Consider the following 144,179-nt stretch of genomic DNA (forward strand, 5'->3'; position numbering starts at 1 on the left):
CATATATGAATCCCCCTCAAACATCCATATGTTAATTCAAAGTAGCTGATCAGTCCTAACATGCAAGTGTCTGTAAGGTTTAAGACTACAGTACCTCATGAAAACCCAAGTGAGTTTATGGAAATATGTAAACTCAACACAGAAAGACACCTAGAATCAAATCACTGGTGTTATAAGCCAACATGCCAACTGTACCATCACTGTACCACCTGTGGCAAAAATTTAAAATAAAGATTTTGAGAACAAGCATTTATATAATAACAAATATCCATATATCCATTTTCTAGCTGCTTTATCCAATACAGGCTCGCAGGGGATCTGTGGCCTTTCTTGGTAAGCAATGTGCAAATATACTGGCTCTGTATGCTGCTGGGCCAAGTTTCCATGTTACAAGTAGTTTGCGCCGCCTTTCATGATGCTTGCAGTTATAAAAAGGCACCAGATCAACATTCAGTTTAAAATTGGCTTTATCTTGTACTTACTGTACTGAATTCTTTATTTGATTACATTTTTTCTGTTCTTTGATTCCATTTGCGTGGCCAAAAATCATATATGGCTGTCAACAGGTCAATGGTTTATGGTCAGATTTTAGCCACAACCAAGATCAACTGCAATTCATAGAGAGAACACCCCACTAGTATAATGTTTATATTAGTTCAAGCGAGTAGCTTAACAAAGCTTAACAAAGGAACAAGTAAAGGTTTATTTCGTGCTGAAAAAGGAAGAGTGACACAACATTTAGACTGTGGAGCCGTCTTCTTTATATTAGTCCTGAGCAGAATTGGATTAAGGCTTTGGTGGACTTAAGGCAAGGAATTTTCTTGGGTCTCCATCCAATCAACATACAGTATACTGTATACAGTATAGTAGTATTTTGTATTGACATATTATTTTGATACTTTGTCAAAAGTTCCAAAATATGCGTGCATGTTAATCATACTTTTTACACAGTTTCATGACATCTAACAGTTTATGTCTTCTAAAAGGAATTTCGAGGGTATGAATCTGGACTAAACTTCCTCTTAAATATATTGATGCCTACTCAATGCAAACACTATGTGGAAGATTATTTTCCTTCCACATTGAGCTCAGGTAAGGTTTAAAATAATTCAATAAAGATAACAACTTCAATAAAGAGAGCAGTTTGAAATGGCTAAATCCAGCTCCATGCAAAGACAAATACTGTTTCTACACAGGCGAATGCGTCCTCTAGACCTAGATCTCTGAGTTTCTTATATGGGGTCTTTGCCGAGAATGCTTCACTTTTGAACAGTGAGCTTAACTTAAAAAGCTCATTTATAAAGTCTTTCATATTTTCTACTATCCTATACAACATTATGTTTTTATTAACTTTAATTTAATAATAAAACAAACAATAAAAAACTCACATAAGTGATGCACTATTGTCATTATCGCACTCTGGGAACATTCACCTAAAGTATTAATTTTCAATGATATATTTTGTCATATGGCACATAGTTTCGTTCTTTTTTCAACAACTTTTCCATTAATAATGCTTTTTTATTATTCATGAAAAAACACTAACACTTCTTTGACATGCTTTGTCTTGTTTCTGTTGTGTTATTGGTCAATTGGTATGTTTAAAAAACCTTCTGTATTTACTGTATGATGTTTAGTGTTAGGGAACATTTATTGTGATAATGGTGAAGTGTTGTTCTTTCAATTCTTAGTGACAGTTGCCCACCTTCAGAGTTAATATATAGTCAAAACTTTTGTTAATTTAATTTTGAGAATGTATTTTCACACACCAGATAGGAGATATTACATTGAAGCCCCAATTTTTCAGTTATAATCACCCTGCTTCTTCCATGTGATCTTCAAAAAGGGAAACATTTCAATTGTGAATAGAATAAAATCTGACAGTCACAAGTAGCACACACTGTCACCATGTTTACTAGCCCCACAAGGGATGAGCTGAAAGTATAAAAAGCTGAGGCTATAATGCTCTCAAGAGGTTTCTATAAGGTAATGGCTGACTCCATTCTCTTAACTGATTAATGCCTAGCTTTTCTGACCTTGACTAATTTAAAATACTAATTGACTGCGATAATTCATCCATACATTATCAGAAAGTTATTTCTCCTGGTGAGGGTCAGTGCATGCAGGTGTGACACATGAGACAAGTGACTTCTCTTGCCTTGGATGAGACACCAGTCCAATGTAGGGCCATGAAGAAATGCAAAATGTTAGAAAAGACAAACAAACCTAGAGCACATGTATTTGGAGGTGTTTAGAAACTGGTAAGAAAAATCTACATGAATACACAATCTCAACACAGAAGAAACCCCAGGCTGGAATCCAACATTGGATCTAAAAGCAGTAAGGCAGTGCCACACCACCACAGAAACCTGCCTTAATTAAATGAATACAATCACTGAGAGAATACAAGAGCTCACATACAACATACTGTATGTGAAATCTCATGCAGCACACAATGTTCCCCTGCTGATTTTAAATGGTGTTTAAAATATATAAAAAGTAAGCCAATGACATCACCATGTATGAAACAGTATAATTTTTCCTTACAAATCTTTGACTAAACTTGTTTGACTAAAATTGTGTCAGACAATTCCAGAACAGAAACCACGAAATGGGTAATATACCGTATAACATAAACAACATGTGTGAAATCCTGTAATTGATATAGGTTCTAAAAGTATATCTGTAGTTTTTATGTAGAATATATCAATGCACGTAGTGGAATCACCTCAGGAATGCAATCATTTTATATGAACACCGTCAAATTACATAGCTTTTCACGTGCAGAAGTAGGTTCATATCGTCTCTTTTAATAATACCTAGACTGAACAAGTGTTCAGCTTGTGTTATCTTGAGATCACCTCTGGTATCTACAGTAATTTCTCCAATACTTTTACCTTCTGCCCAAAATACTATAATGTTGTATCTTTCCAAGAGCATGAAAATATAAGAAAGGTGACAACAGAACGGGGGCTATGCAGTCTGTCTAGTCTATTTAATAGGTAGTAGCTAACTGATCAAAGAACCGAGGTATCGACTTCAACAATGTGACTGAATAGCTTGTTCAATAATGCCACAATCCTTTGCATAAAGTGCTTTGTATTCTCAGGTTTTGCAGTTCCACATAGTTTCCACTTGCATTCTTGTTTGTGTTTCCATGTTCTGAAGAAGTCCACTGGGTTGACCTTGTCGATGCCTTTGAGGATTTTCAATACTTGGTATTACTTCAATACCAGGCCTCTTTGTAGATTTTTCTCATGCCTTCAACACAGTTGTTTTTGTTGTTTTTTTCGCTCACATTTTTAGCTTTACCTTTAGTTTTAGCTCACATTTCCTGTCTTTCACCCCTAATAACACACAAGCACTGTTTTCCATCACCACAGCACTAAAAGCAGAATGCAGAACAATGGAAATCTAGCTTTAAGTTGTAAGTATTACATACAATATACATAAATATATGTTTGCAAAATCTCATTCTGCTATAGTCCTGTGTTGCTTTGCGTGCTTGTCCTTGGTACAAGGATTTCCAAAATGCCTGTACCTGAGGGCCGAAGTGTTTTCCTGTGTGTGACTGATGAATGGCCCTGAATCAACACCTGGCCTTGTGAAACAGGATTGACTCAACAGCTTTCTTATCTGTCTGCACAGCCCTAGCAACATGAAGACCTCCCTTCTACAGGGATGAGCCATTACTCTAGAGGCTACAAAGAACATTTAACTGGAAAGAAAATGTTAAACTCCTTCTTGAAACAAAACCTTGTCTTTTTTCTTTTTTCATTCTCATGCAACTTTCCTTCTCGCCAGCAGTTTGATGTGATACTGTTTTTGTTTTTTTTTTCTTTTTTGGTTACATCTTTATCAGAACAAATCTTACAATTGCAAGTCTGCAATACCACATCAGACATTTTTCAGAAGAGCGAATTGTGCTAGAACTAGTTTGATGTTTTAAAAAGGGGTCTAGAGAACTTCTTTCAAATTAAATCAAAATTTTCCAAAGACAGCAAAGAGTTGCTTTAATAAAGTTATCTGTCCTGAATATGATTTCTTTCTCTGTAGAAATTGACATGGCAAACCACCAATGGCCAAAAAGTAAGGAGAGATGGCAGAAATAACAGATATTTAGAAGCAGTTACAAGTCAATAGCAGGAACATGGAAAATGGACCCATTTCTCATAGATGACTTGCCGTATTACAATAATATCCACAGAAAAGTAGTTCTTTTCCACTGGATTTTGAACTGTAATAAACTTCACCTGCCAATCTTATATATACACTCTCTCACTCACATACTGTATACTGAGTCATGCCATATAAATTGAAAGCCTTGTTGCAGTCTCGACAAAAACTTAATAGAACTGATAAACACAGCACAAATAGGAACAGCTACAAGCCTCTCTGTGGCAGGGATTTTTTTTTGTACATGTACTGTATATCCACTGTAACATGCGTTGGGTTTTCTTTATAAAAAGGAGTGCTCCGTTAAGAAACTCAGTTACTCTGCTTTCTCTATATTTTTTGTACCATCTCCTAAGCCCACTGAGGCACTTCTGGCTTTGGCAGGCTACTTCCTGGAAACCCACTGAAATTTCTAGTTTCAACCAGATATGTAGACACGTGACAACAGAATTGACAAATAGCTATCTATTCACTGAAAATGCATGGAAATAGCCATCATAGTCAGGCTATATAAGACATATTTATGGACTTGTTCGAGTAGGTAGCTGCGTCACAATGTGTACACATCCAAAGTGTGCTCCACAGCCGAAATGTTGTGTTTCTTTTCAGCATGGAATAAACCTTTACATGTTTATGAACTGACATGCCACGAATATGATTATATTAACCTGATAACTGCTATCATTTTTTACAGTGCTATCCCTCCCAAGCTAATAATTTCACTCAAGAGTTAAACAAGTATATTAATTATATTTGGCAAATACTGTTCTAATAACCATCTTATAAACTGATAAACATCTGACTGTGTCAAACACAGCTTTTGAATTGGACATAAGTTATACAGCAAATAGTTTTTTTCAAGAAAAGCTGCAAATGTTTGAACTATCATATGCTCATGAATTACTGACTTTTGCATTTGACAGTTTCTCCTCTGTCATGGACTGTAGAGTAACTGAATGACAGCGACAGGCAACACACTGAATGAATGATGTTGCAGATTATTATCAAAGAATATATTTAATTTTTAATATATCTGTTACAACAGAAAGCTACTGTATACAAAATGAAATGCATCTAGTAAATATTAACTAACACATACTGTATATAAAAAGTGCTTCAAGCAGTATTCAATATGGCAAAAACAATTTCTAGACTGTACAGTTAAGTCTTGCCTAACTATATTGTAGAGTTCTTTAAACAAGCAACAGAAATAATATATTAAAATAGAGAATTTATAATTTTTAGCACTCAAGTAACTCTAATGCACTAACAAAATTTTAAAGTACTGCATGTTATAAAGTGATATACAATCTACAACTGCTTCAGCTAGTTGTAATTAACATTTTTCCAATTATACAGTAAATATATTCATTTTCATTCTTTTTAACCTAAAATGACTTAATAATGCATTCTCTATCAAACACACTTAACAATATGAGGACAGATAAAATAGTAAATTAATTAAAATACATAATTCAAACAACATTTTATTTTCCACAAATTCATAATGTCTGCTTAGGCGCTAAGCAATTGTGGTAAAAGTGTAGTAAAATGTTTATTTCACATAGTATTTGTGAATGTTGGGTTAACGTAAACCTGACCAGTACTGGTATGTATTTATTGAACTAATGTATACCAGTCCAGCTGCGTCAAAAGAACAAATATATAATACCCTATACAGAAATTAATTTACTTTAACTCAAAATGCAATCAGATCCGTTATGCATCATGTAATGCCTGTAAAAAAGCATTGAAAGCACATATTTTCAGATATGGTGCAGTGAGCAGAGAAAATATGTAAGCTAGTCAGAAAAGTGAATTACCGTAATTAAGATTGTCTAAAGACGGTTTATTATTGGTGTCAGTTCTCAACAGGGAATTGATAGAAGAATCCTAATTGAACAGGCATGGGACTTCTTCAGGCAATTAATATGTTTTAATGCATCTGTATCTGTGTAAGTCATTCCTGTCAGGGTCAAACTATGGAATACTGGAAAAACTGTACTAGCTAAAATATTTAATGAGAAAGGGGCAAGTAAAGCACTGACTTCTATATGTCTTAGTTATTGTTATAGCTCACCTTATCACACATCCCTGCAAAATCAGCATACTTTAAATTTGACCCAAGAAGAACATTTTCCTGATCGTCTCTGAGACGGAAGACTGCCAACAACACCATGGACAGTAGCTGCCCGGTTTTCCTCAGATGTTTCCCACACAGAACAAAAAAAACACACAGACAACCAAGTGAACGAAGCTCCTACACTTTCCAGATGCCAACAGGAACACAAACCAGAGGATGAGCGGAGAAAAGAGAAAGTAAGCATCCGCTGCTTCACATTCATTCGAATGAATCTGAACAATCATCTGAGTCTGTGGCAGTTTATACCTGCAAACAAATGTTTTATATGTGTGTTAATCCTTGATGTTATGCATTATTGCATGGGCTGTGTCACCCCTCAGCTGTTGGAAAGAACAATGGTGTTTCAAATGAATAAACAATAAAGGGCTAAATGAAAATGCAGGCGGCAGACTGATCAACTGGCACTCAGTGCCTCCTTCCTGCTGGATGAGGCATGCTGCCAGGGAGAGGCAAAGGAGGTGGGAGACCAAACAAAGGATCAGGATTGGAATAGGGAATTTGGCATGCTCCATATTCCTACGATTTCATGATAACATTTATTTAAACAAATGGTGGATTGTCCTTTCAGAATCCAACCCGTTTTCAAAGTCAGGAAGAGAACCTCTTCAAGGTGGTTTTACAAAGATATTAATGATTTGGGAACTCGGTGAGCATGTATCTGTTGGTTCATTTGAGCCACTTGAATTCTTTAAGGACAGTTGTATTTAAAAAAAAAACAATATCTTTATTGGTTCGTATAAATACTGAAAAAAAGAATAAGAAAATAAAAGGGTAATGTGATAGAAAATCTAAGTAGTTTGACCAGTTACAAATAGCACATACTGTACATTGGTAATGATAATGACAAGTTGTACTGATGTTTATTTTTCTTTAACATAAATATTTTGTGTACAGTACTTAAATTACTGTAATCACCATTCATGTGCAGGACCCACGGTAATACTACTGTATATTACATTACAGAAATTAGTTCCCTTATTATAGACCATTACTTTCCATCCCCCAGGATTTTACCCTTGTGATTCTCTAGAAAAATTAGGAATGTATTCCGAATTTCTCTATATTCCCATTTTTTTAATTTGAGGAAATAAGTTATCTTGGACTTACCCATTTTGCTTCTAAAATGCAGGGTGTTACCAATGAAGTCTTTTTTAGTCATCATTAGTCATTTATTTCTTCTGTTTATACAGTTATACGTTTGTATAACTTGGGGTTATTAATAATAGTCTGTGAAACTGTATGCAATACCTTTCCCCCAAAACACCAACTTTTGGACATTTTCATATGAAATTAATTAATGTGACTCTGTCATCTTTGCTTTAATAATAATAAGAATAGACACCCAAAGAAGGCTTTTCTGGACACTCCACTCAAAGTGCACCAGCTATCAGTGCCAAGAAAAACAGAATGACGAAGCCAATTCATGGACGGGGAGTATTAGGAAGCCATGATTAGTAAAGGCCAATGGGTAATTTGGCCAGGATGGCAGGGTAACACCCCTACTCTTTTCAAGAGGCATCCTGGGACTTTCAATGACCACAGAGAGTCAGGAACTCAGTTATACATCTTATCTGGAGGATGGCATATTTTTACAGTTAGTGTCCCCGTCACTATACTGGGGCATTAGGACCCACATAGACCACAGGGTGAGCGCCCCCTACTGACCTTACTAACATCTCTTCCAGCTGCAAGCTGCAACCTTAACTCTTCCAGGTCTCCATCCACACACAGGCCAGGCTCACACCTGCTCAGCTTAAGTGGTTTGCCAGTTGTAACATGCAGGGTGATATGGCTGCTGGCAATCATTTTATACAAAGGTCAGGAATATTAGGATTGAATTGATTAAGTTTATATGGTGTGATATATAATCTTCCATTTCACTTATACTGTAAAAGCTTTAGGTTAGAATTAGCAGTTTCTGTCTGAATTTTTAACAAGTTGCTTTCCAGTCCTCCTCAGAGATGTCTTCCTGTAGGTCTGTCTTCCAAGACTGAAGCTTATAGTCAAATGATTCTTTCGATTTTCCAACCAGTACACTATACTGTACACAAGTACAAAATCTGTTTAAATATTTTGAGGCAAGATTCTCTGAGCTGGATAAAGGAAGTTGGTACAGTGAGTGTTTATGTCTTGTCAGAATATAATTTCTTAGTTTATCATACTTAAAAAATGGTTCATGGAATGTTTTAAGTGTTTCTAAGATCTAGTACCTGGCTAATGCCTTACCTTGACCACAATTTGAATCTGGGATCAGATCTCCTGGGATGAAAATATCCGGCCTCATGGCAGAAAGATAATGTGTTAAGAAAGATATTTTTGTACTTTTTTTCCCCATTTCCAGCTGTCAGAGGAATAAATGTATAGATTCAGGAAAACCTTAGATATTGAATGTGATTCATTTGGCATCAAGGCAGATGTACAATCTCTGTTAAAGTAGAACATACTGTAGCAGTTCGAATTTAGGGTGCCCAGTAATACTACTTAAAATTTGATAGTCATAGCCCTCCCTGATCATGTGTTAAGTACAATAGAGATAACCTATTGTCTGGGACATTTATTATTCACAATAAAATCTGTGAATGTTTTCTTTAATATAGTAAATTAAGAAAAGAGGGTGGTGGATTGAGAAGGATTGATTGAAAAAGATACAGAAATTTTGGTAAAACAGACTTTTTAGTTATATTGATTGAAATATGTATATTATAGCTTTTCAGCTTTATGCTTAATGTACACAGATCGAACAAACTTGTCTTGCACATATTGTTACGCCTGGGTGACCAGAGCTCAGAGCCCTAGGTCTCCTCCCGGTGCCATGAGGACTCATGCAGGGAGCCGTCCCAGGCACCTGCCCCCACTTGGTGGGTAATCATCACTATACAGGTAGCTCACTATATCACTATATGACTATCATCACTATAGTTTACAGTATAAATATTTACTGTAAACCCTGATCAGCCTACAGTCCAGAGCTCTGTCATTAAGCTTTCTTCTAAGCCAGGGATGTGCTCTCAGCTCAACCAGCATGCCTAGTGAAGGATTATCTGCCAGGTTCAGCCTGTCTGTATGATTGTGATTCTGAACCGCACTGCCAGCCAGCTTCCCATCTGTCTCCAGTCACTACTCCGGCTCAACATTGAACCAGACCAGCGGCATTATGCCACATGTCAGTCCGTCAGCTTTGCTTGGACACAACTCCCCTGTCCTGCCATGCCCTGTTTAGCTACGCTGAACCTTCACTGTCTGATCAGTCCAGCTACATAGCGCATTGCCTATTCAGAAATCTATGTCAGTCTACACAGCGATTTCCCCAGCTCTCCTCTCTCCTCTAGCCTTCACTGGGATCAAGCACATGGATACCTCAGTCTGTCCAGCTTTTTCCACAGTTTAAACCATCTTAAAGTGAAAACCTGACTACAGAGGCACACTTAAGCATATTCTGTATAGCATACTGTACATAGCAAATCAAATGTCCAATAAGATAATTTATCTATAATCTATGAGGTCATAGATAAACACATTTATCCAGGAGAAATATTGATTTAACCTGCTGATTTCAATCATGGGGGTAAAGTAATTACAAAGTTCCTTCTCTACAAAATGTGTCTACCTCCAATTAGTACCAATCACTAGTTTCTAGAAATACTTTTACCTTATCTGTGCCCAGCCATAGAAACCTGTAAACACATGCATGTCAGTCCCACCTATCCACATTTGGAACAAGGCGGGTGCTTCTTTAAGATGTGACACCAGACCCAAGTGAAAAAATAAAAACTGGTTGGATAATACATGCCTCGGAAAGTGGTGGCTGTTGCAGGGATGACCTACATTGGTGGCACTTGCGCCGAATACACAATGAAGCAGCCCAGGCTTGTTAGCACTCTGGTGGCATTGCAGGGTAATCAGGGATGTGCAGTCTGCTATCTCTAACCCTCTGCAATTCTATTACATTTGTTTATTGCTCTTGGCAAATGCTACCCAAATATACATCAGCACTGAGGCAGGGCGCTGAGTAACAGTGTATGCTTAGCATCTGTAAGGAGGAGGGAGACAGAAAAAGAAAGAAGGGGGTATGAGAAAAGTAATCGAATAAATACATTGAGCAATAAAAAATAAACTGTTGTTTCTGTGCATGAGAAAAGATTAACAGTTAATAGGGTAAACATGTAACTTGAAAGAAATTCCCAAACAATGGGTATATTTGTCTTTACATTAAGAAAAACGAGAATCAAAAAGGCAAAATGACTGCACAATGATCTTTCTTACGTTATTCAGAAAATATATCACTAGACACCAATTGTTTAATTTTAATTGCTGTGGCACAGGCACATTGTGAACCAATTGACTTGAAATCACTGTGATCCCCAGAGACTGACTTAGAAGTGCATGGGTATCACACTGTATACTCTTGGCATTACAACTTAGAAAGTTGCCTTTTGATGCCTTTCTTGCTTGCCATGTGACAAATGCAACTAAGACAGAATTTATGAATTGTATAATTGTGTAGTACCATTCTATTCATCATAGAATACAAAATATAATTATAAGCAGTTTGAACACATGGCAAGATTTGAAAATTATCTATTGCAAATTCTATTTTGAACATAACCAGTCTAGTAAGGTCAGCATTTTCTTTATGACAATGTTTTTATCTCAGTATGTTTACCTCTATTCATGTGTAAATAAAAATATTTTTCACATTCTTAAAATAAATACATATTTTTAACTTGTCTTATCATAAAGATATCTAGAGGAAAATAGTCCCAGAGAGCTAGTTTACTGAGAATTTGCTGTGATCCATCATATACAGGACTATACTGCAGTACTATATTTAAAATAACAAATGGTCGCTAAGCTAAAGCAATTAATGTTCTTAGTATGTGCCTCTGATTCGTGCTATATTTATGAGCAATTTTCTTATGTTTGCCACATGTTGTCTTATATGGAAAACAAGGCAATGTATTCATTTCATCATAATTTTATGTAAAAAATGAATGCTTCTCTTCTCAACAAAACATTCTATACACCAACTCTCAGAACACAAATGAAACTGATTTTATTATCTCTTTAAAAAAGCTGATATTATTTAAAGACATTTTCTTAAAATGTTCTGTATGAACATTAAAATTATATATGCTTAGTTATACTGTAAATGCATAAAATCAATCTTGGCTTCTACAGTAACTCACAGGGCTATCCAATTCAGTCCAGGTAATTAGTTAAATTCATGACAATGTCTAGATTATATTTGTTTTGCAGTAAAAAACAGATTCGTTTGTTCTCACAAAAATGCTACAAATACTAAATTAAAAATACTAAATGTTATTTAGACCTACAATAGTATAACAGACATGGACTCCTTTGACATCACATTCATTCTTAATAGTTCAGGTGGGTAGCTGCATCAGCATGTGTAAGCTGCAAAGGAACAAGTAATAGGTTTATTACAAGCTAAAAACAGAAGAAAGAAAACACAACATTTTGGCCGTGGAGCCTTCTTCAGCCGTGCGGAACACTCACTCAGCCGAAACAGTGTTTTCTTTATTTTCAGCATGGAATAAACCTATTACTTGTTCCTTTCCATTCTTAATATACTAGCTTGTTTGTCCTTTATCAGGTTTAACATTTTAAAAAACATTTTTACTCTACAATAAAATATTTTATTTATACAATATTTTCATGAAGTGAATGTAGATACAATGGGGAATACCTGGCGTGAATGCTTCTAGCTCCAAAGCAAGGGGATGTTTGCTGAGATACAGTGGTCTCAGATGAAGTGATCAAAGCAATCGTAATGTTTACCTTGGTTTAACTTTAGTTAATTAAGTTCTGGGCAAATGATTAAGAGTCAATCAACAGTCCAGGAACACAGCTTATAACAGGGAGCCAACCGGAGTAAAGGGGAAGAGGAGAGAGGAAGATGAAAGAGAATACAAGAGAAGAGGGAAGGCGAGAGCTCCAGCTCCAGTTCGCCTAGCAACATCAGCTTGGAGCTAAATATTTGAACTCTGTTAGGAGAACTTATGATTCTGTGGTTTTTAGGGAACTCTGATTTCCTGTGTAAAGAATCATTCAGTTAAAAAAGGCCTCTCCTGGTTGTGCAGCATATAATAAAGAAAGAACACAAACCGAACACTGGCTAAGTTCTACATCTTTAATACACACTGGCCAATTTCGTATTTTAGCAGTTCATTTTAATATCCTTAAAAACAACAAAAAATAGTATTAGAATCAATAACATTTGTTGTGATTTTAATGATTATTAAAAAATATAAAATATATAAAATATAGTGACTGTTCAGGGGAAATGCGGCTAAGGATCTGCGTCTGTGGTTGGAAGGCTGCCAGTTTGTATCCTGTGGTTGGCAGAGGAATCCTACTCCATTGGGCCCCTGAGCAAGGCCCTTAACCCCAACTGCTCCAGGGGTGCCATATAAATAGCTGACCCTGCGCTCTGACCCCAAGCTTCTCTCCCTGTCTGTGTGTCTCTTGGAGAGCAATTTGGGGTATCCGAAAAGACAGATTCCTAATAAAAGAAATTGTATATGGTCAATAAAGTGATCTTATCTCATCAATAGTTTTCCCATGTCCTTAATTATTTTAATGTAGCAGAATGGCATTCATGAATCACTTTATGAAAGTGTAAACAGAGAGCTTCAAAATGACTGCTCGGTATTTTGTGCTTCCATTTATGCCTGTAGATACTATATGCAATTTTCACACTTCATCAGTCATCACTCCCTAAAAATATACCATAGCAAAGAAGCCTACAGTAATTCATTTTTTTGACTAGAGCTATTGAAAAGTGAAGGAACAATCATATACTCATTGAAATCATCTCATTAAATTTGTCAGGTATGCCTCTCAATCAAAACACTACACATTTATTATATACAGCGAACAATGTAAGCTTAAGGTGATCGTTTTTATTAATTTCTTGTGAGAAAGGTCTGTTATTAATGAAATTCAAACCTCAACTAAGAAAGCCTTATGTTTTCAGAGTTGGAAATACATGGCAAAGGATAATACTGTATATATAAACAGGGGCATTGAAAATATATACTGTAGTTGCCTATTAAAACATCACTAAAGCCTATCCACTGCCAAATAGAACTACTAAAATTAAATTTAGCTAAAGTGAAAAAGTACTACCCACAACAACATTTGTATTTTTGAGACCATGAAGCACAATTCATGGCTGTTGGCTGTTCCCATAGTTTGCAAACCACTATTGCACATTTTCCACCTCTTAAAACAGAAGCATAGAGTAGTTACTTAACTACACCACAGTGCCACTTTGTGGACATTAAGGAAACATGTTGCACAATTTTGAAGCTTGGCTGTGAACACCATGTCAACAAATGTTTGATATACTACTGATAAAACTGATCTATCTACAGTACCTGATACACAGTGATATTAAAGTTAGGACTTAATTTATATCTAAACAAGATGCATTTTCATTATACCTTAATAAAGTTTCATCACATTTTGCAGTATGCCATTATCATGCAAATGACAATATGTTTAAAACTTGCAATATGGCATTGATCCATCCTTTATCTTTTTAGATGTAGCCACAGGAAGCATAAATAGAAAGGTGTCAGTATAATCTATTTAGCCTTTGAAAATAAGGATTTACACCAACAATTGCACAAAAGTACACAAATCAAAACCAGCTTATATATTAAATTAAGATAATTAATATAATATTATATTCCCTCATATTTAAACATATTTTTAAAGTGTAGGTAATATCTGCCACAAACATTAACATGCAGATGGGGAGCTATTTAATTGCTTTTTTCAATGTCTTTATAGTAACTACTAAAAATATTCATTCTAAATTTTTAAATGCTTATACAGATAATTTATCCCTTAAATTCCCTTCTAGAGTCAAGTTATAACATTAAAGAAAAAATAACAGTTGCCTACATACCTCTATTTAGTTTTTCTTCTGAAATTAACTGTAGATTTTACAAAACTGCCATTGCTAACATCAAGGACATCATGCCCATACATCCTCCCCTTGCCGCCTGAATGAAACAGATTGGACTGGGTTTTTGAGAAGGCTGTATTACATACTTCACTTCACTTTCTTTTTTGAATGTCAGCTGAGCGACATACTGCAGTTCATAAAGTTTACTTAGCACTTTATTCAAACTTATATTTATTATCAGAAAATAATCTTCAAATTTGTCAGATTTCAAAATGTTTCATTTTTTGTGGGTTTAAGTTTGGTACTATACTTCTTCTTTGAAGTATGGCAAGTGACCCACTTCATCCCTTCAATGAATGTCCCTTCACTAATACTACATATCATACTGTAACATTATTCCTTCATTTACAGTTTGCATGTCCCTTTATTCCTTCATACATACTACATACCCTTCTCTTACAGTATATAACAAACAAAGAACACAAATTACCAAGTTCTATATCTTTAATACACATTGGCCAATTCCATATTTTAGCATTTCATTTTTATTTCCATCTGTATGATCATAGATAAATGTTTTTCTCTGAAGAATTCACCTGAAAATAAGTAATAGTTCCAATGGTAATCTATGCTTTTGTTTCAGCTGCATTTAAAGTTCCACAAAATCAATTGTCAGTGAGTGAAAAAAGCCTTTGTCTTTTTGTTACTGTCTGAATATTAAAATACCTATTTGTTCACAAAATAAGGCAGCCACCATGGATGTGGATAATGTCTTTCAGAAAATAATACAAACATTCACAAGTTATATTTCTAAAATAAAATAGACCAAGTTTTCTAAAATAGAATAAATATATCTATAATTATCAGATATGTACAGTACCTGAACATAAATACAGTACTTTAAACTGGTTAGAGTATCATGCTTTTAGCAAATACTGTAGTTCTGTTCAACATTTGACCAGAATTGCTTATTTTCTTTTGTTATGTTCAGGAAAATATTATAATTCAGACAAAATCAAAATTTACAAATTAAATTGTTTCCCCAAATACACAAGAGGAAAACAGTAAAATCTATAAATGTTCTAAAACACAACACACTATACAGTACGTGCAGACCTTTTCTGGCTTCTTAGTGAATGTAATGTCCCAAACGATTAAACCAAAAAGATATCATCAGTGCTAAGCATGATAATAGCAAAGCTTCTAAATGGAGCCACAAAACTCAAGAGCTCAGGTGAAGAAACTGTTATCAACATATATGCACGACTAGGCTAATTTGGAGGCCAGATTTATAAGTTCTGACGTAAAAATGTCCCTGGAAATTCTCTCCCTTGTGGTCGGGCTGATGTTATTTTCATGGAACCATTTTTTTACACATCTAGCTGTGTAAAACATTCTAGATATTTTAATAATATCTTCATTACATACAACAATGTATTAGTTTTGTTATTCAACTGTTGTAGACTGTTGAAGGTCAGTGGATTATATTAAATCAAAACTTTGACACACGCACTAGATTATAAAAATGGTAATAAAACATTAACAATATTTTTTTAATGCTGTCTCTTACTCCCACACAAGTTTAACCTACTAATCAAAGATTTGGTTCGTAGTTAGAGATCACCAGTGGGACTGAGGTATTAATTTAATGCAGGATTTGGCTCTAAAATAATGTTAGCAATTTCAGTCAATTAAACTATAATTGATGCAGAAAATGAGTTTGAATTATTTATGAATAGCAAAAAATAGATTTACTACTGTTTGACTATACATCAACCAAAAACAAAATTATACACTCATTAATTTCATTATAGTTTTTAGGAAATGTATGGACACTATTTACATATTACTAAAAGACAGCCACTCTTCCTCAATGGAACCATGTAAGAACAGTATGTAAGAAGTAAAAAGTCTTTGAATATTCTTTCCCAAACACTTAAGAAAGCATTAGTAGAGCTCCTAATAAAACCTTTATTTATCGGTTTCCTGCTGCAAGTAACCAATAAAGACCACAGTATATACAGCAGAATTACAACCTTCTAGCTTGATTTAATCAGATGTCACAAGCTAAGCAAAACTGTACCTGGTCAGTTCTGGACTGGGAGACTCCCCAGGAAAACCGTGTTTCTGTTGTAGGTGTTGTTAGTGGTCCAGTAGGTGCCTCTCTTTCCTCTGAACCAACATTTTCAATCCAGGATTCCAATATGGTGGCTGGGGACACAGCCATAAGAAGTTCTATCCTTCCGGCTTATTTGCACTTTGGATGTTCACAATCTGGCCTCCTTTAAATCAGTTTCTGAAGTAATATCAAACTGCCCCACCTCATCTGTTCTGTAGTACATCTGCTGGTGCATAGTGGCTGCCAAGCACAGATTACCTGAGTGGGTGCTGCACCTCAGTAGTGGGAGAATTGAGACTTTTCTCAATGTAAAGTGATCTGGAGCTGTTGGGATGAAAACTGTTATTAAAATGAAAACCACATATTAGAATTATTTATGCTCTAATTCAGGAGTTTGTTGGATGGTTATAAGGATGCGATGATAAAGTAAGGTACAGTAGTATAGACGTTCTGCAACTAATATGTTGATAAGCCATGGGTGGTGAAAGCCCCTACACTTCATTAATCATCATGCTTTCTACTAAAATCTTTTGTAAGTTATGAAATGATGATCACTGGTGCACTAATGCCTTCAGCATTCTTCCTACAAACGTGGGTTTGGAAGTTCAGACTCATCCTATATCTGTGCCTACTCAGAACTGTGGGTTATCAAACCTTAGTATCTAGGGCCCACTACAAAGAGCACTGCAAAAACACATTAAATAGAGTTCAGCAATTAAACAGATATTCTTTATATTATTGAGGTGCGTGATGATATCACCTAAATGATAAGTTTTAGTTTCTCTGCTTCTCATCGAAAAGCCTACTCAAATTACAATTTTTGGATGTATTTTAAAAAAACACGAGTGATATTATTAAACAAAATCAGCATTGTTATATACATTTTGATGGCACTACTTTAAAATCCCTGGCAATTGACTGGTTTTGGAAATAATTATGCACACAATTCATTATACTTTAATAGTTTCTGTACTCATCTTATTAAATGGCTAAACCTAATAGCAGTGTTAATATACTATCTTCATAGAAACAGATAAGAACTATTAAAGGTAAACTGTTACAGACCATATTTAATTATTGCCTTAGGGTATGCTCTAATCAGTTGCTGACAATTTTCCAAAATAACTGGGATGTCTTTTTCATATACAGTAGATTCTGGTAATCACCCCGGAGTAATATCTTTATTTATTTACCCAAATCTTAAATAATCCCTGTCATTTGTAGGCTAGTTTGTTGCAAGACTCTGTAATGGGAGAAACAAGACTCTATTCTATTTAATAACCTGTTACATACAGTACAGTTGCCTTTCTTATTTAATGTGCTGTACAAGGGATCCACAGACAGCAGGCAGTTTCAATTCAACAACCCTGTCCCTTTAAAGCAGCAAGCTCCTCCTCCGCAAGCAGTGGAGCAGCGAACAGAGCTGAGCCCCTTTAACTCGAGCAACAGCCTCCCTCTCTAGGCAGTCAGCAAGGATGCTTCAGGCTGCAAGGGCAGAAGGGGAGACACAGCACATGACAAGTCTGCGAGGCAACTGACACTGCCTGCCTGGTGCATTCCCAGCCACATTAATATCAAAGGTGTCACTGCAATGGCAATTCAAGCTCACCTTCCTGATGACAGCTTGTGAGAGCAGAATTACAGCAAAAACAGCCGCAAATGGATATATTTATATTTTAATCATCACTATCTGTCCTCATCCTTCCTAATTCCATAAGCTGCACTGAATTAAATCTATTCCTGACTGAAGCAGCTTTGTCTGGGAACAGACAGCAAGTAAGAAAGAGACACACAGAGAGCATGCATGAAGGATACAGAAATTGAGATTGCAACAGAACTACCAGGATGTCTATAGCTTTGCAGCTTCCCATGCAGCTCGTCATTCCATTCATCAGCAGTAGGATGTGGACCTGGAAGAAGCAAACCTGGATACAGCTGCTGATGTAGACCAAGGTCTGCAGACAGAGGACAAAGGTGAGGACGAGGGAAATATTTTAACAAACACAAATTTTTTCGAGTTAAAAACAGATCTTTATGCGTCTTTCTCCTGTTGTATTTGCAGCACAAAGAAATAAGTAGAAAATCTCTGCCTGATCTTCAAGTGCCATGCAGGAATCACTATTCTTTTCTTTAACATCACTGTGGGATCAATGTTCTTCTTTCCTTTTCTCCACACAGCCTTTTTTCCCCTTGATTTAAGGAAACAGTTATGGGATTTACCCCCTTGGGCTCAGTCCGGATTTTTTTTTTGAGCACCGTCAATACTTGCCTTCCTGAAGAAGCACGCACCCCAGACTGGATTCCCTTAGCAACTAAGGCAGGTTTCTGACACCCTTATTTTCTGTTTAGTTCATTCAATTTTCTCTGTCATTGACATCCGAGAAAAATCGAAGGGCTCTGAGCAAACATGAAGATGCGCATAGCAGGCACGAAAAGGACAGTAAAGTCTCTCTGATGTCAGTCTGTGGATTCCTTTTTCTTTGCAGCAAATTCTGATCATGCATAATGCTGGCATGTTTGCATCTCTCACTGTTTTTATCTATCCATTTCTTTTTAGCACCTAACATGGAACAAAGCAATGGTGAAGAAAGGGTTGTAGATTCCTGCTGTATTGCTTGGAAATGAATGACACATATGTTGAGCTCCAATAAGGAAACATTATTTGAATAGAACATACTGTATTGGTCATTTTATTTTAAAAAATACATATTTTTTTTAAATACAAATCGTGGAAAAAAAAGATATAGTGCACAGGACCCTGGAAGCATTTTGTTTGCTGCCAGGTATATGTTTTTTATCAGAAGAAATTATATATGCTAGAAGGAGTGAAACATTATAATAATGTAAAAGAAAAAAAATCAAAGCAGAATCTTTAGGCTATATATTTTTACAATAAACTGGAATATGGTAAGGCTACAAAGGGGGTCAAAATGAACTCCTTATTCAAGTCAACAAATATGAATGTTCTTACTTTTGTAAGCTAAACACCATAAATAAAGTTATCACATTTAAGGATGATCTTATAGCAATGTAAACAAAATGGCAACTTCACTAAGCCGATTTTGGTGATTTCCACATACAGACACGTCTACATACATAAGTAAACGGATTTCTGTTATTGCTTTTGGCATTCCTGAATTGTTTTATATCATGGTGGGTCTCTGGACTAGTGCGAAGACTCTGGATGTTGTTGAGGACATGGATTTGTAAGCTTTGCGGCAAGAGCTTTAAGATGTTGAGATCTCCCTGCGCTGCCGGGGCTCCCGTTTGGATCAGCGCGGCTCACGGCGAGAGAAATGGACCCCTCGGCTGCCCCCAACGCCTCTGCCGCCTTTTGAAGGATGTCCCTCAGCAGAGAGCAGGCCCGGGACAGCACTGAGACCCCCAGCCAGAGAGAGCACATTCGTAACCGTATGAAGATGGTGATTGACCAGCTAGAGGGGATTCTGAGGGAGCTGAAGGAGGTGGCAAGGGAACTCCGAGAGGTAAGAGGAAGGGGGGGTGGGGAGGAGTGAGGGTTGCAGTTCTGCACTTTCACTGCCTTAGACTTATGCATTGTTTAATTTAGTTCAAAACTATATTGAGCATCTTCGTATACTAAGATCACAAAAATGAGTTTACTGCTGATACCTATGCATTTATGTTAAATAAGTAACATTTCTTTCCATTCTGTATGATAAGATACAGTTTCACAATATGCAAATTAATGTTAAATTATAAAACAGGAGACGACACCACATAAATTACATAACCAACGGGTCCAACATGGATTCTTTAAAACAGCTTTGGAAAGAGAGAAATTTTGTTAAAGAGATCAAAATTAATACCTCTGTTCACAGCCTTGCAAATCAACAAATTCAGCAGTGCTAAACCTACAAGGGAACATTTTAACTACAGTACTTTTAAATATTAGATGTATTAGATGTAAAAGTGAGATGTATTTTATTATTGTAATGGTTGCATGACTGTGACACATCATTGTATACAGCCTGTGTTGCTACAAATCTTCATGTTTATCACCAAAAGTGTCTGATTAAGCAAATCTTAGGGAGTTTGTCTGCTTATTTGTCCAAATGTTTGACTTTGCTGAAGAGGTTAAGATGGTTGTGGAAGTTCATATCAGAACACAAGGAGATTGATTAAAGGTTATCTCCCCACCTCTGGGGTATTAATGCAGCACTAGCCTGGCCACTCATTGGACTGAAATACACTTGCCTATTGAAAAGTTTCTACCAGAGCAGTAGAGGTTCAACTATCGAGGCGCTTATTTTAGTCCATTAGCCATTCAATACACTAAGGTACATTTAAATGAGAACTTGGCCCTTGGGGAATCTTGCTGCGACTAATCTACAGTGCATTTTTTTCAAGGTGCCAAATATACTGTATTTTTCTCGAAGATGTAACAAGGATTTTAGGTCATATCCTACCCCGCAGACTCCTGTCATTCCCTGTAAGTTGGATAAATCCTCAAAAGCATGAAAGCTTCACTAATTAATTGTTATGTCCAGAGGATCTCCTTACAGCTTTGTGTTAGCTTATTCTTTGCCCTCATGGTGCCCTCCCCCTTTTGCACTTTCCTTCCAGCTCAAGCATGCTGTTAGCCAGTTTTTAACTCCAGCTATCCATCTGATCATGGTGTCAGAGCCTGTCAAAGGTGTGTTAAGTATTAACTCCTCTCAAGTAATAAGGATGATAGGGTGAGGCTGGAGAAATGTTGACTGAGAAGAAGAAACCAGTATAATTGCTATAATTACTAGACTTTAATATAATTCATTACAGGTTTTGGCATCCAGCTTACACAGTGGTTATCAGGGATGAAATTTAGAATCACGTTATATGTGCTGCTCAGTGGTTGTACATGAAAGCAAATACTGCTGTATGCAGTGATAATGGGATAATGGAATGCTTATTAAAGTTGTATGCAAGCTTTTTGATGAAGAACGCATTGCTTATTTTAGGAAACAAGGCAATATGTCAGTTAAATGCACAACAACAATAATAGCAATATATAACCAGTGTCTGCTCCTTAAGAAAATAAAAATTGAACCTGGTGAGGTCCTGTTCTGCCCGTTTGTATAATAACATTATTTAAAATATTATAAGAGTGGATAATTACTTGTTATTTTTAACAAGGCATTTTCTGTCAGAGACGCTATTCGAAGTAAGTCTGAGTTTTATTGGTGCGTATTCTGCAGCAACTGCACCATAACTACAAATTACTGCAAATTAGGTGTTTTTTTTTTCAAATGTATTTCTCTGTATGAAACATACTGTATCTATTGTACATGTGCTTTAGGAATGCTATTCTCTTAACCACATTAAGACTTTTTTATTTAGTGATCTTTTGTGATCCAAAAAATGAGCATACATTTTAGCTTACTACTAAAACTAGGTCCTGATGTGTATTGCTACATGGCCCTGACTCTGTTCTCCTTTGATGACTGCTTATCCCTATTCCCTATTCCTATTTCATCTTGGTAACATTTTATGTCTCATACTTGAAGTTAATATTAGGGGTTCATCAAACATTTTGTTTCATTTTTGAAAAGATAAATTCAGATTTTTAATTTGCCAACTCAGAACTGTGAACTGAGAAACACTACTTAGAAACCCTATTAAGTTTCTTGTTGATATTCCATATGAAAAGACTGTTAAAGTAAAGTACACTTTAATTTCTTATGAAGATTGATAGACATCCTTGTTCTGCTAGTAATGTCTTACTCTATAGAGCCTAACATTACACAATCCAGCTCCTAAAACAAAAAGATCACACAAAACATTAAAATATGACAAAACTAAAAGATGACTTGGTAAAATTAAAACATATGAAAAAAGGTTTTTTAAGGGCACGCATATTATTTAAACAATACAAAATACTTTGAATTGCTCTTAACAAAATGACTAATAATACTGGATTACCCACACAAGTGCAACACTGGTGGAAGTTTACAGTTCAGCTTGTTTACTTCAGCCAGTTGAGATCGGGCTAGAGGTTTCTAAGACTGCACAAAATCAATTTATGTTCCGTAAATCACATAACTTTGTAAGGTCTGGGTAAGATTATCCAAGCGTATTTCATTAAACTGGAAAATGTATATTTAACAGCATTGTTAATGTTGGACTGAAATAAACAATATATCATAAATCCTACTCAATAGTTAAAAGGGCTTGAAAAGTCCAGTTCATTTTAAACTGATACCATTTCCAATTTAGAAATATAATGTGAAAAATATTGAAAAACTATACAAAATCAGATTAATATTCTACTAGGCATATCCGTATTTTCAGATATATGGGAGGCTTTTATTACAAAGTCATGAAGAACATGGATTCATTTATGAAAGGAAAAAATCCTTCTATTCCAAATTGTTTGAACCACAGCTAAATTTGCTCTTTATTGTAAATTAACCAATAATACCACTTTGGATATTTTTATAGCAATTGATGGACATCAAGCTTCTTCTGACCATAGTCTTGCAAAGTGATAGTTTTCACAACCTTATGATTTACCTTGACTCCAAAAACAATTCTTGGAATGGATTAACATTTTGGTTGTACAATTTGTCAGATTTCAACGCTAAGCTGCTTCTTTCAACATAATTCATCTGACTAATATTTCTTTTGGCCTCACAAATGTTAAGAAACCCTTCAACTAAAATGATACTGTATATCAGTGCCATTTTTATTTTTTGCAATTTGAGATTCTTTTCTCACATACCACGTCTGTGCTGTGGACCACACATGAAGGGGGAGGACACATCTCATCAGTTCCTGATGAGTTACTGACCTCAGAGCTGAGGGAACTACAACTAACCACTTTGGCATCTGTTTGGGTTGCTATGGTGTGGTGAGGCATTTCAACGCCCACTAATCCTCCCTTCTAATAATGTGGGAGAGAAACACAATGCAGCCATACATGCTACAGCAAACTAGAAGAAGGGTCTGTGATATTTTTTGCATATTTTTTTGGCTGTATAAGGCTGATTTGGATGATAATCACCAAAGTACTTGCACAAGTACTGTAGTATACTGTAGGTCTGTAAGAAATGAACTATAGTCATTTGAGGAACTGAATCCTCAGTCGAATCTGTAAGTTTCTTTGATGAAGGTTTTGCGACTGAAAAGTCTCAAATAGCATAACATACAGTATGACAAAAATCAAAGCCTTAAGATTGGTGTTTTCTTTAGTTTCCAATCAATTTATTTGTACCAAGTATGCTTTTATGAATATGTTGCTATACATGTTTGACTATGTAACAACTGGAGGATGAATGGAGTCAAACACATAAGAGCTGCCTTAACTGTGCTTTTGACATCTTTTTGTATTGAAACATAATTATGATTGTTAACATTTTTATTTATATACCTTGGGTTGCCAGTCCATTACAGAATAGTGATGAAATACAATCATTGATTGTTTTTACCAGTTTGTATTAACATCAATTTATTTCCTAGATTTACAATATTTTAACATAGCTCACTTTAAGAGGAGACACCAAGCAAAGGTGTAAAAAATATTAGAGAATTTTTTTATTGCTTTTAAGTCTGAGATTTTTACTGTCATCTTGAATGTATTTTTTTAAATAACTTTAAGCACTGCACAGAAATCATAAAGAAAAAAGCTATCTCCCACCTTTTAATTTTTATTAAAAAACTTAGCATGGTGCAATAATTTCATTCTCAATTAATCCTCTGTGCATTATAATATACAAAAGATTATTTTCACGTTATTTATCCTCAGAAATTATTATTTCAAATGGGCCATGGTAAGATAATTTTCACATTTTAATAAATTCCCATCTCAATATACAGTAGATGTGTTCAATTAGTCACCAATATTAAACTCACATATTTCTCAAAAGAAATGTAGTGATATTACTTTAACCACTCCTGACAGATGTATTGTACTGCAACAAAAGATAACAGTGAAACTAAAGGTCAATTTTTGTAACATGGCAATCTTATTATTCACAGCTATACTCTTGGAAAGAAATAAATCTTTAGTCAGTTCCTTCCCCTAAATATGTCACATTTGGGGGTTGATACTAATACTGACATTACATTTCTTAGAGAAATTAAGAAAAAAAACATCATAGAATAGGATCTGCAGAATTTCTTTATATATTACCCTATATGAAGCCGTACGATAATCTTTGTGCTTTTATACTTCAATATTTAAAAAAAAAACTGTCATCTTTTCTGCACCAAGTCAAATATTTCAATCATCCAGTTAAGAATGCTGTTTGGGTCCCATTAATCCAATTGGTGAATGTTTCACAAGCTGAACATTATTTTTTAACAGTCACGGCATTTCAGGTTAAAATCCTATTGCAGGCAGCACTAATAGAACATAGTGACTGTGATGACGGATCCTACACCAATCATTTCACCAGAGTGTATGGAGTGAATAAAATATTTAATTTTGTTATGCTTGAAAGTTATTTCTGGGAATCAAATTGCAAAGTCGATGTCATAAAGGAAGCTCAGGGAGGACAGAAGTCTCCTGAGGGACAGAAGGGCAAAAGCTCACTTGATCCTCATTTCATCTCACTAAGAATACAGACCATGAGAATGAAGCCTCATAATCCTTCTGGCTTTTTGAGGTCTAAGCAGGAAGCATAAAAAAAGTTACTACAGAGATAATTGGCTTTTGAATGCCAAGCATCCATAACAATGGCATTTTCAGCTTCAGTTTCCTCTCTTCCCTTCCCTCTAAAGTAGATTTTGCCAAGCATTGGATTGTTCATTGACTTAAAGGGTCAATTCTGTTTTGTGAAATGTCTAATTTACCATGTAAATGTATTTAAGTTCAAGTTTATTGTCATTACACTCATATACATGGTATATGGTATAACAAAATGCTATTTAGCTAGCTCTCGGACATAAGTAGTACAAAGAGAAAAAAACAACAACAACAATACAATTGTGTAGCAAAAGAAAGACAGAGACAACGGGCAGTGTGCAAAAAAACAACAACAGACGATGTGCAAAAAAAAACAACAATGGGCAATGTGCAAAAAACAACAACAGGCAATGTGCAAAACAACAAAAAGGTAACAGGTTATGTGCAAAAATATGCATCAACAGAATAAAATAAAGGGATAGAAATTATTTAATAAAAGATTAAAGTTGACAAAAATAGAACTATTCAGCATCACTTTAAAATCATTAGTCTTAAACAGTGCAAGATGGCCTCCTGATCAAGAATAATGCCTAACTACGTTAGGCGTTAATGCATGAAGTGAACAGCACCTTGCAGGAGCTCAGCTTTGATCCAACCATGTTGGATTGAGTGAAGTCACCACTGAAAACAGTCAATTTACTGAAGATTAGGAGGGGATTTTATAAAGCTAGAAAACTCCTTGCATGCTTATGATTGCACAGTATGCAGAAAACTTCACAGGCTTATGGTGAGGGTAGAATGACATAACCAAGGACTAAACAATCCTCTAGAAAAACTGCTGAACCTTGTTTGAAGGCCATATAATGTACAATTCATTTCTAGCACCCTTTCATGAAACCACAATCACTGTCAACAAAACACTATTATACAGACAGATCTAACGAATAATGTTTCACTGAATAATGTTTGCTAGGATAGGTTTTGTATAATTTTACAGGACCAAATATTTGCACAGTAAAATCTAAATGTTAACTTATCCTATTTCTGTTTCTTCCACATTTATGTCCTTTATTATATCATTGTGTTCCATAATAGAAATGTGTCATGACAATGCAATGGCAGGAACTGTTGACACATCAGAGACATGATCAGCAGATGTCAAGCAGGCCATTTACCTGTAAATTGGAGTTTGACATACTACATCTCCCTTCAACTACAATGACCCTGTAGTTTAGTATCTCAGTGAATGAGTTCATTGTTGCTTGCTTCTACAAATAAATAACTTTTAACCTTGTGAGCTGTGCACCTGAAGGTACTGTAAATAGCAACAAGCATGTAATCCCCCTGAGCTTTTTGATAAAAGGCTAGAAAATAACAGCTCCATTAAGTGAGAAAAATATGCAGTGTATTATTGACTTTTGCATCATTCCTGTAAAACCCATTGGATTAGTAGGCCCTCTATTGCAGTCCCATATTAATGATGATTTCATTCTAGAGACACGACAGACAAGCTAACAAAAATCACAAACATTAATATTAATGTCCTTCACTGATAACACTTCAGTTTGAGTGTCCATATTTTAATGTTGTTACGTATGAAGTAATATCTTATTGCTTATGGAGCTCATATGAAGCACACATCAAGTTACAGTGCTTTCATAAGTTATGCATATCTTTCATTTATTCATTATGAATTAATCAATATGTATCATTACAAATACATTACTTGTTGTTTTTCTTTCTTGTTTCACAAAATGCAGTTTTTTGGTTTGTTATATGGATCATGTTTATCCACTGAAATGTGCATATGCAAAAGTAATGCTGTTAACAGTTTAATAACAATAAATGGCATTCGAGAAGCTGTGCCTCACCAGGTTACTATCTGTCATATGAACAAAATTGTTTTTAAAACATAACATGCTTGCCACAATCTTTTGTAAAGAACAAGGGCTGAGAATGAAGTTGTTCAAAAATGACAGCTTGTGTTTTCCTCAATTTGATGCAGTTTTGAGCAGTTCAGTGTAAAAGGGTTACTTTGCCATTCCTGTGATGGATGAAGTATTTTAACTTTAATCAATTGTTGCAATAATACTCATGGGAGTATTTGCATTTATTTTTGTATCTTTTTGCTATGACTAAAACCAGTAGGCAGCACTTTAAGACACAAAAGCTGGCAACAACTGTAACAGTTTTTCTTTAAACTTGATAGTTTGGTTAATTCTACATATCGATATTTAACATGCTAAAATAACAGGATTATCTTTGTAATGTTTTTCAAGTGAACATACATTTTATTGCCACTGGTGTAAGCAATTTATAGAATAGTTTGATATCACATTGTACCATTTGCTTCACAAAATGAACTGCAAAAAACACTTGTGCAAAGGTTAATGCACAGCATCCTGCTCCAAGTAATGGATAACCACTTTGAATATAATTAAGTTATTTTTATACACACAGTGGGCACCTATTCTTAGAGCCATATCCCACATACAAACTATATAGTAACTGAATTAATGTTATCCTATACAGGAACATATCTATTGCTGTATCTGTGGTCTGTTCTGAAGTTCTAGTGTACAACCAGACATTTGTGGGTATAAGTGATCATACTGTATACATATACATCAGACTCAGATTAATTTTGTTCTTGTTTTATGAGGTAATCCTGTTTTAGTGATTAAATAATAGCCCTAGTTGCCCAAAACAATGTTAAGAGCTTATGTTTTTGGGCTGCTAACCATCTCTAAACTGTTTAATGTCTTAGTTTTTCATTTCTACTTATTCTCCTCAAAATAAATACATTCTTCTTTAAAATAAACTATTTGAATTTGACACCAAAATGATACTTATATATAGGCTCTCAATTCCAAAAACTTTTGTATGTTGAAGCTGTGTTGAAGCTCAAAGCACTCACAATTTATTAAAGATTAATTTTTATCATGTTTCTTATTTTTCCAATCACAAGGTGGACTTTTTTCAGAAGCACGGCTTTATTAAGCTGCATTATGCATTGAATACACAGCTTGATGCCATATGCCATTTGAATCATGCAATGTTATACTGTATTTTCATGCTTACAGCTGTACTTCATTCTCAATGTATTTCTTGTTAACACAGTATACATTATATTTCCACAAAATAGCCAAGCAAACATTATTACATTGCAGAACTACTGTATTTTCTATATAAACACAAATTCCCTGCTTCTTAAATGTCTGAGATCAGTGAAACAAACTAAAACAATCTTAGTTGTTATGGAAGTATGCTACTGGAAGAAAGCTTTCTTTGCACTATGAGCTGGCTGTCAACATTTAGCCATACAGAATATGAAATGATGACCTTTACATTTGCCCCTCAGAGGTCACGTGCTGCATGTGTTAATATTTTTTGACCAGACTGACTTAACATTTGTCATTTGAGGAAAGATTCATACAAACAAGTACAGTATGATTATGTCATCTGATAGTGAAATGGAGGGAGAGTGAAGAAATGTTAAGTACCATGACATTTTTATGTTTAAATTACAAATGATTAAATCCATAACAAGCTATAAACACTCAAATATTACTAACAAAGCTCTTATGTGTGGGAATAATTGGTCTTTTGTTAGCAAACATGCAATTAATGATGAGTTAAGCAGTTAATAGCTAATTGATCACAGGATATGTATCTGGTACAAACTGACCTTTACTGATATGTTCATAAACAACCATCATGTTGTTTTTTAATGTAGAAGTGTTAATAATATGTAATTGTGGGTAGTAATAACTTGTTTGTTAAGGAATTATTCATAGTATTTTAAACCTCTGACTCAAAATGTTACCCCAACTCTTTTTCTTTTTGTCGAGTGAATGAAATGACTTACCAATGACAATAAAACTTTAGGGACAACAGGGCTTGCTGTGAACAGATACAGACCCAGCTGTCACGCAGTACATCACAATAAGAGGCTTATATCATATGTTTACAAGTATACCACAGTCCTGACCTACTACTGAGTATTGGCAAAAGTGTTGTGTAGAAGTGAAAGCTACTGTACAGTATTTTCTTATGTGGAGGACTGAGACTAGATTTCCCATTGTTCTTTTGACACAAATTTACTGTGAACCCAGTAACAGTCCAACAACTCAGCCTTATGATTGAGTTAACTTACAGTACTTTCTCTGCTTTTATGTACAAATTCCAAGGAAAACACAAGTCAATTTTATTATTGATCTGCAAAAATACACTCATAATTAAGATATCAAGCATAGATCTGAAGAATAAATTAGTCCACTTTTGTTTTATTTCCCAAGATTTTACCTTGAATGTCCTTCGCATAAATATTGCAGATTATGCGTGAGCCACAAGGGTACAGGTAGACTGTTTTCCCTTCTGCAGTACCTCATTTTAAGGAGAAGTGCTAAGACATAGAATAGAACCAAATATATACAATCTATTTTTGACTTGTTGTGAGCTACAGTCAGACTATTTTAAATCATCATAAGAAACAAGTATGCCCTTTGTCACTGCAAAAAGTGTTTGCTATTTGTTTTAATTTAGTAATTTAGTTGCCATAAAATATAACATTTTCATTTAATCCATATTTTACATTGGCATTGCTAATGCAAGTGGCCCATATTGACGTTAATACTGAAGTAGCAGACTTAAAAAAAGAAATTTTATAAATGTTCTATTTTATTTAGGTCTTTAAAGAAGATCAGATATCGAAACTGAAGTTAAGGCTTGCACACAAACACTGTCTGCTCTAATATTCTTTGAGTGTAAATTTACTGACAACATGCCAAAAGCATATATACAGTGTATATATATATGTGTGTAAGCTGACAATGGTAATACATTTTCTTTATTTCTCTTCTAATATTCCTATTAGTAATATTCAATAAATACAAATTACATGAAATAGAAAAATGTGGCGATATGCAATGAAAGAAAATGAAACAAAAACAGCTGTTGCTGTCTTTTGCAGAAGAATCACTAGCACATCCCATCATTACCATTCAGTCACAAGAGAAAGAGTGTTCTACCCTGTTAGCATTAAATATTCATATCGTATGTAAATCATTCAAACCCTTTTTGTGTGTCACTTCATTAAAATGTTTGTTATGAATAAAAAGAAACGATAAAAACGAAGGAAACAAAAGAGTAAAACAGATCAAAAGCATGATGTGTGAAAAGAAATAAGCCTTTCCCACTGCATGTCACTGCATTGTTGGATTTGTGTCTGTTCTTAGTGCTGTACACCTATATCTCTTTCTGGTAAGATCTGCATTCCACGTTATGGAATCAGTGAACTTCAGTGCATTATTAACGCTGTGTGCTTTTGTTACAGCCAAAAGGAAAATTATGACTAACTGGCACAGCTTTACTGCATGTTCTCCTTTGGCTCAAAGATGCAAAAGATGTGGGAAAGGCTAAGACAGTGACCTCCACAATTACAGTCAAGGTCATGAAACTACAGACAAAATCAGTTGCATTTCTGGTATAGCTGCAAACTAAAAGGCAGTCCTCCGTCCTCATTTGGGATGTTAAGAATGGAAAAAAAGGTAAACAGCATGAAAGGAATTGAAAGGCGGATGCAAAACTGTGGGAAACTGGCTGAAGCTCCTTGACAAATTTACAACCTTTTTTTTCCCCCACCAATAGTGTTTAGTTGCCATTGAGACACCTAGTGGATGACAGAAGTAATGCTCCTTTCATAAACATGAAAGCCCCGGTACTGCCAATATTGTTTATTATGGATAAGAAAAAATGCAAAGTATTAAAATAGTTACTATTTAAAAGCCAGATTCTTTCTTCAAAAGTTTGAGTACAAAATTAGAACTCTAATGATATTTTTTTTACATATTTAGCTTATTTTTACTGAAACAATTAAAACATATTATCTCTCTGCAATGAACTTACATAAACTTTATAGATTGGTAGAGGAAAGCCCTGGCCTGTCACATACAAAATCAAATCTGAAGTAAAAATTGAAATCTTCCACTTCCATGAGCAGCTACATTTTATGATGAATGTTATATTCTTCCCCGGAGCAGTCATTCAGTCGTCCTGTTCCATATAAAGCAGCCGTTTGTGTTTTGCAGAATCTTTGTGTTTAAAATTTAGCTTTAATGTAAGTTACACCTTTCAGTTGTACGATCAACCATTTTATTTCCTTTAGCTTCTCCAAAAACATTGAAGACCCTATACAAGTCTAACTAATCCTCTCTTTTTTCCCTTTCATATACAGTACTTTAGTGTTATTGTTAAGACTTTTCATTCTGTCTCCTGTGACAATAATTAACATATCTGATACTTTTTTATTACATTTCTATAGTGACTCAGGCAATCTGGGTGACTGTCTAGGGCCCTGAGGCCACCATTAGGGTCCCTCAATGTGCAACACAACAATTGTTCGTTAATCTGCATGGTCAAATATGAGCCAACAAAATACCCCCAGTTGTGAGTGTAAGTGTAGCAGTTTAACTGTTAATACAGTAAATGTATCTCACCTTGAATGCTATTCATTTCACTCAGTAAATGGTGTGATGATAAATTGTACTGATTTTTCTTTACATCTTACATTAAATGAAACATTGCACCTTTACTTGCCTTGCAAACTATGTTGTGATAGTTTAAAATTAAAATCGTGTAGTTGCAACTGATAGACACGTCGTCTTCCAAAATGACATACCTATTTGGAACTGAGAAAGGGAAGTACAGAACAGGAGACAGGGATAAGCCATCTAAAAGAGGTACTCCACATCAAGTCATTGTAATAATGCATTTGTATTTGAACTGGGTTTGGGTTTGTCAGATCCATGTAATCAGTGAACGGTAGATAATTCTCATTTTCTAGCTAGACATGTAGACTACTTGATGAGTTTTTACTAGAAGCCAATAGATTCATGTTTCTGGTTATTACTTTCAATGTTAAAATACTGTACATGTTATCTTTGTAAAATGGATACTTCTTGCGCTTGCTTGTACAGTAAGTTACTTATTATGTGTTCTTCAAAGCTGGTTAATAAAAGTTTTATAGCTTTATAATTAATCTATTTAATTGTTCCAAATAGTAAAATAATGTGCAAATTGTTATCTGGAAGGGCATCTTTCCAAAATTTTGCCTAGTACCCCCACAAAGCTGATGTAATGTGGAATTATCTCTAGCAACACAGGAAGAGGGACTGGCAATTGGAACTGCTGAAATTGAAGTTTAAACCATTAAATTGGTTTAATAATCATTTTTTATATTATTTTTACTCTATTCATAAAGCAGTTCGTGGTTTCGGTGGTTCAGTGGTCTTGCAGTAAAAGAAAGACAAAACAATATGAACACTACAATTAAAACAATCAATAATGCAACAAAATGCTTTTGAAAGAAACTCAACGTTGCTATGCAACAGCACACCCATATAAGACATAACAGAAGTATTTAAAAGATGAAAATGAAAAGCATAAAAAACTGACCCAGTTAAATCAATAGTATAACTAAATTATACATTAACTGATTACATTATACATACTTTAAAGATTCTCTTTAAGCATGTTTTAAAAGTTGAGTCAACACTTGCTGAGCCTCTAATGAATTTGGGCAGTTCCACAGACATGATGCTTTGCCTAAGAGTTATCTGTTGCATATGGATCCTGGTCTTTAACAGTAAGAAGACCTTGAATCTGCATATCTCACATTAAGGTACTTTAAGGTACGTTAAGGTACTTAATGTGAGTAAGTACTTAAGGACACAAGTATTTTCATACTTGTGTCCTTTAGTACTTGAATTTGACTATTTATACATGCATAGGTGAACCTTAACCGATCATTTAGTGCCGCATACAGAATGTGAGCAAGAGAAACTAAAAGTCCATTCATTTTCACTGTGATATTTACAGAAGATGGGTGTTATATGCAGTGTGCTTCTTCAGACTACTCACCTTTTATCTTAAGAAAGTCCTTTTGGATACTTATAATAATTTCAGACCTACGTCTCTAAAGTGCAGAAAACGCAAAAATAGTATCTGATATGGTCTTCAAGAGGATACACAATAAGCATAGCAGTGAATACAAAGGACATCATGGCAACAATGTGACCAAGAGGCAAAGTGCAAATACTACTAAAGGTCCTAGCACCTAACCCTGTGGAACACCTTGAGCAGCTGGTACAACATCAGATTTAAAACATCCAACCATAGATCATATAAAAGGCTATACTTAAGTGCAGAAAGAGAAAAAAAAAATTAAATGCCCCAGAGTAAGAGGCATATTCATTAATGATCTTAGCAAGGACTGGTTCAATACAGAGTCTTTGTCTAAATACTGACAAAAAAAAGTGCTCTTGAGACAGAAGATTAATTTCAGCAGTCACAGTCTGATCCACAATTTTTGTGAAAAAAGGCTAACTTGAAGTGTGTTAGTAATTGTTAAGTACTTGGAGGTCCACACAGCACAATTCAAGCCTACATGACAAAGGCCAGATTTAAAGGATTAATACTAATAAAAGTAATTAAAAGTAGCGTCTCAAAGCGCTTTACAATAAGACAATAAAACAAGAAGAGGAGATAACAGAATAAGAACAATAAAAAACAAGGGTTTACAATGCAGTAGAAGATTCAAAGGGGCAGACAAAGGCATCAATTAAATAAAAGCCTTCTGAAGATTTTGAGTCTGGATTTGAAAGCACTCTGGGAAGGTGACTCTCTGATATATTTGGGATTATAATTCCAGAGCTTTGGGTCATAAGAAGAGAAGGATCTGTCATTCAAAATACTGTATATGGACAAACCTGGGAGACATACAGGAGACCACATTCAGATGAACAATAGTTGCAAGGTTGAGGGTAGGAAGATAATAATTTTAATAAGTACTAAGACGCCAAGCCATGTAGAGCCTTACAGGTGAGTATGAGGATTCCGAAGTAAAAATCAAAACCCGACAGGAAGCCAGTGCAAGGACTCCAGGAAAGGAGTAATGTGATCACTCGCACACAACCTGTCCAAGTTCTAGCGGCCGAATCCTGGACATACTGAAGTTTGTGTAGTATAGATTTAATTTGAAATTCAAGTACAGTGTCATCCACAGTTACTGCACTGTCTTTATATACAGTAGTTGATGGGAAGTGACAAGAGTGATGACTACAGTCTTGTCGCAATTTAAAGGAAGGAAAATGAATCATCCAGGTTTTTATGTCATAGTGCAATTAGAAAGTGCAGACATAGCGTGAATGTAGATCTGAGTATATTCAGCATAGAAATGATAATTCAGACCATGTAATCTTAATAGCTGACAATTGGAACATGCACAGTAAATGCTGAATAGTATGGGGCTCAGTATCGAGTCCTGAGGAACACCAGACTTAATGAGTCCGATTTCTCATTAAGCTAAACCCACCAAGAGAGACAAAGTGTTGACAATCAGTAAGGTAAGAGCTGAACCATTTAAGAGCAATGTCAGGAACTCTAAAAAAAACTCTAAAGAAGAGAACGTAAGATGTCATAGTTAAGACTGTCAAAAACAGCACTGAGGTATGGAAGAATAAGGATGGATATTTTAATAGGAACCAGAAACCATAACAAGATTGTTAGTGACTTTAACCAGGGCAGGTTCTGTGCTGTGCAATTGTCTGAAACTAGATTGGAGGGGGTATGATGAGGTTATTTACAATGATGATTATTTAATTAAATTGAGACAGCTTGTTCTAAAATTTTAGCAAGAAAAGTTAGGTTGGATATAGGATAAAAATTGTTTAGATTATCCCGAGACATGTTTGTGAGATATTTGGTTTAATTCATGAAGTAACAGAAAAAGCAGAGAAGGTAGCTTTGGGAATCCAAGGCATAGGTAGTAAGTCTCATTTTAGTTACTAGCTTAGTCACATATTAGCAGCATTAACAGCAGTTAAAGGAGAGAAACGGGAACTGGAAACTATGAAAGCAGGAGGTGAGATTAATATTAATATGTAAAGAACTGTAGGATTATCGCGACCACTTATATGCATACTGATGTTGTTCATTAGCTTATGCAGGAACAGCCGGCTATGTCTTCCTCCATGACGCTAAAGACACCGTTCTGATGCCTTTCTTCAAGTATAGGTCATTTGTGTACAGGGGGAAAATAAATTAGACTAATTACTGTGCAGTTTTTATGATCTCCTTCGATAAAATAGTTGAATTAATCAAACTCAGTTTATGGAAGCTCACAGTTCATTACCTGTTAACATGAAGGTGAAGGAACTGCCAAGTCCTTCAAAACAGTATTGTCTCTTCATATATGTTAACCATTTTAAAATGCTTGTGAATACCACGGGAAATATGAAAATGTACATTATCAAAATAAATGAAGTTATTTTCTTCATGTTATGCTACATAAAAAGTTTGTTTGTAAATGTTCACAAAACAATAGAAATTAAATAAGTAGCAATACTCTTCTTCCAATGTTATTCATATATATCCATGCTGCAGTGTTTTGGACCACTTTTCTTTACTCGACATGTAAAACTTTGTAAGTGTGACTTGTTAGACAGCACCTCCGTGTTTCTGTCATACTGTAGAACTAATTAATTCCCAGGGCAAATATTCCAGGGACCTCTTGGCATCTTAACCAGTTCTTTCAAGCGATTTACAGTTTTCAGTGCATCCACAAACTCTCATACTACTTTATCACATTCGTGTCTAGAGTCTGTATAGAATATTTAGTCACTTCAAGATAGAGAAAGAGTAATAGAATGTGGCTTGGCAGAAAAGTCACCTTATGACATTGGCATTCTCTCTAATCTAGTCACAGTGTTGGAAAGAAATATGTATATAAGCTAACAATGTTTCTTATCTCAGATTGAAAAGGGAAAAGGGAGTGGCTTCTCGAAAAGTGGAATCATTAGTAAATAAGCAGAACAATGTAGCCCCTATTTACAACATTGTCTTGCATTGAATATTAATAGCAAGAACTCTTTGCTGACAGACAATTAGTTCACTCTAATGATACATTTAGCACTGCTAAACCGCTTTTTATTTTTGCCTTTGAATTTATGATTTGATTGCGCAATATGGTTTCCACTCTCCAAGAGACAGAAACGGCAAAAAAAAAATGTTGTTACCAGTAAGAAATTATTTAGATGATCACGGATTATATTCATGAGGCAGTAACCTCACTGCTTAGCAACTCTTTGTTTTCTAAGGAGAAAAGAGAAAAACAAAGCTTCCTATAATTAAGTAGATTAGTTAATTTAAATCCTCCAACAACGACTGTTTTTTATTTGATCTATGAACCTATCTCCACTACTATCACATTTCTTCCTCTAAACCTTATAAAATAAGAATTTATCATATATGATTATGAAAGGCTATACCAGCTCTCATAACTAGGTTGCAAGTCAGTAGATTTTACTGCATATGAGTTTGGATAAAATATCTCAGCTATGTGTGCCTTATGCAGTATCTGCACTAAAGGGTACAAGTAATTCTTGACTTTCCTATCATTGTCTATCTTGTCTTAAATGTGGATTCTAACTGTGCTATGCTTAATACAAAAATAAGTAATAATAGTAAAGCTAATAGTAATATTATCCAATTTATTGTCCCACTTGATTCATAAGGATAACTTAATGAATTTAGTCTGTGAATTCACAAAGAGTTTTGTCTCTACAGCTGTTAGAGATAGGAGATGGAGTTATTGATCCTAAAAACTAATGCAGAACACATCCTGGAGGAATAACAAATTTCCTCAAGCAGAAGCTAGACTTCATCCGTAATTTCATAAATCAATTGAGAAATGTTTCAAATTAACAGAGAGGTCATTTAATTGACTAACATTTTCACCCTCTCTTAGGATTTCATATTGTGCAGTCACCAGAAGGGTTAAGCAACATTCTTTGGTAAGTAGGTGGTCCAACAACAGTTGTAAGAACTGTTTTCCACATGCAGTGTGACACTTTCATCGGGCGATAACTTAAATATCTAATTGTTATGTTCTTTTGCAGAAGCACTTGCCCATATGTGGTAAGAAGCATTTTTTTAAAAAACCTCTATGCATGGTAAAGAATTAACACTTTAAAAAGTACCTGTGGGTAAGTAAAGCTAACATTAAACCAATACAAGTACCTACCACAACAATCATGGAGTGGACCTAGTTGTCCACCTAATTTAATTTTAGACCTCCTTTTATAAAAACCTGCTAACAGATTTGCTGCTGTCATTTGTATGTTCCAGTACGATTTTTCCCAAATGGTTAGAGATATTGAGCAAACTATACAGGAGGTATTATAATACCATTGTAATAGGAATGTCCAATCAAAATAATAGGGATAGTCTACTTTAAGCTACAGGTATGTCTCAATTACAACTTCTATAATCTGAATTTTAACTATTTTGGAAAAAAAACAGATGGAAATTATGTTCACATAAATGTTACAGGATATTAATACTGTTTCTCTACAAAGGCATATATGATTCATTACTTTGCAGAAGTTAAAAATGGAATACCTGTCTGCAGTTTAAAAAACAAGCTAGTAATGATTCCTTCATGTCATGGGGGAATGTCAAATTCAAAAGATTTCACATGGTGTTTTTAAACAGAACTTTTAAAATTCACATTTTCCTCAAAAGGACACAAACTATACATATTTTTTAAATATAATTAATAAAAATATTTGAAAATTCTGTGAAACCTCCAAATATTGGTTTCAAACCTTAAATAACAGTAATTAATTGTCAGACACAATTGTGTATCTTAATGTAATGGAACTCAATCAGACAGGCAGGAATACTAACAAAATGAAATAGCAACAAAGAAAATGTACTTTAAGATTCAGTAATTCAACATATACATTGAGCTGAATTCTGTTTTGGAAACCTACAGGCTGTAAATCTGGTACAATCAACTGTAAAACTGTAGTGCCAGCAAATCCAATATGTGAAAGATAGTACTTGGATGACAGAGACTTGTCAATTTAACAAAATTGTCTCTTTAGGGACTGCAGAGCTAGCACCTTCAATATGTTCAATACTGGAAACTTTAAGCCGGTATGTTCAATATGGTGATTTTAATACTTGGATGCCAACAACTATAAATACAGCAGTGCTCTGGGAATGACCATCCAACAGCCAGAAAATTCAATGAGAAAACAGTTTAGTGCCCGAGGCCTTTTTGTATCTGAAAAATTAAGCCACTGCAAGAGCAAAAGATAAAAAATGCAAACCATTTCAGCTTTACAGGTTTCAATAGCTACCCACAAATTTAAATTATAGCTTAATTTTTTTTCCCCCATCAATAGCTTTCCTATTTTGTTCTTCAATGCTTTTAAGAATGCATTTAGAAAATACTGATGACCAAAGGGTGGGATTCAGTATTGGAAACTGATGCAATTACAATGTAAAGATATGGACTCAAACAAGCAATCAATCTCCTGTTATTCATGGAGAAAGGCTTTTCTCTTTTTTATCCAGTAATAGGTCATATATACATGACCAAAATAATGACACATTATAGAATATGAGGATGCATGGATATTCATTCTGAAAACAACATTGTATTACAATGTATGACCTTATTAAACTTTATATTTAGTGATATGAGAAAACTAGAAAAAGTTTGCAGAAGCCAAACTTTTAGAAATGTACTGTATACAATATACGTTTCAGACGTATTTATTTGATGTTTTTTACATCTCCTTTTAAGTACCTTTTCCATTTTAAGGACATTGAGAGGTAAAATATCTGATGAAAAAATGAATAAAATAGTAAATAATTCCTTAAGAGAATGTTATAAAAGTACAAGTAGCAAAAATATTCCACTCTCCTTATTCTTTTGTTAGATCAAAACTTAACTCTTTTAATTTAATGTGTATTTTATTATATTTTTCAATAAAAGTAAAATGTGAAGGGTTTTATTAATATTTTGCAAACACAATCTAACATGTTTGAGTGTTTATTCTGAATTTTTTGCACACTGGCATAACTTTTTAAAATGTATATATAAGTGTGTCTTTTTCTAGAGCAATTTCTGTGTTGTAACTTTTGTATTATTGTTCCATCTTAGACATTTAAGGATGCATTTATGAATTTGCTGAGCAGTTACATCAATGTTTTCCTAATTCATGTTTTTGCAAACACAGCAAAAAAAGAAAACACAGTACATCTCCTTTTCTAAAACCTTTCTGAAACTTTAAGATTTTAAATTGAAATAATAGTGTGGAAAGGTCTAGACTTTGTTGAAGTAATTACAACTAACTTCACTCTGCTGGGGTACTAATGCTGAAAGACAAAATAATAAAGGTGGATATATTTAAACTCTTTGATCCTGATATTTAAAAAAAAACATCACAAGAATTCTACTAAGATTTCACTTTTTTAGCACCAACGGATCAATCAAAAGGAAATTACATAATATACAGGACCATAACTTTGTCTAATTATTTGAAAAAAAAAAAAACACATTAATTCCCAATAAGGAAAGCTGCCGTTTTTTCAGACAAAGTTGAACTTTTATCCAAGTGATGGAGTACAAGGGAGAGGTGGTTTAATCTTTTTATTTTCTATATTTACACCTGTATTTTTGTGCAGAGATGGGATGCCAATTGGGACAGCAGAGCAGCCAGTATATTGGGTAAGGTGCATATATGTAGAATATGATATACACATATATTGGATACATGTGTATATATTTCTAGATCAGACCATGTCTAAAACGAGATCTTGTAAAAATAGATCTACTATAACCTACCTTAACTACATGCTTGTGCTTGAAGGTGTGTGTTCAATTGAGGTCCTTGAATTGCGTGAAATACCATCCAGTTTGACCTACAATTAGTTTAACTACAATCTAATCTGCCATTTCCTCCGGTTGACTAGAATTATACTAGCACTACTTTGGAATTCTATGTAAATTTATAATAAATTTAAAATAAAATTAAAAAAAACAGTCACAAAAATCCTTTCTCGTGGGAATTCAAAGCGCCTTGCTATAAAGTACTCATTTGTTTTCGTGTTCTGACAGTAGATAGTGTGTCCTAGCTGTCTTTTCAGGGGTTGTGCTCTCTACAGTGATTTATAAATTCTACTGAAGTTATTAAAATACCTTCCAGTCTCAGAGGTCCCAGAATATGTCCTTGAATCCCCAAACCCCATTTAATAAATAGACTCTACCTGAGGGTCATGGACCTCTACAGGTGACAGAGACCATTTTTATTCTTGAACTTTCTACAACAGAAGAGAGTGTTGGGTAGTTAATCATTCCTACAGGGAGTGTTAGTGACTACCATGTAGTGAGAGGCAGTAAACTTTGTAAGGAATCTAAAACCTCTAAACTGTGCTGCACAAGTCATTTTATAGTAGCCCTGTAAAACCTCTGCTGTTTAACTCTGGAGCTCAAAGGAAGTTTCTTAAATTTGAGGTGGAGTAAATATTTCCTGAAAATGTCATGATGATTCAGCTTTTATTGCAAAATCAGGTTTAATCAGGTTTTAAGTGAGTGTTAATGAATTGACAGCATTTACAGTTCATTCAATATTATAAGGTCCATTGTACTCTTTAGCCATGTTCTATTTATGGGTTTACCCATATTTTACTGCTTTCTCCCCTCTGGGGAGGATACTGCTACAGTATTTATTTACAATGTTCATGATTTAGCTAGAAGACCTCTATGGGATAAGAATCTGGTTGCTTAATTTCACATATAACCTACGTTTTCACATATAACCTAAGATGAATTGCTGGTGGTCATACATTCACAGCAGGCTAACCCCAAAACGGTGTACTTACAGTAAGCTTTTAATAAGAATACACCCTGTGATTTTCTAATCAGCTCTCAAGGAGAAGAAAAAAATATTTATATTTCTTCTCAATAAGACCATATAAGTAACACATCTTTTATTATATCAGGTCCATTTAAGGTTTATTTCATGCTGAAAAGAGAAGAAAAGAAACACAATGTTTTGGCTGTGGAGCCTTCTTCGGGTGAATGGAATAAACTTTTACTTGTTCCTTTGCAGCCTACGCATGCAGATTTACTGTAGTAGCTACCTACTTGAACTATGTTATTAATCTGTCTAATTCCGTCAATGGTAGATCCAAGAAACTCTACGAGGTGGCTTAAGTTTTTAATAGATGTCTATACACATACAGTACAGTACCATGCACAAAGACATATATTTTAATACAGAAAAACAAGATATGGGATAAGAGAAAAAATAAATGGGATAAAATGTATATTAACTGAATGTCTGTCAAACATAAAAAGGTCTGAAAGAAATATTAGTACTTGTTTGCAGAGCAAACATGGACTAAAGAGCTGTGCTTAGTGCATATGTCAGACTGCACTTTTTCTGTATGTTAGAGCTGGATATGGCATTGAAGGATATGCTGATATATTATTAAATCATTTTTATAAGCTTTCTTCATTCTCCTGGTGCCACTCTGTCATGTATCAGGTGTGTACTGTACATGTTCCCGCACAGATAGATTTTCATCATCTCTACTGTATCTGCCTTTCCAGGTTTTTTTCTATGAATACATCAAACAATGGTATGGTTTAAAATGAATTTATCATTAAAGGAGATATTTTCCTTGTTTTATTGATCATTTTAAACATTGTAGTTTTAAGCTCTTTTCAGCTTAAATAAAATAAAAAAGGAATAGTTTTCCTTTTTTAAATTTGTGGTAAAGGTGGTGTTTTGCCAGACAACAAATTAGAATTTTAATAAAGTCACATATCTTGAAGGCTTCTAACCTATAAGAAGCTGAATATGTGACTCATGACATACTTAGGAAAAAAGTTTCTTTTTTTGTCAGCAGCAACTTTGCAACAAAAAAAATCTATATCTTGATGTTCTACCAATTCCAGAAGGAAAAGGAGATGCAGTGTAAAAAGTTGTAAAGACCAGCTGTAGTCAGCAACTCTGAAATCCATGTTAACACAGGGTAAAGAACTGTAGCTTGATCTCAGAATCAATTGGCAGAAAGCCTTTCTACCTAAGCCTTTCTCATTAATTTCTTTGTCTTTTGTAGTTTACTCCTCCTCCTTACATTTCAAATATTAAATGAACAATGTTTCAAAAAATCTCCTTCCAAATCCAAGCAACACTAATCTTTATGCACACCCCTTTTTACCCTCTGTTTCTGTACTAGCAGCAGGAGCAACAATTAAATTGAGCATAGGTGGCAAGAAGTGCCAATGCATGAAGTGCATTATCATCTGCATTTTACAATTATGATCCAACCTCATAAGATGTTACAAGGGAAATCAGTGTACAAATAAAATGATATAAAAAATGAAAAATTGATTTCTTACATTCTGGTAAGATGTGCTATGTCATTCCACATAAGGTGTCTGTCTGTGTGTTTGCTGTATGCTGTATCTGCATTGCAGATAAAGGTTATACTATTTTAAACACAAATACCTGCTTACGTGCAAGATGGAACAGTAGGTAGTTGCAATAGATTATGGATGATTTCAATAACATGAAAGTTAAGGTTTAAGAAAATCTTTTATTTTCCCCTTTGCACTTTATTATGATTCACGTACTTTCAATTAGATTGTCTCAATACAGCAAATAAGCACAGCATTAGTGCAGTGACACAAAATGATTTTGTAGTGGCTTGGATATCCACTTTTATTATGTCATATTATTCTAATCTCTTGAAATTGCCATTTTTAGTGCTTTAGTGCTTGTAGCAGCAGGTGTGGTGAACATGAATGCTTGTACAGAATTGATAATATGCTTATGTCAGGGTCCACAGTGGACTTTTGTGTTGCTTGTACTTAAAATAACATGGTATTCAAACTAAGCATTTCTAATCCTAATTTATATTTTGTCTGGTAGATTGTGTATCCAAAACTAAACAGAACTGGCATGAATGCAAGAAAGAATCATTCAGACACAAGTAATATGTTTTGAAACACAGCCAATTCTAAGAAGTTGTTTTGAAAATACTAAAAATGTCAAGATGAAGACATGTTACCCTGAATACCGAAAAAGAAGGAAGGAAAAAAATTAACATTAGAGATATTTAACAGAGACATAAAGAGGATGTTTGACAGTAAACCTCATAAATCACTTTTTTATACATGTGGCAGTGAAATGGAACTGACAACAGCCCCAGGGACAGGCTGCCACATAGAGACTACCAGACAAGAAGAAATAAATAAAATAAAATGTGTCAAATAGTGGGAGAACGCAATAGGGGAGAGGCTGTCAGGGCTATGCTGCTGCCTGCAGACATTACTAATGGCTATTTAAAAATGAGAAGTAATGTTTGATATGTTGATAATATGAGTACTCACTTTATCTTTGTTGGGACAGATTCAGTAATAGTATCCTAGGCCAGAATGCACTTTAACTGAAGTGCAGGAACCTGAACTTAGGTCAGTTTTTCCTAGTGAAAAAGAAATTAAGAACAACTATGTATGAATTGGTTTTGTAAAGTCTTGGTTTAAATACTGTACTGTGGTATTTTTAATCACATTACTGTGTGTGTTTTAGTTGCAAGTTACTGTAATGCATTGCTACTGTAATTGTTTTATTTGTATCTGTCTTATTTTTTCCTAATTGAACTATCGACAAGTGATTTTGTTTCTGTAAAAATGTGTGGAATTCTGTACACAAATAGCATTCTAAATTAGATTGATTAACTATTCCTTTGTCAACATGGTGTTTTCTGCAAGTCCTCTTTGTGTTAGCTGATATGGCTCAACTGTGCTGTGGCTTCTACTGCTTGTGGTCATGTACAAAAGTGGAAGTGAGCACTTCATTTCAGTGGCATGATTTAGCCATGACATTATTCTCTTATGTTAAGGAAATTTGCATGGTTCACATATCCTAAAATTGTCTCAGACCTCTGTAGAAAAAAAGGAATATACTGTTGCACAATTGCACAACTGTTGACTTTGCTGTCTAAGGAAGACAGACCATAATCAATAAGCACACATCCAAATTTAACCCAAGTTAGTGGTCCCTCTAGGGAGAGGTATTGGCAAGACAATGTAGTGAAGTTTACAGTATGTAGTACAGTAGATGTACCTGTTGAATGGATACATAAAGAGCTTTGATCCAGAGTCCTACCTGTTTATCTCCTTGCATGAGGTGTAAATAATATGATAAACATGAGAATAAGTTTAAAAAAGATGATTATGTGTGTCGTATTAAAGCAGCAACACCTGTTTCACAAGAGGTTGTACCACGTATTATAGTGAGGGAATTGTATATTTCAAAGTGCTATTATGTTTATCTCTACTGTAGTGGTTGCAGGCAAATGTTCTCAGGCTGTAATGGCTGTGAAAATTTCTCTGGCTCACCTGGGAGGGGGATATGGTACAACATTCAGGATTCTGCCTCCATCTTACATGGTGGAAGAAACAGGGTGTGAAGGCCTCTTACAAAACTGAAAATGGACAAATGGGAATTGAGATAAGGTACATGACATTCAAAAAATTCTACTACAACTATTGTTGTTGTTATAGCTTCTCTGTAACTTTAACATTACATTAATTTGTAAAGTGCCTTACAGTATATGCATCCATTTTCTAATTGCTTCGTACAGTTTAGGGTCACGGGAGAGTTGGAGCTGAACCCAGCAAGCAATGGGTACAAAACAGGATACACCCTGAATGGGACTCCATTTAAATACAAGGCAGACATACAGACACAGAAATGCACACACACACACACCTACAGGACCAATTTTCCCATTAGCCTACCAGTATGCCTGTGGACTGTGGGAGGAAACTGCAATACCCAGAGAAAACCTACGCAAACAAGGGAAAGACATACAAACCCCATGTAGATACCACCCCAGGAATTGAATCATGGGCCCCAGTACTGCAACATAGCAACGCTAACCATTGTGCCATCTTGCAGCACCATGCTCAATAGCATATTCTCTTAATTCTTATTTCCATTTTTAAACATCCACTTCAATATATATCCTGAATATGGCAAATCATGTATTAGCAATGGTAACAGAAAAACAGGGATGATTTTTCATCTGTAATACTATATTTGCCTTGCCCCGTGGAGTTTGAACATCTTCTGGAGGTGAAAAAATCTTTTATGAAGTAATATGTTTATTTTCACATTTTAATTGGCATTTAGGTGCAGCATACGTAAAAACTGTACTATATACAGTACATTCAATTTTCTCTTGAAAAGCCTGATAAGAAACTTTTGATCTTGAATAGGTAATGTGAGGTGAGTAAGTACTGTCTTATTCTAGTGGGTCCATTTCCTTGGTAGTGTTCCATTTCTTAGGTTTGAAAATCAATCAGGTATCTAAGATGGTTCACAAAGACAAAGCAGCACTGGAGCATCTCTAATCCCTTTTGGTCTCGCAAGAGTTCTGCAACTGAGTTCTGCAACTGTGAATGCAGAACTCAGATTAAAACAGGACTAAAGTAAAGCACTCACAAAGTGAGTGGAAGCAAATTAAATAAATCTGTGTAAAGGGATTCCCAACTACAGTCTAGAATACACCAGGTTTTCTATCTCTCCTTAAGTTCTATATACAGTAGCTCTTCAACTGGGAGTGTTAAATTGATCCAATTAAAGTTTAACTGAACCAGTTTATCCCTTCCCTGCAGCCTTAAGATGCTGACAATTTAAAGTGAGACAGAAAACCTACTGGAATCCAGATCATGAGGTCTAGAGTTGGAAACCTGGAATATCTGTATACTCCTTTCGGTAACATGTGTAGGGGTAACTTTCTAACCAACAAATCTTGAAAATAAATGATGGTTAGGAAAAAGGAAATTTACAACTTTGATTATTAATCTTCAAGACATTTGTAAAAATCAAAATAAACGTGTCCTCACCCATTTGTTAATCAAACGGAAAGTATCAAAATATCATTTTGGAGGTGATATACTGTATGACATTGGAGGTGTCCTTTGTGATGCTAATCCCTTTATTGTCCTTAACATTTTTCCAGGCTAGTTTTTTTTTAAGTCACAGTTCTCCCATAGAAGGCTTGTTGAAATATTTAAAGGGAGCAGTTGAGAATGGTCCAAATATGTTAAAAAAAAATAAATATCACTTGAGAACTTGGGCAACCAATCTGTCATAACTGGTTGGTCACAGCTGGTGGTCTGTGGATGTCTGTCGGCTCTGCTTATGAAAAGTAGTGCCGTTGAGAAGACTCCATGCACTCATTCTCTGATAATCTTTCCAATCATTTCATTCCTTTTTTATAGATGTTGCAAGCTCACAGTATTGACAGAAAGGAGGAAAGATAATGAAGACATTACCGTTGATCCATGACATGGACAATCTCAACATCTACACAAATCTATATGTATACACATATTCACTGTCTCTGCATGTCACATAAAACTGTCTGTGACAGAAGTTCAGCAGTACTTGCTGAAGAATATCAAATACAAAGAAATGTCCTGTCCAAAGGTTCCTAGTCAGTCTTGTTGTGCCTAGAGACTCCGTTTCCAGATCACCTGGCACTCGTGAGGTATCCACATGTACACAAATTCAAACCTTTCGCTATCTAAACAAAGGCGATAACTCTGGTTTCCTACATAAACAAACTAGTTTGGAATTCTGGGGATAGCTACAGTATACTTGCTCTGTGGGTGCACACACAGAGTAAAGTAAGGTTGTTCCCGTATTATCAAAATTAAACATTAACTAAAACCAAACACCCGTTTTTCTTTGTTTTAGAAGTGAGATGAAGCAAAGTGATGATCAACTCACCGGTTTCAAATAAATAAGTTGTTTGGATTTCTCACCGTAAAATGGTTTCTCCCACAACCTGTAGAACACAAACTTTGTTTCAAACTGCCTGTTTCAGAGTTGCGCATTCGTGGATTGATTTGTAAGAAGATGCCGTTAAGAGGGGGTAGTATTTTCTTAAACAACATTTATGTACATAAAAGGAGTATGATATTTTATTTTTGGTAATAATACGTTCATTATTTAGTTGTGTACTCAATGGAGAAATGTGTATTTCAGAATTCTGATTATTATTTTGTAAAATATTTTTTGCTTTATAGTGGAATATTCTAGGGGGAGGAGTTTAACCTAGAAATGGAGCTCTTCAAGATAGGAAGGGGGAGTTAGGAGAAAGTTGGTTGTGGGGTAGAATAGGAGCTGCCTACAATAATCTATTTTCTTTTACATCAGTTAATATATATATATTATTGTACTATAGCTTTATGTTTTTTCCCCCTTGGTTAGTTTGTATTTTTTAGTTTGTTTCTGGGGTGTGGACTTTGGGAACACAGTTCCTCTTAATAAACACCATTGCACATCTTTGCAATTGTGGCTGTGCCATTATTGCTGCATTCCATCCACACCTCTAAACTCTGCAAGGAGGCGACGGTGACACTTGTACTGTAACTGAGAAATTAAAAACATTGTTCCTCCTGACATTTGTTTAGAATATTAATTCCAATTCAAGAAATTACAAAAATACCCCTGTCTATAAACCATGAATAAAATCACCTAAATGGTAGATTTAATCTTTAGTTCAACTGACCTTTACATATAGGCACATTAAACTGTATATTAAAAGTCCCACCATTCCCATTGGAGAGTTTTCCAGAAACAATATGAAGATTTTAGAATAAGTTGGAAAATCATACAGTGACTGTGAAAGCACATGAATGTCAATGTTTAAGAGAGAAAATGTAGAGTAAATGATATTTCCATAATTTATGTCAAAGCAATTGGTATAAATTAAAATATGAAAGACATAGCTTAATTCAACATAATTACTTGTGCCATTAGCTGACTTTCACTTTGTGAATAATTTAAAAAAGATCATGTTTTCAAAAAAAATATTTCATTTCAAAACCTTATCCAAACAATAATTATTCTAATGAATTGCTTTGGATATAAATGAAAAATAGTTCTTTGAGTGTCTTTAAGAAGGAAGAAAATACAAACAACCAAAATCAGTCTAAAAAGTTGGTAAAACACAGTTTCAATCTTGACTTAACATAATAAGCATCACTGATATTGTTGATATTGCTTCAGTGTGTTTATAGTACTTTGTAATGTAGTCTCATAAAAGATTAAATTAGGCAAGCTGTTAATTACCTAAGAGTAAGAGCTACATTGGGAAAACCCGAATAAATTTATTTTTCCAATTTCAACTACAGCACACCCTCTGAACTTGTTAAAAACCAGAATCACAGCCTATCACCAAAAATGAATCCCTCTCCTAGCCTACATTAACTGTACAAAAGAGGTATATAGTGTCTAACCACTACAACCAGAACAAAAAGAAAACGATGTATTACTTTAATATAAAGAAGTGTAATGCACTCTATATTACATTAGAAAACAGTGTTCCAAAATAAAATAAGGTAAATACAACCAATTACTCAAATACAAATAGTGTACAGCCTATAACATATCACTTGTTTTTTTACATTATATTTTCAACATAACAGTATGCATACTATTTTGATTTCCTTATTCAGTATGATTTACAAAGGAGAATTAAAAAAACGAATAGGTTTATATAGTCTTATGTCTATTTTTTTAAAGCTCTAGCTATTAAAGTAATAAATGTAGGTTGAATTCTGTATCTACTGTAACTTCTTTACACATCAGTCATAGTAACTATTGCTTGTAATGTATTAACTTAAATGGCGATGGTGGGTGTTCAGCAGAACTGAGTCAGTCACTGCGGGTGCACTGAATCATTGGTGTGGTCTGTCACTGATACATCAGACCATCTCAGCAGCATGTTCTCAGTGCCAAGGAGAGAGCTGTATGTGTACTCTGGCATAGTGGCAAAATCAACTAAGGTCCACAACTTCCATAACTATACAGTAGTTTCTAATGGGGAATCAGTTATAGTCTATGAAGACAGCAGTTTCCAACTATTGCAGGGAGACAAATAAGTTAAAATAAGCTAATTGGCAAATAAACTTGACTTAACCTATCTGCCAAGTGTCAATAATTAGTATCTTTCATAGAATAGCAATCCTTTCCTCTTAAGCAAAAGTTATCACTGAATTGAATCAAGGATGTTTAGTACAGTAATGATGCCTATTAAGAGCTGAATCAACCTAATCAAGTAGGTTAACCAAATACCTGAACTTAGAACCATAAAACGGCTAACAGTTCTGATTCACTTCATGACAAACACCTTTGTAAAACTGAGAGAAAAGATCTTGACCTGCTTTTCAACCTTTTGTTTTCTTTAATTAGAACTTTCCAATTTAACTTTCTTTTCATACAGCCATAGTCTGGAATTGCCAACTGTTATAATTTCATCTTATTGTAAAAACAATATGAGGGTACTGCATACTGTACTTTTATTATGCACTTTCATATGCAAAGTACTCATGATGTAAATCCATATAACTAACTACACCGCCGGCTGTGTCCACCAATTGAGGGAAATCCAAGGTAATTAATCAATCAAAGTTTATTTATCAAATGCACAACAATACAGCGTGCAGCAGTAATTGCTGGCAATGAAATGTCTTTTCTGTGAGCTCAACAGAGGGAAATAAAAATAAACATCACAAAATTAAAGTTACAGAATCAAGTTACATAATAATAGTGCAATAAAAATTTAAAAAAAGACTCAATATAAATAGAACTGCTACATATCCAGGGTGTATGCAATACATTATGTCCAAATAGTACAACATGCAGTGTGCCAAATACAATAGAAAACTGTATGTCCATGTAACCTGACCTGGATCACCTCACCATGTAACCTGACCGTGTCACCATACATAGAAGAGGTGGAGCAACTAGTGGACTGGTGCACAAACAACAACCTATCTCTTAATGTAAACAAAACAAAAGAGATAATCATGAACTTCAGAAGAGCCCACGCTGATCACTCCACACTGTACATCAACGGCTTCCCTGTGGAGACAGTTAGAAGCACCAAGTTTCATGGAGTGCACATTACAGATGACCTCACAGTCCCTCAATAACACCTCCCTAGCCAAGAAAGCACAGCAGTGACTCTATTTCCTGCGGCGAGGAGGGCAAACCTTCCCCTGCCGATTCTAACCACTCTCTACAGAAGCACCATTGAGAGCACCTTGACCAGCTGGATCACTGTTTGGTTTGGGAATTGCAACGCTTCAGACCGCAAGACCCTGCAACGAATTGTGGAAACAGCTGACAAGATCATTGGAGCCTTCCTCCCTCCCCTCCATTTCTGTCACCTATCACAAACGCTGCATACACAGGGCCTCCAGTATAGTAGATGACCCCTCCCACCCCTCCCATAAACTCTTAGTGTACGGGCCAGCTCCACCAGACTCCATACCAGCTTTTTCCCACAGGCTGTCAGGCTCCTCAACACCCTGGAATCTACTTGCACCCACTCCGATTCCAGAAACAAGGTTTAAATCCCCCCAGTGTGTTGTGCATATTGTACTATGTATTGCCTTGTAATTTGCACTATATCAGTGTCCTGTCTGTCCTGTCTGTATTTGCACCGTGGACCAGGAGGAACGATATTTCGTGCCACTGTATACTTATATATGGCTGGAATGACAAATAAACGTGAACTTGAACCTGACCATTTAACAAAGACCATTAGTGTGGTTTCTGAAGGTGTTTTTTAACAGTCTTATTGTCTGGAGGTAGAAGCTGTTCCGTAGACTTTTGGTCTTTGACTGAATGCTTTGTTACCTTTTACCAGACGGTAGGAGAGAAAACAGCTTCCATACCTTGCAGTGATGCAACCAGTCAGGATACTCTCAATAGTGCACCGGTGAAGTTGGCCTGGATATGTGATGGCACGCCTCTAACCTGCGGAAATACACTAGGCACTGCCGTGCTGTTTTGACCACGATGTTGGTGTGGTGAGACTGGGTTAAGTCCTCTGTGATGTTAACTCCCAGGAACTTAAAACTGCTGACTCCCTCCACTGCATTCCCATTAATGTAGATAGGTGTGTGACCTCCTCCCTGATGTTTTCTATAATCCACAATCATCTCCTTAGTCTTACTGATGGTCAGAAAGATGTTGTTATCCTGGCATCATGCTGCCAGGGTTTCAACCTCTTCCCTGTATGCAGACTCCTCACCATTTGTGATCAGACCAATGACCGTTTTATTGTCTGGAAACTTAACGATGGAGTTTGAGTTAAGCCTGGCGACACAATCATGGGTAAATAAGGAGTAGAGGCCTTGGGGGACTCCAGTGTTTAGAGTCAGCGTAGAGGATATGTTAGTGCCCACCCTCACCACCTGTGGATGTCCTGGATCCAATTACCAAGGTCCTGGTGTTAAATGCTGAGCCGTAATCGACTGTTTCGACCCCGTGTGTGTCAGTATGTTTTATTTTGTTTTTCCACTTCCTGTTTCAGCTACCCCCCCACATTGGTCCATCACTACACCATCATAGCCATTGTGACATCATCTTCAATCAACTCTCTACCAATCAGAACTCATCTTCTTCAGTATTTAACATGGAGGTTATCAGAATGAGGGGGCCTTCTCGCTCGACTTTGGTTTAGCTCAACTCGGCTCCGATTTTGCTTTGCTTCGTTTCGCTTCGGCTTCTTCTCTCTTTGTTTTTGTTTGTTTTGCTTCGTGTGTTTTTTTGTATAGCTTTGGCTTTGTTGGTTTGTGTTCGCCTCCTTGTGCTTTCGTTTGTTTGTATTATCCTTTATTTTGCCATTACCTTGCCCAAACGTGTTATATCAACCTCTGTGCTCTCTTGTACCCTGTTCCTTGTGTCTACTCTCGTTTTCCCTTATTAGTATTCGTGGTTCACTTGTGTATTTGAGTGAACTTTTGTGTAAAGGGTTAGTTAAGGTTGTCAGGTACATTGTGCACACATAGTTGGTCTTTGTATTTGTAACACTAGTTTAGGACGGGTGAGTGGCTTTTGTCTTGTATGGTTTTGGGTAGTTAGTGAAGGTTAAGCTAGGGCATTAGAAGACGCCAAAGACCGAGTGTTTCAGGTTTTTGTTTTGTAGTTAGGTCAGCTTTCCCTCACTTTATTAGCTAGCTCCATTTTGTTTGTTTTCTTTCCTTTGGCACTGCTCAAGTTTCTTATCCCTGTGTATTATTTTGTCCTATGTACGTATTAGTCACTTATTCGATTTTTAAAATAAGTCACTTTTGCACCAAATTTATTGTCACACTTCCTAAGTCCCTCACCAGAAACCCACCTGCATCCAAATCCATCATAAATGTTACTGCCCTTTACCCCTAGACCCATGGGGTCGTAACATCAACAAACAGCATTCTCACATAATGCCATGTGAAAGGGTAGTATGGAAGGCAGTGGCAATAGCATCCTCTGTTGATCTCTTCTGGCAATATGCAAATTGTAGTGGATCCAGGGAGTCAGGCAATTAAGAGGTGATGTATGTTTTGACCAAACGCTCAAAGCACTTCATGATAACTGATGTGAGTGCAACTGGGCAGCAGTCATTCAGGCAACTAACTCTGGGTTTCTTAGGAATAGGAACTATGGTGGTTTTCTTAAAGCAGGAAGGAACTATAGACTGAGCAAGAGAAAGATTCAATATGTCCAAGAAGACATCTGCCAGCTGGTCTGCACATGCCTTCAAAACACGGCCAGGCACAGCATTAGGGCCAGGAGCCTTGTGTAAATTAGTCTTTTTAAAAACGTTACACACATCCGCGCTGGATATGATCTATGTTATTGACCACAAACCAAGCATAGAATGAATTTAGCTCATCAGGAAGAAAGGCAGACTGTTATGTGATATAGCTGAGTTTCGCTTTGTAGTCTGCAATGGTGCATATTCCACTCCATACTGTATGTTCCAGGTGTTGCAGCTGTGATAATATGACTCTAATTTAACTCTATAGTTGTATTAAGCTATTTTGATGGCTTTTCTGAGGTCCGAAGTGTAATTGGATTTGCTGAAAGGAGGTCAGGGGAGGGCTTTGTAACAATCCCAGAAGGGAGTGTAAACATTATCCTACGTGTTTGTTCCACGTGTAGGGTAGTTGATATGTTGATGCAGATGAGGCATTGTTTTCTTTAAGTTTGTGCTGTTGAAACCACCAGCTGTGATGAAGAGTGTGTATTCTCATGTTCTCATGTGTCCGTGTCATTCATCCAGTGCACTTGTTGTATTTGCCTGTGGTGGAATATACACCACAGTGAGAACTACTGACGTGAACTTCCTCGGTAGATAGAGAGGGCGACATTTTAGTGTCAGGTTTTCAAGGTAAGAGGTATGATAATCTCCACGTCTGTGCACCAGGAGTTGTTTATCATGAAGCATACCCCGCTGCCCTTGTTTTTACCCGAATCCATTGTTCTGTCGATAGATGATAGATAAGACTTTATTGATCCTGAAAGGAAATGGATGTGTTACAGCAGTGCAGCCCAAGACAAGCAAAAAAACAGACATCAGAATAGACGAAAAATTAGAATACGTACAGTAATACAAAATAAATATAAAATAAAATAAATAATAAAAATACATAGGTGTGTGCAAAATATGATCATAGTCACTGTGAAAAACAATAAAATATGTGCAAAATGTGCATAGGTATAGGTCCTGGCGGTGGATAGAAAATCCTCCTGGGAGGATAGCAGAGTCCAGTATAGATGGGTCAAGCCAGGTTTCGGTAAATAGCCTTGTCTCAAATCAGTGACCGGAAATCCATAACCTGCACCCAAAACGTTATCTTCACAGCTTGAACTATTTGGTTAAATGCTGTACTCTTTCAGTTCTTAGGTCTTACTTTAGTTTTGGTTGCCCACAATCCAAATACGTTGGAGAGACAACATCTTGCAAGTTAAGACAAAAAGTTGAGACAGACTTCTTTATCAACTCAAAAATCTCCCTCTTTGCCAATAGGTGTCAGAGGTTATCACTGCCCTTACTTCCTTGACATTCTGCGTGACTCCTATGAGAGTGAAATGAAAAAGTAGCTCAGTCAAAGTATTTGGTTATGTGAAATAAAATGCCAAGTAATAGAAAGCATTTTCTAAAACGTGATGTAAAGTACAGTACCACTTCCATTATCAGTAGCAATGCACTGTGAATGTACAGTACAGTAAGAGTATGAATACTGAAAAGATAGTCACAAGGGATTTCTCAGATTGCTTAAAATAGCTACATATGTTACATTAATTTGCTCCTGCCACTTTTATATTTGAGCGTTCCCGAAATTATTTCACTTAAACAGAACTACATAATAATTTTTTTTAAAACCTGACAGATGCTTTTTCTTTGTATGTAGCGATTGTAATTTGCCTTTCATTTTACAAATGAACAATTACAACCTGCTATTAATCCAACAATGAGAAATAGATTAGCAGGTTGCAACAGTGCTCAGTTAAAATAGGGCCATTTTCCTCTTTATTTAAAAGAAATACATGTTGCCTGAAAGAGTTTTTGATACATAAGTATATAATTTGACAGCATTGTTAATACCCAGGAAAATCAGCAAATGTCTGCCGTTTTGTAATGACAGATCATTGGTGTCTTTTTTTTATAAAAGCATTACATCTCTGATACCAACTTAAACCAAAATGATATTCCATTCAAAATGCATGGAGCCTTCACTATTTTTTTCCTTCCTATGGGAAACATATTTATTCCCTTTTTAAATACCTGTATCTAGATCATACTGTATATGTATTAAAAGACTGGAATAACTATTGTGACCTTATCACTTTGCCACTTTTTATATTATTATTTTAATTGATGGAAGCACTGAATATAATGTAATGTTGTGTGCTTCTTTTGAATGTATACACATTTTGAATATATAAGATATATAATATATATAAAACCAAATAACGTTTTCTAAAATACTACTGCATACAGAATGCTTTGGAAATCTAAAGATTTCAGGAGAATATTGATCATAAATCCCAAGATGGCCAGTTAGTTTGTCCTTCAGAGCCAGTTATTTTAAAAGAAAATTTCTCTCCAACCTACAAAATGCCTTGAGTTAATAGTAGATCTGAACACAAGGAGCATTTCGAATGTACAACCCTTTTGTGAAAATGAGTAACCTTTTGAGACACATGCCACCCTAATGCATTCTGTGAAAATGTACTATAATTTATCCTGGGCTGATTAAATTCTGTTTCCTGGAATTATAAAGTTGAGGTAAGATGGTAGATTAATTGCTCTCTGTTCCCCAGAGATCACTGTTAAACTCAACTCTACATGAATGTAGTGTTGCAGTCTCTCTGATGATCTCCATCTTGTTACCATCACAAAGGGTCTCCATATAGATCTTCCAATCCATTTACAATCCTCCAGTTCTGTATGAAGCACACTGGCTTGCATAAATATGGAAAGAAATAACAAAGATCGGTTACAGACTCATTTCCTAAATCAGAAAATGAGATATGTACATAAGCTCAATTTTGTAACTTGACTTGACAGCACAAACCTGAGACACTGCACAATAAAATATGTTTCAGAAGAGAGAAGTATGAAAAAATCTAAAATATCGCCATGAATCAACAGATGATTAACTGCTGCAACATATGCTGGAGTGATTTTCTCCCATAAACCTCTACTAAAAAAACTATCTCAATAAAGAAAAGTTTTTCCTACCTTCAACAGATTCTCACTTTTCTAATGCCCATTTAGCACTTCCTATGGTGAAGTAGTTCAAGTAGGTAGGTAGTGGTTATTGACACCCGAAGAAGGCTCCACAGCCGAAACATTATTTCTTTTTTTATCTTTTAAGCATGGGATGTACTTGTTCCTTTACTTCCTATTGTGTTTTATTTTAATAAAGGGTGTGTTCAGATGAATAGGGGGTAAGCAATGGTGAGGTACTGTACAGTAATGCAGAGCAGATCTACAGGTTTCACCATCACAGCAAGTAAGGATTGGGGGATTGGATGTTTTTAATATTGCTTCATGCACATGAATTTCAGTGTAAATATTCGTTAACCATGAAACATGGCACCGGATATATCCTTGTCTGTTTCGTGTTGCGGGCTCTTTGTACCTAGTCTGTCTTTTTAGCAATTATTAACAGTTGACAAGTGCTCTTGGACATTGGATTAAAATTGACTTAAACACAGATATACAGTATCTTATTTGAATTTAAATCAACTATCTTGGGTGCCTCTGCATACGGACCCCCCACCTGTGGTGAACGCGAAGGACGCGGAAGCATGGTAGATGGGGAGGACTTCAAGCAATAGTGAAACAAGTTGGATGAGCTAAGGGGCAGGTTAAGCCTTGAGCAGGACATCAAGGATTGCTGTATTCTCTGTCTGACCGAGACCTGGCTGATCCTGACACCTAACGTAACATATCTTTATCACCCTTTACAATTTCTTGCATTAGGAATTTGTCTTTTTGCATACCCCAGCTTGCTCTCCATGAGACCCAGACACACAGACAGGGAGAGAAGCTTGGGGTCAGAGTGCAGGGTCAGCAAAACCAAAGAGCTGGTCATCGACTTTTGAAAACACAACTATTCACATCAATGGGGCGGCTATAGTTAGCAGGGTAAGCAGTTTCAAGTTCCTGGACACCTTCATTACTAAAGATTTAATGTGGTCCCAGCCTGTAACTGGAGCTACAAAGAAGGCACACCAGCACCTTTACTTCCTCAGAGAGTTGAATAAATGTGGTCTGTCTTCAACTGTCCTTATCACATTTTACATGTGCACTGTTGAGAGTGTGCTCACATGTGGTATTACAGTGTGGTTTGGCAGCAGCTCGTTGTCTGACTGGATGGTGTTAGAAGGGGTGATCAGGTCAGCCCAGTCCATCATTGGAGTATAGCTCCCCTGTATTGTGGACATTTTTACAAATTGCTGTCTCGGGAAGGCTGGAAGTGTTGCTAAGGACAACAATCATTCTGGTTTCTCCCCCCCTCCCCCCTTTCCCTCTGGTAAGTGTTACAGGAGCATAAAGGCACAAATGTCCAGATTCAGAGACAGCTTCTTCCCACAAGCTGTCAGATAACTGAACTCTACCCCTACCACTGGCAAACACTGATGCATTTTTTTCTTTTCACACTGCTTGACTGACTTTTTTTAAGTTACAGTATATGTTATTTAACTGGTTGTTGTTCCTGCTGCTCTTCTGTGTTTATGTTTTTGGTTGTCTCTGTATAGGAGCACACATCCAAATAAGCTTTTCATTGCACTTGCAATATTGCATATAACAAACTGAACTGAACACACATATTGTATATGTATACATTTGCACTCCATTTCAATTTGGGATTTGAATGAGCAGTTATATTTTTGTCTTTTACATTTATTTTACTCAAATTGCATTTCCTAATCATTAATTTAAATTTATCTACATGTTGTTGACTGCAAAGGTGTGGTTTATAATGAGATTTTTAACAAAAAAGGTATTTGAAGCTACATTACTAAGAACATTACTAAGAAAATAACCTTGCCATTGTTACCTGCTGAATTATTGATCTTGCCTTTGGCTTATTCTGATAGATTATCAGTGTTTTAAATTGCATTGCAAGTAATTTGCAGTGGAGTGCTTGTTGCTGTCTGATTAAGTCCCTCTTTCCTTGCCATATGGCTTTCCTACACTAAATAAATTAATGGATACCACATAAAGTTGCACAGATTCTCACAGATTTCTGTTGAAGGAATTAGTCCCAATAAACTAAGAAAAACTAAGTCTACATAAGTAGTTCAGATGGGTAGCTGCGTCAGCATGCGTAGGCTGCAAAGGAACTAGTAATAGATTTATTCCATGCTGAAAAGGGAAGAAAGAAAACACAACTTTTCGGCTGTGGAGCCTTCTTCAGGTGTCAAGTCTACATAAGGTTTATTAATACAATTATCCTAAGGAAACCTATGACCTCTAGTGAAAAATATTTCAGCCAATGGTAAGCGGGAGTAAAATTAGATAAATTCTAAGTTAGAATTAAATTTATGGTATTCAATTGTAAAACAGGGACAGTGATATGTTTACTGAAACCTTTAGTATCTTAAGCAGAAACTTGACAAATAAACATGGAGGAGAGTTACACAAAAACCTTCAAATTTGACTTGACAATGAACGGAGATGTGAATAGATGTTTGGGAGAAAGTAAAAAAATAGCCTTGCCCATTTCTTGTTACCTACATATAAATATTATGCTTCTTGCTGACTCACTTGCATGTTTTATTTTCGTACCCCTTTCAACACCCCACCTTCATCCTTGCAGTTCTCACTGTCTAATCTCTCATTAAAGGGATGTTGATGGGTTTCCAACAGCCTTGTCCTTATGGATGATTTGTTGTTTTCCTCAACCAGGTGAATTGCTCCAAGTTCACTTTTTGTAACGGAACAGTTCTTTCTAGACCCAATGCGGACAACACAATCTGGAGTGGAGTGAGGAAACACTAGGAAAAAGTCATGCAGGAATCGGGAATGAATACAGGGGGGCGTGTCCAAAGTGCGCTAGTGTTCGGGGGAGGTGTGGCCAAGGTAAACAATCCAGTAGTAATCCAGACAGGGAAAGTCCAAAGCCGGGCAGTCCATCCGAGAACAGACAGGTTAAAAACAGGAACCGGGTCGGAACCGGCAAGGGGAATAGGAACGGAAACTTAAAAACATAACGGAGCCAGGCGATTACAGGTCCTGGACTTGCACGATATGGGAATCAGATGCAGAGCCCTAAACTGACTGAGTGTCTGGCTTTTAAGGGGGATGGGAAGGAGACTGGAACAAGGGGCAGGTGCACAAACTTAGGTCCAAAGTGAAAGAGCCGGAGTGCCCTTAAGGAGGAGGGACTACAATCATGACACTTTTCAAATCATCTCCTCCTTAGAGTTTGATTGAACTGCTGAACCTAAGATTAACCCAGGGTGTGAGGATTTTTAAACCAACCTTTATTGTTTGATTTACACTTTTATTCAGACATCTGTCCTTCCCATCTTTGAGTGTGGGGATGTCATTTGTAGAAAGGTTTCAAAGTACACTCTTGGGAACTTCATATTTTGTACCACTCAGCAAAACGATTTAGGACTTGTGCTCCTTTCGATTCACACCACAGTGGCCTTTATTCAATCTTTGCTTGGCCCCCTTTTCACAAAAGACATATTTCTCATCGGTACTTATTAATTTGCAGGTCACTGCATTGATTAAGTCCCTAATAACTCATAACAGCTACAGCACTGTACTTCAGTTTACAATATAGGATAATATGACCTATTAAGATTCACTAAACCTAAAGGCTCTTTGGATATTGGTCATAATTCTTTGCAGCTTGCCTGAAACATGTTACAGCAAAAGAAAAAGCTACAAAAAATGTTTTAAATAGGCTTTTTCAAAAGCAGGATAAAATCCTTATTGATTTATGTTTCTGACTTTTGTTAAATTGTATTTGTAGACCATATGGTACAGACTAAAGCCTGATGACCAGTTCATAACTGAACATAAGAATTTGGTCTTAACTTAAATCGCTCCAGTAAAACAAAGATTGATTGACATTATACTGTATGTCAGTAAATTCAGACTTAAAGATTCAGTCTTTTTCAGTCTTTGGGAAACTCTATGGGAGTTTCTTTGGTCATGCTATAAGATGACCCTGTGACACAATCTATGTTGTACCCAGAGTGTATTGTCATTAATCTAAATGGGATTTGTCTGGAAACAGTTTTGTATCTGTGGATCCAAAAAATGTGTTCTGGCTCAAATTGACATAAATTTAAGTTCATGTTCAAGTAAGACTATTGCGCAGCAGTTATGCCCCGCTCTATTTTGGTTCAAGATTATTACATACTGAGTCAATGGTGCTTATAATCAGATCAGTTAAGCAATTTCTTGACTGATATGCCTCCTAACTTGACAAATTACATATTAAGTACAAAGCCATGCTAAATGGAAAAGGAAGAACAGTCAAGATTATGGGTAATCTTGTTCTGTATTATGTACATAATACAGAATACAGGTATCATGAGCAAGAAGGTAAATATTATTATAATTAATATATTAATACACAATAATAATAGTAATCCTAATGTAGCAATTATCCATTTTTGTAGAGTCTTCACAATAATAAAATCTTTTAGCAGTCTGCATCTTCTTAAAATGTAATGTTTTTTCTTCTACACTCAGGATTTACTCATTTTAATACTTATTGCTCATGTTTGAATCTATGCAAACAAGCATAGCAATTACTAACAAAGAATATAAAATAGTCCTTTTGTGAGTGTATGCATTTGTGTCTGTGTGGGTGTGGGGAATGATTACAGTAACACTGAAATATTTTAGTGCAATGAGTGATTGTACTACAAATTCCTGTGATTTACTTGGTCATTTATAATGAGCAAAATGTCCTAGTATTATAGATGAATATTTTATATCATTTTAATTGTCTGTTGCTATTAACATTAATAGGTTCTTCATCTCAAAAGCAAGGAATTGCAGCAATTAGAAACACCATTGAATACACAGAATACACAGTGTGAATTAAATTCTTCCATGCAAGCTGCTTTGTCAGTTTAGACATCACTTTTATTTTCTTAATTATACTAATAAACATAGATTTCCTATAACTTAGTTGAAAAAGCCACATTTAAAGGATGTGAAATCTGTGAAACTGGGTAAATGGTGGTTGCATTTAATACACATCCAGCATATCAGCACAAACCTAAGTTTGCAGCCTAAAGCAAAAATCTTTCCCACAATTCCACAGATGCGTGGAAAATGGTTCAGCTTTGGAATGCAAAATCACATTTGTAATTTTTTATAACTGTGTACTCTATCACACCAGGAAGACATGGAGATCTGCTTAATCAAAAAAGCTATAAAATATCTTTATGATGACCTTTTTTGATAGGGTGGAAAATTAGACCAAAAGTGTTCTGACATGAAGGTAAATGAGAAGTGAAATCACCCTCTTACAAAATAGATGAAAATTACTTTCAAATGAAAAACTCTTGAAGATTAAAATGACTAATCCATTTTGCAGGGATTTGATGCAAGCATTGGGATGATACATACTACCCCACAAAGATACCCAAAGAGAAGTAAATTGACTGGAAGAGCACTCAGTTAAGACGAGAGGAAAATGTGCATTAGCTAAATGCGGTAGACATTTGCAAACTTTTAGTTCTAAACTTTTAGTTTAGAATTGAGTACATGCGGGTATTAGATTCATATGGAAGGACGCCCAGAAGTCCCAACTCGTTAATTGTCATGTGTTGATCTGATAATAAATTGTATAATGGTGGTAACTGTTTTTTTTTAGTTATGCCTAAACAAACTTTCAACATGTTGTTCTAAAATGTACTTATAGGATCTTGTCTGATTATGCCAGTACTCAAGTAATATATTTTTGGAACCACTTGCAATGTTTTATGAATTTCTAGTAAAATAATCACTGAAGGCCTATGACATTAACAGGATACTGCAGGACTATGCTTCCAATACACACTTGAACATTCAAATGTACAGTATTTGGTTAAAATAGGAATGACAATTTTCAATGTCATAATATAATTCAAAAAAAGAATTTATTTCTGACACCCACCTACAGTAGCTTACTTTTTTGTTTAAATTCTACTTTTTTGATCGAGAAGTGTTTAAGCATTAGCATATATATTCAGCCAGAAGGTAAACACTGCTCTAATGTCAACTTGGGCTTAAAACGAATATTTACAGATGTGATTATTTTATAGTGACCTATATAGAGATCAGATTAAACTTTCAAATTCACTTTGTTATTCATAAATATAACCATGATAACAAAATATTGAGTGTTGATATTTCACAGGTCAGTACACATTTCACAAATATCCTTCCTGCTGGGTAAGTGTTAAAATTATTTATTGTTTAACATTAGTAAAATGTTGGGGAAGCTTAGGGGAGAAACTGTTGAAGTGGATATGCAATATAATGCTTCACCATCACAAATACTGTTTTCACATGGCTTAAACAGAGTATTGATTGCACCTCTAGGCTACACTCACAACCACTTTTCTTCATGCTTATAATCGTGCACCGAGAGTTCAATTCACTCCCAAATTAACAAATCCAGTCCCCAGATGCAATTCTTTACCAGACTAATCACTTCAAAAGAAGCCAGCATGACCATAAGGATAGTGTATTAAATTATGTGTACTGCAAAACAGCTTGCGTTATTCTTTTTTTTTTTCCTGCAGAATTTCGTAGTTTCTGGTTTCTTTTCCCCTGTTTTTTGACTGTCATGGGTGAATGATGTGATGGACCATCTCCACTTGACTGCAAAAAGCTGTAGACTTTGATGGATAGTCTGTAACAAGAAAATGTATAGTTTGAATTGTGTAGTTTTCTAAGATACCAAATATGCAGCAGACAGTTATACTGTACAGTATATCAGAGTTATGAAAAAGACATTATAATTCAGAATTTCACATTATCCTATACAGCTTTGCTATCAGACTGTGTTCCCGTTCCCATTTAATATAAATATGCAACAAATGATTATTGAAACAAATTATTATTCTTTGTGTTTTATATCAATTCTGTTTAGATAGCTTCTTGATGCATTTACAAGATTATATTAAAATGAATGGGGTTTATGCAACTTCAACAACTATGGTTTGATACTAAAAATAACTCAAATGAGTCCTTTTAAAAAAGAAGGACTTTCTGCTGAAATGTTTGTATAAAAAACATCTTAATTAAATTTACTTACTTTTTAATGTTTTATGAGACACATTATTATTAAAGGTTTGATTACAGGTGTATTTTGGAAAATTTTGTTATTCAAATGACTACTATGCATTTAACTGAAAAAACAATTTCCTAACCCTATGATTAAATTAAGTGTTTCATAAAGAATTTCCCGTAAAGCTACTTATAAATGCATATTCTACTAAAATCACAAGTGTTATAAAACAAAATGTGATTTTATATGACCTTTAATTTTTTGCGAGTCTCCAATATGTTTCTCTCAGCCTAAATTCAAAGCATAGCCTTAATTATTTGAATGTGATTTTCTATGAATCATTGTTTGCCAAGTAATACACCCACAAGAAATAACACTTTTCTACTAAAAGATGCTTAGAATAAAATTCCTCATCCCTTTCATGTGATTCTGTAAGACAGTAATTAGTGCCACCATATACATTTGATTGTAGATAGTGACACTAATTACTGTAACTGAAAAAAACATTTAGCTGAAAGTGCACAAACAAAATTGAAAATTAAAAAAAGAATAATTTTCTGAATAAGTTAAAAAAATGTTTGTGTTTTTGCATCAAGAAGGTTGGCTGAAAATTCAAGGTGTCACTATGTATCTTTGGAAGACTTTCTCCAAGTAGGCCCAACCCCTACAAAAATGTTTAATTTATCTGATTATGGTCATTTTCATAGCTGTGTAAGTCTGTTGTGTGTGAGTATGCTTAAACAGTGTATTAAAAGGTAGCACAAACAGTTGGTGAAAATTCCTGACAATTCGGTATGTAAAGTATCTCCTTAATCTTAATCTTTTCTACAGTACAACCACGATCACAATACACAATTACAGTATGACACAGGTATCCTCAATTAGTCATGTAGGGAATATAGAAAATATGTGGGAAATCTTTATATAAGATTTGATAAAATGCAGTGTCGAACCTATGTATTACAGTACCACCAATGGATTAACACAAGCCATAAAAACAAACTCTTATCACAAGCAGATATAACTATTGTGACCATTTGAAAGCATACAGGTTTTAACAGGCTACACCACTCAGATAACAGAGCCATCTACTGGACAGTATTTTTACATAGAATGCTACCTGTTACACAATTTACCTGTATATTCCAACACAGTTTAAGTCAATCACTTTCTGAAAAATAATTACCTTAATTAGTTTAATGGGCATAGTTCATCTGTATATTTTAATACATGATATTGTAAATTATAATTTTAAAATGTGATACTTTAAAAATACTAACACCATTTTTAAGTGCAATGAGCTCTAACTGCCCAGTCTACTGCCTCATGGCTGTTATCCCTAAAACAACTAAAAGCCTATTCAAGAGCCATGCCACTATATCTAATCAAATGCAAATAATAACAAAAAAAGAGAAAATACTGTTTTATGAATTGTATGCCATTTCTAACCTTTCTTTATTTGTGTATTTTACTGTCTGATCTGGTAGATATATGTACAGTATAGTTTTTAGAGATCTGTGTCTTGTTAATAAATTGGTGTATGGTGAAGCCTTTCAGAGACAATATGAAGGCAGTGTGAGGTAGAGTATTTCTCTCTGCTAGAAAGCCCCTGCATAATCAATCAGAACATCTGCTGTTTTTATCTCTACTGTAGTCTCTGGGATTTCTGAGATTCTTATTTAAATGTTCTTTTACTGGTGATGTGCTGGAAGAATGAGTCTGGATTTAATCCCTGATGCTTCATTTGAATTCTCTCACGAGACTTGAGACAACAGAAGGCTTAAAAACACAAACACATCTCATCAGGAGAATGTAAAATGTGTACTAAAATGTTAGTTGATGATGGGGTGTAGTAAGGAGGTGGGTGGAATCCAAAAAATATTTTGCAACCAGGCAATGCTCATAACCTGGTAAAGATGGGTGTAACGGGAGCTGGTCCAGGCTCCCTGAAGCGTAGTTTAGGACCCTATGCAGACGGTATAATCCGGAAGTAAGCGGAGAAGGACAACAGGGAAAACACGATGAGGATCAGAAGGGCATGACAATGGTGATCCGGTGCTAGGGGGAGTGGCGCAGGCAAACAAGTCCAAAAGGTCCAAGGGTGAAATCCAGGGTGCAGTCCAGGGTCAAGGTACCGGGAGAACCATCTGAGAACCAAGATCCGGAACAGGAACAAGGAGTTAAAAACAGGGTAATGAGGCAAGGCGCTCTGAGCCCCAGACTCAGATGGCCAGTGTCACGCCCTCTGCAGCCAGAGGGCGCTCCTTCTCTGTCCTGTCCCTAGTTTCCGGTCTGCTGTCCTTCCGGTCCCTCTCTTTCCCTTGGGCTATGTATTTCCGGGTCTTGCACTCTGTCCTCGCTCAGCATTGACGTTCGGATGTCCTGAGACCCGCCTAGCACCAGGGCGCCCCACGTCCGCTCCCTGAGGGCATAGGTTTCTATACGGCATTCCTGAACTCTTTGCACTAATGAGCCCGGGCCTTTTTCCTGTCTCGCTGTTACGCATATGGGTCTTTTTCCGCTCTCCTGCTCCCCACGGTTAGTCCCTTTGGAAGTCCGTGACAGCCAGGATGCCGTTTTGAAGCCTATGCCGTCAGGTCTCTCCTGAATCCACTTGTATGCAGGCTTCAAGGCGTCCATCTTCAATTGCTGAGCCAGGAATAGAGGGTACACCAGGCTTAAATAATAATAGGCAAAATAGTGGTGCACGTAATCAACTAAAATACAGAAGGGTCGGAGCGCCGTTAAGAGGAGGGATGACGATCGTGACAATGGTAGGGAGCATTATTTATAAATCAATGATAATATATCAGCTCTAGTGGTCATGCTTTTATACAACAATAACACTATCTGACATTCAAAAGATACAGAATGTACATATTCATTAACATTCTTTCATTTCATATTACAAGATTATGATTTAATCCTTACTCTTAAAGCTGACCTTTAGCTCTCTGACCTTTATGAAGTTACTAATAAAAAAGAAATTCTTGATAAAACCTCGAAAAGTTCTTATTTTTTTGTATATGCAAACTGCACAAGTATAAAAACTAAAGCATTCAGAGGAAAAATATATTATTTTTTCAGGCTTAGATGAAGGTACAGGTTTTCATTTCAATTCTATGATAATAATTCTATAATAAAGCTGTATTTTTATAAATATGTTATTTTCTCACTTCTAGCAACAAATGAGGAAGAGTTCATCACCTCATTACAATATGATACAACATAGACATGCTGTGTATTTGGTAGTAGTTCAGGTGGGTAGCTGCGTCAGCATGCGTAGGCTGCAAAGGAACAAGTAATAGGTTTATTCCATGCTGAAAAAAAGAAGAAAGAGAACACAACGTTTCGGCCGTGGAGCCTTCTTCAGGTGTGAGAGAGACAGGGCAGTAGACAAAGGTAAAGTAGCGGGAGAACAAAGGTTGGGAGAGAGGAGGAGTGAGAGGCGGGAGCAGGGGACAGAAAGAGAGGCCAATCAAGAGGTGTGAAGTCAGAATGGGTGCAGAGAGGTGTGAAATGAAACTTCCAATGAATGGAGAAAATTTAAAAGAACAGTAATCTGTCGTTAAGGGAAGGGAGAATGTGTGATCCTAACTGCAGAATAATTTTAGTTTCGGTGGTCTTTCTGATGTATGAGTTCGGAAAACCGTCTTTGAGAACACAGACGGAGAGATTAGTGTGGTCGTGGCCGTCAGAGGTGAAATGAGAAACAATGGGCTTGGAGAGATCTTTAATCTTCACAGCCCTGACGTGTTCTCTGAAGCGGTCTCCGAGTCTCCTTCCTGTTTCTCCAATGTAGATGGCTGGGCATTTACTGCAAGAGATACAGTAAATAAGGTTGCTGGAGGTACAAGATGCTGTGTATTTGGTCATTTCCTAGCCTTTAATTGGAATAGGTCCTTATACTTCCACTACTCATTTTTAGTTTTTATCGTTTTTTTTCAAAACATATTGTATGTCAAAAATAATAACACCAACCATTGTGTGAAATATAGTTTGCAACATACAATGATTCACATGTAAGCATCTGGCTACATAATACCACTAGTGAAAACAAAATGACTAATACAATACCTTTGGAGCCCACTAGACCACCCACAAGCCTGATCTGACAGTCCATGACAAATAGGTTATTTTATTGATGAAGCCAGCATGCCTGCCATCAGGAACAATGGCTGCAGCTAGTGGACTCTGGTGAAATGTGAAATGAAACTTGAATGCACAAAGTTTCATTTTTAATAAAGGAAAGAGTTATGATTTCCCCTTCAATCTTATTGCAGCTGTTGATTCAACAGTCTTGGCCTCAGTCTCAGTGTTTACTCTTCTGTCTCTTAGGTGGTGGGGCAGATAGACAAGTTGACATCAGACTTTGATTTCGACCTCGAACCTGATGACTGGACTGTGGCAACCATGAGCAGCACATCAAGCAGTGAGAGGGGGCTGGGAGATGCTTTTGGCCGTCTGGATTTCCTGAACCCAGATGTGCTCTCTGACAGCTGGGAATTCTGCAGCTTCCTGGAGACTCCTTCCCCAACTACTACTGAGAAGCCAGCGGAGGAGCTAGGTAGCTCTGAACAGGCGTCCTATGCTCAGATGAATGGAGGAATCATTCCCAATGGGCCTGTGATAGTTACACCAGATTCCTCAAGTGAAGAGGCAGTCAGTTCCATACATAGTCACAAGAACTCTCGAACACCAGGGACGAGGGAGAGGGTACGCTTCAGTGATAAAATCCTCTACCACGCTCTTTGCTGTGATGATGACGATGATGAGGAGGAAGAGATAGAAAGCGGGCCGACACCAGAGACGGACAGTGAGCCTAGCCCACCAACAGCCTCACCAACTCCCCCTTCCTCTGGCCAGACTCTCTACAACTGTCACGCCTCTTCCTCAACTGGGGGAGGAGGGGCATCATCAGGAGTATCAGCAGCTGAGAAAAAAGGTCTCAACCCTAGCTCCCGGAAAAAAGTGCTACGAAACAGCAGCACACAGACTGTCGCAGACAAAAGCACCCAAACAGTACTGCCCTATGTCCCAGCAAAACAGAAAACAAAGGACCAGAACTAGAAAAACCATCCAAAAAAGAAAAGAAAAAAGGACTGTGTACTATTTAAAAATAAAATACATAGATAAATAGATTAATACACCAACAAAAATAAATAAATATTATATGAGAAATTTGCTTGACTACCTAACATCATTCTGAGGCTCAGGGAAATAAAGATTACTGTTACAATATTTTACTGAAAGCAAAGAGCAGTTCTTAAAACAGTGCTAAAATCAAGGTGGGTGGAGGTGTCAGACAAAGCTCATTTTGCTGAGGCAAAATACTATGTGCCATTTAGGCAAATACACAGTAAACTCTTTTCACCTCCTTCCAGTATATGTCTGTAGGAAATAATTGCTGTGTGTAGGCTGATGTAGTGGGATCTAGATTTTTATCTAGGAATGTAAATATACTTCAATATAAGGTTCTTTTAATGCCTACCCCCTTTAAGAATGGGGGGAAATTCATATAATCTCATCTGTAAATTCTAATGGATCTGTGCAATAATGTAATTTTTAATATCTCTTATCCTATTTTAGGATCCTATATCTTGGTTGTCTGTTTAATTTGGGAACATATTGATATGTTTTCTTTTTATTCTTAATGCACTCTCTGATGATCTCTATAACACCTATTTTATAAATATATATTTATAATGGATTCATATTTAGATGTCACTAATAATCCCACAACTGATGGCAAAACAACTTTTATATTCAAACCCCCCCCCCCCCCCCCATTCAGTAGTTTTTTTCCCCTTGAAACAAAGTCTGACAGGGTGTACTTTAAATAAAAATTATGTGAAGGATTCTGTTCTGTACTTCAAAGGGGCAAGGGTGACCTTATGGTTTAACTTCCCTTAATTCTTTAATGGTGTCAGTAAAGGGTTCCTTCTTATCATACCTTGTCCTGCAGAGACTAACACATTTCTTACAGATATTTTATCTTGGCAACTTACTTGCATACATTATTTTTGTTTCTGCCAATGTTTCTCAGTAGCATATCTCTGAAGAGGCAAGGTTGTTAGAGGTGATGCAACTTAAGGCAGAGTGCTCATAAACAAAGCAAGGTTTCCAGCTTCCCATTTGTAGGGAGCTCAACTCAATTCAATTGCACAGTATACAGTAAGAACACTACGGTCATCAATTTAGGTGGTGAAAAGGTTTCAAGGGGTCTCTCCACGTATGCACAGCACACTCATCTTGAAGCCCATTAACACATCCACTCAGTCAGGGCTTTCTATATTTAGACTGTGGAAAAAACAATACATTAATGGAAATGGAATGCCTGCCGAAGGGCAAACAGAGAGAAAGCACCACCTAGAGACAGATTGTTCTTAATTAATCCTGTATACACTTGGATAAATCATTGCAATAACATCCTCAGATCACTGCTGACTCATGACAAAGCTACCCTCACAAGAAGATGTTCTATTAAATGCCCCCCAAACATCTTGGTCCAAATATGCTACTGAGCTTTGGTGTGTACCCTTGAAAAACAGAACTAAAACTGATTTCAAGCCACAGAAAACAAGGTTTTTTTTTCCCCAAGATTTAATATTGGTTGAATAAATACATAAAAAGTTTGTTTTCAAAAGAAATTGCTGTGCATTCAAATGTTTGTCAAGAACAATTCTCTTGCAGGACCAGCATAAGTGGACTAATTCCTTTAAACATTTGTCATGGAAATAAAACTACTGGTATGGGTTCTAATCAATTTTTTAAATAGGATAAGAGGGTACAGTGCTGAGCTGATACGGACCCAAGAATATGAAGGTAAGCATTTGGTACTTTATGTTTTAATTTAAGAAATGAAACAAATGTTTATTGCTACAATTTCCTGGGATAATATACTGTTAAATGATAGTAAAATACAGTACAGCTTATTCCACCTAATAAGCTAGAAGCTGAATAAAATAGAGGTTTATGAGTTTTGTATTTTAATATTAAAAAATAACCATCTTCATTTATTTTTTTCTGTGTCTATAAAACAAATTCTTAATGCATCAGAAAAGTAAATCCCATAGTTTCATAGTTTTGTTAGATATTTCCTAGTGGTAATCATTCATTGACTTGATTGATTGCCATTATGGACTAGTATACTGATAATTGGTTCACCTGCTTGTCATTTATTTTCTACAATGTCCTTAATGTTTTTTTTAAATTAAAGAATTACTTGTCACTTTCTGATATTAGATACTATGTACACTATGTGTGAAAAGGAGCTTTGGCAAGGAATGTAAAAAAGCCAATTGTGTGGTTTTATTGATAGTCAAAGGTCCATAAATTGAGCAGTTGGAAGACAAGGCCGGGTAGAGCATCACTCAGGATGAGACTAGCTTTTCAGAGTATAGTGTCCTGGAAAAATCTAAAGATCATGTGCCCTGTTTAAAAACTAGGTCAGGGCATAGTTTATGATCAGAGCACAGTCTAAATCTACTTTAGTTCTTTTGTTCAAGTTTATATGGTAGTATTGAAAAAAATGGGTTTTATCCTTTCAAATTAAGCTAAAAATAATCTCAGGTGTTATAAATGTATATATTATTCAAAATAAAAAACAGGTCTGTATTTACCAGTGCACACATATGTATTTTTAAGATATACAGTACATCCTGAAACCTGTGAGACTAGTTTTCCTATGATGCAAACTGCCAATTAGTTTAGATTACTATGAGATAGGGCATTTCCACACCAATAGCAGAAAATTGAACTCCGTGAGCTTGTTTCTAATTTAAAAACAAAAATAAATAAATTCAGGACAAAGTAAAACTATGGGTTAATGTCTAGTTTATCAATTTTCTGATAGACTCAAAGGATTTTGCAGTCCTAAAATAAGCTCAGCTCTCAACATAACATAACTGCACAATGCACTTTAAAAACTTGGATGAGTTTCAAACATAAAAACAAGTGATATTTTGCTTCTTTAGTGCATGTGAAGAGCACCTACTGCACATTCACATTGGTTTCACAGAACAAAGTCTATACAATTAGTCAAACTCTTAACACACTTTATAAATATACTACAGGTATAAATGAAGACATAGCAGTATAGATAAAAAACCTACAAATATTATGATACTTTTTGTGACTTTTAATAAAAAATAATCAATCGTATTAAAATTCTATAAAACTGATGTGTAGCAAATGATTTGTGAATGTTGTAAATTGTATATTAACTATTTTTAAGCATATAATAAAGACCTTTGAGATAGTTGTAAACATAAAAAGTGACCCTGGGTTATGCTGCTACCTGAATGTGATCATGATTCTCCAAGAGGTGCTGCAGAAATGACAATTTCACTATCATGGATGATAAGATAAGATAGGATAAGTTGTCCAGGTCTGCTTAACTCAGAGCAAAATAATGACTCATGTGACTTGGCTGTCATACAGTATGTAGTCTTGCAATAACTTCAGTGAGAAACACTGTGTTTCTTAATTTGGGGCTAACTTTTCTGTTATATGATGTGAGACCTGTAGTTTATTACAGGTGAATATCTCTAATGGATATGCAAGAAGAGCTACAGTGCTGAGCAAAAGGGTTTGGTTTCTTAAGTACTGTAACTAAAAGGGCTTATACCTATTCAATATTGTTTAAGACACAATGGTATGTGAAGCAAAAAAAATAATAATTAGAGAATACTTTGAGAAGAAATATAGAAAGAGTTTCCAAAAGGTTTAAGAAAAACAAAATTTCAGGAAACAACTAATTGGAGTCATTGCTGTTTAAGGATGTTCACCAGTTACAGAATCTAAGGAATCATATGCTTATACACAAAGATATTTACTTTTGGCTTGCTTTTTTAATTAAATAATCAAGATATAAGTTTAATCAGGGTATCTTTATCTTCTATTAAAACTTTTATGAAGTATAATTGTTTCATGTATAACATATAGGAGACTTTGAGAGTTCACAGACATCTTCTAGGCACTGTACAGTATGTACCCTTCCTCATCATGTGTTCGTAGTAAAAATTAAAATCAGTATTTAAAAAATTGGGCTGAATGAATATCAGGAAAAGATTTTGTTAAATGTTTTACAAATGCTGCAGTTCATAATCATAATAGACAATGAGAACAGCTTAAATTCTGCTGGACTCTTAAGTTGTTGAAGTAGAACAGTTTTTCCACTCCTCACAAACACATTGAACTGCACACATAGTGGCAATAAAGCTTTTTAAGCACCATTTGCAACCAAATATACAAGGCATGTATGTCCCAGTATACTAATGGACTTCTGTTTTGAAAAGGAAAGCTAAGAAACAAAATTAATGTAAAGGACTAACAATTCATATGGCACAGAGTTCAGGGGTAAAAAAAAACAATGCATTACAATCCTTTGAAAATCTTCAAAGGAGCAGTCCTGTCTCTGCTGCATGACTCTACTCATTCAGACAGAAAAAAGGCAATTTTTTTCTGCTGTGGTCAATTGACCTTTTAAATCCCAGTCCCGCAGTCCAATCACATTGCACCCACCACTGACCACTGTATTATAGAAACAATCCATTATGTTGACCCCCCATTACAGAAGAATGGAATTTAATTCATTTCAAATAAATTGTGCTCCAAAGCCCCTCGTCTTGTATACGCCGAAGCAAAGATGTAAAGGCATTTACCAGCATCTGGCCAGCTCCAGTCCAGACGTCAGCTGTTCTTGTTTATTTTTGTGTTTCATTTCAAGTGACAAATCTCCTATTAATATTCTGGTCAACACTAATATTCTTCCTGAGGTAGGAAATACATTTCTTCTGTAATAAGAAAGGCCGGATAATTTTTGGAAGAATGAATCACAGAACACACATTACTCTAAAAAATGTAATTTGCTACAACAATTACATTTAGCACAGGCATTGGACACACAGAGCTCAGTGACAGGGATTGACAATGGTTCCAACCCAAATAATGCACTATGCCTCGTCTGATAAACCAACTGTCTTTGAAGAGAAAGACTGGGAAAGCAAAACATTATTTCTCCATCAATTTCAAGACATTTTATGGTGTACATTTATGCAAGAATACCATGACCTTGTATTTGCTAATGTACATGTTTGCACAGATCTTCTGCAGCTTCACATTAAGGAGACTTTTCACAGGGTTACAAACTTAGTTGGATATGTATTTTAAGTACTACATTTATTTAGAAAGTCTGTGCTCCATAATTAATGATGAGATTAAAACGAGTTTGCCTTGATAAGCAATTCTGAGGAATGAAATGGGATTTTTTATGAGAAGAGCTCTTGTCACATATTTGTGTGCAATCCTACTGACAAAAAATCCAACAATGTATTTGGGAAAAATGAATAAAGCTGTCCAACATACTGTTTGTGGTAGACCACACATATTCAGTACAAACATTATTCAGCTGCAAACCAATTAATGTATGTTTCCACATCCATTATTTAATAGTGACTGGATTTTGCTTTTGCAATTTTTTCACATAACAATTTACAAAAAAAATAGTATAACACATTTTTTATAAGCAAATAAAAATAGATTCTAAAAGGTTTTATGATAAAAATAAATAGGAAGTTGGGTTATGTAAAGGAAGTATTTATAAGTTACGAGCTCATAGGGTTGAATCTAGGGTATACCATTAGATTTTGTATAGGTCTCTCAATGTTATTCCAAAAGTCAGATTATTAGCTGTGCAGGAGGGTATTGACAAGTAATGAATGGGAATCATAAACTCTCTAAATTACTCAACAAGTTAATTGTTATTTCTAGAACTGTTAATTCTAAATTTGTGCACAGGAGCTGCCACCAAGAACAAGGGTTCACAATCCTGATCCTGCAACACCACACTTGCTGCTTCTCATTACAGCAAAGCTTAATTATCTTAATTGAAGCCTTAATTACACTAACATGTTGGTTGATGAGAATATTTGCAAGATTTTCTTTTCTACCCAAATGTTTGGGATTTCCATGGTCCAAGGACACACTGTACTGGTGGGTTAATTGGTGTCTGGGAAAGCTGGCTCTAGTGTGAGTGTGTGCATGTCTGTGTGCACACTGTGATGGACTTGTGTCCTATCCAGGGTGTGTCCCACCTTGCGCCCATTGCTATCCGGTATAGGCTCTGGGTAAACTGCAACCCTGAATTCGATGAAGCAGCTGGAAACTGATGGATGTCTGGGATTTTATTTTACCTATGAAATGCAATAGTAAAGAAGCTACCTCAAACATGCTTAGGAACTAATAGCAGTTCAAATAAATCAGTTATTAAGTAAATTAAGGGTTCAGATTTGTAACAATTGGATGTGCTGCAGCAAAATCCATCTGGTTTGTGGGCCCCTAAGATCCTGATTAGAAATCCCTAACCTAGAAAAAAAGGTTTTCACAATGTCAGAACCATGTTGGTTGGAGAACATTTGTATGCACATGATATGGCCCAATCAGCTGACATATGTCAGCTTAATATTTAATAAGAAGAACATGGATCTTTCTGAGTTTAGTGATTAACTGAATAAGTTATTATTCTTGGAATTCTGTCTGACATGTAGACCTATAAGGACAATTTTCAAATGATGTATACTTTCATGAAGGTTATTAAGAAACTCAAAGGACCACTACCAGTATTCCCCTGAGATTATGAAAATTAAATGTTATATCTATGCAAGCACAGATCATATAGGTAGTAATGAAAACTACACTGAACCCATGACTGTTCTGCATGAATAAACATTTTTTAAAGAAACGTTATGTTTATACCTGTCAGAAAGAAATAATAATAACATAGAAATACAAATTCACCAAAAATTAATAAAGGACACTAAAGCAGGACTTTCTTTTATGTACTTGAAAGGAATTATGCAAAGAGCAGCAAAAGTAATTTACTGTACATTATTTCAACAATGCATTTGCTTTCTAACATATGCTGTTTAGAAAGACAGCTGTAATATAGTTTTATTTTCACTTCACAGGTTCTAGGCTTATGTATAAAGACAATTCAAATAATTTTGCTGTAAATGTGTAATGTAATGTATTATACAAATACTGTATCATTGCATAAATTTCTATACCTACTGTACCCTTCCTCACAAACTAACTTAATGAATTTAATTGATTTCAACAAAGTCCTTCTTTCAGTATTAAATAAATATTATTTTGAAAATTGGGAAATTTCTGTCAAGTTTATGAACACAATTTTTGCAACCTCTTAGTTTTTGCTGTTAGTTTTTGCTAAATGCTGTTTGTAGCAATTGTTTAAGAGGCCAAGGGAAAGCGAGTAATTTTTAGTAAAACCAGCAAGTGATAGTTAAATGGTTAAAAACTAAAACACCGAAACTGAAATATATATGGAAAAATTCAAAGCAAAGAGAAACATGCCCTTCAATTATTAGTTTTTTGGTGAAATGATTTTCTTCAGAATTTACACAAAGACAGACACCCACTAAGGCAATTAGGCACTTTGCAACTAATCAACAACATGTAGGGATTGTTTTGTAAGCTTATAAGTTTACAGTATGTTCTACGAAAACCAGAATTAAACATCAGTTTTGAATTAACATATGGAATTATTTCTGTAAAGGGCCACATGGTCTCCTAGTTTCGGTCCCATCTGAGCTCTTTTTTAATTAATTGAGTTCATTAGTTGCTTAATTGAGTGAATTTAATGTTTTTTAAAGCCATTGTGCCAGTTAGGTTCATTAACCAGTTCATAATCTACATGCATTCATTTCCTTGGATTCCTACAATTTTTTTGTTTGAGGATTAAACTGCAGAAACCCTCATTTCATAAAAAAAAGATGGATGAGATCCTTGGATCAATTAGATACTAACTACCAAATGTGCTAGATGAATCAAATGTGTAACTCCTTTTATATTTACCTGTAGTAAATACTGTACATTGATGCTTCACTATTCTCGATCCTGTTTTCTATTTCCAGAGTGAATCACCGTATATAAGGCTTTCAATTAACTAAGTGACCTACAAATGATAAGAATTACTGCATAACTTATGGGATTATAGATGTTTAATTATAAAAAAAAATCTCCCTAAATTCCAACCCCTGTCCTTATTGATACAGTATGCCTTTGCACCTAATCCAAATGGAAGTTTACTATCAGTCGGCCAGTACCAGGAGAGACACAGCTGTTGTTAATTTAGTCAAGCTCTGAAGTAGGCTACAGTATCATGTCACAGAAAAGGTGACAACAAGTTTACATTTAAAAAAATGAATAGCCAAGTACTGTAAATCAGTATGCTTAAAATTGATCAAATTCATTACTAAACATGAGTGAAGTCCTGGACCCTTTTGGAATGCATTTTCATAGATTCAGAATACCATTAAGTACAACTTTAAAGGTATAGTAAGTGAAATTAATTTAGTAGACTATAGTAATACATTTGGTTAATTAATTACATTTCCTTTTTTAGGTATTAAAATATAATAATCTGTTCAGCAACTTTCAGAAGCACTAAACTGGCAATTAGTCATAAACTGATCATGTCGTACATACAATATAAAGCCCAACATTATAGTTATTTAAACAATGAGCAGAGTATGCGTAGATTAAGCAAAAGTGACTTTATTTGAAATAAACTGGCTTTGTCAGCCAGGAAGGCAAGGGACATTTCTTTGATTACATCTACAAATATCTGTGAACCACTCTTGGCTCACAACTGTTGCCATAACTAGCCTTAAATAGCCTCACACTGTGACATAAGCGGAAATCAAGCAACATTGTACAATAACACTTTTACCCAGCCACAGTTTGACACAAGGTAGGTCTATTAGGACACAAAATTGTGTTCTCTTGAAATAATTATTCTAAATATTAATAGAACAGTACAGGTTACATTGAATTAGTGTCTGTACAGTATGTAGTATACCCTGGGTTGCATATTAACGAGGCATTCCACACAAAACATTATTCAACATAAAAAAACTCTGCTCTTATCACAATCTGTCATTTATTGCTATAACACTATTTTCACAAGATGCAGGCTATTGCATGTTTGCTTTTAAATTTTCTATGCCTTACCAGGACCCCCATGCAGGGTGACCTCAGAGGTGGAGATGGGGTGGAGGTGGGATGCAAGAGACATGCAACAGAGAGAGATAGGGATCTTGTAGGTATTTATAGCATTTTGGGAGAGGAATGGATGTTGGGAGCGATTGATAATTACTGACAGCTAAGTATGATTGAACTTGGTTGCTGTCGTCCCTCCTGAACTTTTGTTATAAACTCCATTTATTGAAGACATGCATGGAATGCTATTGCATTGACTTCTATTCAGTCAGGATGCTTGCAAAAATAATATTAAACATTCTCACACCATCAGTAGTAGCAGCAGAGCGATGAAAGCTTATTAATATTATTCAATAGTAAGCTTTGCAAGCAAATGGTTTTAGAGCACTATATAATTTTACTTTCCATCACTAAATCAAAGAGAAAATTAATGCTACATTCAATGAAATGGCCACCACCCAGGTGTTTTCAATTACACTTGCAGTGCAGAAAATAACTACTTTGGCAACCACTGTGATTAACTCTAATTAGACATAATCTATTGCTCTAAGTAACAGGTAGCACATCATAGAACTCAGTAACTTTCTATGCAGGAGGAAAGAGGCCAACATGAAACAGGTAATGGTTTATTCCATGCTGAAAAGAAAAGAGACACTCCACAGCCAACTGTCGTACCTCATTTCATTTCTTTATACTATAGCATGGAATGAGTCTTTACTTGTTCCTTTGTTTCCTGTTGCATGTTGATGCAGCTATTTGACACACCCATTTGAACATAACCAATTCTGTGTTTATTTTGGTCAGATCCTTGCTGCAAACTGCTGGATTATTTTGAATGACATCATGCACCTGCATGCCATAACCTCAGAAGCCTTGACATTCTTATGTATCCTGTAACAGTGGGATATACAGTATATTTGCATGGTAAAATTGTAAAGTAGATTTTCCTATTTTAACCATTTTTTCATTTTGCTTTCTATCCCCTGCCTTTCCTTCCATTTTCTCTGACCTATTCAGTCTTGAACACATTTTTCTTGAACAATGTTTCAGATGGTCTTTCCAATTCTTCTTTAATTGGGTTGTTTATTTAAAATTTTTAATTGATTAGGTTAGGTCGCATACTTTGACCTTATGGTTGGTCTGTACTAAATGCAGCAGTTCGATATCTTTTTCACTGCTTTGTCTGCAGGATTTGTTTTTCTAAGTGGAATTGACCTTTCTCTAAATACCTCACATCAGTTCTCATCATTAAAGCAGAGAAACAAGCAGCAGTTAATGTTACTCAGAAAAAAAGCAATATTGTACAGGGTTGTACAAAATCAAAAACTACAGTGAAGGGAATCAAAGCAGTGATGACTATTTTGTTCTTTCAACCAATAAAGTTATTTTATTTCACCCTTTGCATACTGTATCTACATGAGAAACTCAAAATGACATTAAATTTAAGTTACTGAACAGTGTTTACAAAGAGACTGTGTATAATGTAAGTGCTTACAATCTGAGTTTGGCAGTTTATTTTATAAAATGAAACTTATATGAGTTAACAGATTTACAGCACAATATAAATATTGTGTAAAAAATGTATTAATAGAAAACATGACTGTTTTCCATAACATGGCTATTTTTTCCATAACGGCAACCCCCATCTTACGGCTACTTTACAAGTCTCCTGGCTGAAGAAAGTCTTTACTGTTGACACAAGAGCCACTTTGACACAGTGCAAGCTGTTCTATTTTTTTCCAATATTTTTCTCTTTTTTTTCCACTCTGGCCACGGACCCATAGATCTCAGTCTTACAGCCACTCTGCTAACCTCTGGGCTGAACAACAGCTGAGCTACCACTGTAACAGCAGCATATTTATAGTGCAGGCTACTACCTTACCAATAGTCACAGAGATTTAGACTGTAGCCTTAGGGCTACCTACACATGTCCTAAAACAGGACATCAGCCACTCCTGTTGCTGAGCTAGATAAGAATTACAGTATATTATAAGAGTTACAGTATATTGCACTATATTATAACCCCAACTGCTCCAGGGGCGCTGTACAATGGCTGACCCTGCGCTCTGACCCCAAGCTTCTCTCCCTGTCTGTGTGTCTCATGGAGAGCAAGCTGGGGTATGCCAAAAAAACAAATTCATAATGCAAGAAATTGTATATGGCTGATAAAGTGATCTTATCTGATCATAAACTTCCAGACTTGTTTGTAGGGTGCATCTGTAATCTTGTCCCTTCTTAAAGCCTGTTTTCCTGCTATGAGCCTCCTATTGTGGTATGATACTATAATTAAAAATCAATAAACATTTTTACAATAAAAATAGACATTCATGACAATGACAGCAGCAGAAAGGTAAATTCTTTGTATTGTATGAAACGTTAGTAAAGTGGGAAATTTAAATATTATGTATTTTATGTTTCTTGCAATAAAGTGTCCCATTATGTTCTGTAATATCATGGCAGAGATGACAACTGGATAACTATTGTTGATGTCTGATATATTATCTATGTGACTGCTTGTGTATTGCACTACAAGGTTCTTTATTGTTAATCCTCTTGCCTTTAATTAATGTAACAAAATTCTAAATGGATGGTTCTTATCTTTATTATCTTTTCCCAAATCTTTTTAATTGTACAAAAGCATGTATAATTTAGATGAAACAGGCTGTGAATCTAAATGTATTTTTACTTTGCGGCTTCAAAGTGAGCATTCAAGAAAGTGAGATTGTTCAAAAATACATATTTATAATTTGCTGATACCAGTCTTCTTTCTCCATGAAAAAGGAAAATGTTTTGTTACTTCATTATCAATAGGGCAGCTTGTAATTCAACATTTTTAACATGATTTCAAAATTGCTTCATAATAAACACAGAATCCAAGTAAATAGATTAAGCTAAATAACCAAATACAACAGCTTTTGCTTTTTTCCTTTAATGACTAGGTATTTGTTTACTTGCATATCTTGATTTGAATATGAATATATAGTGTCATCTAATGTCTGGTGACATCTAATGACTGGCACTTACTGCATGACAATTTGGACGCCTTAAAGCTTCTGAATTCTTAACTCTGCTGTACCCATAATTCAGAGAGCAAAGGACAGTGGAACTAAAGACTGACCTAATTACTGTAATTACCACAGTAGAATTACAGTTATTGCTTCCTGTTGCTATATTAATACTCTCTTGTGTCGTGAAGAAGTGTGTGGCATATTCTCATTTGTCTATATGTCAACCCACTGAGAGAGTGAGCAAAGCAATGCATCATGCCAAAGACATTTTTTGCCCCAGTCTCTAATTCATTTATTTGCCAGTCCTTTAGTTGTATTGTATAGAGGCTGTGGTTCTAAGTGTACTGTAAGACTGTGATTTATTGCATTACTACAAAGGAAAATCTGTCCTAATAGGAGCAAACATAATTTATTTGTGGCTGGTGTAAAAATTTACTTGTGGCTCTGTGTTATATTGTAGCTACTGTATGTAACGGAACATTTTTTTCCGGACCCTATGCGGACGACACAATCCGAAATAGATATGAAATAGATACGCACGATACGGAAATCAAATGCAGAGGCCGGAACTGACTGAGAATCTGGCTTTTAAGGAAACGGGAAGGAGGCTGGGACAAGGGGCAGGTGCACAGAATAAGTCCAAAGTTAAAAGAGCCAGAGCGCCCTTAAGGAGGAGGGGTACAGCTCAGATACAATCGTGACACTGTATCTGAGCTTTTAAGTCGCTTATTAAGAAAACCAGGTCTTTATATTGAAGCTGTGGCTTCTACATTACAAAAAACTCTCTCAAACATCCACAGTATGTTTCCTAAAAAACTTACAATAACCAGACCCAAGCTTAGTTTTAATAGGTGGTTTTAACAAGTGGTACAGTAGCTCATCTTCTGTCACATAATGTTAACACAGAAAACTACAGCTAACCTAAGTAGATTTTGAACATATTCAAATGTTCATAAAATGGTCAATTCATTTACTGTATCATTTGACATTGAGCAGTAACAGATATAGCTCTGACAGATCTGTAGGTTCTGCTTTTAGTCTCCAGTGATTAATACAGCTACTGAACATGCTATCTGCACAAGCACAAAACTACTTTCACGACAGAATCACAGTTCTGTCAACATTGGCCTCCACAAAAGGAGATGAGAATCCCAAAAAGGTGGACATATCCACAAAAAAATAAACATGGTAACTCTAGGAAGACCTGGAACGTAGGAGAAACAAAAGCTAGTTGAATGCAAGAGAAGTGTATCGAAACTGCAAAACGTCTGTTTGTTCAATCTTATGGTTTACTCATTCTCTGTTTTATCTTGCTCCATTATTTGTTTTCAGTCAGATTCACCCACCCCCATCTCACAAACAACAATGGGAATTAAAAATCACTTCAGTACCTTGGATTTCACTGCCAACCCCATGGGGAGAAAATGGCTGACAGTAACAATAGCACCTGATATCTGTAACTGTCAAAACAAAATGGTGTTATTAAACACAGAAAGATTTCTATGCCGGAGGTGATTTATTGAGAGACAGCCAGCGAGGAAATCACACTCAATGAAGGGGACCACAGCAAGTACACTTTGGCACACACAACAAAGTATACAGAAAATCACAGAGGACTATTTCAAGGCTGTTCCTGATTTTTCCATAGCAACTGTAATTTTTTGTTCTTATCTTATGTTGAGGTTTTACATTTATTTTCCTGACAATAACTGAAGTTATATAAAAGCTATGTACTATGCTTGCTAATTTATTACCTACTGTATTTCCATATAATATTAATTTATATTATAACATATCTGTTAATTGGTTAAGGACATCAACTTTATCATATCTGAAAGGAAGCATACGATAGCAAGCCAAAAAGATTTTGCGGTATTTTTCTATTTCCAAATCTTTGATTAATACTGTATATAAGTCAAAATTCACTAATCAAAAGCATGCTTGTTAAGTTGTTCTAAACAGTATATGACAAATGTACAGTACATACTATTCAGAAATAAAAGTATATTTTGAATTGGATATCTTGATTTACAGCCCCTGTAAGAAACATTTGCAGATCAGGAATAACTATAAGAATAACTGATGTTGTTGTTTCCTAAATTATTTCACAGGTAGAAATACATTTAAACATTTTCTTTAGAATTATATTATTTTACTTAATTTTATCTCATCACAAAACAAAAACATTTTGTTGTTCACAATATTGTATATTCTCCAAAACCAATAACTACAAAAACACAAAAATAAATGAGCAATATTTGTTTATCCCCTTATCATTCACTAACTTTAACGCAATAACTTTGTTTATTCAATATCAATCTGACACCCATACTCTTATTAAGAATGTAAAGTCACTTAGTGAAACATGCTTTAAACAGATGTAGAGGATATGTTTACGATTACTGCAAGTTGAAAAATTGGAAAAATAGCATTAATAGTTTTACAACTTTATATTCTGCAGGAACAGTAGAAATCACGTAAACAAATAGTTGCCTGGATTAACCCTTTTATCTGCAGTACAATTTCTTCTCTTTCCTCAACAATGTTAGAATGTCAGATCATCGAAATAAACTTAACCTATTACCTTTCATGATTTACAGAAAATAAAGTTATACTGTATTTTAATTGCAAGCATTAAGTAGGAATTTTATACACATTTGTACACTGTTCTCTTGAACACAAAAAGAAAACAAAATAGCAGTTCACAAGGCACAACTCCATCCAAGAATCAAATACTTTGCATGTGTTTGAGTATTTAAGTACAGTATGCCAGGTTTTGGCTTAACCTTTTTGGTTAAGAGGTAGGTTAAGGCCATAGGATGAGGAGTCTCAAACCCCAAAAAGAAACAAGTGATCCCAAAAATCACCAATGCAGAAACAGTGATGGAAGGAATGTACAGGCACAGTACAAAAATGTACAGGCACAGTACAGAAATGGGCATTAAATTAAAAAGAGAAGGCAGAAATTAAAATCTGTAGGACAGCTAGCAAGTGAGACAGATATAGGCAGCTAGACAAACCAGGGACAGAGAATATGACATTAGAATCAGCAGGGGATGAGGATAGAACACAGGGCTGCTCTGACTCCAAGAGAAGCAAGTGAATCCCAAAACGATGCAGAATGCAGAAAAAGAGAAGGAACATGGAAATATGGACATAATGTTAAAGGAGAAAGCGGATATAAAAGCTGCAGCATGCATACTGACTGAGCCAGAGGTAGTATGCTGGACAGACCCAAGTCTGACAAAAAGGCACCAGGAGCAGCGGGCCCTGAGAGGGGAGAACCCAGGGCCGAATTGGACGCTGGGGATAGTGTAATCACAGGATACCTGCTGTCTTAAGCCAGAGGTAGGTTGTTGGACAAACCCAGAGCCCAGGAGATGACACCAGAAGAAGCAGAGCTTGAGAGGGGAAAACGCTGGGCTAAATGGACACTGGGGGTAGCATGTTGAGAAGGGGGAAACCTGGGACTGAATAGGATGCGGGGGACCCTGTAAACCAAAGGATGCCTTTGCTGATGTATGGATGTACTGTAAATGTTTTGGAAGACATACAGTATCTAGGCATGCATCATTTCAGTAAATTGCCCACTTTTTCTTTTTATCATGTTCTGTGAGTGTAATATGATTTCATCGTCTGTAATTGTGTGGGAAAATAATCGTAATCAGCTTCATTTTTAAAATCAGAGTGTACTTAGAATGCACAGTGGGGAACACTGTCTAATATTAAGTTGAAAGCAATGAAGCATTCATAATTGATTAAATGCTGCCTCACTATTTTCTTCTTTAGTGCATACTAATTGAAATTCATTTACAAAGAAGGTACTTCACAATGCTTCCAGTTTTTGCTAAGCTGTCCCTGAAACAAAGAAACCAATTACCAGGGGGCTTGATTTACAGTTACTTGTTTTTTTTAAAAAGGGTCAATAAATAAGATCTGTCAAGCTTCTTGTTGTGTATTTTCAATCTGCATTCCTATTTTCTATTGGCTGACACCATATGCTCAGTCCCCCTTTCAATCTCTTGACTAAATATTATTTTATTTTGAAGCTCCTTTCTCCCCACTGCTTAATTTTAGTTATTTTCAAGCCTTAAAAATGTCTCTGTAGAATGAGTGGGAAGAGACAGAAGATGGAACTGGAAATTTTGGGAATATTTTACAAACCTTAATGTCTAGCTTGTTTCCAAAATCTCTCATGCTTCAAATGAACTTTGAACACGTGACGAACTAAAGTTTTTTAGAAGGTGTGCTTTGGCTCTCTAAATTGTTAATTGTTAAATACAGTTTTAGCCTTTTTAGATAATGATTCCAAACAGTATATCAAGTATCCAGTAAATAGTAAATAATAATACTAAATAATAACAGTAAAGAAGAAGGTAATTGTTAGAAGGTTTTCTTACCTTTCCTGTGAATTCACTCGCTTCAGAAAGTCTAGTTTGGTAATGCAGGCAGAATTCAGAATTCTATTGACTCGACTACATGATTATATTACACAGAATAATTGGATATAGAAAAACCAGTCGGTTCATACGAAAATGTGTAGATAAGTTTTCTGTTCTCAAAACATTCCCTATGTCCCAAAAAAAATCAAATGTATCTGTAAATGATTAACCAATTTGGAATAAGTAAGCTCAAAACAGGCCCATGAAGATATCAGCAGTTTAAAAACCATTAAATCATCTCCAGTAAGAGTCTCTGTCTCTTTGTTCCTTATACTCTTTAAAATTGACAGCTTGACCTTATTTCTGTTCCTACAGCACTGTACTTCAAAGATAAAAACAGTCACTGAACAATATCCCTAATCAAGAGAAAGGAGTGAGAAGTGACATGAAAATACAAACATGCATCTGCCAAATGGAACTGAATGATACACAGAAAGCTACCAATATAGTGTGTAGCACTCTCCAACGTAGATCACCCACTCCCTTCTGCAGTGGTGCCTTACACAGTACAAATTCATCCATTGTGATCTTACATATGTTCTTATTAGTGTGTTTAAATAATCTCAAATATTTACCAGAAATGTCACTGTTCTGCACCACAGATGGTGTGACCTGCAGCTTTAATACCGGGCATTCTAACTTTTAAAAAAAAATCTTAATAAAAACAGTCCTTGTCCTGACAAGATAACGTTTATCTGCACAAAAATCTACTAATGAACCTGACTGATTTCATATCCAGTTAAGAGGTTCATCTGTTAAAACATTCATCTGTTTACCAATCTCCCTTGTTAATATTTGAAAGGTGGGCTATTTAAGAAAATGTAGTTCAGGTGGGTAGCTGCGTCAGCATGCGTAGGCTGCAAAGGAACAAGTAATAGGTTTATTCCATGCTGAAAAAAAGAAGAAAGAGAACACAACGTTTCGGCCGTGGAGCCTTCTTCAGGAGTGAGAGAGACAGGGCAGTACGCAAAGGTAAAGTAGCGGGAGAACAAAGGTTGGGAGGGAGGAGGAGTGAGAGGCGGGAGCAGGGGACAGAAAGAGAGGCCAATCAAGAGGTTTGAAGTCAGTCTCTGCACCCATTTTTTCAGCATGGAAGAAAAATGTGCCGTTAAGTAAAGTGGTGCTGTGCTGTTAAGTAAAGCGGCGGGGACCAGACTGGACTTAATCTGTTTAGCGGGGTCAAGTGGAAGAGCAAGCAGGGAGTGCAAGACCAAAAGAAAAATTCAAATTGTGGAAAAAGGTCAGCCTGCACTGGTAGAAATACAGGACAGGTTAAAAGAAAAAAAAGAAAAGAAAAAGAAGAAAAACAATGGCCTCACGCCATCCAGACAATCCCCTCTGGGAATGTTCCTCCCCTTCCGGGGGTGGCCCTGCTCTTCTCTTCAGGGGGTGTCCAGTGTGCTTTAATAGAGCCCTTACAAGGCAATGCATTGCCCTTCATCCAAGGCTCCTCCTCCACACTGAACACGGCCCTCACGTATAGTAGCAAAAAAGCAGCAAGAAACCTCCAAAACTGGTATAGGAATTACTGTCTGGTCCACTGCAGTCTTCCAGGCAGGTCTGGGAGTTTGCTATTTCCCCTGTTCCTAATCAGGAAAGCATAGTTTTAGTCCAGTTAACTTTAGCAGAAGCTTGGGGAATGTCCTTCCATCATCAATCACTTGAAGACAAGTTGGTCGAAGACAACTGGTCAGATGACAATTAAAAAATCAGAAAACTGAAGTTTCGAGAGCCTAATGACCTCTGCTGTCTATGCACTGCACTGGAGGAGGAAGGGCGTGAGGAAGCTACCAACCAACAATCCCCTGGATTGGTAAGTTTTTTTTCTCTTCTGCAAAAAAGCAGGTGTTCACCGTCTCTTATGCATTACCTGAAGACAGTAGATTTCCTTCAATCTGAGGTCATGGTGTTTTGTTAAACACCACAGGTAGTATATCGGTGCCAAGGGCTTTGATAAACTTAGTCCACCATTGTCTCATCCACAGCCTGTGCTTTTAACAAGTGAGAGTACAATCCACAGGCAATTTCTGGGCCTCAGCAGGCTCATACACCTGATAGCGTGCTCCTACAGACTACAGACAGCACATTTATATTCTTTCTCCAAGTACTTTGTCTGAGCATCCATCTGTGAGAGACTTTACAATATGAGCCCACTACTGCCCCTTGCATCTGTATGTTTGACAAGTCTGCTAAACTGTTTTCTAACTTTAAAATCCAGAAACTGCCAGTAGCTCTTAAATGACTCAAGAACTCTGTCAAGCTAAGAAATATCTATGTAGGGATAAGGCCTATTATTTCAGTTACAATTAGTGTTATTAAAGATTTCTGAGAATCTTTGTGCTGCCTTGACCACACTGGTGCCTCTGTCTAAATTGTAGAAAAATGCAGAAAATGCAGAGGTATGTGGCTATAAGGGCTGAACAGTATAATGATATGTAGCGCAGTGGGCTCCAGCCACTTAATAGGCTGTTTCTTCCCAAAACTGCAGTTCAAAGGTCGCTATCCCACTCAAAGGAAGATCCAGGAATTAAGATCTTCAAGGTGGTTACCAGAACCAAACCTGATAGCATCTTAGCCAATCACCAACTTATGATGTTGTACCTTAAAAGCAAGAACCTCCTCATTTTCACTGTACATTATCTGGCTTCTAATCTCTCCAACTGAACTGGCAATATGACTTTCCCAACCATATGAGTGCAAGCAAGTCAGGACATAAACATCTCCAAGATGCCAAGCCGAGGGAGTTAGTCAGAAAACCACAGGATACTGTACAGGAAATTCTCTGTGAAAGACAAGAAATCTTGTATTTGCCAACCCACTGTTATTTTTACCTGATCAACAAAATAAGACAGTTGGACTAAATATCCTGAATAATAGCCAATCAACCAAGTTCCCCTTTTGCCTACCTTGTGGCTAGACCCCAAGAAGAAAAACTGTGCACAGACTGTTTTTATAGCCAATCAACCAAGTTCCCCTTTTGCCTACCTTGTGGCTAGACCCCAAGAAGAAAAACTGTGCACAGACTGTTTTTCGAGATTGAATTTCAGCAAAACCTTGGCTGAGCTGAGATCCAATGTAATAATAATAATAATAATAATAATAATAATAATAATAATAATAATAATAATAATAATAATAATTGCTTACACTTATATAGCGCTTTTTTGGACAATCCACTCAAAGAACTTTACAGGTAATGGGAACTCCCCTCCACCACCAACAATGTGCAGCATCCACCTGGATGATGCGACGGCAGCCATAGTGCACCAGAACGCTCACCACACATCAGCTATCAGTGGGGAGGAGAGCAGAGTAATGAATGGGAAATTTGGCCAGTACGCCGGGGTTACACCCCTCCTCTTTTCGAGAAACGCCCTGGGATTTTTAATGACCACAGAGACTCAGGACCTCAGTTTTACATCTCATCCGAAGGACGGTGCCTGTTTACAGTATAATGTCCCCGTCGCTATACTGGGGCATTTGGATGTAGGTTGAGCGCCCCCTGCTGGCCCCACTAACACCTCTTCAAGCAGCAACCTTAGTTTTTCCCAGGAGGTCTCCCATCCAGGCACTGACCAGGTTCACACTTACTTAGCTTCAGTGGGTTGCCAGTTGTGAATTGCAGGGTGATATGGCTGCTGGCTATAGTTACAGTGTAAGACAAAGCTTCCTCTCTTTCCTCAGTTGGGACCCTCCCAGCACAGAACAGTTGGCAAAGTTTGACCACAGCTCAATTCTCCAAGGTTTGTCTTACCAGGGGGAAGTTTAAATTATTAAAGACATGTGGGCAACATATTTTTGAGTATAAACTTCTTTATTCACGTTATAATTCCCAAAAGTTGAACTATTATTCCAAACGTATGTTTAATGTTTAGTTCATGATAGAAAATGCAGAATTACTTGTTATTGAGAATAAATGTGGTTATATGAGACTGCTAGAATATATGAGGTAGATCATAACACGTTATAGTTGATGTGTGTTAACTCTGAAGTCTAGGGATTCTTTGGGAAGACTTGATGGGAGCAAGGCTTAATGAGAAATAATGAAAAATAAAATAAAATGCAGGCTAATTGAAAATGGAGCTGTCTGAATTTATTCTGAGCTGAAAAAAGGCTGCCTTGATGCAATGGAAAGGCTGGCTTGAATGAAGCTGTCTAAATAATGCAACTTGTTCATGGCGAGGCTTGGAGCCCATACAAATGCACTGGTTATTTGGGGAAACATTGGGAATGCAAGCCTCTACCAGCCCAGTCATTACAAAGCCTAGCTAAGGAGAGCCTCTAAGGATTATTTTTAGTCCAAGTATATTGGCTGACATTAATGTGAATTGACTGACACACATCCACTAAATCATACAGTAGGTAGAAGGAATTGAGGGCAGTTCTCTAACAGTCCTAGGATGAGACTACGAGCTGTTTCTGTCAAACTACTAATTTTCAGTACAGTTAAAACCCCCTCCTAGTGATGATGCACATTCATCTAAAGCACCATGCAGAGTGTGAACAAAAAACAATAACTCTCTCCCATATAAAGTACTTTCAATATAAAATTCACACTTCCTGTACTGGCTCGAACAATTTCTCACCCAGTTATAATTACTGTAACTAAAAAGTTTATTAACCTTAAAGGAAATTTAATGACAACTCTTGTAATAAAATCTACACCTTGACAAAGAAAATTGTTGCCTTTTGATTCATTTAACCAATAGGTCTTATTTAAACTGGTTTTACATGCCTCCTGTTGAAACGTACAACTGGCATATACTAATCTTTTTCAGTAATAGTCAAAAAGTGCTGCCCTTTTCACTCTCCATCTGTTGACATTCAAGTGCCAACCTGAAAATTTTGCTTTACAGGAGAAGAAAAGAAGGGGCAAAATCACAGAAAAGGAAAACAAGTTATGAGAAGAGAGGAGAATTGGGTACATTCTACACCCAGTTCCATTTTGTTTGTTGTTTTCTTTTCTTTGGCGCCACTCTAGTTCCCTTACCCTGTGTGTTATTGTGTCTTATTACGTACCAGACACTTATTCACCTTAAAATAATCACTTTTTGCACCAACCCTTTCTATCACGCTTCCTAAGTCCCTCACCAGAACCCACCTGCATCCAAAAAATATCCTAAATGTTATACCCTTTACCCCCTAGACACTTAGGGTCACAACACTAAGAAACAATCCGAACAGGAAAATAACCTACTATTTTTATTCCTCATTTAACATTAATTTATTCCAAGACATCTCACATACTCTGGACACTGTACCCTGCTTAAAATTGCTGACTGGAAACCAGCTCAAAACTCATGGACAAGTTTATTTCACATTATTTTCTATGTCTGTGTTGTCCCACACAATGTTTTCTTCTGTGGAAATCTGTTTGTGACATCAGCAGTCACCAATTTAATACCTTTGCCCATCTCAGAGATAAAACTGTATTTGGCAGAACTCTCAGAGTGCTTTAATTTGTTCTTCATCTTAAGCAATTTGAGCTCTCCTTCTCTCTTCTCTCCTCTGTTGTCCTGCTCTACAGTAACAGTGGCTGCTGTGCTATTTCCAGCAACCTGAGAAATTACCACTATTTTCTAAAATATTGTTCTCAGCAGTTACTGCTTGCACAGATCAATTGCTATGTTGAACATATCTGTTGTATCTCAACAGTTACTGCTTACACAGACCTACTTTCAACAAGTTTCTCAAATTCTATTTTTTCAGCAGTTTGGCTTTTTGACTCCTTCACTGTAATTTCTCCAGCTTTACTAAACCTCTGACCTCCACATGAACAATAGGCTCCCTGCTGGACTTCCCCTTCCTACTATTCACAACAGTAGTTGACAGCCCTGTTTCTGCATCTGCCTCTGGTTAGGCCTCAACCTCTGACTCATCACTGTGAACCTCACTGTTTGCCCTTCTCATACAGTTCTTTACAAAATCACCTTCTTGACATTTCATAAGGTCTGAAGTTACAAACTCAACATTGTCACAACTATCAACACAAAATCTTATGGCAATGTTTAACTGTTCTTGAACAAAGCACTGAATCTGATCATCACTACTAAAAAAAAACTATTCTTTTCTTTGTAGAGTGATTTAATACATATCCTATTGTTTTTGCTAGTTCAACTACAGTACATATTTCTCTATTGGAACAATATCATCAACCATGAATTTGAGGCCATGTCTCTGCATCAGTTTAGCAAGATGAGAACAGGAACACCTTTGAATCTGAATGCCAGTTTCCATAGCAACTTCCGATCAAAAAAATATAAAAACAGATGGAACCCCCCCCCGCTTCCAGAAAATTCTTTAAAGCCAAAAACAATATATATAAGCAAAGCAAGTCTCTGATTGTAAAGTAAAATCTTGAAAACATTTCAGAGTTTGTCTTTTGTGTCCACTCAATTATGCCTGTAATAACTAAAAATGTTGCTACATTAGATGTGTATAATTATTATTTTAATCCATAATATACTATGAATAATAAACCTTGATTTTTTAGCCTAATTATATTGTGGAATCTTATTAAACTTTGTTAGTGAAAAATACATTCCAGCTTTCCGTGTTCCTTTAAGAAAATCAAGGTAAGTCTGAAAAGAATAGTTTATGAAATTGAACATTATCAATTTAAAACAGTAGGAATATTTATAATTCTCCTTTCTTAAAGTTTTTAGGCATGAATTAATCCTGTCTTGTATTAATTTTCAAAAATATATTTACCAGTACATTTAGGTCAATTTCTTATTTTTTTTCAATTCATCACTTTTCAGTTGATTTCCAAGCACATAAAATGGCTCATATACCAGACACTTAAAATACAGAATATTGATTACATCTTACAAGATGAGATATGGCCAGGCTTATGGTTTATTCATTTCCAAATAAAAGCCAACCATAAGCACTTTGATTTAATTGGTTATTATATTTTTCTATTCAATGTTCCATTTGATTATATATAGGATTTTATTTATTACTATAATTTAAGAAATAAACCAAAATAACAGGATTTATTTTGAGCCCTCTGATGGACTTTATTACTTAAGTTCACTCATCTACGTAATATTAGCTTTCCTTTAGGTAATTCAAATCGATCAATTTCCTGCAGAAGCAGCATAATAGAAAATCGATGCAAAATATTGGAAAATATACTTAAAATAATTAAGTGAATACACACAGATGAGAAAGGGTAAGAGACAGTACATCTATCAACTGTCAGCTAGATTGAAACTGACAATGCGTTTTTGAGGGGTGAATGACTATCCAAGACCTAGCAGATGAAAAATGAGAAAATGCTACTGTCCATTTGCAAATTTGTAAGAATGGATAGAACCTAGAAAGTACAAATTGAACCAGAAAGTCTCCATTAGCAATGAGTAAATTGCCTTCATTTACATAGAAAACACATCTCAGTTTATTCCATTTACTCAATCTCAATTTACTCCATTTTAAAGTTGATCTTGATCTTTACCTTCAGGGCTTTGAATAAAATTGCAATTTGCAGTTTCCATTTTGTGAATTATTTTGAACCACACGCACCCCAATTTGACTTAAACCTGGTTTCTATAATTGCACTAAGGAACTAGTAAAGGTTTATTCCATGCTGAAAAGAGAAGAAAGGAAACACAACCCTTCTTTACACCCGAAGAAGGCCGAAACATTGTGTTTCCTTTCTTCTCTTTTATCACTAATAGCTGATGTGTGGTGAGCATTCTGGCGCACTATGGCTGCTGTCAAATCATCTAGGTGGATGCTGCACATTGATGGTGGTGGAAGGGAGTCCCCATTACCTGTAAAGCACTTTGAGTGGAGTGTCCAGAAAAGCGCTATATAAGTGTAAGCAATTATTATTATTATATTGGTGAAAACTGTTTAGTGAGAATTTAAGATAAATGCTTCATGCTGGGTTCCTCTCACCATGCTCTTGGTAGTAACTAAAGAAACTATAATTAGACTGAAACCTCCTACAAAAATTCTGAGCAAAACCATAACCCATCAAAGCAGAATAAACATTTTATAATATCACATAACCTACATGAGAGTTAATGGTGTCCAATGTGTTGCGCTCTGTACAGAGATGTACTAAACATGTCATAATACTGGGGACACAAAATAACATAATTTAACATAAAACAGTATTCAAATAATTTTTTCATTATAACTATTTGGGATTTAAGTGAATTTCTTATTCATAATGTTTTTAACACTGAAAAATCATATATATGATTTCATATGATTTTGTAAATTAGCAGAATTCTTTATCTTGCCTGACTGGTTAAAACAGTATTTTATTGTTTTCTGAAAGTCTGCAGTAACAATAGTTACATTTCAGTCTTAAAACAGAATGTACTTTTGAAAATGCTATAGTGTATTCAATATACACTATTCAATAAGACCCATGTTACAACTTTGAAAAAGAATACTGTTTTATTTCACATCATAATAAGCTCAGTGACTCATGAAGAAATACTGCATGCGCAGTGTTTTTGATGAAGGTTGAGTGAGGGGTAGAATATTGTACAGAATTGTAATTACTGTACTGTACATTTAATATATTCATGAAAATTTGAGACTGGCTCAGTATCTATTAGAGGCTACCTTTAGCAAAATTCTCACACAAATAAAGCCACTTTCAGAAATTGAAGAGAAACACAAACCACTAAGGAATAAACATTGTACACCCATTCCAAAGATAGAAAATCACCAAACTCCTCATTTTAACTGTGAGACACACCAATTCTGATTTTAAATTCAGACTCAAAATGCAGAGCTTTATTACAATTTCAAAGTTATGCTTTTATAGACCTTGAAGGATGACCAATTATAAAAAATCCCTTATTGCAAGAATGATTTGCTACACTTGGCTCTCATTTTATTTTCTGTTCATTTTACTTTGCTTAGACAGAAATTGAAAACTCACTCAAAGTGTTGGGCTGAAAAACAACTCTGGAACAATCAATATTTATTATAGTGTACCTTTTCAAATTGAGCACCCTGTTAAAATAAAATGAGACATTTAACAGTAATGTAAAACAAAAAAAGGAGAATCATATTAACAAAAATTAGTACAATTCTAAAATTACAATATGATAAACAACAGATAAAATATTCAAACCAAGAGACTGACCTCATTTTGGCATTACTTCAGACCTCATAAATTCTCAAAACTTTGAAAATTAACCTAATTCAAGAAGGTTTAAATAGCAAAAGCATTGACAATGCTTGTTAAAAAACAATGGTAAAATGAGACCAAATATTTTAGTAAATTTCAGTATTTGATTAAAAGGCAAATAGTGCAAACTAGATTAAAAAAGGCAAAACTAATCACTTTACCATTAAGTAGTAGTTTCAGAGTGTAGGCGAACAAGCATCTCGGAAGTCTGTTAGCAACAGTATTCTACTGAAGAACTATACCAATGCTGTGGAGATACAGGATAAGCAGATTAAGACAATCAGATTTGACAAAAACAGTCCATTGTCTGTATCACTTACAGACAGAGGTCTGAGGACAGAGAAGCAATCATAATGAATTCATGACAATTCAGTGTTACACTGACATCAAGATATAAGACAGGTGCAGAAAATATATACTAAGTGATAGATTTATGAGTTATAACAACAGTGTATTCAGGAACATTTAAACCTTTTTTTAGTGCAGGTCAAGAGTGTATTGAACAAACATTGGAAAACTCATTATTTTCCTTAACATTTGTCACCACCATGGCATATCAACAGAGGGTCTACTGTAATAGTCAAAGGCCAGGTGCGAGTTTGGCCACTATTGGAAGCAATTCAAGCTGTACATCTGTGACACAGGTTTTGCAGCAGGTTGTAGATGCTGTGCTGTGGGATTCTGTCCTATTCCTCTCAAGCATGTGGTTCTTCAGTGGTTTCAGAAACCTGGATGCCATATCACAAATATTGTCACATTCTTATCTTTCAAGAAAGCAGTTGGTGCATGAGCAGCATGATAATGTGTGATGTCCTGCTGTTACATCGTTGCATCAGGATGAGCTCACAGGAAGGACAGCAGGTGAGGTCTTGGAATTTGATCAATGTAATGTCGTGTAGCGAAGTTGCTATCAGTCACTTTAAATGGAGTTTTGCAGCAAACGGACACTCCAAATATAAGATCCAGACATTTGGATCTTGCCATCAGTCTTGTCAAAATATCATAAACAGGGTCTCCTAGATTGTGGCATATCAGTTATGAATTGTGTTAAGTTTTAACATATTGCCAGGTCATACTCTGGTGGCTGTTTACTACTGACAGTATGCGAATGGGGTGTGAACACTTCAGATACTGAGCAACAGTCACCAACATACCGATAACATGAAGACATTGTTCTCTTGATAAGTGGGGAATATTGATAAAGTTTATCTCATACTGTATTTTTCAACAGGCTTGACATTCAACAGGTTAAATCACTAACACTAATGCGGTGATCTGGTACAGTACTTATTCAATAGTCAAAATTACTTAAAATAATCACAGTCAGGAATGATAAATTAATCAAAATGACACAAAAACATTTCTAAAAGCTTACATTATACAAAAGCTTACATTATACATTATGCAATTAGTTTCATATGATGCTCATTTAAGGGGATGAATATTTTTGCAACCCAAATATTTTGGGGGATTTTTTTGGTTCTGGATTTTCCTTTGCAGTTTCTGTTGAAAGACAGTGTTACTGTTTCACCTGTAAACATTTTAATCAAAAATGTTTTCTTTAAAAAAAAATCAACAAAATGAGATATTATTGGGGTGAAAGGAGCGAATACTTTTGCAAGACACTGTAATAATGATTAAAGTCATCCCATAGCAAGAGAAGTAACAAATTACTTACTATGTCTTTTAATTACATCATCATTTAAATGTATACTGTTATTTTAGCTTTGTACATAAGAAAAAACAAAACATTGCAATCTTGATAGTCACATTTGAAAATCTGGAAATCTTGTAAGAAGAATCTGTAACCTTTAAGGTGGCTCAATGAAAGTGCTACAATATGAATCATTTGGAATAAAAGCAAATTCAATAGGGTCAGCACGCTGAGGATTCTGGAGCAAGTCATTGGGGAAACAAGAAGGATTTTACTTCAACTGCAATTTAAATCACAGTTTGTAATGATTAAGCACATATCAGCAGCAATTTATCTTATTTAGTCGTTGAGGGTAGCAATGTTTTTTTGTTTTTTGAATTGTGACACCAGACTAAATTAGCGCTTTTAACAAAAAAAATCAAGGATGCTCTTTAAACTAAATGAAAACTTGCATCTTGCAGTGTAACAGATACAAGCTGAAGTAAAAGCAATTTCTTAAGCAGTCACAACCAGGATTGGCTGACAGAATTGGAAATCAGCCACAAAATGTTTGCTGGTTAAAGACAGCATAACATATGTGCTTCTATTCTGGTAAATTCCGGGAGGGTTAGCAATCATAACCCGTGGTGAATACAATGCTTCAAATAGACATCTTCCCAGCCCAAAATACTCTCTGAATTTTGAAAGGTACCTCTAGCACTTTGTCCCTCTATCTCTTGCTCATTCTCGTTTTTCCTTTCTCTCTCGCCTTCTTAATTGTGATATCTTCTAAAAAAACTAAACCTGAAAACAGATAGAGCTGAGGGAAAGCTTATACAAAGACATGGGCTCTGCAGACTGATATGATACAATGGAACACAAGTATACAATGAAACAGTATGTTAATGCAGCAGGGGTGTCAGCCTAATCAGAATTAGAATTAGATATGTTTCTTGTGGTTCTTTTATGAAGACAGGTATTTCAAAGTTTTTTTTAAGAGCACCATGTAGTCATTGAATCTATTCATTATCAAGTCAATTGTTTGAAATTTTCAATTAATTATCAGATAGTAGGACTTACATTTGAAAAAAAAAGAAACTTGTCTGATAGAAGTTAATGTCTATGAACCCAAAAAAATGTATTTACAAAATGTAATAGAAGACACTTCATTTACTTGGTACTTACAAAACCCTATACAACTGATTCACTACTCAATTATTTAGTGAAGCCCTAGGTTAAACATCTTGTTCATTATTAAGTCTTGCATCAGAAAGCATTGCAAGAGATACATAATCAGTATTTTAATTTAGCTCAATCTTCTTTCATTAACTCTTAGGATGCTTAGCAGTTATAATGAAGACCAACTGAAACAGAAATTAGTACTATCTGTTCTTGCAAAGAGATTTGTAGAGAGATATTCAATTGGGTGTAACTTTTATGAGGTAATCATTGAACTGTTTCATGTGGCAGCTGACTTAAAAATGTACAGTAGCTAAACTACAGAATGAGTCAATATATTAAATTAGATATACTGTATATTATAATAGAATTTCCAGTAGATATACTGTAGTAAAATAGCAATATAGCAAATAACCAAATGAAATAGAAAATGACCAAAATATTGAAAATCTTTATAATAATTATTAATAATAATAATAATTACACTTATATAGCACTTTTCTGGACACTCCACTCAAAGCGCTTTACTGTACAGGTAATGGGGGCTCCCCTCCACCACCACCAATGTGCAGCATCCACCTGGATGATGCAACAGCAGCCATAGTGCGCTAGAACACTCACCACACATCAGCTATTAGTGGGGAGGAGAGCAGAGAGTAATGAAGCCAATTCATAGATGGGGATTATTAGGAGGCCATGATTGGTAAGGGCCAATGGTTTGGCCAGGACGCGGGGGTTACACCCCTACTCTTTTCGAGAAATGCCCTGGGATTTTTAATGACCACAGAGAGTCAGGACCTCAGTGTTACATCTCATCTGAAGGATGGCACCTGTTTACAGTATAGTGTCCCCATCACTATACTGGGGCATTAGGACCCATGTGGACCACAGGGTGAGCACCCCCTGCTGGCCCCACTAACACCGCTTTCAGCAGCAACCTTAGTTTTTCCCCAGGAGGTCTCCCATCCAGGTACTGACCAGGCTCACACCTGCTTAGTATCAGTGGGTTACCAGTTGTGAGTTGTGGGGTGATATGGCTGCTGGCAAGCACACAAATTCAATATACAGTACAGTCAGTCAGCTTTGCCTTTATAACATTTTTACATTAACCGTTTTTTTATTACTGTGTTTCAGGCCTCTCAAATAAAGGGTTTATATAGATCTATATAGAGTTTATTTAGATTCTCCTTGTCTCCTTAACTACAATTGATGGAATTCCACTGGGCCTTGGAGATTTGTTAGTGTGAAGTTCTCTAGTCCTTAGTAACACTTTTGACTATTTTATGCTAATAAGATTTAATGTAGTGCTTTTGTGTGCTCAGCCTGAGGCATTTTCTTTCCTTGGTAAACATGAGTGAAATATTCATTAAATATATGATTCATTTCCCTCTCATCATCTAAAGGTTTTTCTCATTTTTTGTCAATGAGATATTTTTACTACATCTTTTAGTTTTCTGTTCATTACTGTTTTTTTTAGTCTCCGCTTCAATATTTCTATCCATCTCTCACTCTTGATCTATCCAATATTTGTTTTAAACTGTGCTTGCTGCTCATTATCTTCTTTCTCATCCCATTCTTTTTTGGCTGTTTTGTAAGTAAGAATTCCATTGTACCAGTACATGTACCAGTTACATACTGTATGGCAAATAAGTTCAAGTTCAAGTAAAGATCTATGTTCACGTTATATCCTTCATATTTGATTTAAGAAAGTCACATTTGTGATTCAAGTGTATTATCTGTTATCATCCATTTTCTACCTAGTCCATACCTATACAACCTTTTCTACTTCTCCTCCTTTCCTACTTCTTAATTCCTCCATATTCTGCTTTCTTTGCATTGTACTTTTGTGTTGAACCTGGCTCATATAAGTTTCAAAGTATACCTAAAAGGAAACTATGATTGTTTTCCCCACTTAAACTTAATTTAAGTTTAAGTTTAATTTAATTAATTTAGTTTAAGTTTAATTGGTTGAAAAGACCATCTCAATGCAAGCATTCCTGCAAGTGAGTGTTCTGAGAAACTGAACAAGAAATTATGAGCAATGATTAGCATTGGCTACAATTTCGTTTTCAGTTGCTGACATTCCTATTATTTTCCCAGTCTATGAGAGGTACATTTAACTCTCCCTTGCAACACACATCTTCCATTAGGCATACATCCCAGCTTTCAACATATTTCAACAGCATTAGAATTTGTATCTCAGTTTGGCCCTCTGTAGCGTTTCATTTTGTTTCAAATACACATCTTAGCACTATGAGCAGGTATAACCTTTAACTGCTCTTTTGAAGATTTTTCTTCAGGTTCTTTTTTGAATAAGGACTCCTGCACATCTCCCTCTCAGATTTCCTTTAGATTCCACCCTATGCCATTCTAGTTTAAATGGTTAAACTTTTATAAATATAGGCCATGTCGTTTTAATCTTGAAATTGAGTTTTGTTCTACAGCTACAAATGTACATCAAAACATATGTTTTAATGCAACAAGCTCATCTAGAAGAACTTTCAAAGCACACTTCGACCACTGAGGCTGAGCTTTCAGCTGTCATTTACTGTTAATAGAATTTTTTTTTTCATCAGGATAGAAATACTTAATCACAAATGGGCTTTAAAGCAATTTAAATCGAGAAAACAATCAGGTAATTCAACCTACTAAGCTCATCGTTACTTTATACTTTCATGTGAACATAAGAAGAGTTGCAAATGAGACAGGGCCATGCAGGCCATCTTTGTTTACTAGAGGTCACATGATAGCAGTTTTTTTTGTGAGTATCAAAGTATACGTTCAGAACAACAATACATAAACCTATCCTTCATTATTCATGATTGTTCTTGTTCTATGCACTGTGTGTGAACTTGAATAGAAGGAAGTACTCTTTTGCTCAATAATAATACAATGGTATGTAGCGCTTTTGGGTTCACATGGGTATGCACCCTCACCACTGCCACCTCAGGTCAGCCCTCCACCACTGGGGACTTGAACTCAGGCCTCCGGCATCACTCAACAGGGAACCAGCCAGCTGAGCTATAGGGAGATCTCCCCTCAGCCTGTTAGCTGAGGTCCCTGCTATTCACAGGGAACGGCGGTGACATCACCGTGCTGGCAAGCCGGCTCACACAACCTGTAATGTTGGCTGTATGTGTTACAATATTATGTTCTTACACCCATTCTCTAAAATATCTAACATGCCTAATGAAAATCCTAAGAAAAGCATACTGTATGTTAAGCTCTCATTTAACAGTGCATTTACAGACCTACCAGTTGTTTAGCAAGTGAAATTTATTGAGGGCAGTGTTTTTTGATTCATGTATTGGTTATGTCCACCACTTTAGATTTCCTCATAGAATGTGGTTTTTTTTTTTTAAATCTGACATCTGAGAAGAAAATAGCACATCTCAGAAATAACGTGTACAAATGTGTTGTATTTTAGAACTAGAACTACACTCTGAAAATCTAACAAAATTCCCACACCAGAAATTCATTTTTGTCAACTGAATGAATTTTGGAATACATATGTAGTGAAGATCAAATTTTAAACTAAAAATAGCATAATGCCATTAATGAGAGCAGTTACTGAATCTTTGACAAAAAGCATCTCTCTACTACTGACCCTATCAATTTTCTGTAATGCCCACAGATTCCTTTGATGTTTAAGTTTAAAAAATAGCTAAGTTTTTCTTTAAGACCTCCCTCAGTGTTTTGATGCACAGCAAAGAAAACCCATGAGAGATTCAGAAGAAGAAGAGTTTGCTTCTCCAGAGACCAGACCAACAATAATTATGCGTTGTGTAATTATATTTTATGAAAAACTGTGAGATAAAGTACTGTATGTCTAGGAGACCACTTTATTAGTTTCTTTAAAGGTTAGGTAACTACAATATATTGTTCAGGAACAGAGCTTTCTGTATTGGCTACCTAAAGTCTGTAACAGAAACATATATTTTGTAAAATAATTCTGATATGCACAGAGGAACTGATTGATAAGGAAATTGTAAAGTTTTCCTGATATACTGAAATATTTCTTACTCAAATTGAATATCATAGTAATTTTAGAGTTATTTTCAAATAATATATAGATGTATATTATGTAATTTTATGCAAATTTAAGCTGATGTACAGCCTCTAATGAGATCTAGATTTATTATTGCATACAACATTAGAAGTATATTTATTAAGAAAGAAAAGCATTTATGATGAGGGCTTTCAGATACCAGAGACATGTTTTGCCTTAAATGATAGTTTTGCTTCTCTGTGCTATTCTTGCTTTTTCCATTTCCAACACGTCAGCACTTTTTTCACATCCTTTGTGTCACATTTGAGTGCTGTACACACTATTCCATCTCCGTCTTCCTAGAGCATCAAAGAGAAATGAAAAGATATCTGCACTGAAGCTCTAAATATAACAAGATTGAAATTTTCCAGTTCATTGAGGATGCACAATTCAAAAAGCTGTTTTATTTACCTTTTTAGATAATTGTGTTATAATTATTTTCAGATTCAAGTCTCTAGCTTTTTTTTTTTGTTAGGTATGTAGGGTTCTAAACTGGAAAATTCCTATTCCTAAAAAAATACAGAACTATCAATGTGACTCTCCCATCAAAGATCTGAAAATGTTTCTAAAAAAAGTCAGTTTATTCTACAATTATAAATTCTCCAGAAAAGTCTTTAAAAAGTTAATGTAGTTCATAGCATCATTTGACAAAAAGACTAAATTAGAAAATCTAAAAATATTCTGTTCTCACAATATGTGGAACACTGTAACCACCAGCCTTTTCTTCCCAATAAGATGATAGAATTAATATTCAGTTTTAGTAATAATAAAATAAATAAAGACAAAGGTGGTTATTGAACACAAATTACAATTTATAGATTAATAGCATTTGTTCAACCATAAAATTCTACCATAACAGAGGTTAAGATATATGATGAACATTATAACTCCTAGGAAGTAAGTCTCATATTTCCAAAGAACCTGAAAAAAAGTATTAATTGTGCCCGTAAAGGACATTTTTTCACCTCTACTGTATGTAAGACACTGAGGAGGGTAATGAGTTGTTGACAATAGAATACCTGGCTCTCCAAAACTGATGTTAGGTTTCTCAACATATAGTTTCTCATAATCATGATCCAGTAGAAATCTTCAGAGTAACAAGTACAGGTATTAATATTTATTCAAAGTCTGTAATGAATTTGATACTTATTCAATGATTAGTGGAATATCACGTGTACATTATATATTTTCTTATAATGCTGCATTATTTTATAATTGCTTAAATGTGAATATCAAAAAGACTACATGTACTGTACCAATAACTTAAAGGAAAAAGGAGCCCATACCAAGTCATAAGAAGCTGTATACTGGATAAATACAGTTTTAAAGCTGTATATTAATGAGAACTATTAATTAAGAAAAATATTGTTAAACCATTTGATTAATTTCCAGTGATTTGTGAAAAGACAAAGTCTGATATCATTTCCCACCGTCTGACCAAAAGCCATTCAAATCAATTTTATATTTCCTGTAAAAATCTGACCTTTGTTCTGCCTCATGCAAAGATGTGGTGTGGAAATTCAAAAATTAACACAAGCATTGCTTTTCTGCACGTTTTGAATCAGAACTTAATGCAACCGTTGTCATGGTAATGCTTCTAAAAGGCATGACCTATACAGCTGGCTGTATCCTTTTGCTATTGCTATAACAACTACTGAAGCTAGAAGTATATTGCAATATTAAGGAACTAGTACCTGATCTTTGAGGTGTATATTAAAATAAAAGACATACTTCACTTCTGAGTAACAAAGAAGAGTAGATGCTGGGGCATCCTAATACAAAGCAAGGAGAATTGAACTAAGAAATGGGTCAATCTCATGGGAAATAAAAAATGTTTGCAATATGCAGTGTTGTTGCAATCATAATTCCTATGCAGAAATGTAACCATGTTAACATGTTATCATCTTTAATTTGCTTTAGCAACAGTGACTCCTTTTCAGTAGCAACAAGAATGGAAGTATCACCTATTCTAAAACAATGCTTACCTTTTATTCAGTGTTAGTAATGAAGGCAATAACTGAGTAGGGAAAACATATTTTTAAATGCAAGAATATTCTGTTTCCTTTAAAGCAGAAACTAAACAATTATGGTGTCACAGTAAAACACTTATTGCAAATTTGTCAAGATTTACAACAGGACATTTTCTGTTGAAAAACATTTAATAGTTTCAGCTATCAACACAAATTCCTAAGGAATACATTAATACCTTTAAAGGGCATGCTTCTTTAAATGTTCCCAATTTGTATTCCAAAATTATATTAAAAATCAGTGAAAGAAAAACCATGATCTGTTATTCTCAAATGACAATGAGGCAGTGTTATTTAATTCAATCAAGCACTCTCAAACACTCCTTGTAACTCCAGAAAGGATTTTTTGTAACTATAGCCAGTATAAAATAAGTATAGTAGAGTATACACTCAATGGCTAGGTTATGAGGCACACCTGCCCTTCTCATGTAATACACTGCTTAGTGATGGCATCATACTGTATGAGCAGTCAATAGGGATCATGTGTGCATGTGTGCAATTCAGAGGGAGAATAAACAATACAAGAGATTTAACTGACGTTGAATGCAGCGTGGTAGTGGGCACCAGACACACTGGCATGAATCTAACAGGAACAGCAAGCCTACTGGGGTTTTCACACATGACAGTGTCACTAGTGTATAAAGACTGGGCCACCAACCAAAAAACATTCAGCCAACATCGGTCCTGTGGTCAGAAACAGACCATCGATGAAAGGAACAAGTAATAGGTTTATTCCATGCTGAAAAAAAGAAGAAAGAGAACACAACGTTTCGGCCGTGGAGCCTTCTTCAGGTGTGAGAGAGACAGGGCAGTAGGCAAAGGTAAAGTAGCGGGAGAACAAAGGTTGAGAGGGAGGAGGAGTGAGAGGCGGGAGCAGGGGACAGAAAGAGAGGCCAATCAAGAGGTGTGAAGTCAGAATGGGTGCAGAGAGGTGTGAAATGAAACTTCCAATGAATGGAGAAAATTTAAAAGAACAGTAATCTGTCGTTAAGGGAAGGGAGAATGTGTGATCCTAGCTGCAGAATAATTTTAGTTTCGGTGGTCTTTCTGATGTATGAGTTCGGAAAACCGTCTTTGAGAACACAGACGGAGAGATTAGAGTGGTCGTGGCCGTCAGAGGTGAAATGAGAAACAATGGGCTTGGAGAGTCCAAGATCTTTAATCTTCACAGCCCTGACGTGTTCTCTGAAGCGGTCACCGAGTCTCCTTCCTGTTTCCCCAATGTAGATGGCTGGGCATCGATGAAAGGGGCTGACAGAGGCTGACATAACTTGTACAGAGTGACAGTTAGACTAAGTCAGTCAACTGCTCAGTACAACAGTATGATAACCAACAACCCAAACGAGTTCCACTCTTGTCAGTGAAAAACAAGAAAGCGGTGGGCTAAGGATCTCAAAACCCTGGACACTGGGAATTGGAAAAAACATCACGAAGTCTGATAAATCCAAGTTCCTGCTGTTTCATGCTGATGGAAGGACCAGGATATGCCAAAAACAAAATAAGTCCATGGATTCATCCTCCCGGTGTCAACAATGCAGGCTGGCAGTGGCGGTGTTATGGTGTGTGGGGTGTGTTTTCTTGGCACATATTGGGTCCCTTCACTTGAGTAGAGCAACTTTTAAATGACACGGGATATCGGAACATCATTGCTGTTCAAGTGCTTCCCTTCATGGCAGCAGTGTACCCATCTGCGAATGCCTTTTTCAGCAGGATAGTGCCCCATTCCACAAGGCTAGGAAAGTTCTAGGATGGTTCTAGGAACATGACGGTGAATTCAGCTTAATGCATTGGATTCCCCAGTCACCAGATATCAATCCAAGCATCTGTGGAATGAGATAGAACGAACTATTAGGACTAGAGATCAACCACTTCCTAATTTACAACATCTGTAAAACACATTGGAGTCAATGTGAACCAGCACCACTCTACCGCACTTTCATCACCTTGTTGAATCGACGCTCCAATGAATTCAGGCTATACTGAGGAATAATGGGGGACCAACTCGCTATTTGTACAGTGCCTAATAAACTGGCCACTCAATTTAACAAATAGTTTCAGCTCTGAAATAGAGTGCAACTTTTGTGTTCCTCGTGGATATTCAGGAACAGATTAGAAATCTTTTGGCATTGAGCATGGAATAGTAAAGCAAATTTAGTCTGTACCAAAAACCATACATTTTCTTGGTCCCATTTAAATCAATGTCACTTCATCTTAATCACTGTTATGACAACAAAATGGGCAAATTCAAACACTAGTGCACATAGGAGGACTGATGAAAACACATATTGGCACAAAACCTTGAGGTTATAGTTAGCCACCTCAGAAGTTTACATCATGCCTTAGGAGGGGGTTTTATTTATTCAAAAACTGAGTTGCCTGGTGGAAAGATTCTTTTTCCCAGCATAAACATCAGTCTTGCAGCACTGTGTGGCCAACATTTGGATTTGATGAAATGGGGTTTGGAGTTTGTTGGTTAAATTTGTGTTTCTTATACATGCAACCTAGTAACAATTTGGCAGTGGCAAGCAAAGCACTTTCTTCAATTTTCAAAAACATATAGTACTGATGACTAGAAAAAAGGAATTGTATTTTGTTTGTGAACAGTTTGAAGCTGCCAGTGTTTTAAGGTTCGTTTTAGGACACAATTAGCAGGCATTGCCAAACAAATCTTAACAGACGAGCAGTCAAAATAATTCTTCTGAAATTTGCCTTTGCAGTGTTGACTAAAGACAAGTGCCTTGTTTATCTTGCTTTACAAATGAAAAATAAGTTTTGAACTAATAAACTAGTGATGCAAAGCTGCATACATTGGAAATTAAACTGCAGCTTTCACTTGTGTTTCATCGGCAGGTCTGAAAGAATGAAATCACTGTTCTTATGACAGACAGTTTAGAGAATGTAATTCAGCATAATATCACTGGACAAAGAAGATGCATCAGAGGTGACATTTCTTGATTTAAGCTTTAAAGTTACACTCCTTACTACAGTAGCTCACATCAAATTGCTTCTTTAGATCAGCTCCACGTTTAATCGGTAATTTAATACCGTTGGATCAGTAGCAAATAAAAAAAAACTTGCAGTAAGGCAAGCTAATGAATCTAAACTGAATCTAGAAATATAAAGAAAGGACCTGTGAATTAAAGGTTTGAATAGTGATTGATAGTGATTGTTTTCCACTGTTGTGCTGTGAACAATTTCTAATTTTCACCTGACTTATAAATTTGTTTTTTGTCACACGTAATGGATTGTACATCACTTTATTTAGGTAAAAGACCTTTAAGAGGTTCAATATTGTAATGCATGCAAATTAAATAAGACATAGACATATTTCATGATTGAAATATCATTTTTAAATTGATTCAAACATTCATTGTTAAATTCTATCTGGTACATTTCAGATACATGTGCAACACATTATCCCATTTGGCAATGAAAATATCGCAGTGTTAAAAGAAATAAAGTACATCCTGTATATAGAGCACAAATAAATACAAAAGACAGTGCCTTGTAAAAACAGATTTTACACTAACCAGCTTTGATATACAGTAAATATGCAGGTATATTTGGTATCACATTAGACAACCGCGGTCAATATGTCCTGACAAGGCAGCTGAATCTTCCGCTCAGTCTGTTTGATCACTCCATTAGAAGCTTTGATTGATTAATGTTTCCCATTATCTCAGAACACATTCTAAGATTTCATTTATTTCATACTTGGCTATGGCTTTTGCTCTTATGCTCCTATAGAGAACCTTGACACAGGACATATTTGGATGTCATCTCAAGCTAAAACTCTTAAAATCCATCTTTGGCGGCGGTGCTGACATGCAAGCATCTCTCTCCCATTAAGACAAAAAATTGCAAGGGGCCCACCTATCACCTGAAACAGAAAGGTTTCAGTCTTACTCTTTGGCCTTGAATCTCGGGCTGTAAATCTTATTTTTAAGGATCGCCGATCCTTAGCATCTTTGCTGATTTTTAAAAAAAAAGTATTTTGCACCTGTTCTTCTGAACATCATTCTTCCGAAAACTGACTGGAAATATGAACCTTACAATGTCCGCAACAGTAGAAGACATACTGTATATAATGATTCTTTGGATCCATATACTGTTTTCAATCCTAAAACATCCCAGAGCACATTGTATATTGGAAGGTACCCACGTCAACCACCACTGAAGTGCAGCACTCACTTGGGTGACAAACAGCAACCATAATTCATTAGCAGCCCCATTATAGAATACATCAGGGTGAGAACTGAAAGATTGCTTCAGAAATTGTACAGTATATAGGGGAAAATGTAGAAAAACCTAGATTGTGCAACTCCAGAGCAGAAGAACAGAATTTCCACCTCCTACAGTAGTCCTTCTCTCCCGATCCTGGTCCAAGTGGCCTACATTCTAGCTGTCAGTTACTTAGTTGAATGGTTGAGTAAACTAATAAAAGGATTAATTTGATTTCTTTCATGTTTTCAGCTCTCAAACGCTTTTGGAGGTTGGCATTCTAAATACATACTTATTTTATGTCTCTCTGTTCCAGTAAATCATTGTAAATAATCACTGAACCCATTCAGATGCAGGAGGCTCATAATTTGTGCTCTACTTTTAATTGTGTTCTATTTTAATCCATTTTTAACTGAATACACATTGTAAAATATTACATCAATAAAATCAATAAGAATTCATTACTTTGAAAAATGTTAGGTTATGTTACCATTTTCACAAAGTTGGCTAATATTTATTGTGCCATCTTTATCTGCTCCTTTTCTCACTCAAATACTGCTGATTCATAGAAAGCATCATTGTTTTTGCCAATTAAGACTAAAGTGAGAAGTATCACCTACGAAGAATAACATGCCACACAGAGCAGGGAGCCTTGAAGGTATTAACAAAATGTTCTCTTTTCAAAAAAATTAATGAGGTCTCTTTTGAGTCCAATTTCCTATTTATACAAAGAAAATGCTTAATGCAACCATCTACCCATCAGCTGCATCATATTTTATACTATATATGGATTCGTTTATTCTGGAGAACGTCTAATATTTGAGACACCCTCATGATGTCAAATTCTCTAAATCAGAATGAATGAAACACCACGTAACTTACTATGGCTGTAATCAGTTAATTCATTTCACCGTACATTTCAAATATATTTGCACAAAGTAACTATATATATATACTGCCATACAGCTATTCTTTACCATAAGGATATTAGATAAATGGCAATATATGGCATTCGTTTTTTTCTAGCATAGTGCCTAATAATTGTTCATACAAGCAGACGACAGAGAAAAGTGCTGAACACTTAACACAGGAAATGGAACAAGCAAGAATAGATAAGAAAGAGAAACGTAGATGTGTGTATACTTCTTTTCTAAATTTAGTAATAAATACAGTAATAAATCTGAATTATTTGGTTGAAATGCAAAACGAAACAAAATGTTCGCTCCACTCCCAGAATTTCATTTGTCTGATACATTTCTCTTTATTTTCTATGTAGACATCTTTTGGGTTCTGTTTATTGAACATTTTCCAAAATATATTTCTTGTAACAGTTTTCTTCTTCTACCTATAAAACCATCAAACTTAGATTAATTGCAGAATTGTTGGTGATTTACTGCTTGTTTGTTCATTTTTTACATGTTAAGCCAAGTTCCCAGTTAGATCCCCCCATTAATTCCCCAGTTTAGAATAACTTCAGTCCTGTACTCACTTGAGGGAGCAATGATAGTATTGATTTATCTATGTTAAAGGATTAAAACTCCTGATTTCACAGCTATGTTGATAGTGATCACAAGGCTACATTACATTTATTTGATTAATGATTACATTTATAATTAAATTGAACACAACATTCTGCTACAACTAACTCAGTGAATGACAGAGTGTAGTATATACTGTAACTGTTTGGAAATAAAAACCTCATTAAAGATAGAATGAATACTTTATCATTCCATACAGAAAATCTAGTGTATTATTGTAAATAACATAATATACTAAGTAGATATTACTTTAGATTTTGGCTATTTGTTAACAATTTTTGGCATCTTTCCAAAAAATTGATTATTCATGATTGACCATGATACAGCTCAGTGATTTTGACTGTTGCATTAAAGCATTAAGTCACCTTATTAGTGATGGTGTTGATTAGACTCAGATGATGAGGTGATTTAACCCATTAAATTTCAAATTTGGGGGAAAATTGAGAAAGAATAAGACTAAAAAAGGACCAACAAGCCCTGCAAGCATCCCCTCTGTGCCAGCGGTATGCTGCAGCCCCTTGCCAGCAATGAAGCCAAGTCATTTTTAGCAATAAATCAAAGTTTTGGGTAAATTCCCCTGACAGGCATCTGTGAGTGTGGCACAGACAAGCAGAATAATACATTAATTGTTGTGTACATGGAACAAATTAATAGGGAGGTCTAAGTATGATGGTTTGGGCGAAAGTGCTTAGTTTATACAGAACTCCACTTGTAGTGATTGATGGCAACCAACCTGTGTGCACAGCAGTACATCAGTCAAGTCCTGGGACCTCGCTGGCTGCCATTCTTCTGGGGGCTTCCTGACATGTCAATATATCTGCAGTACAAAACATATCCTCATGTTATTAATGTAACAATGGTTTTCTTACAAGATAGGAATGTAATAGTTATGCCATTGATGTGCTTCTAACCAGACATGAGCACTGTTAAACATTTAGCAGGGAAGACATGTTGTATGTAGTGTAAGTGGAACATGCAAGCTGTACAAAAGGAATCACACAAGACACTATTTACAATATAGTGTAAAGCATGTGTCACAGATGCATAGAGCTTGCTTCCAATGGTGACCACACTAGCAATTAACCTGTGACATTTAAAGTAGATCCCCTGTGGATCAACTCTGTTAACAAATGTTAATCACCATTTACCTAGGCCATGTCTGTTCAATAAAATGTCAGTGTACAGTACCTGCTACAAAAAAACTGTTACTTTCCTGTTTGTAAATGTGTTGAAGTCTGCATGATGATTGAGGATTGAGTATGAGTGATAGAATTATTATTGGTTAAAAACTGAATAATCTAGTGGCTGTTAGTGATCATTCTGTTTATATGAAAATAAGTATTCTTTCCTGTGTACATTTTGGTATGCTCTGTTGTATTTTAGCTAAAAGTAAGCGCTGCATTAGACATTCTGTATTCCTTGACTGAATTACTCCCGGAGATGATCAGAACTCACCCACTTTGGTGATGCATTACAAATGTGATGTTTAGATCATGATAAATGTGAAATACTTCTACTGAGTAATGTAAAGTGTTTCACTCTGAAAACGAAAATGAGAAAGGCTTCGCTCTGGCAGTTTACAACATTTATATCACCTTCCCTGCCTACATTCTACATTCTAATTCATTTTATGTGTAAGTTACTGTAAGTCTATATATCGTTCATGTATTCTAGCATTTTCATTGTATTTTAGAGTAGTTTGTGCTGTGTAGTAACTAGTTTCCTGTGGGGTGTTTGATAAAAAAAAAAACAAGTAATCATGACAAAACTCATATCCAGTATTTCTGTCAGCAGAGATGGATATTTTTGATACCAGATAAGTGAATGAGTATATCAGAGATAAGGTTTCTGGTAGGGAAATGTTACGATACATAATTCAACATTCTCTCAAAGAATATTAAGTGTACTGCTACTGTCTTGGTGTCAAAATTACTGAGGGCAAATACCTTTGATGTATGTCATAATTAAAGATTTCCTATCATCAGTGGTAATTTAATAATTTTTGTAATAAATTGTCACAACCCCTGGTGTCTAGGGGTAAAGTGGTATTTTTTAAAAGTGAATAAGTGACTGGTATGAATACAGGACACAATAACACTCAGGGAAAAGGAACTTGAGCAGTGCCAAAGGAAAGAAAATAAAACCAAACATATCTAGCTAATACAGTGTGGTCTAACCTAACTAACCCAAACAAACAAAAAGAAAAGGGTGTTCGGCATCTTCATGTGCCCTAACTTCCCTACACTGAACTAACCAGGACCTGTACCTGAATACAGTAAGCGAAGAAAACCCAAAACAAAAACACGGGGACGCATGGGGACATAACATAAATGTTTCTCTGGCTGATAAAAGTAGTTTCACTCATTTAAAAAAAACCTTCTTAAATGATACCTCCTGCCATTTAATCTTCCTAGATGTCTCCACTCCCGCTTTCTGTTAATCAGAAAGCAACTGTCTGTGCCCTACAAGTGATATATACTGTATACCCAATTCACATAATGATAAAGTCTGTTCATCAGGTTTTACTATAAGACCATACCATAATTAATCTGGTCTTTTAAGATCAGAGTGGGGTTTAGCAAGAGATCTGACCACATGAGTCTCGCTCATCTTAATATACAAGTCCAGTATCAAAAGGGATTTTTATACACAAAGCATAAAAACAGTCTGGAGACTTGATGGGGCCCATCCTTAGATTCTAGTAGTATGTTAGCTGAACTTATAAACAGGCAACTCCAAGACACGTAGACAATTGATCATTCATGAACTCATGAATTTCTGTAATTCATAATTAGTATTCAACTAGTACAGCAGAAGAACCATTAAGGTGGAAATAAAAAAAAATATCTGGGACAGTAATGGGAAACTTGTAAACAATGAAAGGGAAATGCTTTACTATCTTTTTCACTGAAAGCGTCTAATACAGTACACCATTATTTTTATTATGTATTAATACATTAACAAAATTGACAGTTAAATTTATTTATAAGCACGAGTGCATTCTTACACTGTTTACATTCTCCCATGCCTTTCCATAATTTAACTTTTCACCAGTGAAGACAAGATCTCATTTTACCATCTTGTATAATTGAAGAAGTGATGAGGAGGCTTAGAGGAAATGACAGCTCTTTTGTGAGCATGAGCAAAAGGAAATTAGGGTTACACAATTTCATTGACTTTCAGAAACACTGAAAGCCCTTAGTGTAATTGGAGAAACTTGGGGGTTAAAGGGTTTTCTTACACTGATACAAATTGAGCTACAGTATGTAAGATATCTCTTTTGCACAGATTTCTTGGTACATAGAACAATACTCCATTGGTGTTAACAGCCTTGTCACATATAATTGGAATAAATGTGAGCTGAAATGACACAATGCCAAAAACTGAACCCTTGCTTTCCTATGAATCTTGTCACACTCAATCAACTGGACGTCAGAGGAAAACTGAGCTTGTCTCCATTCCTGGCAACTTTGTCTAGCAAAAGGTTTGATGTTCACCAATCATAAGCTACTAATCCTTTCTGAAAAGTAAAATATCTAACTTATTCCAAAGACTAAGATAGTTATATTCCTAATATTTAATTAATAATAAGCATCTGTAATTTTTTACTTAAATACTCTATTTCTGAATGCTACATTCCTGTAGATATGCAGAAAAATAGCATAAGCCTCAGAAAGAGATAAAAAATTTAACAAATGAACCAGACTTGTTGTACTGTATTTACTGTACAATTAGTTAAAATAATTGGTTGAGTAAATAATTAGTCAATATGTCTTGCCTTGACATATAACTCACAAGAATAAAACCAACACATAAAAAAACACTTGAAAAGAATAAAGTAACCTCATATTGAGCACACACTGAGAACTATCAGACCTCTAAGATGTATTGTACATGCTAACTTGTGGCAAACATTTCCAACTTCAAGAATGTGTTCAACGTGTTTACCTTTAAATAGCTAGTAAACTTTGGACTTAAGTACCTTCACTGGAGAATCAGTTAAAGAGGTTAGAAAGACTCAATCTGAAGTTGCTTTACCTTTTCTACCCAAATTATTGAAAACTGCATTGAAATTTTAAACAGTACAAATGTTATTAGGGTGCAAGAATAAAGTGTGATGATTTTCTTAAGTGCCTGATGTTATTAATTCTGATGTCTACTATTCCAGTACACATATTCCTAAAGATTATCATTGTTATAGCCCGTGGATTGTACCACACTGGATATCCACCCCTCATCTTAGGATAATAGATAAGAACAAGCCAAGTCAAGTGCAGAAAAGGGACGTTATGTGTGGTGGTGCCCCTTTCTCTAAAGTTAAATCAAACATGAAACTAACTAGGTAGTGGGTATTCAAAATGTTTGATGAAATACTAAAGTAGGCCACATGCCACACAAGGAGCTACGTCATTCCTATAGAGTTTTGGACTGTGATCCATGAGAGCTATTTCTTTTGGGCGTTTGGATGAAAATGGTGATTTTTGACATAGTCTAAACAGGTGGTTGTGGTAGAATCTGGTTGAGGATTCTAAGAAATTCCTATTTATATTTGATTATTTTCTCATACTAGCAGAATTATGTGTTCTCTTGCAATTAAAATAATGGATTAAAATGTCAAGAGCACTTTGACAGTCTATTTGACAGACTCCAATGGGAACTTTGAATTGATCAGTTAGTGGAATATTTTATAACCAAGTTCCTGGAAGAGCAAACACAAAGACTCCCAGGTAGCAAGCGAAGGTCTGTGAGAGGTTGTTTTAAGATGAAACATGAAAAGTTTTAAAATACTGCTAGTGAGGATTAAAAAATTGAAATATTAAAATATTATTGTAAGAGTTTGAACTGTAAATCTGTAGAGGATTAGTGCCGGTATTATGCAATGCCTGTCTGTAATGAATAATTTCTTCCTGTAGTTTGACTTTTAAGTATTGCTCCTGGAGTGGATTATGAGGTAGTCTTTAGATTTTTTCCCTTACTTTTTACTTCTCTAGAATAATATGAAAGAAATTCCACTGGGACAGCAGCCTGCAGTATGTTGCATTCCCGATAAAGATAACCTGTGTTTCAACCCTTGGAAATTAATTGGGTTATGGAGACTAAAACTGTTGCTGAAATCACAGGGACAACATGGACATGTAAAAATGCATAATACTTTATGTTTATGATACAACTTTTCATTAATAAGTAAAATAAAATCAAATTTGTAAAGCAGTACGCAGATCTTAGATTTTGTTCTTAAAGCAGGAATAAAAACCTAGATCTTATTGTTGGTCTGAATGACAAAAGGTGTCACAATTTGTATGGGACAGCCTTGTGCAGTTTAGTGGTATATTCTCATAATCACATTTAAAACTTCTTATGGTGCATACAGTATATCTTGCTCACCATTTCACAATTACACTGTAGATCAATTTATGTATTAACAATATATCTTTAAATAATAAGAGATTCTAGGATTCTAGCAAAAGCTACACAGGCATATTGATACTCTGACTTTCTGTAATAAATGTCTGGATGGTATCATCAAATCCTCAACTATCTACTAACAACCAAATGAGCTACAATGGCTAAATGACCTCCCATCTTTGCAACTTTCCTTTTGCTCTTTGTGTAATGAAACATTTTGCTACCTTCAGCTACCACAAACAGTATAGAATCCTTCCATCTTATTTTTCAGTCTCTTTATGGATAGTCTGCCACAATAATTTTCTGGTTACTTTCTAAAAGGTGGCCTAAAACATTATCTGTAAGCTACTTGTACTGTATTGTATAAATCTTACAGTACTTTCTAGAATGGGAAAGCAAAGACATTTATCCCACATTCTTATTCAACAACTCTGTTCAGATACTGTACCTAAGCGAAGAGGTCGTCAACAATGCAAGGCTTTTACTGCGTGTGTGCTGCAGAATCCGTTTAAACTTCACTTTAGAATTATTCATAATTTATAAACTGTAAATTTTATTCAATCTCCATTAAATCCAATATTGTTAGTTTTTTCATGCAAGGGAAATTATTTGACCCAATCTATGTTTTTTTGCTTGTTGCATCAACACAAAAAATGACATTACTTAGTGTATTTTTCAGTATATGGATCATTATTTCCAACGTGTAACTAAAATAGCACAGCAAGAAAACGTTACAACAACATATCACATATAATTGAGTTTCACACTTTGATTATTTTGGCCATCTTTAGTAGGTAGCTTCTTCCAGAGGTACCACAATTGACCTTTGTTGAAAGTTATATTAAAACTTCAAATGGTTTATCAAAATATTCACACTCTGGAAGGGTTTCTTCACACATTTCTAGTGAAAATTATCCTTTTGCTGTTGCTTTGTGTTGCTTCCTGATATTGCTCTAAATGAGGTGCTTCATAAAAGAACTTACAGTAACTGTATGTTATTTTCCATTTATTATTTGGCTTATTTAAAAAAATACTCTAAATATTGATAAAGTTGTTTTAAAACCAGAGAACCATATCAGAGAAAGACCGTAATTTGATGACCCATGAGAACAAAGATGATTAATGTCCCATGCCTTAGAAGAAATTTCATTTGCTATCCATAAGAGAAACCTAATATTGTACTAAACAGGGACTACGTCTATTCACAATCACACAACAGTCCACGCTGCTGTGACATAGCACAAGTGTGGACTTGAAGTATATGAGGGAGCACCGTTATAAAATGAGTAAAGGAACACCCTTGCGCGCCATCACTCGCTGGTCAGATGAGTCAAAATGATTTCCGTTGGTGCTTCTTTTCCAGTGGCTAAGTGCATATTGGAAGATTATTTTTTTAACAAATTTTTCATTCTCCACTCTCAGTTTGATTAAATTGAATTTCATCTTGCATAGCCCTGCACAAAACTAGTGACACATCATGTTCATTCATGTTGAGCAGGCTTGACTTAAAAAAAAATGTGAAGTAAACTAAAGCAAACTTAAAAATACCACTGTTTATTCAAAGCTTTGTACTACTAAATAATTTCATATTGTCTGTCTCAGTACTATAATGACAGTGCTGGGAACATAACATATCATTCACATTCATTCAAAGTAAACTAAATGAAGTAATCATGGCAATACTTCAAAGATTTTGTACTAATAAATATGTGTACTATTCATTATTCTGTGTACAAAATGCTCCAAATATCATCAGTTGAAATGGGATAATGATATAAAAGCTTTATATACAGAACCTAGAATACTTTCAGTATGAATCTGAAGTAGCCTAACAAATTGTTGTTGTTTTACATATTATGAATTTTAAAACTGTAACAAAGTTTAATTTTATTAATACATTAATACTTTATTCTCCATGACAACTTCTCTCTGTTTTGATAGGCTAGAACATGAAATGTAACCATTCCACAAAGAATTGTGGGTAATTCCCTTCAGCAAAATCTGTTCCGATGCGGACTTCAGAGAAGGGTGCATTAAGGGCACATTGGAGGGCTCAAGAGCACTCCTGAGAAAGTTAGAAATGGGACACACTGAGCCCTTGCAGGCTTGCGTGGGAAAGCACAAGACCGCAAGTGAGCATATTGGGACATGACCATGTTCTGATATTTGGTCCTCATTATGATCCAAGTATATACCTGCATATTAATTTCCCAATTAAAAATAATGTCTGCAAAATTTCTTCACAGTTCCTATCCATGTACAGTATAATTAAAAGCTAGTGACTATCTTTGACAGACTGACAACATTAATTGCATATCAGAAATTGTTTTTAAGGATTTCTTGTACTTGCCTTTAAAATGCTATGACCATCCTTTTCTACTAATTCCTTGTTTACACCAGTGCAGATTCTGTACATCTGCTCAGTGTGGTAAAAGCTGACAGAAAGATAATTGCTGCCGTTGAGCGAGCTATTTTTATTCTCGACTGCTCAGGTGAGTGTTTTCTTCTACACAACAAATCAAGCTGCCCAGAAGTCCTCGAAATGCCTTGTTAATGTTTTTTTTTCATTCTCCTTATAACTCCCCTTAGCTGCACATCTTTCAGCTTCATTAGAGCGTCTGCTTTTTTCCTCACTGTCTCTTCTTACTCTCTTCATTTTCATTAAAACAATGCAGATGAGGTCTTGAGCCCAATTAATCACATTAAAAACCCATTGCAAAACCCTTCCATTAATCATTCAACATGCCGTGCTTTGGTTTTCAAATGCTTTACCCATCCAGGGGATGGTTTTACTAAGAAAATACACACTTACTTAGAGGGGACAACAGAAAACTATTCAAGTTTACATTCTGTGAAATCCAAAAACACAGGGGTTGCAGTGCTACCAGATTTTTTTTAGCTTCACATGCTTAGTCAAAAAAAATCTTCAAATGTTTCCAACCACTGCATAAGGCAATTTAATTCTACTTTCTGTGAATCTTTTCTTTAAAATCCAAAATAAGAGTGGGTGGGGGTAGATGAAAAAGTCTTTTGATAGTGGGTGTTTCAATTCTTTATTTTATTGTTGGAAATGTAAAATGATTTTCAGACTCTGAGAGGAATAGCCATATGAAAAAAAAAATCTTATTTGTTTCCTGCTGTATTACCTCTTGCTATATTTGCATTTTAAACCATTTGCAAGTGCAAAGACTTACAGAAAATGAGGGACTAAGTTTTGTCTTAGAGAAAAATATTTTTAATAAAAGTTTACTTCTGCTGTGACTCGACTCAAAGTTTTTAAAAAGCAAAACACAGCATTTCTATAATCTATAGTTTTAACAAATTCATTCTTTCTTAGAGCATAACAATTTTTCATGGCAATCTTTTTAACTTTAAATGACGCTAATAGCCACATTGCATAAAACTCGCCATCTGCTTTACCATGCTACTAACTGTCATTTAATTAATACTGTTCTATAATGTTACACTTTAATCACTTTTAGTGCCACTAAAACTTTACTGTAGCTGTTCCTAGGAGGCCTATTTTCTTGGGAGAAAAAATTTAATAACTTGCTGAAGTGTTTGTTGGTGATTAGATCATAACGTATATTAGATTATGGTGGTGCAGACACAAAGACAAAGAACGTACCACATATATTAATGGCTGTTCTAGAACTCAACAATGCTTGGCAACAGCCCAGTGAATGTCCGGTCTCTATCTGACACTGTATAGGAATGTAGTGCTAGAGAATTTGCAGTTTGCGAGTCAACAACAATGTTCACATTTTCACTTAACAATTAAAGAAGCCTTATTAAAGAAAGGCTTCATTTTAATCAGTTGCCTTCATTTACAACAATTGAACAGAGAAGTTTAAAATTTCTAGTATTATAATTTCTTGTTTTCCAGGGATTGCTTTATTATTGTGTGAATTAATTTGGGTGTATTGCGCTTAGATCTTTTTGGGTCAGGCAAAAGAGCCTTTTGAGCCTTTTTCTTTGAGAAACAATTTTATATGAAGTGCAAATCAATGTAATACATTCCTGTATCTTGATTATCATAAGCACAACAGCAATTAACAATACACAGTGTGTGTATAAAGCAAGTAATATTACACAAACATGCTACTAAATGTAGTAATTTAGTAACATTTAAGTAAGCCTGGTAATATGTCGTTGATTTTTTAATTTGTGCGATTTGTGTTCTGTTTTTCATTGTATTTTTATAGACTATTCATATTTATACATTTCCTTATCCTTCTAAAAACTCCATAAAATCATAACAGAAATGGTATTCTATGTACCTTTAAATTTTACATATTGTAATGGACGTATCAAAAGCACCAAATATGATTTAGTGCCCTATGGTGTCAAAATTAAACTGTATATACTTGGCTATGGCCAGAAACATTACCCTGTGGATAGAGCATAATTGGGCCTCAGAATAAAACAAGACAACTGACAATTACCTAGAGTACAGAATGGAGTGAGCGCTGTGTTGTACACACAAGGCTACCACTCCTTTATACAAGAGGCTGACTGGCCACTCATCAGAAAGATCAGAACTGCAGTGACTGCAAACACAAAATGATTTCCTCTGAGAACCTCACAGGAAGCGCAAGGATGCTTTCATATTTTAGAGACATTTATATTTGGAGTGAACTTCTTAAGAAGCAACAGTAACATTTCATGTTCTTGGAATCAGTTGAGAATGGTATAAAAAAGCTGAGGAGAATGATGTCAATGTGTAACTCACTTTAAATTTGAACTGTGTTTTGAATTACTAAAATTATGGAAATTTATGGAAAAGTGTTGTATTATTCTTGGCAACATTTTCACCATGACTGATCTTCTCCTTCGTCTGCCAGGTGGTAACAGTACAAAAACAGATTTCAACTTAGAATTCTTAGGTACTTTATCATTTCATCTTGACACGACCATCTTGTCTCATCGGACAACCATGCAAATGAGAATTGAGATAAGGTTTCTATTTACAGGTATTTTTTTGTAAGAAATACTTTTCCCTCTAAACCTTAGTTATTATTATGTATCCCCTAAATTGTGTTTTATTACAAGTATGCTAAACAGTAACACAAACATTTTAGATACTGTAAATTTGGAGCAAAACTGTATAATGTTTAATGCATATATTGCAGAATATAAAATGTATATTCTAATGTGTACAAAAAATACAATTAAAATGAGAACTGGCATTTTAACTAAATTTAATATTAATTTAAATAGATTATTCATATTGACATATAAAACTAATACTATAGATACCCACTAACCAATACAATTTGGAATATATTAAAAATGTGCTGTACAATATTGGAAACCTTTTAATCACATTTAATTTATTTAGTTGTAAATATTGTTGCTCTAGTAACAGTTGCTTTATTTATACTATCTGCCAAGTATCCAACAGCTGTAATGGTGGAGATGATGGACATGCACTGGAAATAAGAAGCCTGGAAAGACATCTATCACCATAAAACTGCTTATTCCTGCTACTGTACATTCCTGCTAGTCCTTCACAGATGCACAGAATATTTAGAAACACCATTCAACCCAGCCAACAAGTGTGGGAGGCTTGATCCCTCTAAAATGCATGCATGTGTGGAGGCACAGTAACCTTGAAGGTCCCAAGCACAAAACATTCTAGGCCAGATAACAATTTAGGAAATAACAGCTTCACTTAACCCTAGATTGTGTCTGCAAATAGAGGTGTGCAGTCCATGAAAGATTCACTCTCTTTTGAACAGATCGATTTGTGAGTGCCCAAATGATCTGTTAATTTGATTCACAAAGACTTTCGGCTCAGTGAGACAAATCGAGCATCGATTGAGGTTAGCAAGTCAGCACAGTTTCAGATCCAATCTCAGAGCTCAGACAATGGAGGGAGGAATACGGAAACTCAGGATGAATGTGATACAGCAATATTAAGCAATTGTAAATTGTCAGACTCAATAAAAACATATATAACCCATGTTTGAATGAGGTGTTGATTTGATTTGAGTTGATTTGAGTGATGTGCATTAAGGTTTTGTTGGTTATTTTAGATACCTATATTGATTTTACCTTCCACAAAATTCCTGCCCACTACAAAAGGAATGCCTTATTATTTATGGTTGAAAGTATCAATAATGTATACATTTTTATGTCATGACTGTGAATAGAAATCTCCTCAAGTAGGTAAATAAATTGAGATGCTGTGCTGCTGTTAATTAAATTAGTTTGCTATTATCATTCCCATTATGTAATTTTACATAAGAATTTCAAAATTGTCAATTTTCTTTACCTTACCTTTGCTTAGATGTTTGTTTTTAAAAATGTAAAAAGGTGACTCCATGCCTTATTAGCTACTGTTTTGTTGTCACAAAACTGTTTAATAAAATGAGTGTACTTTGGCAATTTTTTATGTTTTGCTGCTTATTACCCTGTGAAAAACATCTGTACAACAAGTTATCATCAACAAAACTGTCTATATACATGTTTGTTAATATCTAAAATATTCACAAAAGTACAGTCTTGTTTCTCAACCTTAATTTTCCATGTGGAATATGAAAAACAAAGACTATAAATTTTGCATATATCTCATATTGAATTTAGCTTTATAAATTATTAAGGCTTTTTATAGTCATTATTCCTCTGAATATTGTAGTCAATAAAGCTGTGTCATTTGGTCTAAATTTGCTATAAGAATATAAAGTTATACTTTTTTTTCTACCAGGCCAATACACCAAAAATGCAGGTTGCAAGCAAACATTACAAAGCTTTTAATTACATTTAAATACCTTGTTCCTGGCAACATTATTTGATGTGGAAGAATACGTATTACGCTATTACAAACTAAAGTAGGTTACAAGCGGATCAGATTTTCAGGTAATGTTTTTAGTTTGGGCATATCCATTCAACACATTTAACATATTCTAATGTTGCTCAGTGCATTGATATTTGTGCTTATTAAACACTGTTGTATTAAACACAGGAAATCAACATAAAGGGTACATTTACTAAACAACTTTTTATGCCTAAATATAAAATCTTTTCTAAAACGAAGTCTCTTTTTTACAGCCTACACACGAATGTACTTTTAAAGTTCACAAGGAACGACAACACCCAAGATCAAAGCGGGGTGAAGTATTATGGAGAAGATATTGGCTTAACCCGCTTGGCTGAGGGCCAACCTCCTGGCCATAGGACAAGGAGGCCAGGACCCCCACACAGGGTAACCAAGGGGTCGCTGCAGAGGTGGAGTTGGGGTGGAGGTGGGATGCAAAAGTCGTACACGAGGGAGAGTAGGAAATCACGTTGGTATTTATGGTGTTTGGTGGAGGAAGGATGACGGGAGCGATTGCTAATTACTGACAGCTGAGTACAATTGAGCTTGGTTGTTGTCATCTCTCCCGAACTTTTGTTATAAACTCAATGAAATAAGACAGATGGATTTGTCTAACTAACTTGGGTCCACAATGGTAAACATTTGTAACATGACTTTTTTACATTTCATCTTAGTTCTCTTGCCTCGAGCTTTTGCAGTAGTTATTCAGGAAATTACTCAAAACATCCCATTCCTGTTAAGATTCATCATTTGCTTTTAATGTGCACTGTATCTAGAAGAAATTTCAGATCTATTTTTAATATACTGTAATTGAATGATAATAGGAAGGTATGCTGGCACAGTGGTGCAGTAGTTAGAATTGCTGCCTATCAGTGCTAGGATCCTGGGTTCAATTTTGGACTGTGGTGCTATCAGTGTAACGTTTCTATGTCTACAGTTTCAGGTGGGTTCCCTCCAGGTGCTCTGGTTTCCATCCAAAGTCAAAGTGGTCGGTTAATTGGTTTGTGCTTGTTTGTGTCTGTGTGTGCCATGTGATGAACAGGTGTCCCATCCAGGGAGTATATTGTGCCTGTTGCTTGCCAGGACATGTACTGGTTCCTACCATGCCATTGGATTGAATAAAGTGTTTTAAAATATAACACACTGATTATATTGAAGCTATTCATAGATTCCCCTTTATTTGAGCCAGATAAGATACTCCACTGTCCATGACATGACCCATCACTAATATCTATGACAATATAACAGCAATTCAAATGAATTGAATTGTATTCATACTATGTCAGTCCATGCTGATAACACTATTGAAACAATACTGACAGAAATTATTTTTAAATGTAATGATATATAGTTCCAGAAGTGTTAAAGCTGCTAAATACTTAACTATGGTATTTGTTCTGAAATCAGATGCTGTGGAACCCAAAATTCCATTTTAGCCTAAAGTCATGATGGAGAAACACTGCACCAAAAGAGCAGCCAAAGTTCAAATGAGGACTGTTAAACATTCTGCTTAACACTAAAAGTGAAAGAGAATTAATTTATCTTTCTTGTCCCCCCAAGGCATTCTGAAAAGACTGGAGACTTAGCTGACTTGAAACAGAAAGTAAACCAGTCATTCACTCTAATTGTGTTAACCAGCAGAAAAGACAGGAAGAAAATGAAGTCTGAAGGTTCGTATGGTATACAGATCCAGCCAATCAGAATGCTAATGGCTAATAATGCAGCAAAATGCAGTGTACACACCACACCACATCACAGTTTGTAAAATATTTCTGTTGCAAGACTACACTACTTTGTAAAATGTGGAATGATAAAACTTAATGTGGTGTGTGGAAGCATTTGGGCTGTCATCCAAATGCACCAGGTTTTGAATCCCTTTCGATATCGTACGATATTGTAGCGAGTCGCAAGTCATAAAGGTGGGCTCTTTTGTCTGCAACAGTCAACAGCCAATGAGTGCTCAACCCGGAAGTACAATGTATACAATGCAGCTGCAAGGAAAGAAGGAAAGTGAGTGTTTTAGACTGCAAATGGAGGAGAGGCTCGTCGAACTTTGGAGCCAGCACAGATGTCTGTTCGATGTTTCATGTTTGTCATTTCGTGTTTGTTGTTTGTTTATTTTTGTGCGGTGCTCCTCCTCTTATTCTGGTGTAATCTACATTGATTGGGTGTGAAAATGAAGCGAATCTTGTAATTAGTCACCCCCTGCGATTACTAGTTGTAGAATTTGACACAAAGGCAGCGAGATTCAACAATTGCAATTGTTAAATTTGACATGCTCTCTTACTAGAAGTCGTGTCGAGTCCTGTGTGACAAGGCTTAAGTTGCAACCAGGAGACATACTGTAGACTCTGCCAGGAAGTAGTTCTGTGAGGTTCATGGGAGTTGGAGTTCCTAAGCTAAAGCTGCGTCATTGACTATTGGGAATATGTATTAATGGAGAGTGAAAATAAGAGCACACCCAGTTTCCCTTAACCTTTCTGCAAAGACAAAAGCACCACCAAGATATGAAACACTTCAATGGTACATCAGAAACATTAAGCTAAAATAGTTGCTACACACCATAAGTGTAACTTTGTTGTTCTCTCGTATTTTCAACATTTTCTAACAGCTCTAGCCAAACAATTTTAATTTAGTATTATACATTCAATTAGTAGGACAGCAAAAAAAAATCAAATTTAGATTTAAAATTTTATTTAAAAAATACATAATGTCACTAAAATTTGTATTTAAAACTAAATACTGTAGTCTTAAAAAAGTAAATTGCAAGTTCTGTTTAAGGGCATCTTTAAATTCCTTTCCCTCTTTCTGAGCATTATGGAGATTGCTTTTCTGGAGGTTCATCCATATTATTACTTTATTATTAATCTTTATTTGATATTTGACATACTGTGATCTATAAAATTATCAGAAATGTGAATATAGTTTATATATCCAGCTGAGTAAAAAAAGTAAAAGCTTTGCTTTGACCGGGATTCAAACCTTACAACTTCTGAGTAGCAAGCAAGCATTTAACTACTGTAGCAAAGCACCATTTGGGTTAAGACTTTAAACATTCTTTGTATTGCCTAGTTATATTTTCAAATTTTACTGAAGTCTGTGTGTGTGATATGGCAGTGTTTCCAAAGTTTTACAGATTTGTTATGAAGTGCTTAAATAAACTTTGTACATAGTGCCTTTTTAAATGTGTAGCTTGACAGACAAGTTGAAACTTTAAACATTCTCTCAATTGCCTAGTTATTTAAAAAGAATTAAATGAGAAACTGATTAGAACCATCATTGGTTTAAAAAAATCAACACAGCCACAAAGTATCATGACAGTTAAAGCGTTTTTGTTTTAGGAAAATATAAAAATAAAAGTGTGTTATTACTTCATCGCCTCTCATTTAACCTCAGGACTGCAGGATCGTAGCAAATCTGTGGCATATGTACAGTTACCTATTGTAACATATGTACCAGTGCCGTAGCCACACACGCACATCACAAATAATAAGCCATTACAGTACAGTATGTACGAAATTTATTTTTCATAGTCAAAATCTTAATCAAAATTTAGCTTTGTAAAACAACCCTCCTTTCATTTTGAAAAACAAAACTTGTGCTTTGACGGGGAATTGAACCTTGGACTGCTAAGTAGCAGGTAAACATTTAGTTAATGAAGAAGGAATACTGTTGTATACTGTTATTAATTTTTAGCTACCTGCTATTGTATATATAGTATGTATAATATATTTATAACCCTAAATTAATTATATTTATTATGTTCAGAGACATTATGCTTCTGTTATTTTTATTGTTAGCTTCCAAAATGTCCCTTTAGTTACAAAATTCCATATTAATCTTCCATATTAAGTGGATTTGGACAAGATACACAGAAGAGAAGCAATGAAGGAATCATTTCACTAACACCTAATGTACTGCAAGTACCATCAATCGATTGTCTTTGGCATGTTAATCACACAATGTAGTAGTAGAGCCTGTGCATGTGGTACAGTATAAGCAGCACATTACTATGAAATTACAGGCATTCTGAGTGTCTGCATCTGTGTCTTTATTCAAGAGGCCAGTTTCTAGAAGTGCCATATGTTTTTCATGTACAAGTTGCACTGTACAAGATACACTGGTCTTAAATAGTAAAATATAGTAGAAAATAAAATAAATTGCCTGAATAAACTGTATGGTTACTGAGTGACCCACTTGTAAAAATATCCATTATAGAGTGCAGATTAAGTCCTGTGTTCCAGACAAGAATAACTCAAGGACTATACTACTTGCAGACTGTGGCTAAAATCATATTAAGCTGTGATACGCAATTAGTCAAGGCACTGCAGGGTCCTGCTGGGTTGGAGTTGTCCATGGTGTCCACAGTTTGCCATGCAACAGCAATCCCTGTGACAAGCCCACTTGCAGTGTTATCAGAGAGTCCTGAATCATTCCTCCGACTGTTGCTTATTCTCCATGTAAGTAATTACAAATTGGTTTACGTTTTGGAAGACCAAAGACAATTCCAGATTTATGAGAGAACCTTAAACGTTGTTGTGTAATTGAATGATATTGATTGTTTTTAATCTAAAAGCAGATTCTACAGTATATTAAGTGTTATGTTCAGTACAATGTCACAAGTTAGTTATGTTAGATTATGTGTTAACTGCTTGAAGTTGAGTAAATTCCATCATAAATTCTTACCAGAGAAGTATAGTTTTAGAATTCTTAATCAGCAGGAAATTCCGTGTTGCACCTTTTTTCTCAAATGAAATCATATTTTGAATCATGTTTAAAATGTTTCATGCAGTGTGATACTGTATGTGCCATATCAGCAGCTGAAAAACAGAGATTTCACTTAAAGTTACTAATACCCTTTCTTACAGAAGCTTGTAAAAGGTTTTCAATGAAAGAGTGTGCTATGAGATATTGTGTAATACAAAATGACTTGTTACAGAAAATGTGATGTTACAGAGGACTAAGGCATTTCCTACCCCCTCACATGCTGAACTGCTTACATTTTTAAATTGCACATCTAAGTACTTGTTTCTTTCCCTGCATCATCTATATATAATAAGACAAAGGGATATCATTATCATGTAGAAAGTTATTTACATAGATGTCATCATTCTGTTAGGTATGTAAGGCATGATAGATTTAGAAAAATGACTGGGAACTAGGGAAAGAATCTTTCCTCAAATTTCCTTAATAACCTAGCAATCAATTACTAACATACAGACAAAAGAAGATTGCACCATGATCAGTAAAAATGCTAATACAGTATGTCAAGGTGAACATTAAATGTTATATGGCCCTGTCTTTTATGGAAGCAGTATTAATTAACTAATAATATTTGATTCATATTTATGAAGCTATGTAAGAAACAGTAGTTTAACACGATACAAATAATTCAAGTGCATGTTTTTTCCATTTAATTAGCACAAGGTTGAGGTCTTATAAAGCACAGTAGGGGCTTTTAGTGTTAAGAGAACTGTAGATTACTGGAAAACTGGGCCGTAGTGAAACATTGTCATATGCTCAAATCCCCATTGCCACCTAATCGCAACATTTTAAACAGTACAATTACTTATATTCCAGTTTCCTCATTTGCTTTCATATGCTATTTTTCCCTTAAAAACTATGCCTTCTGGCAGGCAATTTTAAATTATTTATAAAAATGGAAAACAGCCTGTCTACAAAGTTAAACTTTGAGAGCTACTGTTCTAGCTCTAAATATTTTCTAAAAGATAGTTTTGCTACAAGCAGAGAATGCAGGCCAAAGCAGAAATGACATTAAGAGAGTGTTTGATGCCAAACCGGTGTCTCAGCACAATGCTGTTTTTCAGAGTTTGAAAACCAACATGCTGACCATTAAAAATCATGTTCTTCAATATCACTTGAGTTCATCTTTGGACAGTAAATGGAATCCAGATAGTACCCCAGTTGTTATATACAGTATGAATAACTGACTATTATCCTACCCCAGATGGATTCATTAAATATTTGTCTACTTATAAAACCATCATGCAATCAGACCTAAGAGGATTAATATTTCAAATAGGCTTTGCATCAGAAAAATCCATCTGCTAGACTTTTTTATAGTGTTTTGAATCTTGAACTCTAAAAATGCAAAATTCAACTACTTAGCATTTAAAAAAAATATTTAAGAACTACAGTTTAAAATATGTTTTCTTTTAGAACACTTAATTAATGAAATGTTTTTTAGTAGAAGTGAAAACCCAGAATATGTCTTTGATTTACTGTGGCCATCATGACATATTTTTAGGAACATAGTGAGTAAGCTGCCACAACAATATGAAAGAATGTAATTTCTAAATATATTTGTCTTTCTTCTACTTTAGGATATACATCTTTAAAAAAAATATATACAAAAAAATATCCCACCTTTCTAGGAATACTTAAGTACTGTCAGAAAGTATTATACTCTTTTTTTGTATGTTTATTAAGTGAGAAAAAAATACCTATAGTTTTGTTAATTAATACCACTCTGTAATGAGTAATTAGCCAAGCTGATTTTAATGCCAAGACAGGCAATTTCATTAATGATTTTAATACTTTATTATCCGAATAAGATTAATTTTTAATCTATATTCATAATAATTTCCTGCATTTTATATTATTTTTTTTCATTCCAAAAGATCTTAAAGTGTTTCACATATAAAAGAAGACCCACTTCATTTACCAGAAAAGTGCAATATTCCCCTGTATGACTGAGCCACGGTAGCCATTATGCACAGCAGCCCTACTGCATAGAAGATCAGATGCAGAAATCACCAGCTGAATTGAGTGGTAAATGTAGGGAGACCAGATTATAAAAGCACTAAATGGAATGATAACAAAGCAATAAAAGTTTGGTGGGAAGGTTAGATCCTAATCTTGCACTTCCGCTCACCTGTTCCTGCATACTGTATATAAGTCTCACAACTTGGCCCTGGCTCAGTTCTTACAATACAGATGGAGGGTCTGGACAGCCCCATCCTTCAACAAGGTTGCCAAAAATCCCTCAATACAGGCAAGATATGCCAAATACAGTATACTCTGCATACCTAATCCCTCTTGTCTTTATTAGGATATGGCTAAAATATTGAACTGCAATTTAGCCAGAATAGTTTTAATACCTCTGTCTCAGGAATTTTTAATTATCCACTAATTGGAAACTCTGTTTAATGGGTGTCCCTAGTTATATTTCTGGGGCATTAGTTAAGAAATTCTGACCCAGATGGAAAAAACACCATCCAGCCATTTGATCACAAATAATGAGAAGCACATATAACAGCTTCTAATGATCTATGTGTTATGTTATACATAAACATATTTTTTGTCTCTAATTGAAATTGGCTCTGTTTTACAATTTTATCCATATCCAGAGGAAATGCAGAACAAAAACACTGATGCCACAACAATGTTTTGAGATGCCAGAGATTCTAATTTGAACATTTTCTAGATTTTCTTTCAGTTGGACATGTTGTAACACCATCTAGTCATTATTAAACTGATTTTCCTATAGTGGTCAAAATATTTGTTAGGGATAACAATCTTAAGCTTTCAAAATACCAGTGGTAAAATTTAAACAGTGAATATACACACACTGACATGTTTGACATTGTGCAAAGAACACAAAAAGACCATCCATACCAAACCTGCACTAATTGGGTCATTCATTTGCACATGGAGATTTCCTCATTGTTCTTGAACTGTAGATGGACTTGCTCTGAAGAAATACTGTAAGGTGACTCAATTTGGAATTCCATTATTCTTTGAGTCTCATATGTTAATATCATTGCCTTTGAGATATCAGGGGTTTGAAGGGGGGTAGCTGCTCAGGAAGTAATATCAATGTCATTCTTTTAAATTATTAACACATTCTGGGTCCCAGAGTCTGATAATTAAAATCACAATTAAAAATTATCACATTTTTTTTTACATTTTATATTTTTGCAAATATAGAGTAAAACAATGTTTACTGTACAATTTCTTCAAAAGTGTTACATTTCTTATATTTTAAAATTATTCATTGCTGATGGGAATATGTTTTACACATATGTTTTCTTTCAGGCATTGATACTTCTGCATGTTTACTTCAGATGGCATTTCATTTGTATATCTTATTTAATGAAAAGGAAAAGTCTGTAAATAAAAATAACATACTGTAGCAGGAGTAGGTTCAAAGAGGTCTCTTGTCTGTCAGAATTAGGAATTTTTATTTTGATTGACTACATCTCCAGAACAAGGTAGCCTGAGTGCTTGATCTCATGACTTAAGTCAGTGAATTCTGTGACAATGATTAGAGAAATAACTGTAATTACAGGATGTGCCTTGTGGGATTGTATGCTTAGGAACCACTGGGTTACTCTTCCTGTGTTGAGGAAATATGACAGAGTAAGCTAAAAGTGCGTATATGGTTTTCCTGTAGCTTCTGATGGTGAATCAGTATGTAAGTATAATGAACCTGCTGCTCGGTGGGACTAGTAGTGGACTAGTAGTAGTTTGTGGTCAGGCAGGCAGAAGGTCAGAGTGGTGAATACAAACTGAAATTAATCCAAGGGACAAAGGGGATTCCAAGACGTATCATCAAAGTGAAGCGATGGCCAGGTCCATGGAAACACAATAGCAAGGCATGACAGATTTCCATGTCTGTGTCACTAGAAGGGTCAAAGTCAAGTAAACACGGAGAAGTAACCAGCCAAGGAAGATCCAGTAACAAGGTTGAGAACGCAAGCATGGGTCAGGAAACAAAGTACAGCTACAGCACTAGCTTGAGACTCAAGGGGCTCAGAGACCAAACTTATTTCTGGACCAACTGAAGTGGACACAGTAGTAAATCATCACCAGGTGATCCAGGTCTCCTGTCAAATTGGTGTCCATACAGTAGTAGTCGGTGTTGAGTGACAGGTGGGAGGAGTAGTGTCAATGCTTGCTCACCCCACAGAGCAGCAAGGATGCGCATGACAGAGTTTCAAACAAGTGGAGAATTTGCAGTCTATTAACCTTCTCTGTATTATGGTGTACTTAATCGTACAGTAATATGTGGATCATCCAGTGTGGATCATCCAGGCATTTCCTGAAAGAACCCAGGGTATCAGCTTCAACAACATGCTTGGATAATTTGTTCAAGATGCTCGCAAACTTTTGCATAAAAGGGCTTTCCGTTTGCAGTTTTAAACATACTTCAATGTAGTTTCCACTTTGTTCTCTACTTTGTCTTTCATTATTGATTCTAAAATACAATGGATTGACTTTGTCAATGTCAATGAATTCTTCAATTTTTTAATCTAGCACTTGGTAGATTTATTTGTTCAAGACTAAATGGATTCAGTTATTTCAGCCTGCCAGTGTAAGACATAAGACAGTGTAGAGTTTCTGAAGTCATCAAGAACTGGAGCTGGGTGAGACTGCATGGAACTGTATATAATAACTGAAATAGCACTGAGATATTTTCTTGACTGCTGTCTCACTACTCAAATTATTTGACAAAGCTACCACTAAAAATGACTCATCGTGTAACTAATAAAAACATCTTGTAATGGGAGCCGGTTCTGACTCCCGTGAAGTGCGTAGTTTAGGACCCTGTTCAGACAGTATAATCCGGTAGTGACTGGAGAAGGGCTACAGGGAAAACGCGGTGAGGAAAGGAAGGGATGGCGAACAGGGGGGGCGGTGCCGACAGTGATCCAGGTGCATTGGGGAGCGCAGGCAAACAAATCCAAAACAGTCCAAGTAGGAACACAGTCCAAAATCCAAACCAAGTGATACATGCAATACAAGACATTAATAAAAACAGGAACAGGGACATAGAACTAGGAACATGAAAGTTAAAAGTAAAACAACAAGGCCAGGCACTCCGAGCCCCAGACTCAGCTTGGTCAGGACGCCTTTCGGAAGCCTATGCCTTCAAGCCGTGGCCATAGGGTGACTTTATGCTAGGCGTGCCTCTGGGAGTCCGTCTTCCAATGTAGAGCTTTAAGCTACAGAGGCACAAGGTTTAAATAATAACGGTGAATCCAGGGACAGGTGTACGTGATAATGGAACTAAAACACAAAAGGATTGGAGCACCCTCTAGAGGAAGGATGACGATCGTGACACAACTGTATGAATCGCTTATATGAGGTACCTCAATTTCAGGCACGTTATTTAAAATCCATTCAGTAAACATGAAAAATGAATTGACACTTTAGGAATCTAAAGCAGTCAAGCTCTTAGCATAATTAACAGGTTTATTAATGTTTTAATATATTAGCTGGATTAACTCATCAATATTAATCAAAAATGTACTTAAGAATTAATTTAGCAAAACTTATATGGAATTTTATGGGGTATCAATTTTCATTTTGCGTTAATTGAAAAGGTAGTCAGGAATTTCTGCAATCAATATCTTTTGTCTTTTTCTAGGCATGTTTTTCAAGTAATGAAAATAAATTAGAAATACTTTGATGGAGAAAATAATTTAATGATGAAGCAGTAAAAATCCAGAACTGATTCATTTATCCTCTCATTCACTGAACTTCAAGGAATGTAGATGTGTGCATGACTTGCACTAATGCCAGAAATCAATGTATGAAATGTACAGTATGTTCCTGATATACCTTTCAGTGTTGGTTTTTAGGTACAGGACTATGGATGGAGTAAGAAACCTGTAGAAGCAATTAATTTACATTAACTCATTTCAATCAAGTCAGGGATTTCACTTACAGAAAACACAGAGATATGACTCCTGGAAAAATGTGGACAACATAGAAAGTGTAAACTAATTTTTCTTCCAAAGATTAGAACAACCTGGGCAAGTAAACCACCATTGGTCTCACTAAAAGGGTACATAGAGTTTTTGTATATATATAATAGCAAAATGATATGTTGACTATTGTAATAAAGGTCTTGTAATGATATCAAAGAATGTAAAACGAATGTGGTGTGGTTCAAAAGAGTTGCCGAAATTGAAAGCTGACATGCTTGATTTTTACAATGGTTAGCTGTTGCCAAAGAGCAATAGCTATAGTTTTAGAAATTATTTTATTGCTGTTTTATATGGATTGTACATTGATGATATGTAGAAAATACTGCTCCTCATCTTTGGTGTATCTCTCTGTATATCTCCTTCACCTTTCATTTAGCTAATCTGGTGACCCTGATAACACACTAAAACTTTGCAAATTACAAAGCAAGGCAAATATCTTCTCACTCATTATTACAGGTCCTACTGTATGTTAGTCTTATCATACAGTATAGGATTATACTGTATGATAGGTATATAGGATAGGTCCCCTTTCATAACCTCTGGATGGGTTTACAGATAAGATTAACCACTTATCCTCAAATCTGTAGAGCTCACATTTCAGTCCTGTAGTTTACTAATTGATATATTTATACACACAATTCAAAATTTACAAAGTTAATCCATTCCTCAAAAAGTGTTTATAATGTAAAATTTCCCATAGCAAAAATTAAAATCACATTACTTGTAAAATTTTATGACTCGTTCAAGAGGTATAGAAAATAATTCAATATGACACAAAGCTACCTTAAGAGTATTGAGTTGTCGAACTAAAAACACTGTTGCATGTTTAAAATAATTAGCCTGTTTATCTTACTACAGTAGTTAAGACAATATGTCAAAACTGTTAACTGCTGAATAAATGCATAGTGGAGCTAAGGTCAAGGCAATGCAAATGTCTTTTGGCTGCTTGCCATTTTTCAGTCCCTTCTATCACTTCAACTTTTATAGTCAAGGGGAATGCTTTTTCTTATTTACTTTGCTTTTTCAACACCTGCAAAACATTTTGCTGACATGATATTAAAAATATAGGGAAGATGTTCAACAATAAAAAAAATCACTAAGTATGCAAGATCACAAGGAAAGACAGCAATGAAGAGAGGTGTCATTGTCATGGCAAAAAATGGCTTCATGAGCATAAAAACATTAATACTTATAATTGTACTTACTGTAGATCATTTATGGTATGTTATAGCCTGCCTAAATTACATTTAAATCAAATTACGCCAGTTATAGCAAATGAGTTTAACACCCTTCCCTTGATATAACCAGCAAACTTTATTAAATAGGTTCTCGAACCAATTGCAATTGGTCACCTTTTTATCAAACAAGAGAAATTTAATCATGTAAAATGTACATTGGTTGTGATGAAAATGAATATCTGTTATCAATAGTGTAAAGTACTGTAAGTGAGTTTTACTTTTTTAGGCTTGTGCCTTTCAAAGTTTCTTTTCATGTGTTATGTGTTCCAAAATTACCTTAGTAAAACAAAGTTTATTCTTTTATTTAATGTTAAATTGCTAGCATTGATAATGGTTGAGCTTACATCTGTTATTAAACAGATAATTTGAACTGTATACACAGAAATGTGTATATTTAAACTTTTTCAGTTTTCATTCTATTTCAGGAAAACAGCATTTGGATATACAGTATACCATAAATTTGCCAAGCTGTTAGATTGCTGCCTATTACTTTAACCCAAGATGCAAAAAGGAAAAACAAAAAACCTGAGTGCCTGGCCTAGTAGCCTGCAGGCTCATTAAATCTGAACAGCTTTCTTCTTAAAAGCAGCTCATCCATCTGAGAGTGATTCTTGAAACACGTAACTGACAGAATTTTTCATTAGGTAGGTTGAATATTTTATTGGATACACGTCCCCAATGCATTTCCGCTTTCCACTCATACATTAAGAATTAGAGCTGCAACTATTAGGTTCGTAGATCTGCATATGAAGGGCTCTTGTAATCTTCTGTTTTCCAAGCATGGCTGTATTTTTGGCTCAATGTGCTCCAATTCAACAAGGAATTCATAAATGGCTGGAAATGAAACCAAACTGTAGACAAAAGTGAGATTCACCCTAACATTAAAGTAATGCAATGTATTATATCATTTTACTTCATAACTATTCTAATTACTGTAACATTAAATTTTAATGTATTATGATATTGGTTTAAGACCATCCTATCTTTGAGACTAGCTGAATGTTTCAAGAAGAAGAAGCTACATCATCGGTTTCTTCAATTGTTTTTGTTAGATGTTAGTAAATAAGGACGATTTGGATCATTTTCAAGTTAACTGTGGTAATTTCTAAAGGGATGTAATATGTTTAAGATTACACTTTGTTAATTAAAATCAGAACCCAAGCTCTGTGCAAGGATATGACTTAATATCTTGTAGCAGTGCATTTTACATTTTAAGAGGAACAAGCAAGTAGGAAACCAGTTTCTGTTTGTTTGACCTTTTCTCTCAACTGCCAAAATAGTAATTATTTTTAATTTATTAATTTGACCTTTGTGACTGAACTACTGAATTTAATACTAGATTTGAATAGGGAGTTTTACTGGGGTAACTTACCTGGCTGTCAGAACCCTCAACACTGATTCAGAATTCTTAAGTTCCAAAAAACTAAAGATAAAAAATGATTGAGGATATATAATAATACAGCATACGGAGGAAGAGATAGTGAAATATTATTGCTGAAAATGTGTAGAATACCAAAAGAGATTCCTAGTTTCTAAAAATTTGAAAACCCATGACAAGTATGTTTAAGGTGTTGGGTACAGACGGAAGTCTAGGTGCCTTTATTTATCATGTGTACTACATAGTCTATCTACAACTGAGTGGATGAGGATAGATTTTGGCTCCAAATGGAATCCCAAAGAACACTAACAATGATAATAGGATCCAGTTTGCATGTTACATCCAAAGATCATTGTACCACAATCTATTTTTCTATGTAAAGACGGAAAGCCCATTAATAGTGCCAAATCGGTGAAAGATTGGAGGTCTTCAGGAAAACGAAGTCATACAGTACATTTTAGAAAATGGTGTCAGTTGCTCCAGAAGCAGGAGCCACAGCCTTAATTTGCTATATGATTGGCATGTAGGTTAACATTATAATTCAGACATGTAACAGAGCAAGCAAGGTTGAGAAGGTAAGAGAAGTTGGACTCCACTGTGTGTAAGCATGTAAGCAAGAAGCATGGAAACTGGAGTTTAACCTCCTCCAAAACTGCAGTTTTAAACTCCATGAGGTACAAGCAAAACATAAAAATATGATTGCTGATAACTCTAGACATATATTACACTTTAAATACCCATTTAGTTTATATGAGTAATTAATTAATAGTTGGTAATTAAGTGTAATAGTTTGCTGTTGTTTTTCTGATGGAATAGGTATACACTTTAAAACAATTTTATCTAACTTTTGTTTAATTGATTCTGTTGGATTTGATCATCCATTTTATTTTGTTTTCTTGTGAAGGGTTTGAACCTACTGTACAATCCTCCTTCTTCATTTTAATAATAATGTAAGTTTTTTTGCATAAACAATTATTCATATTGAGCTGGATTTTGTGTAAGATTGTTCAATATTTCACAGATTCTTTATAGCTGTAATATTGAGCTGCAAGCACCTTCACAGATAAATTGAAAATTGCACAAAGAAAAACATACTTTGTCTGACAAGCCAAATTTCAAAGGTGGCCTAAAATAATGAATGCTTCATCTTCCATAATATTTTCTACATGTACAATACCTGTCAAAAAGTTTGAAAACTCAAAGTGAAAAGATGAAAAAGGAGAAGAATGATATGAATTGTCTAGGTTATGAAAAGAAGGAGGAATCATTATGTGTTCATTAGGAACTTTTTTTCAGTACTGACTTTTCATATCAGGGAGAATCTTACTTGTAACGGCAGTCAAAATTTCCTCTTTGATCAAAGGCTTACTGACATTGCTTATCGGAAGTTGTGTTTTTTTGTTTTTTTAATATAGAGTTTTCTTTCCTTAGGGGGTAACAGAGGTCCTTCTGCGTTCACTCCTAATTTGCTAGAAGTAGTAATAATGAGTAACCAATTTTACCTGTGGTTTCCAAAAAAAGTGCCAGAGAAGACAAAATATGTCCTGATAATTCAATATGATCAATACATTACAGCAATCATCGCTGTGCAATTTCCCAAAGAGAGCAGACAGACCATTCAAAGTAAGCCCCTAGATAATTAGCTTGGGAATATTCACAAATCATTTTCTGAAATCTGGGAGGATTCATATTGTGATCTTTAAGTAAGTTGTAGAAACTTACTGTACCAGCAGAGGCTAGCTTACAGGGCTGATTTACAGATATTTGTAAGGGATCTCGTAGAAGAATTAGTGAACTAGTACTAGAACACAATATGGTTTCATAACTCCCATAATATACTGTAACATGATCGTTCACAGAATCAATTTAAATTTTAAGTAATGATAATTTTTTTATACATTTTCCCTTTTTCAGATGATAAAACAGGTATAAGCAGTTATATTTGCACTTACCCATAATTTATAGTTGCTATAGATAAATGAAACCTGACAAAAGTAAACATGTACAGTATGTTTGTAAAGGCTGTTTATTTTTTGTTTGAAAAAAACTAACGTATTTGTCATCCTATTATTTATGCATTTTCAAAATTGAATTTCTAAATAAATGATAATTGGTTAATTGTCACAAACATATAAACTTTATACTGTATGTACGTGTTCCACTTTCCTCTTCTAAATGATATTTCAAGTAATTATTGTTTTAAATGTATCCTGTTACTGTATGTACTGAATGTTTACATGTACAGTACTTTCCCAGAAGCACTTATTCCAATAACTTCCAATAACTCCAAATAATAATTCTTATTATTTTCTAAAAATGTTTCTTGTTCAGCCTAAAAATAGGCTTCTCTTCTCTGAGAAAGTCCAAACTGTCTGCAACTGAATGACTAGTGAGAGCAAAAACATGCTGAAATCTGCACTTTTCCTACAGTTCAGCCTTCACATTAAGATAAGAGATGCCTAGAAAGAAATAGGCATTGTAATTGGAATTTTTGATGGATTATTATGATCTCCTGTATGTACCTCATTTCATATGTTAATTTACATGTTGCTTTCACATTTCTAAAAATTGTGTTCTTTGTATGAAATGCTGTCTACAGAGTCCATTTTTATTATTTTATACATTTATCAGCAGTGAAAGCAATGAGTCCTAATTACATTGGTTTTCATTTTTTTTTACTATGAGATTTCATCTCTATTTCATGCACTTTATTTGCTTATTCACAAATTATGCCTGAAAGCACCAAATATAGCACTATGCTATACAGGGTGAAGAAATTAGGTTTCAACAAAGTATCTTCTCTGGTGTGTGACTATTTTCAAAGAAATGGTATATCTGTATCATAAGACAAAATTTGAAATAAGGTATTTTTTATAAGGTACTATTGCATGGAACAACGTATCATAGCTTAGCTTGTTTGAACTTTTAACTTTTTATCCAGGCATTTAGTCTTCCTCATATTCCCCATATTGTTGTAAGTCATTCTATCTGATATTGAGGCATGTGTACTCTTTTCTTGCTAAGAAATATGTCTACATGCTCAATAATGGTGCATTTGTTATTCTTGTGGCTCCACGTTAGAAGAACTATGAGCATCTCTCTTAAGGAGAGATAAGTGTTGCACAGACATAGCCATAAAACCATTTGACTATGAATGAAGTAGGCCTTGTGATTTCCAAGAAAAGAGATCCCTGTTCCAGAGACTTACTTAGTAAAGGAATGTAAAGAAGGACTTTTGTTTCAGTTTCAGTTTCAAGAAACTGTGCAACCATATCTGAAAATCATCCATATATACAGTAGATACCCTATGTACCATTACACCATGTTTTACAATTCTGTTGATACTACATAAAGAAATCACATAACCAACTGCATTAAACCTCAAGAAAGAAGGGTTACCTAAGCAAATGTCGGTAGATATCACTGGTTTGGTCTTGAATAAAATGATAATAAAACACATGAGGATTTAGAATTTAGAGAATAGATTATTCTGATCCATCCATCAATTGAGGGTCCAAGTTTCAAAAACTGAGTCACTATAGGAGGTTGGGGGTTTTAATTTGCTAAAAATATCAGAAATTGTAACAGGAAATTGAAAGAGTACTTGACTACTTTTAGGAACCAACCAAAAATAATAATTTACAGTCTCACACACATTCTAAATATACAATATACAGGGATTAAAAAGAATGGAATGAATAACTTCAGAGTCCAATATGCAAGTGTTACAGTCTAGCTCATAGATTCTATCAGTCTCATACAGTATAACTAAATCACATTTATATTCTCAGACACAAGTAAATATGCATTTACTATTTTGAACTAAACATCAGACATATTTGTAACTTTTCAACTCTTTAGAATTACAATCCCATGAATTAAGTAAAACTCAACAATCTGTTGGTCAAATGCCTTTGATGAGTTTAAACTTCATGCTGGTTAAAATGAAACAGGGTTAGGGTTAGGGTTAGGAGACTTGGGAGGGTCCCCGTGCAGGAGAAATAGGAAGAGTTTTTACCTTGCTTTGCATAGCAGTTTGTGTTGGCCTCAGGAGTTGTATTCTGCCAAAGAAGTGTCCTACTGGCTTTGGTAACAAGGTAAACTAAAAGGAATTATTTCATTCCATGCTATAGCATTTTATTCAGAATATTCTGAATGCTGAAAGTTGACAAAAATAAAGACTCCAACTGTCTAATTTTACAGATCAAGAAAAAATAACCATGTTTTCGCAAACTGAAGATTTCATCTGTTTCAGAGAGAATATCTTGGACAGAGTTCTGTACTTTACCGACTCACTCTCTCAGGCTGGTATTTGGAGCTTAAGTCCCGACTTTTATTGCTTATAGTCACATAGTCATACAGTTTTGCCAGTTAAGAGAGAGATTTTCAAGTCAGTGAGTTAACAAGAGATCATCATCAGTTGGTAATTGTCAAAATGCTATCAGGTTATGTTCTGATACCTTACAGAGCACGTATTGGTGATCTACCTTTAGGTGATGGATGGTGAACTTTGACCTGTAGTCTGGGGGTGATGCTGACTGGTGACTGGCTGGAGCCCATCTGTGCTACTGTATATATCATTAAAGGTACAGCAAGATATGGTTTTATGATGTCTCCTATCAGAGGGGCAAATACCTGAACTTTTAGGGAGAGCAGGGCTGGTGCTACAGGGGGTGCAATAGGTGCAGCTGCTCCCGTGCCCAGATCTAAGGGGGGCCTGTTGCTAACGTCATTAAAATTACTTTTTTTTTAGAAAAGACCATCCATAAAATAAACGAAAGAGAGTTCTTATGTCAGTGTCGGGGAAAGAGTTGTATTATCCAATAGCAATATTAGTCTGGCATACTTTAAAATAAATTACAATGATCTATTGAAAAATATGGCTGTGCAGATGATTTGCGATTGGTCATTGGCAGGTTCATTCCAAAATCTGTAGAACTGGGTAACGCGGCCTGTTCCCCTGCAAGACTGAGCAACAGACAAGCTAACATTTAGCTAAGCTATGTTCGTGTGCAACATGAAAGAGAACCAGAAATGTAAGTCAGGTAGCGAGAAACGCAAAGAACAGAAAAGACAATTAGAGATGAAAAGTTTAAAGTGAACTTTTTCAGTTGCTTACTGCACACTGTCATCAGTGAGACGGAAGAACGTTTTTCGTTCTTGAGCGAATTCAGATGTCTTTTTGGCATTTTGTTTGACATAAAAAATACGGGGATAATACAACTGAAGCCTGCAATGAGGTTGCCTTGTTTATAGGAGACATTCCTGGTGGAGATTTGGCAGATGAAGTAAAATTTCTGTCTCGTCTGCTCCCCAATGAAGTCAACACTCCGTCTGATGTACTGCAGTATTTGGTCAACAAAGATATGAAATCTGCATTTCCAAACACAATGTTAGCATGTCAAGTGTTCTTACAACAATTTCAGTTGCTGTTGCAAGTGCTGGATGCTCGTTTAGCACACTGAAATTGATCAAAACTTATCTAAGGTCCACCGTGTCACAGGAAAGATTGTCAGCTCTGGCTTTTCTGTCTATAGAGAGCAGCACTGCAAGGCAGGTGGATTTCAGTGAGATTTCATCGCTAAGTTTGAGACCATGAGACAAGTTGTAAACATTTAAATAATTAGTTACTAAGTATCAAGCTCAATATGATAGCTCATTTTCATTCTGCTTTCTTGCTCTGTGGGTCGGAGGGAGAAGGAAACAGGTGAAGGGTGGGTGGGGGTCCTTTTGTATTTACTTGCACCTAGGTTGTGGGTTGTGCCAGCCCTGAGGGAGAGGCATCAAGCTGCTATGTTATCAAAAAGATTATGAGAAATCCTTAATACACTTAATTTTTAAGTGAAATAATAGGCCTTGTCCCTACACCCCTCTAGTGGTAAAATGGGGTTACACCCCCCTCTCGTTGCTTGTACAGTATAGCAAAAATGAATTTTGTACCAATAAATAGTATCTTTAATTCTTTATTGCCAAAAGACTGCATGAATTACTCGTGTTACCACATCACATATTTCATTCTCTTCAAAAGGCATAAAATGTTACCTGGATAAAAATATTAATGGTACTTGATGCTTTTTGCCTTAGAATTAGAATTAGAATTAGAATTAGAATTAGAATTAGAATTAGAATTCGAGTTTACTAACACTAAGTAATTCTGTCTTAGATTCTTGCACTTCTGTAATTCTATAATTTCCAACCATTTCCTCCACTCTCTCCAAAACAAAGCTTTTTGTTTTAATTATGTTTATTCCTAATAAACTCATCTATTGTAATAAAACAAAGCAATCCTGATTTAAATTCACACAGATCAACTTCACCGCTATCTTGAATTCAGGTTTTTAAGCAATGTACTAATTATCACATTAATTTGATTGCATTTTCAGAGGACACAATCTTTGGGTGGGTGTGGCGATTACCACTAGATCACAAGTCCTGTTTTATACCTTTCCTTGGTGTTTCAGTAACATCTAGGAGATGCGGTATGGGCCTTGTTTTCGAAATTGCTTACAACAGGGTCTAAGGTTTCATCACATGTGCTGTTCTCCCAGTATTTGTACTGTATATGATTGACTGGCGATTCTGGTAACCCTCCAAAACAATCTGATCCACATTGTTTATAATATTAAAATGATGTACCAACATAAATAACACAGAAAAGTTCTTTTCATAGTCATTTGCTTGAAGCAGAGTGTTCTGAATTATTTATTTGGTTTGTCTCTTTTGTAGTATGTTTTTGTTACCTTCATGAAGCATTCTTAACTCATGTACATTAAATGTAATCTACCTGGTTTATGCTCTCTTTTTAAATTTCATTTGCAGCTTATACAGTGTGCATAACAGAATCTGCATCATTGATATAACATTTTTCTGTACTCCTTATTTTCTATCCATTAAGGAGTTCTCAGTCCAAATACATACATTATCTACAATACCTACAGTACTACCTGCATTTAGAGAATATTTTTTGTGAGAATCTTTATCAATACCTTTTTGAAAATTTTAACAAACTACTGTATATCATAAGTTTGTAATGTTTATATCACTTTTTGCTTTTGCTTATTCAAATAACTCTAGATCCATGACACTTGGGCTGTCTCTGTTATGCATGATTTTTCCCTTTACCTGTCTATTTTAGTTTATAGAAGCTTTGCCTATATCTCAAAATGATAAAATAATCATCATCAAATATCTACCTCGCATTTCAATACACATTCAATTTCAGAAACACATAACAAATACATATAATTTCCATTTTAATGTTGAATACGGAGCTCAATTTCCAATTCACAATGTCATTCATCCTACAGGTTATTCAATAATATGAACGTAGCAGAAATGATTCTTGATCTGTAAACTAATCTGTACACTAAGTCTATTGCTCCTAGTTTTAAGTATACATCATTGGGGAAAAAAGTGAATTAAGGCTCATATTCCCTTTATTCTCGGAGTGAAATCAGTTTGCCTTTGAAGTGTAAACTAGACATAGAGTAATTGATTTGAGCCTCATATACGGATCTCAAAATTAATTATTAAATTATGTCTTTTTTTGATTATCATTTGTTGCAAAAATACTAAATATCAAAGAAATGTAGTTAATAAGCATTCTGTTATTTGACAATGCTCAATTTATTACATCACTTAACCCTTTTATAGTAGCTGTATTAATTGACTTACTTCTAATAAATATATAATTACTTTGTGCCCCCTTTTACCTCACTCATTTTTATATTTTGCTATTAAATTTAATGTATTTCTGGCTGCTGTGGGATTCATCCTAGTGTAAGGCAACATAAAATCCTACCCAGGGACCACTCTGGTCTCTGTAGATAGCCTTCTCTAAGAGTCTGAAAGCTGATTGCTTCTCTCCACAGAGCACTGTGTGCAAACAGTACTGCATTGGGAATACCAGTCCAAAATAAATCTCAGTAATAAAAAAACTAAAATATAAACCTTATTCACTGCTTCTTTGCCACACAGACTTTTATTTCTAAATAAATGTCAAGGTATTAGATATGCAAAGTTCAGGAGGGGAAATGAGAACACATGACTATGCAGTATATAGTTCACATAATGTGCAGATTCACTCATCAGCACAGAAAACAAAAGGGTTCATTTAAGGTTACCTTAATAAACACCAAACAGTTCATACTAGTTTGATCAACCAGTAATTACTGCATATTGAATGATTACCAAGCAATCTACTGTATTTACAGTCACCAGTTTTTCCACAGAACATGCCCCAGCTATGGATATAAAACCTTCCCCTTTATATGCCTTCTTAATCACATGATTTACTGCAGTTTCTGAAGTTCTGTTCATGCCTTTAGAAGTGGCTTCTATACTTTTTGGATGTTGAGTGTTTTGTGACAGTTTATTTGCCAAGCAGTGAGATTTCCTTTTATTCTCACAGCACTTCACTTTGCACCTGGCACGATCTGAAGTTCAAAGCTACTATTTTCCTTTGGTTGCACCAATTTGACCCTGAAGTGTACAAATTGGTACAGATCTTGCTGCTGCTGCCAGTACTGGATGAAAGGAGTTAGAAAAGTAGAATTAATTAATGTAACTAGTAGACACAGCAGTGTACTGGCACAACAGTTGTCACTGAACAGTAAAATTGTTTAATTCATATTTCATTTGTTTTTGCAACAAATTAGGTCTTCTCTCTGAATATTATGGCTGGGTTTGGAAACTAATTGGGTGGCAGTCTATGCTTTGAAGATTCTTGTCAGTGGACATTTGTGACTCTTATTTCAGCTATCATCACTGTCGATTTTCCTGGTGCACCATTTGTTGAAGTACAAAGACTGCAATTACAGCCTACAGGGAAATTGTGGCATCTGCAATTTTTTTGTTTTAATTAATTACTGAAGTTGCAACATCTTCTAAATCAGAGTTCTAGCAAGTCCAGGAAATAGAAACATGTGCACAGGTTTTGAACTAATTGAAAATTGAATTGAAAAGCTAATGTGCTAAACATCATTCCATATTATGATTCCATCTCTGCTGATCAAATCTTAAGTCAAAGATGCATTGATACTGATTTATCAGTACAGTATATTGCATACATCATATAACTGTGTTAAACACAAAAGAACTTGAATAATATTACTAAGAACTACAAGGTCAATAAGTAGTTTTTTTCAAGAATTGACATGATTGTTCTCCACTTTATTAGACATAAATTTGATTAACATTGTTATTGTTTGCTCACATAATGCTCAAATACAAATTCCTGACCAGATGATTTTATAATCACAGAGCACTTAACTTCACAGTTATCCAATCATGAGCTTCTTAATAAAGTTCAAGACCACACAGCCTTTTGTAATTAACTGTGATGTGTTTGTCCATGTGACAATTAGGTATGTAATACAGTACTTCAAAGGATCCAAGAAACTTTACAAAATATTATAATAATAGATCAGCTCTATAATAACATTAAAATGGGCTGAATTCTTCATGTATGCAATCTAATATGGGAATTTAAAAATATTATGCTTACAGTATTATTTTGCACCATAAACCTTACTTTTAAGTACTAATGCACCTTAACACCTACTATTTACTTCATATGTTGATATTTTCACTAATGAAGTGTTCTAAAGGTAAATATGAATTCTGCTTTTATAATCTGCTAATTCCTGTTTTGATGGAGAATTATGTTTGTTGGAAGAGACTGAATTTTTCTGTTATTTTTTCCGAAAAATGTCATGTACTCTGTCTACTTATATTCATGAAAGAGAAGGATTTAGGCGAAGATTTTTTAAGTAATGAAACATTCCGACATCAAAGAAAAAAATGTTAATGAAACAGACCGAAAAAAAGTTATTTATTATTTGGAGATAGACGTTTTTGTTGACTTTTTAAAAGATGAACTGAAAATAAAATACATCTGCTGAACACACCCTCAACAATACTAGTGAGAGCATTTACACTTGAGGTAGAAATAATAAAATATTTATGTAAATTAATAAATTTCCACAGAAATATCATTTTGTGCAAGGACATTTCAAATGCCTAAAACTACAAGCTGTTCCATTTTCAAAATTTATCATGAGGAATCGTTATATATTAGTCATTATGTACAGTATGCTCCTGGATGCAGGGGCACTTCAAGTTAGGTATTATGAAACAAATATATTTTTGCTTTTACCAATCATGGCCTCCTTATAATCCCCATCTATGAGCTGGCTTCATCACTCTGTTCTCCTCCCCACTGATAGCTGATGTACTTTATGGTGAGCCTACTGGCACACTCTGGCTGCTCGCGCACAATGGCTGCTGGCGTACAGTGTGCTGCACATTGGTAGTAGCAGAGGGAGTCCTCATTCCTGTAAAGTGCTTTGAGTGGAGTGTCCAGAAACATGCTACAGTATATACATTAAGTGTAAGAAACTACACTGTTCTACCTGTTCTGTAGTTGTGAACTCAAACTGAAATATACAAGCTAGATTTATGGTGTCTCTAAATTGCCCCCGTGTATGTACAGTATGTGTATTCATACTCTGCCAGGAACTGGCCTCCTGTCCCTGACAGATATCCCAAGTCTCCAGGAAGTTCCGGGAGTCTCCCGGAAATCAGTGTCTCCTTCCTGAGTCTCGCAAGTGATCCATAATCTCCTGCCCCCCGCTCCCAAATGTTTATCAAATCTGCTAAACAAGCCGCATCTCTGTACAATGAAAGTTTGCAAAGAAAGTGAGATTATTCAACTGGTAGAATTTATAGTGTATCGCATTTATATAATAGTATCTATCAGTGAATTATTTAATTATATAGATATGATTTTATTTTTCTCAAGGCGATCGCCCCACAACCCACAATGGAAAAAGAA

The 144,179-nt window shown here is 35.3% G+C and overlaps 1 protein-coding gene and 1 long non-coding RNA gene across 4 annotated transcripts; one reads left to right on the forward strand and one right to left on the reverse strand.

Annotated features, from left to right (window-relative positions):
* Positions 1-12,456: 12,456 nt before the first annotated feature.
* LOC138239236 (uncharacterized) lies at positions 12,457-46,762 on the reverse strand. 2 transcript variants are annotated; one of them, XR_011189714.1, is made up of 7 exons: positions 46,666-46,762; positions 44,265-44,350; positions 43,254-43,345; positions 18,216-18,329; positions 16,339-16,698; positions 14,256-14,352; positions 12,457-12,842 (listed from the first exon to the last, which is right to left on the reverse strand). It is a non-coding gene; the product is annotated as an uncharacterized lncRNA (long non-coding RNA). The 2 variants fall into 2 exon arrangements; XR_011189715.1 differs by lacking the exon at positions 43,254-43,345.
* Positions 18,323-68,087, forward strand: insyn1 (inhibitory synaptic factor 1). 2 transcript variants are annotated; one of them, XM_015343619.2, is made up of 4 exons: positions 19,772-19,859; positions 36,804-36,849; positions 39,536-39,578; positions 66,828-68,087. In XM_015343619.2, the coding sequence occupies exons 3-4, from the start codon at positions 39,543-39,545 to the stop codon at positions 67,557-67,559; spliced, it is 768 nt and encodes a 255-aa protein (XP_015199105.1). In that variant the 5' UTR covers positions 19,772-19,859; positions 36,804-36,849; positions 39,536-39,542; the 3' UTR covers positions 67,560-68,087. The 2 variants fall into 2 exon arrangements, with proteins under 2 accessions (XP_069046720.1, XP_015199105.1); XM_069190619.1 differs by lacking the exons at positions 36,804-36,849; positions 39,536-39,578 and having other exon boundaries at positions 18,323-19,859.
* Positions 68,088-144,179: the final 76,092 nt, after the last annotated feature.

This window comes from Lepisosteus oculatus, chromosome 5 (genome assembly GCF_040954835.1).
Source record: "Lepisosteus oculatus isolate fLepOcu1 chromosome 5, fLepOcu1.hap2, whole genome shotgun sequence".
In the NCBI taxonomy this organism is placed as follows: domain Eukaryota; kingdom Metazoa; phylum Chordata; class Actinopteri; order Semionotiformes; family Lepisosteidae; genus Lepisosteus; species Lepisosteus oculatus.

Excerpts from the sequence above, each read along its gene's own strand:
- insyn1 (XM_069190619.1), top strand. The coding sequence starts at position 19,716 with ATGTCCCTCAGCAGAGAGCAGGCCCGGGACAGCACTGAGACCCCCAGC. Across the intron at positions 19,860-66,827 it reads TGGCAAGGGAACTCCGAGAG|GTGGTGGGGCAGATAGACAA; the intron begins GTAAGAGGAAGG and ends TCTGTCTCTTAG.